The sequence below is a fragment of the Salmo salar genome, chromosome ssa03 (assembly GCF_905237065.1).
Source record: "Salmo salar chromosome ssa03, Ssal_v3.1, whole genome shotgun sequence".
Taxonomy (NCBI): Eukaryota; Metazoa; Chordata; class Actinopteri; order Salmoniformes; family Salmonidae; genus Salmo; species Salmo salar.
Genome location: NC_059444.1, coordinates 8,592,432 through 8,736,610, shown reverse-complemented (window position 1 = coordinate 8,736,610; position 144,179 = coordinate 8,592,432). Strand labels below are relative to the sequence as shown.

Below are 144,179 nucleotides of genomic sequence, written 5' to 3'. Positions count from 1 at the left end.
ACAACATTTATTGACATACTCAACAACCATCATCCCACAATAACAGTAAAATGCCATCCACGCCCACACAATGAACTATCAACCTCGCACTCCGGAAAGATTTCCCCCATCAAAGCAGAACCGATCAACTCTGACTGCTGCTTATGGATCGCCAGATGTCACCTTGATGTCATAATTCTTTGCAACGAGCAGATTCGCCTTTGTACATTTCTTGCATCTCCCATGTGGGGTTTTCCACAAATACTTCCAATTTAAAGTACATGGTTTAATTTTATTAGCCTGTGTGTTTATGCAACTTATAAAATGGATTCCACCAATCTTTTAACCCCTCAAGGTGGATATAAGTGATAAACTCTACCCAAAAGGATATTTTGAACACTCAAATATCTGGGCACAGCAGAGCTTCAGAGTAGGTGACTAGAGTGACTACCATACGCATGGGAAACAATATCCCGGACTAGCCTCCATTGTTACGTTCCCACAAAGCAAACTCAAAATGTCACTCACAAAGGGAACTAACAAAGAAAATCACTGACTACTACACAAAACAGAAAGGGGTTCTGAAAAAGGCACCCATGTGGGTGCCCAATGAAAGATGGCAAAGCCACTAGTAAGGGGTTTTAAGACACCCACTATGGATGCCCACTAGGTTTTCCTCTAAAAAGACAATCTAAAAGAAAAACCCACAACAAATTATGACAGGGAGGGAGTAAAAAGTATATGGAGCAAAACAGGGAGATCCAAAACTCAGGCTTCTTTCAAACTTGTATATAGGTTGAGCTTGCACTCGCACCTCAGCTGCCATGACCTGTAGCTTTCCCAACATCTCTCAAACTCAACTGGCTCACTGGGCCAGCCACTCCTAAAATAGCACCTGGGCCAACACAGGTGAAACACCTTTCCACTAACGAGATGGCAACCAGCACAGGTGTAAGATATAATGATTGACGTGGTGACACCAATCTGTGTGCCCTACGTGCTAAAATGCTATACGTGCTTAAAGTCCAACCTCAAAACATAAATGGAAAAACCAAAACCTTTTTAATATATGTAATATTATTTTACATATTTAATACATTTCAGATCCAAAAGATTCTCTCTGTTCATTCTCCAAATTCTGTCGCTAAGTGTTTTTTCTATTGGTGTAATTAAACATGATACTGGAGAATGATCCGATATAATGTTTAATTACACCAATAGAAAATACACTTAGTGATAGAATTTGGAGAAGGAACAGAAAGAATCTTCTGGACCTGAAATGAATTAAATACATAAAATAATATTAATATCAAATATACTAAAAAGGTTTTGGTTTTTCCATTTAGCACGTATAGCATTTTAGCACATAGGGCACACAGATTGGTGTCACCACGTCAGTCATTATGTGTTACACCTGTGTTGGTTGCCATCTCGTTAGTGGGAAGGTAAAATGTATATTTTATAGACTCAGGGTGGGTCTGTATGAGTCATTTGTGGTACCTGTTAGTCTGGGGGGGGGTGATACCTTTACAAGAGTACAGTATGTGGCGGTGTATGCGAGAGATTTTCATAGAGTCAAATTAAAATACAAGTTAAATGGGTTTTCATCACATTTTCAACTCTACTGATGGGTTTTGTCACAAAAATGGTTGCGCTATATAGTGTGTGCGCTCTAGCCAACAGCTCGCAGATACGGTGCAGGTAGGATACCTACATTGTGATATTATTATGGATAAGAGCAATATTATTTGTATTACCGTAATTTCCGGACTATTGAGCTAACCTGAATATAAGCTGCACCTACTGAATTTTTTTAAAAGTATTATTTTGAACATAAATAAGCCGCACATGTCTATAAGCCGCAGGTGCCTACCGGTACATTGAAACAAATTAACTTTACACAGGCTTTAACAAAACACGGCTTGTAACAAAAATAAATTGGCTTTAACGAAACACGGCTTGTTACAAAAATAAATTGGCTTTAACGAACCACGGCTTGTAACAAAAATAAATAGGCTTTAACGAACCACGGCTTGTAACAAAAATAAATAGGCTTTAACGAAACACGGCTTGTAACAAAAAATTAAAAATTAGCAGTAAACAGAAGCCTACCAAGAAAGTCATTGGTCACTATCTTCCTCCTCCTGTGCACTGAAACCACGGAAGTCATCTCCTTTCAAAAAAAATTGAAAGCGGGAAAAATCCATATATTAGCCGCGTCATTGTTTAAGCCGCGAGGTTCAAAGCGTGGGAAAAAGTTGCGGCTTATAGTCCGGAAATTACGGTAGTCAAATGGCAGGCAAGCATGAATCATTATGTAACCAGAAAAAGGTCCTCGATATTTTATTGGAAAGCAGCATTAAGCTCATCACCTTGCACATTCACCACCCTGTGAAGTTCATCATAACGTATTCATCTGTAGCCTAATAAACTGCATGCTTTCCCCGAGTCGTGGTGGTAGACCACACATTTCATCACGTGACTTCAAGTTCAAGTTTACACCGCTGTTTTTCACACAATTAATTTTACCGACACAAAAAGATCCCACCATATCTAACAAACAAATTGTCTGTCGGCATTTATAAAATTTGACCAGTATTTCATGTTTCAATCAGCCTGATGTTTGTTTTTTGGCGTCAGGTAATTCGTCTTCATGAAATGACTGGATGGAATCCTGGTTATTGATGAGGAGCAACATTTCCTGTACTTCAGGATAACTGCTTGACGTTTCGATGATCATGTGCATCACATTGTCCCCTTTTATCAATCATGCTCCAACACAATGTTCCCCAATTGAAAGATTTAAAATATTTTTCCTTACTGTATATCCCAGCACATGGACCAAGAAGGCTGTTTTCTAATGTTGAGTTGTACCTTACATGGTGAAAAATACACATTGGGTGTTTGTCAATATGCAGACTACCGTGATCCACACTCTCATGCTCCAAGTGCATTCTCCAAGGATGTTCTCTTGTGTACGTTCTTGTGAGGACAAGAGTGTGGAGAACACATAAAACATTTAATTTGAGAAACACTCGCACTCCCCCTACTGTATTACCTCGTGCTGTATATCCCCATTCACTGAACCTTCTTCCTGCCAGGACAATGGCAACAATAGAGACGAAAGAAGATATACTCAAAGCAAACGTTTTACTTGATAATTATCAGCTAGATATGTGAATCGTAATTTAGCTAGCCAGCTAGCTAGTTAAACAGGCAAATATGACCTAAAACTAATGTCATGCAAGGTAGATGTTAATTCTTTGTGGGTAGCTAGCTAACAAACAATTCTTTGTGGCTAGCTAGCTAGCCCTATTGACTTACTATGGACTTACCCATTCACTGAACATTCCTTCTTCTAGCCAGCAGAATGGCAATAGAGAGAAAACAAGCAATGTACACAAAGCAAACATTTTACTTCATAACTATCAGCTACAGTGGTTCCTCCTTTAAAAGTTACGAGTTTACACCACGGAACTTAGAGGTACCCAGCATCACGGCTTCATTGCTCCAGACCACCACAAGGGGGAGTTGGAGCACTAATTATGCATTTGGGTCCCAAGGTTGTTATATGACCAATCATATCGAGTGGTTCCAATGACGAATTTTGACACGAGCCACCCTTGCCTTGTGGCGATCTTCAACAAAGGTGGCTGCCAATCATTACGGTGGAACCAGATGTAAGTTGTTATAACATCATAACGGGTCAAGCAAAAAATGTACAATTGAGAAGAATACGTTAGTTAATGTAGAGACAAACGTTTGTGCATATTTTTTGGTCATAAAGTTAATTTACGAAAATCGCTATTTAGCAAGTGTCGTGTCTTTGGCTATGCCGGATTAAGTGATATGACATGCTAACTTATAAAATGATTTCTCTGTAATTAATATTACCTGATTAAGCTAATCATGTAAATGTAATTAACTAGAAAGTCGGGGCACCACGGAAGAACGTTTATAGAGTCGTTATCTTCCGAATAAACTCTTAAAATACTTTGTAATATTTTACATCGATAGCAGTCAATATTAACCCTTATCTTATTTTCAGTCTCATAATGAAAGTTGTAAATTCTTGGTTATCTTCACGAACCCTGGCTAACAAGTTGAATCAGCAATACAAAATTGGGTTTAATTATTTATTTACTAAATACCTAACTAATCACACAGAATTACAAATACACAGAATACAATGATGTCATACAGAATTCACCCCTGGTGAACGGAACCTGTATGAAAGCTGGTTACACAAAGGAAAGGGGGTTGGGCTTGAATGAAAGAGCGGGAAGATTTAGGAACACAGAAACAGCAGCTAGGCTATCGTAAATACATTATCTTATGCATTCTAAATTACCGCCCATTTGGAAAAGGAAAATGCAATAACTATTTACTCTGAGCTGCGCTTCGGTAGATTGGTCGTAGATGCTGGCCGGGTTGGCCAACAGATCTTCCTGTAAACTCTTAAGAATGTCTCTGGTGGTAAATTGGATACGTGGTGGTATCTTCGTCCGTCTGTTAGACTGGATCCGTCGTCCGTCCTTTCCTAGCCCACGTCTACAGCGGCTAGGAAGTATCACTTCTGTAGTGAATAAGCTCAAAGTTCATACCATTCGCCACCAAAGCTCACGCCGAGGTTGGCTTAGTTCTGTCCTTGACATGTGTCCTTCTAACGTAGAGGCTGCAGACCTCCCGTACTGGAACAACCTGGTTATCTTTTCGTCAAAGGCTTATATAGTGGAGAGGGGGGAAGGATGTGTTTCATCGTTTATAACCCCTCCTCTTCACAGGGGTGGGCCACTGATCAAGCAGGGCACTTTCCTTATGAAAACCCAAATCTCTCATTTGGAAGCTAAAATTGCATTTAATCGCCTAACAAACAATTTCAATATCAAACATTTCAATTGCATAACAATTCCATGTTACTCTGATAACTAGAGGGTGTATACTTTCTCAGGTACAGTTTATGTCGTCCTCTCATCAGTCATAATGTCTCAGATAACAACGAACTGACATCCCTACTCATTACGTTCCAAAGCATATTTCCAACTGGTTTTATTACCAAAATATGGTTCCTTTCCCCATTTGTTTGATGTTCCCAGACTCTCTATATTTAACACAGGCTATTCAAGTCCTTCAGTAGGGTCAGAGAGGGGAAGGGAGAAAGGTATTTATGGGGGGGGGGGGGGGTCATAAACCTTACCCACAGGCCAACGTCATGACAGTCCCCCCATGTTGGGTTCAATCTTGCGATTAAACTGCATGTTGTAAACCAACATAAAAATGAACGTGGGTTGTCCTGGTTGTGGATCATCGTTGTGGTCCCCATCTGGCGGTCGACCCGGGTAGGGTGTCTGCAAATGAAGAAGTCCGCTCCAAGGCTGGGCAGCAGATGTCCAGTTGGTGGTTGCTTTGCAGTCCCCCCTCTGGTGGTCGACCCGGGTAGGGTCTCTGCAAATGAAGAAGTCCGCTCCAAGGCTGGGCAGCGGATGTCCAGTTGGTGGTTGCTATTGCAGTCCCCCCTCTGGTGGTCGACCCGGGTAGGGTCTCTGCAAATGAAGAAGTCCGTTCCATGGCTCGGCAGCGGATGTCCGGATTGGGATCGCCGTTCCGGACCCGTCGTCTGGTCGTCCAGACTGGAATATCTGGGCAGTAACTTAGGCAGATGTTAACAACGCACACACACTCATGAAATATATCATTACATTTCCTCCCAAATGAGCGGCGTTGTGGCACTAACTGATGGTTGTATGGGGGAGTTGTTTATGGCTCTATCACTTTCTATGTGCCGAAGAAAATGTAACGAAATGAATGAAAGCATAAACAAAACAAAATATAGTTATGCCACCTTAATCATCTAATTGGACTGTATTCTATCTACGTCCGTGGTCTTGGCAAAATGACCCTATCGTGGCATTGTCTAATGTCATATCTAGGGCTTTCCTAATTTGCGGGGTGGCGCTTAGGGTACTATCCTAAGTTGACAACTATATGATAAGTCTACAGCTGTAAGGCACTAGTTTTGGGCAGTCTACAGGGATGACCTATGGACTTCTGGTTAGAAAACTGGTGAGTGCTGTAGAGTCAAAGGCCTAGAAGTAAATGTTCAACTTTACTAAGGCTGGTATTTTGCTTGGACCCTTAAGTGATCCTAGCATAAATCCTAATTGGATGTTCCGTTGTGCATGTGCGTTTATGCTTACACAATCGCGCATGTCAAGGGAAGAAAACCAAGTATCCTGGCAGATTACAACTTGTTCAGAATGAGTCTGACGTAGTCAGGTAATTTTCAGGTCAATGCCTGGAGGTCAGTCAGAATTGGTGTCAAGGGAGTCTGTAGTAGTTTTCTACAAGTCACGGTGTCTTCCACTATTGTAGTGGCGGTAGGTATGAAGTCTATTTCATAGCTATGTTATCCATGGAGGAGCTAACCTCACGACGGAAGTACTCTAAGTATTAGACCAGTCGTACGTGGTGTGATCATGGTTCATGACTTCTAATAACTTTTCTCCTGAACGGAGGGTTCTATTTATTAGTGGCATGTGTTAACCATTGGAAGAGTGCAATGGAGATTCCCTTCCCCGTGTTGCACTCTGAGTGACTCCTATGTTGCTATTATCAATAGCAATTTAACTTGTGAGGTTACTAATCCTCTTACTGAGTGTTGCTGGACTGACTGTGGTATTGGTACTGGTATTCAAGGGGTCCAGTTGTCCTACCGATTTATTCTGAAATATTATCTACCGGAACACATGATTGGAGCATATTACTAGTTGTATTGTAGTTGAACCTACACATGGCAAGGAATGATTATTGTTGCCATTTGTTTTGGAGGTGGACAAGTCCACTGGACTTCCTTTACGACCAGTGTAGTACACCTCAGAACTATCTTAGATGTGTTCTAAGATAATCCCCGTCTTGGGGCCTGTCTGCTCCTCACTGTTCTCATAGGGGAGTTTACAACTAGATTTGATTTATGCTCTGGCGGCCTCGTACGGTGTTGTCCGTAGTCTCGACCCCCCCACCGGCCTTGATGAGGCTCATCATGGGTCTGGGCTACTATTCCCCCCCTTTGTGTCTCGGGACCCCCCCCACCAGCGGGTGGTGTTGGTGTCCGAGGCGCAAACGAAAAGGTCGGACCCTATGTACGAGTTGTCAGTGGCCGCGTTATTATGAGAATGGCTGTAACCTTTCAACCAAATCTCCTGGTGTTTGTGCTTCAACACCCTCAGTGGCTGTCGAGGTCTGTCAGTCACCACCGCGTCCGCGTGTGGCAACCTCTTCAGTACCTGCAAACTGAGACGAGGATATCGGTCTGTGATATCACAAAGTGTTTCACCAGTGGGAGTCATCGGGTCAGTTGCTGGACTGACGCCATTAGTGTCATTGTAAGGGGTGAAAGTCCCCAACAAAGCAGAAGGTGTATCATCGGAAGCAGAGTGTACTCTGCGCATCAATGTTTTTGTTGCTGAGACGGCCGCAGTGCTTGCGGAAGTGTCCGAAGGGCAAGAGAAGTTCATCTCAACTACCGTATTGCACGACTGCAAGGAGGAGGGAAGTTGCTCATTCACAGAGACAGCTGGCTCGAAATCATGAAAATAATGGTCAATCAGATTGGCTGATGGAATGTGTCGAGATATCGTAATATCTCATTGGATCGGATTCTGCACCAAGAGGTTTCTAAACGTCTTTTTCCCAAGCGGTGCTTTCGACAGATACCCCTCGTGAATGACTGCATTGCAGCTAGCGTTAGGGGAAGACAGTGTGGTCAGTGGAGAAGGCACTGTGGCCTGTGACCATACCTGGTTGGTTTTCCAATCCATCAATGGGAGTAACCGATCCATCAAGTCTGCTCCAAGTAGCAGGGGTACAGTTTCGAGGCTGGTAACATACACAGGGTGACTGGTCTAATACTTAGAGTGAACGAGCGATACGTCCTTGAAGTGTAGTTTCAGCATGACTCTCAATGTGAGAGGCGAGGTAGTCTGAGTGGCCCCTCGAAGTGTAGTTTCGCATCGTTCCACTTTTAACCAACGTTTAGTTGGCTTCAAAGCCCTTTTGAGATCATCAAACAATGTTTGAGAGATGAGTGATATTGTCGCACCCGAATCAATTAGCGCATGACAAGTTCAGCAGTCCTCCAGGACTGTTTCCAGGTATGGCCGTTTAGATTCGTGGTTAGTGGACATATTCCCCACAAAGTGGAGTGGTCGTTCGCAACGACGTGATGTACCATTTCTGTTCAAGGTGGAAGCAGATTGACTTTTCCGATTTTGAGTGGGCTTGGCTTTAACGAAGCGTTTTACCTTTTTCTTCGCAACTTTTGTATCAGAGTCTATAGACAAAGCCCGGGGGCTTGTTTCTTGATCAGGCGGGCCCTGGATAGGGTCTTGAATGAGAGCGGGAGAAATTTTAACTTTAACGTCCTTGCTATGGGTGTTAATTTCTGCGGACCTGGTGTCCGGTAATTCCCCGTGTAGTCCTTGTGACTTATCTTTTACCCTTTTCTCAAATTGTTCTCGCTTTAGTTCTTCCCGTAGTGGGACTTCTGGAGAACATTGGTCTACGTTTTGATCGTCCTTCAACCCTTTGTTACCCTTGTGCTCTGACACTTTGTGTGGGTTGGGTGCAGGAACGTAGCGAACAGGTCGATTGTAGCGGTAGTCGTTTTGAGGGCGACGTACTTTACAGTTATTTCGACCGCGGCGGTTATTGGAATCATGGTTTCGTGGTAGAAACTGTTGTTGTGCGTCATCTCTCGACGCTCCAATACCTGATAATGTACCCTCTAACTGGAGTGAGTGCTCCTGGTCAAACTTCAAAACCGAGTGGTCAGGGCTCTTAGCGTTGCGAGCTTTTGATGCCTCAAAAGCTGTGCTTGCAAGCTCTCTGAGTTGTAAGATAGGCAAGCCAACGTGGGCTGCAGGGCCCAAGTAGGTAATGAAGGTGGGATACATGTTTGACAGAAACATTTGTTTGAATGGTAACAGCTCTTCCATTCCTGTTTCCGTGAGTAGGCCAAAGTAAGCTGAACGAAGCCTATGATAGAAAGCTTGTGGGTGTTCGTTCCGAGCTTGTTTGACCGTGTTAGCCAGTGAGCTATCGTGTTTGCGAGTCGCAGAACCACTGAATTCTAATTTCAAAGCTGTGGCAAGATTAGCGTAGTCATTTAGCACGTGTTGCTGTTGTAGGCGAATGAACCTTGTCACGTGTCTATTCGACGTTCGCTTCAACAGGTAAACCCTGTCAGAACCCGTAGCATTCGGGTAGCCACCCAACGCGTCCTCTATGTCAGCTAGGAACGTCTCAGTATCGTTTGGCTGACCTGGAACGGGGTCAAAGGTGGGGAAATTCTTGACGAGTTTGTCAAGGTATTCCGGGCAGAGAGGGTTGGCTTCATCCTGTGGAGAGATTGGGGCCGAAAGGCCAAGAGGAGAAGCCAAGCTTTGGCTTTGTTGGCCAAGAGGCTCCATATTACTCAGTGCCGAATGGCCAAGAGGAGAAGACTGAGGGACACATGATGGAGGCAATGTCTGAAACCTATCGTCTTCACTCCTTTGAGTACCGGACTCCGGTTGCTTGGATGGGTAGTCATGCTGTAGAGCGTGACCATTCTGGACTTCCTCCAGATGGTACCTAAGGGTGGTCTTCTGCTGCATTGCAGAGTCCACTTGAGCGCTTAGAGTACCAATTTTGGACACGTGAGTGTCACACCTGCTCCTTTCGGTCTCAAACTTATCTGTCATGGTTTGCAGATAGAGGTCTCGAGTACGGAGCGAGAGATTCAGTGATGAGATTTCCTCTGCTTGCTTAGAAATCAATATTTCCATCCTCACCACCTGAGTTCTCTCATCATTCATTTGGTCAGCGACTTCAATAAGTTCTGCTGATTTGTCATCCAACTTTGTCATTGTGTTCATCAACTGATCATCTTTGGTCTGCAGAATTTGGAGTAGAACATTGTTACCTTGAGTAACGTTCAACAAAACTGCCTGCATGTTATCGAATTGTGTGCTCCTGTTTGTAGATAACTCAACAGATTTATCTAGTTTGGCGTGGACTACCTCGTATTTAGTTTTGGCTAAATCGAGTTGTTCCTGCAGATGACGATTTTGTTGGAGAGTTTGTGCTCGTTCATCATCATAAGTATTTGCAATTACTTTTAATTGTTCCGATTTCAAACGCAGTTCCTCGACTAGCAGAATGTTTTCATTTCCTGCTTTTGTCAATAGTTGCTCAGTTCTCTCCACCTGTGCCCTCATGTTAGCCATGTCTTGCACGTGCTTCAGCTGTGCACTGTGGTATTGGACCGATGCCAACCTTTGATAGCAATACATAAGTGCTAAAGTGGAGAGAACAGTCACAAAGCCTGTATTTGATGGTTGATTTTGGAGAGCGTTCGCAATTTCGGCTGTTGTTTTTCTAATGGCATAATTAGGGTTGGTATCACTGCTGAGGTCAGAGATCAATCCTTTTATGGGTGGAGGTTCACTAATTAGCGGAGGAGTGGTGACCACCTCCTTTGGTAGCTTGCACATTATTGGAAAAATGTTCCTATTTTTTTTTTCAATGTTTGGGTTTGGAATTCATTGGAAGCTGCAAAGACAAGTTTAATCTATTTATAGATGTTGACGAACCATCAGTATTGTACCAGTAATGTGGAAGTTGGACGTGAATGAATTTGCAAAAGCAAATTGAATTAATTAATCAATGCCAATGATTAATCCTACCTGGGTAGGCTATCTGGGTATTAAACTTGAATTAACCTGAGGTTGCTTCATCCAGGTTAATATGGGAAGTTTAAAAGTGTCTCATTTGATTGCAAGAACATTAAGGTATGTTCAACAATTTAACTTATTAAATTGAATGAGATGATAATCCATACAATCTCCATTGATTGGATATCATAACTGTAAACAGTAGATCAAATGTTGGGAACACTCCCCACTATGGTACATTTCTTCCTTGGGCCGAAGCCACATGGGATTCCCGCTGGGGCGGGACTTCTGTCAGTACTGGATTACTGAATGGGTTTTGCAAAAACCAAATTTTACTGATTGATCCATTTTAATGATAAATCAAACCTGTATAGGCTATTTGGGATTTAAACTTTAATTAACCTGAGAGGTTTATTCATCTAGGTTAATGTGGAAAAAAGATTACAATATCTCATTTAGAAAACTCATCAATTTGGATGTTATTTAAAAGTTCCACTTAAATCTGGCAATTTCCCTTATTAGTTCAATTGAATAAGACATCGATATCCGTCTGGATATCACGAGTAACGACTTGAGTGTCACCTGACTAATTATTATTGAAGGAAAGTACTGGTGACTCTTCAGAGGTCCCTGCTGGCACACGCTGAAATCCAACTCAAGTCGGATGAATTACAATGTGGCACAAACAAAATGGCTGTTTTCCCTTTTGTTAGCTTAGCATCTCGAGCAAGCTAATGCTACTTTATGCCTGAAAAATGCTCAACATAGGATTCCCTTGGCAAGGGAAAGGTTTTACTTATAACGTATTATGTTCAAACCCTTTTCGGCGATATTTGACGATGTTTTAACCGGAACTCCGTGGTCTACTCGCATCGAAACGCGAGAGAGACAGAGAGATAGTTATCGCTGGTCAAGCTAATCTCTCCTAAATTTCAATCGGCTGGCTCTTTGTCCTCGCTCGAGAAATTAATAATGACCTAGCCAACACGCGTCTGAAACGCGCGAGGCACAAATAGTCCAGCGTTTGGCCAAACGAGCTATTTCTCAGATAGCTTTATCAGTCCTCATACATAAATGTATAGTTTATGCTACCCACTGACTACGTCAGAGCACAACACGGAGGGGATTCTCCAGAGCACACACGCACCAATAATTCCGGTCTACAATTCCCATAATGCATATAATAAAGTTGGTATATTATGTAATCTGCTTTTCAATTTTATATATGCTGAATCAAAATGAAAGCGTCATCCTGTTTTAGATTCCTCACAGGGGGCACCAATATGTCGTGTCTTTGGCTATGCCGGATTAAGTGATATGACATGCTAACTTATAAAATGATTTCTCTGTAATGAATATTACCTGATTAAGCTAATCATGTAAATGTAATTAACTAGAAAGTCGGGGCACCACGGAAGAACGTTTATAGAGCCGTTATCTTCCGAATAAACTCTTAAAATACTTTGTAATATTTTACATCGATAGCAGTCAATATTAACCCTTATCTTATTTTCAGTCTCATAATGAAAGTTGTAAATTCTTGGTTATCTTCACGAACCCTGGCTAACAAGTTGAATCAGCAATACAAAATTGGGTTTAATTATTTATTTACTAAATACCTAACTAATCACACAGAATTACAAATACACAGAATACAATGATGTCATACAGAATTCACCCCTGGTGAACGGAACCTGTATGAAAGCTGGTTACTCAAAGGAAAGGGGGTTGGGCTTGAATGAAAGAGCGGGAAGATTTAGGAACACAGAAACAGCAGCTAGGCTATCGTAAATACATTATCTTATGCATTCTAAATTACCGCCCATTTGGAAAAGGAAAATGCAATAACTATTTACTCTGAGCTGCGCTTCGGTAGATTGGTCGTAGATGCTGGCCGGGTTGGCCAACAGATCTTCCTGTAAACTCTTAAGAATGTCTCTGGTGGTAAATTGGATACGTGGTGGTATCTTCGTCCGTCTGTTAGACTGGATCCGTCGTCCGTCCTTTCCTAGCCCACGTCTACAGCGGCTAGGAAGTATCACTTCTGTAGTGAATAAGCTCAAAGTTCATACCATTCGCCACCAAAGCTCACGCCGAGGTTGGCTTAGTTCTGTCCTTGACATGTGTGTCCTTCTAACGTAGAGGCTGCAGACCTCCCGTACTGGAACAACCTGGTTATCTTTTCGTCAAAGGCTTATATAGTGGAGAGGGGGGAAGGATGTGTTTCATCGTTTATAACCCCTCCTCTTCACAGGGGTGGGCCACTGATCAAGCAGGGCACTTTCCTTATGAAAACCCAAATCTCTCATTTGGAAGCTAAAATTGCATTTAATCGCCTAACAAACAATTTCAATATCAAACATTTCAATTGCATAACAATTCCATGTTACTCTGATAACTAGAGGGTGTATACTTTCTCAGGTACAGTTTATGTCGTCCTCTCATCAGTCATAATGTCTCAGATAACAACGAACTGACATCCCTACTCATTACGTTCCAAAGCATATTTCCAACTGGTTTTATTACCAAAATATGGTTCCTTTCCCCATTTGTTTGATGTTCCCAGACTCTCTATATTTAACACAGGCTATTCAAGTCCTTCAGTAGGGTCAGAGATGGGAAGGGAGAAAGGTATTTATGGGGGGGGGGGTCATAAACCTTACCCACAGGCCAACGTCATGACACAAGTTATCTGACTAGCTAACATTAGCCAGCTAGCTAGTGTTAGGAGAATGAATTTGTAATTCGTGTTGTTTAATGTTTTAAGGACTCCTGGGAAAACAAGCAAACCAGGCTGTCATCTTGTGAAACAGTGCATGTAAAGAATCTAGCTAGCTAAAGCATTTACTGCAAATTGAATGTACAATTGTGTAAGCTTGCCTTGCAATGCAGCTGAAGTAACATAGCTAGCTAACTATTTACTTGCTTATTGTGTAGTGGAGGATAAAAATAACTGTATGCCTATGGATGTGTAGCTAGCTACAGTATGTAGCCGATCTGTGTATGGACCCTAAAACGTTTGGTATGAATATTAGTTCAGATCTATCAATGAACCTCAGCTATCATAGTTGTTGTACCAACTTCAAGTCTGAATGGCATTAATGAAGCCTATGGATAGAGTAGAATATAATACCTTTATTGTGCCAAGGATGCAAGTCCTATATACACATGTACTGTAGTTATTACCATGCATGAGATTCCCACATTGTAGCCTGTACATTGAATATATTCACTGATCATGTACTCTTCCTTGGCAAATAAAGGTGCGGTTCAGGTATGAATCTCTTAGACATTCTTTTTCAGTTATATCAAACTCCATTATTTGAATGATGCTGTGTCTGTATGTATGTATTACAATTATACACTTCAACAGTGTTTACCACTCCTGCTCCTGGGACATTAATGAATACACATTGTAACTATGCAATAGACTACAAACATGATTTGTAATTCATATATACAGGGGGAAAAAACTATGCATATCTAACTCCCTTCATCTGCATTAATCTGAGGACACAGGATAGTATTTCAATGAGATACTTAATTTCAACCAGTGGAGAATGTGAAATGCTTTATTGAAGTTCATTATCCAGGTGTTATAAATACATAAATGCATTATAATTATGATAATTGTAATATTATAAATACAAGTGTCACGTTATGACCATAGTAAGATGTTATTTTCTATGGTAGAGTAGGTCATGGCGTGACAGGGGGTGTTTTGTGTTTTTCTATGTTTTGTATATCTGTCACGTCCTGACCAGTAAAGGGGCTGTTTGTTATTGTAGTTTGGTCAGGGCATGGCAGGGGGTATTTGTTTAGGGTGTTTCGGGGTTGTTTGGGTTATGTTCTATGTTAGTGTATTTCTATGTTATTTCTAGTTGGTCTATTTCTATGTGGTGTTTATTGGGTTGACCTTGAATTGGAGGCAGCTGCTTCTCGTTGTCTCTGATTGAAGGTCCTATTTATAGGGGTGTTTGTTCTATGGAGGTTTGTGGGTAGTTATTTCCTGGTTTATTGTTTATTGCACCTGACGTGACTATTTGGAGTCGTTTGTTTTGTACACGTGTTTATTTTGTTTTCCTTCTTCAAATAAAAAAAGATGAGTATACATTTTCCCGCTGCGTTTTGGTCCACTCCTTATGACAATCGTGACAGAACTACCTACCACAAACGGACCAAGCAGCGGACGAAGGAGCAGCAGGAGGAATATAAGGATTCATGGACATGGGAGGAGATCCTGAACGGGGCAGGACCATGGCACCAGGCTGGGGAGTACCAGCGCCCTAAGGAGGAGCTGGAGGCAGCCAAGGCGGAAAGGCGCCATTACAAGGCGTTATACGCGCCGATTGGCAAGTGCGAGAGGCAGCCCCAATAATTTATTTTGGGGGGGCACACGGGGAGAGTGGCTAGGTCAGGTAATAGACCTAAGCCAACTCCCTGTGCTTATTATGGGGAGCAACGGATCATGAGAGCACCGGTGTATGCGGAAGTGGGCACGATCTCGCCCATGCGCACGCACAGTCCGGTGCAAGCGATCCCAGCCCCTCGCAAGTGCCGTGCTAGAGTGGGCATCCAGCCGAGTAGGAGTATGCCTGTACAGCACATCTGGCCACCAGTGCGCCTCCTAGGCCCAGGCTACCCTACACCTGCTCTACGCACGGCAGCCATCAGGCCTCTGCACAGCCCAGTTCGCCCTGTGCCAGCGCTCCGCTTGTGCAGGGCTACTGTTACCATCCAGCCAGGACGGGATGTGCAGGCGGTGCACTCCAGACCGCCGGTGCCTACTCATGACCCAGTGTATCCACTTCCCGCTCCTCGCACTAGCCTTGAGGTGCGTGTTTCCAGTCTGGCGCCTACAAAGCCAGCCCCACGCACCAGGCCTCCAGTGCGTCAGCCCAGTCCAGTTCGTCCTGCTCCTGCTCCTTGCACTAGCCCTGTGGTGCGTGTCCCTAGTCTGGCGCCTCCAAAGCCAGCCCCACGCATCAGGCCTTCAGTGCGCAGTCCCCGTCCAGAGCTTCCGGTGACAGTTCCCCGTCCAGAGCTTCCGGTGACAGTTCCCCGTCCAGAGCTTCCAGTGACAGTTCCCTGTCCAGAGCTTCTGGCGACAGTGCCCCGTCCAGAGCTTCCGGCGACAGTGCCCCGTCTAGATATGGCCCACAGTCCGGAGCCTGCGGAGACGGCCCACAGTCCGGAGCCAGCGGAGACGGCCCACAGTCCGGAGCCAGCAGAGACGGCCCACAGTCCGGAGCCAGCAGAGACGGCCCACAGTCCGGAGCCAGCAGAGACGGCCCACAGTCCGGAGCCAGCAGAGACGGCCCCCAGTCCGGAGCCAGCAGAGACGGCCCCCAGTCCGGATCTCCCAGAGTCGCCCTCCAGTCCGGAGCTCCCAGAGTCACCCTCCAGTCCGGAGCTCCCAGAGTCGCCCTCCAGTCCGGAGCTCCCAGAGTCGCCCTCCAGTCCGGAGCTCCCAAAGTCGCCCTCCAGTCCGGAGCTCCCAGAGTCGCCCTCCAGTCCGGAGCTCCCAGAGTCGCCCTCCAGTCCGGAGCTCCCAGAGTCGCCCTCCACTCCGGCGCTCCCAGAGTTGCCCTCCAGTCCGAGGTCTCCAGCAACTCCAGCGACGCGCTTCAGCCCGAGGTCTTCAGCAATGCGCCTTAGTCCAGAGACTTCGGGAGGGGTAAATAATAATAAGCAGTTAGCGGGGGTGGACAGGTTAGGTTGGGGAGTAAGGCCGGAGCCTGAGCCACCTCAGGTTGGGGGGGGGGGGGGGTGTAGCACAAGAACCGTCGGTGACGGTGGCCACACTCCCTTCCCTCCCTTTAGTTAGGGGATTATTTTTGTGTTGGGGTTTATTTTTTTATTTTATTGTTTAAGGTGCATCCGTGGTCTGCACCTTTGGGGGGGGGTACTGTCACGTGCTGACCAGTAAAGGGGCTGTTTGTTATTGTAGTTTGGTCAGGGCGTGGCAGGGGGTGTTTATTTAGGGTGTTTCGGGGTTGCTTGGGTTATGTTCTATGTTAGTGTATTTCTATGTTATTTCTAGTTGGTCTATTTCTATGTGGTGTTTAATGGGTTGACCTCCAATTGGAGGCAGCTGCTTCTCGTTGCCTCTGATTGAAGGTCCTATTTATAGGGGTGTTTGTTCTATGGGGGGGTGTGGGTAGTTATTTCCTGGTTTAGTGTTTGTTGCACCTGACGGGACTATTTGGAGTCGTTTGTTTTGTAGATGAGTATACATTTTCCCGCTGCGTTTTGGTCCACTCCTTACGACAATCGTGACAATATCTATGTTTAGGTTCTAGTTTTTCTATTTCTATGTTGTTTTTTTTGGGATGATCTCCAATTAGAGGCAGCTGGTCCTCGTTGTCTCTAATTGGAGATCATACTTAAGTAGGGTTTTTTTCCACCTGTGTTTGTGGGTAGTTGTCTTCTGTTTAGTTTATGTACCTGACAGAACTGTGCGCTTTCGTTTTCTCTTTGGTATTTTTAGTGTTTTGAGTTAAAATATATCTTCATCATGCACAAACAACACGCTGCACTTTGGTCCACTATCTACGACAGTTGTTACAGAACTACCAACCACCAAAGGACCAAGCTGCGTGATCAGGAATGGACCTGGGAGGACATTCTGGATGGGAAAGGACCCGGGAGTCAGGCTGGGGAGTATTGCCACCCAAGGGAGGAGATTGAGGCAGCAAAAGCAGAGCGGCGTTATTATGAGGCGCTATACCAACCACGAGGCTAGCGCGAGAGACAGCCCCAAAATACATTTTGGTGGGCTGCACACGGGGAGATTGGCAGAGTCAGGTTGGAGACCTGTGCTTACCGTGGGGGGTGAGTGATCGAGCAAGCACAGTTTTAGAGCCCGGTGCGCTCGGTGCAAGCTTCCCACAGTTGCCGTGCTAGAGTTAGCATTCATCCAGGAAGGATTGTGCCTGTTCAGCGTTCCTGGTCTCCGGTGCGTCTCTTCGGCCCAGGTTATCCTGCGCCAGCTCTACGCACGGTACCCCTAATTCGCCAGCACAAACCTGTGCGACCTGTTACAACGCCCCGCGCTTACCGGGCTACGGGGGTTATCCAGCCAGGACGGGTTGAGCCAGCCATAAGCTCCAGACCTCCAGTGCGCCTCCACGGCCCAGTATACCCTGTGCCTGCTCTGCGCACCCGGCCTCCAGCGATGTTCCCTACTCCAGAACTCTCAGCGACTTTTACCAGTCCGGAGCCTCCAGCGACGTTCCCTAGTCCGGTGAGACCTATTCCAGCTCCACGAAAGAAGCCTCCAGTGATGATCCATGGCCCGGAGCCTGTAGAAATGATCCATGGCACGAAGCCTCCAGTGATGATCCATGGCACAAAGCTTCCAGTGATGAACCATGGCGCGAAACCTGTAGCGATGATCCATGGCGCGGAGCCTGCAGCGACGCTCCCCAGTCCGGAGCCTCCAATAAGAGATAGCTGGTTATCGTTATCTTTAATTGGAGATCAAATCAAATTTATTTATATAGCCATTCTTACATCAGCTTATATCTCAAAGTGCTGTACAGAAACCCAGCCTAGTAGAAGCACGGTGGCTAGGAAAAACTCCCTAGAAATGCCAAAACCTAGGAAGAAACCTAGAGAGGAACCAGGCTATGAGGGGTGGCCAGTCCTCTTCTGGCTGTGCCGGGTGGAGATTATAACAGAACATGGCCAAGATGTTCAAATGTTAATAAATGACCAGCATGGTCAAATAATAATAATCACAGTAGTTGTCGAGGGTGCAACAGGTCAGCACCTCATGTGAGTTGGCTTTTCATAGCCGATCATTGAGAGTATCTCTACCGCTCCTGCTGTCTCTAGAGAGTTGAAAACAGCAGGTCTGGGACAGGTAGCACGTCCGGTGAACAGGTCAGGGTTCCATAGCCGCAGGCAGAACAGTTGAAACTGGAGCAGCAGCACGGCCAGGTGGACTGGGGACAGCAAGGAGTCATCATGCCAGGTAGTCCTGAGCCATGGTCCTAGGGCACAGGTCCTCAGAGAGAGAGAAAGAAAGAGAGAGAGAATTAGAGAGAGCATACTTAAATTCACACAGGACACCGGATAAGACAGGATAAATACTCCAGATATAACAGACTGACCCTAGCCCCCCAACACAAACTACTGCAGCATAAATACTGGAGGCTGAGACAGGAGGGGTCAGGAGACACTGTGGCCCCATCCGATGATACCCCCGGACAGGGCCAAACAGGAAGGATATAACCCCACCCACTTTGCCAAAGCACAGCCCCCACACCACTAGAGGGAAAGCTTCAACCACCAACTTACCATCCTGAGACAAGGTCGAGTATAGCCCACAAAGATCTCCGCCACGGCACAACCCAAGGGGGGGCGCCAACCTAGACAGGAAGACCACGTTAGTGACTCAACCCACTCAAGTGACGCACCCCTCCTAGGGACGGCATGGAAGAACACCAATAAGCCAGTGACTCAGCCCCTGTAATAGGGTTAGAGGCAGATAATCCCAGTGGAGAGAGGGGAACCGGCCAGGCAGAGACAGCATGGGCGGTTCGTTGCTCCAGAGCCTTTCCGTTCACCTTCACACTCATGGGTCAGATTACACTCAATCATAGGACCTACTGAGGGGATGAGTCTTCAGTAAATACTTAAAGGTTGAGAACGAGTCTGCATGTCTCACATGGGTAGGCAGACCATTCCATAAAAATGGAGCTCTATAGGAGAAAGCCCTGCCTCCAGCTGTTTGCTTAGAAATTCTAGGGACAATTAGGGGGCCTGCGTCTTGTGACCGTAGCGTACGTGTAGGTATGTACGGCAGGACCAAATCGGAAAGATAGGTAGGAGCAAGCCCATGTAATGCTTTGTAGGTTAGCAGTAAAACCTTGAAATCAGCCCTTGCCTTAACAGGAAGCCAGTGTAGGGAGGCTAGCACTGGAGTAATATGATCAAATTTTTGGGTTCTAGTCAGGATTCTAGCAGCCGTATTTAGCACTAACTGAAGTTTATTTAGTGCTTTATCCGGGTAGCCAGAAAGTAGAGCATTGCAGTAGTCCAACCTAGAAGTAACAAAAGCATGGATTAATTTTTCTGCATCATTTTTGGACAGAAATTTTCAGATTTTTGCAATGTTAGGTAGATGGGAAAAAGCTGTCCTTGAAACAGTCTTGATATGTTCTTCAAAAGAGAGATCAGGGTCCAGAGTAACGCCTAGGTCCTTCACAGTTTTATTTGAGACGACTGTACAACCATCAAGATTAATTGTCAGATTCAACAGAAGATCTCTTTGTTTCTTGGGACCTAGAACAAGCATCTCTGTTTTGTCCGAGTTTAAAAGTAGAAAGTTTGCAGCCATCCACTTCCTTATGTCTGAATCACAGGCTTCTAGCGAAGGCAATTTTGGGGCTTCACCATGTTTCATTGAAATGTACAGCTGTGTGTCATCCACATAGCAGTGAAATCTAACATTATGTTTTCGAATGACATCCCCAAGAGGTAAAATATACAGTGAAAACAATAGTGGTCCTAAAAAGGAACCTTGAGGAACACCTAAATTTACAGTTGATTTGTCAGAGGACAAACCATTCACAGAGACAAACTGATATCTTTCCGACAGATAAGATCTAAACCAGGCCAGAACTTGTCCGTGTAGACCAATTTGGATTTCCAATCTCTCCAAAAGTATGTGGTGATCGTTAGAGTCAAAAGCAGCACTAAGATCTAGGAGCACGAGGACAGATGCAGAGCCTCGGTCTGACACCATTAAAAGGTAATTTACCACCTTCACAAGTGCAGTCTCAGTGCTATGATGGGGTCTAAAACCAGACTGAAGCGTTTCGTATACATTGTTTGTCTTCAGGAAGGCAGTGAGTTGCTGCGCAACAGCTTTTTTTTCAAAATTTTTGGAGAGGAATGGAAGATTCGATATAGGCCGATAGTTTTTTATAATTTCTGGATCAAGATTCGGCTTTTTCAAGAGAGGCTTTATTACTGCCACTTTTAGTGAGTTTGGTACACATCCGGTGGATAGAGAGCCATTTATTATGTTCAACATAGGAGGACCAAGCACAGGAAGCAGCTCTTTCAGTAGTTTAGTTGGAATAGGGTCCAGTATGCAGCTTGAAGGTTTAGAGGCCATGATTATTTTCATCATTGTGTCAAGAGATATAGTACTAAAACACTTTAGTATCTCCCTTGATCCTAGGTCCTGGCAGAGTTGTGCAGACTCAGGACAATGGAGCTTTGGAGGAATACGCAGATTTAAAGAGGAGTCCGTAATTTGCTTTCTAATGATCATGATCTTTTCCTCAAAGAAGTTCATAAATGTATTACTGCTGAAGTGAAAGCCATCCTCCATTTGCGAATGCTGCTTTTTAGTTAGCTTTGCGACAGTATCAAAAAGACATTTCGGATTGTTCTTATTTTCCTCAATTAAGTTGGAAAAATAGGATGATCGAGCAGCAGTGAGGGCTCTTCGATACTGCACGGTACTGTCTTTCCAAGCTAGTCGGAAGACTTCCAGTTTGGTGTGGCGCCATTTCCGTTCCAATTTTCTGGAAGCTTGCTTCAGAGCTCGTGTATTTTCTGTATACCAGGGAGCTAGTTTCTTATGACAGATGTTTTTAGGGGTGCAACTGCATCTAGGGTATTGTGCAAGGTTAAATTGAGTTCCTCGGTTAGGTGGTTAACTGATTTTTGTCCTCTGACGTCCTTGGGTAGGCAGAGGGAGTCTGGAAGGGCATCAACGAATCTTTGGGTTGTCTGAGAATTTATAGCACGACTTTTAATGCTCCTTGGTTGGGGTCTGAGCAGATTATTTGTTGCAATTGCAAACGCAATAAAGTGGTGGTCCGATAATCCAGGATTATGAGGAATAACATTAAGATCCACAACATTTATTCCATGGGACAAAACTAGGTCCAGAGTATGACTGTGGCAGTGAGTAGGTCCAGAGACATGTTGGACAAAACCCACTGAGTCGATGATGGCTCCGAAAGCCTTTTGGAGTGGGTCTGTGGACTTTTCCATGTGAATGTTAAAGTCACCAAAAATTAGAATATTATCTGCGAAGACTACAAGATCCGATAGGAATTCAGGGAACTCAGTGAGGAACACTGCATATGGCCCAGGAGGCCTGTAAACAGTAGCTATAAAAAGTGATTGAGTAGGCTGCATAGATTTCATGACTAGAAGCTCAAAAGACGAAAACGTCATTGTTTTTTTTTTTGTAAATTGAAATTTGCTATCGTAAATGTTAGCAACACCTCTGTCACGGTTGTTGTCGGTGAAGGAGGACCAATACGCAGCAGGTACGTGTATGCTCATCTTGATTTTTATTAACTACAAAAATGAACATACAAAATAACAAAACGAACAAACAACTACAAACAGTCTGGTAAAGCATACGGCTTACACACAGAACAATCACCCACAAATAACACATACAAACACACCCTAATATATGGGACTCTCAATCAAAGGCAGATAGACAACACCTGCCTTCAACTGAGAGTCCCAACCCCAATCAACCAAACATAGAAACACACACACTAGACTAACCATAGAATTAACTAAACATAAACCAAAACCCGGAAATACTAAATCAAACACCCTTTACACAAACACACCACCCCGAACCACATAAAACAAATACCCCCTGCCACGCCCTGACCAAACTACAAAACAATTAACCTTATATACTGGCCAGGACGTGACAACCTCCGCCTTTGCCGGATGCACGGGGGTATGGTCACTAGTGTAACCAGGGGGTGAGGCCTCATTTAACACAGTAAATTCATCAGGCTTAAGCCATGTTTCAGTCAGGCCAATCACATCAAGATTATGATCAGTGATTAGTTCATTGACTGTAACTGCCTTGGAAGTGAGGGATCTAACATTAAGTAACCCAATTTTGAGATTGACCAGCGATTGAGTTGTGAGACTCTGCTGTAGAGCTCATCACTCCCCCTAACTGGGAGGGGGCCAGAGACAATTAATCGATGCCGACACATCTTTCTAGCTGATTTACACGCTGAAGCTATGTTGCGCTTGGTGACCTCTGACTGTTTCATCCTAACATTTTAATTCTGACCCACTCTTGCTGCTCCTTTGGGAGGGTCTGCTTCCATCTCTCAGGGAGATGCACCTGCTGCAGAGCAGAGAATCAATACATTGTTTTTCCATCCCCACACAACCAAAAGTGAAATGAAATAGCCAAGTCATAGGTGAGATGAGACGTTTACCTGAGCGCCAGCAGCAGGATACACTGCTCCAGCTGTTGGCTGGGAAGTTGACCGGGTCTGAGGGGCCGTAGGAGCTGGCACAGTAGAAGGGGGCGGTGGGAGCAATAGGAACTTCTACAGGAGCACAGGCATTAGTCTCACAAAATATTTCAGTGAAATAAATGAAATAATTCAATTAGAATAGAGCTTCAGCTTCAAAACATGCCCCGTTCTGTCCTCTGGAAGCTGGTAGGTGCTGCTGATTGATGGGGCGGTGATGTGCTCCTGACTGTAGCGTGGAAGGGGCCTGACTCCTCCCTCTCTGCGGTCATGCTGTCCCGGGTTTGGTGCAGGGTCACTCTCGCCATGGAGGACAACCGTTTGTTGTACCTGTGTGAAAAATGTGAAACATGTTAATTGTTATCAGTAACACTGTCAACCAGTGAACTACACATAAAATATAAAACGCACCACTGTATTAAGGTCAACTTGTTGACCTCGAACAGTTGCAGCCTTGTGTGGGTATTCAGGTTTGGGCTGCCCAGCACCATGGTCCTGATTCTCCTGTAGTCCCCCGGGGATGGCAGCCCACCTGTTGACCCAGTTTCCAAGCACCGTCTTGCCAGCAGGGTGTTTGTGGCACAGCTCAACAAAAATGGCCTCTACTATCCTGCTGGTGTTGGGCCACTGAGCAGGTCCAGAGCCTTGTCCAAGCAGGTAGCTGAAGGTAGATTAAGTTAACAAAAGGAAACATCACGTTAATGATAAATACACTCATGGCTTTATGTGTGTAGTGAGACTAGAACAATGTGCAGTACGTACCGTTTCATACTCTCTTCCCCCTTCACGGTTGAGGTCTTAGAATTTTTGAAGCACCCCTGCAGGATTCGGTCCCAGAACCTCTCGGGGTAGGAGACTGCCGCCTTGTCTCTCTCTGGAAGATTTCCCCAGATTTCCCCAGGACGTGGCAGGGGGTGTTAGTTTTATGTGGTTCGGGGTTTGTTGGGCTATGATATTATCTATGTTCTAGGTTAGTGTTTTTCTATGTTCAGTCTAGTTTTCTACTTCTATGTTTAGGGTTTGTTGATTGACCTTCAATTGGAGGCAGCTGTTCCTCGTTGCCTCTGATTGAAGGTCCTATGTATAGGGGTGTTTGTGCTATGGGGATTTGTGGGTAGTTGTTTCTTGTTTAGCTGTGTGCCTGACAAGACGGTTATCGGCTGTATACGTGTGTTTTGTTTTGGTTTTCCTTCTTTCTGCCTATTAAAAAGATGAGTATACACATTCCTGCTGCGTTTTGGTCAAATCCTTACGACGCCCGTGACAACAGGCCCCTTAAACCGACTTTATATCGTTCACAGGGTAGAGAAACACATTGCACACCCTGTGATTTTCGCAAATTAAAAAAAGAAAAATTATTTTAACTTCATTTACTAGTAAAATTTGATCACTTCGGAATTTCAATAGTTCCTTGATCGCATGACCTAGGCACCTTATACAGTTGAAGTCCAAAGTTGAAATACACTTAGGTTGGAGTCAATAAAACATTTTTCAACCACTCAACAAATTTCTTGTGAACAAACCTATAGTTTTGGCAAGTCGGTTAGGACATCAACTTTGTGCATGACACAAGTCATTTTTTCAACAATTGTTTACAGACAGTTTATTTCACTTATAATTCTCATAACTTGTAATATCGCAATTCCAGTGGGTCAGAAGTTTACATACACTAAGTTGACTGTGCCTTTAAACAGCTTGGAAAATTCCAGAAAATGATGTCATGACATCATTTGAGGTGTACCTGTGGATGTATTTCAAGGCCTACCTTCAAACTCAGTGCCTCTTTGCTTGACATCATGGGAAAATCAAAAGAAATCAGCCAAGACCTCAGAAAAACAATTGTGGACTTCCACAAGTCTGGTTCATCCTTGGGAGCAATTTCCAAATGCCTGAAGATACCCCGTTCATCTGTACAAACGATAGTACGCAAGTATAAACACCTTGGGACCACGCAGCCGTCATACCGCTCAGGAAGGAGACGCGTTCTGTCTCCTAGAGATGAACGTACTTTGGTGCAAAAAGTGCAAATCAATCCCAGAACAACAGCAAAGGACCTTGTGAAGATGCTGGAGGAAACAGGTACAAAAGTATTTATCTCCACAGTAAAACAAGTCCTATATCGACATAACCTGAAAGGCCGCTCAGCAAGGAAGAAGCCACTGCTCCAAAACCGCCATAAAAAAGCCTGACTACGGTTTGCAACTGCACATGGGGACAAAGATCGTACTTTTTGGAGAAATGTCCTCTGGTCCGATGAAACAGAAATAGAACAGTTTGGTCATAATGACCATCGTTATGTTTGGAGGGAAAAGGGGGGGCTTGCAAGCCAAAGAACACCATCCCAACCGTGAAGCACGGGCGTGGCAGCATCATGTTGTAGGGGTGCTTTGCTGCAGGAGGGTCTGGTGCACTTCACAAAATAGATGGCATCATGAGGGAGGAAAATTATGTGGATATATTGAAGCAACATCTCAAGACATCAGTCAGGAAGTTAAAGCTTGGTCACAAATGGGTCTTCCAAATGGACAATGACCCCAAGCATACTTCCAAAGTTGTGGCAAAATGGCTTAAGGACAACAAAGTCAAGGTATTGGAGTGGCCATCACAAAGTCCTGACCTCAATCCTACAGAAGATTTGTGGGAAGAACTGAAAAAGTGTGTGTGTGAGCAAGAAGGCCTACAAACCTGACTCAGTTACACCAGCTCTATCAGGAGGAATGGGCCAAAATTCACCCAACTTATTGTGGGAAGTTTGTGGAAGGCTACCCGAAATGTTTGACCCAAGTTAAACAATTGAAAGGCAATGCTACCAAATTCTAATTGAGTGTATGTAAACTTCTGACCCACAGAGAATGTGATGAAAGAAATAAAAGCTGAAATAAATCATTCTCTCTACTATTATTCTGACATTTCACATTCTTAAAATAAAGTGGTGATCCTATCTGACCTAAGACAAGGAATATTTACTAAGAGTAAATTTCAGGAATTGCGAAAAACGGAGTTTAAATGTCTTTGGCTAAGGTGTATGTAAACTTCCGACTTTAATTGTATTGCACAACATTTGACACAGCTTTACATTTTTCAAACATATTACAGAACTAACTCCACAGCAGTTTTGCCTCCCCCTGCAGTCTCACAGAAGTGCTCTTCCCTGAACTGGTTGTGGCCAAATTCTTTTCTTTTAGGCTTGCCACATATCTTGCAGGGGAAAGCAACACGGTTACCTTCTCTTCCTCACAGGTCCATAACCAGCCTTTGCAATTCTCCTCCTCAAATCTGTGGACCTGGTCAAGGGGAGGCCTTTTACGAGGGTGGAAGCGGCAGCAACTCTAAGATTAACAATATTTGATTTACCTTTTTTAAATATAAGAACTCACATTCGGGGAACCTGTGTGGAACTGGAGGCCACCATGGATGGCTACATTTCAGGTGTGGATGTGGGTCCTTGTATTTTCCAGCACGCCACTGTGCTCCTCTTTCACTTATCTGCCTTTTTATTCTGTCACACCCCAGCTGGGCCCTTTGGGCGTTACCTGATTATCCTTTTTTCAAAATATAGTTGGACAGCACGCATTCTTGTCCCAGGCAAGGTGTTGAGCTACCTTATCCAGCCTATGTAGCTGTGAAAACCAAAATAAAGAATTAGCTGATACACTAAAAAGGTGGATAACAAATATTCAGATACATAAAAAAGTTATTTTAAAACAAGTTACCTTCTTTGTTTACGGTTTGTAGAGTTATAGACTGTATTGTTCATAGTCCCAAAGCCTGCCCTATTGAAAGCTCTATCCATCTTGAGTAATAAATCTTGGGGAAACTAGTATCTGCTGGTCATCTCAAATCTCTGAGTAGAACCTGACTGTTTGTATTATTTGTGTTTTACAACTCTGTAAACAGTGTGTTAATTGACTAAGTAGAAAATTACTGATTTACTTGTATTTTTATTTGTTGAACTTTATGAAGTGTATGAAAATAAATCAAAATTAATTTCAAGGGAGAAAAAGGTTTTGCATTCAATTATTTATTTCACAGGGAATGTCATGTGTTCCCAACCCAGCATGATGTCCCCTACACCTACTGTACAAGTTAAGGTGATTGAAAATGAACTAAATATACAGTCGTGGCCAAAAGTTTTGAGAATGACACAAATATACATTTTCACAAAGCCTGCTGCTTCAGTGTCTTTAGATATTTTTTCCAGATGTTACTATGGAGTACTGAAATTGTCACGTCCTGACCAGTATAAGGGTTATTTGTTATTGTAGTTTGGTCAGGACGTGGCAGAGGGTATTTGTTTTATGTGGTTCGGGGTGGTGTTTTTGTAGAAGGGTATTTGATTTATGTATTCCGGGGTTTTTGGGCACTGTTCCTTGTTTATGTATTTCTATGTTTAGTCTAGTTGGTTGTATTTCTATGTTCAGGTTAATGAGGGGTTGGACTCTCAATTGGAGGCAGGTGCTTTCTCGTTGCCTCTGATTGAGAGTCCTATATATGGGTATGTGTTTGGTTTAGTGTTTGTGGGAGATTGTTTCTTGTTTTGCTGAGTGTGCCTGACAAGACTGTTTCGTTTTTTTTGGTGTTCTTGTTATTTAAATAAATATACAAGATGAGCATCCACATTCCAGACGACAACCTTGACAGAAGTATAATTACAAGCATTTCATAAGTGTCAAAGGCTTTTATTGACAATTACATGAAGAAAAGAGTCAATATTTGCAGTATTGACCCTTCTTTTTCAAGACCTCTGCAATCCACCCTGGCATGCTGTCAATTAACTTCTGGGCCACATCCTGACTGATGGCAGCCCATTATTGCATAATCAATGCTTGGAGTTTGTCAGAATTTGTGGGTTTTTGTTTGTCCACCCGTCTCTTAAGGATTGACCACAAGTTCTCAATGGGATTAAGGTCTGGGGAGTTTCCTGGTCATGGACCCAAAATATCGATGTTTTGTTCCCCGAGCCATTTAGTTATCACTTTTTCCTTATGGCAAGGTGCGCCATCATGCTGGAAAAGGCACTGTTCGTCACCAAACTTTTCCTGGATGGTTGGGAGAAGTTGCTCTCAGAGGATGTGTTGGTACCATTCTTTATTCATGGCTGTGTTCTTAGGCAAAATTGTGAGTGAGCCCACTCCCTTGGCTGAGAAGCAACCCCACACATGAATGGTCTCGGGATGCTTTACTGTTGGCATGACACAGGACTTATGGTACCGCTCACCTTGTGCCCCAAACAATCGGAACAGGGATTCATCAGAAAAAATGACTTTACCCCAGTCCTCAGCAATCCAATCCCTGTACTTTTTGCAGAATATCAGTCTGTCCCTGATGTTTTTCCTGGAGAGAAGTGGCTTCTTTGCTGCCCTTCTTGACACCAGGCCATCCTCCAAAAGTCTTCGCCTCACTGTGCGTGCAGATGCACTCACACCCGTCTGCTGCCATTCCTGAGCAATCTCTGTACTGGTGGTGCCCCGATCCTGCAGCTGAATCAACTTTAGGAGACGGTCCTGGCACTTGCTGGACTTTCTTGGGCGCCCTGAAGCCTTCTTCACAACAATTGAGCCGCTCTCCTTGAAGTTCTTGATAATCCAATAAATGATGATTTAGGTGCAATCTTACTGGCAGCAATATCCTTGCCTGTGAAGCCCTTTTTGTGCAAAGCAATGATGACGGCACGTGTTTCCTTGCAGGAAACCATGGTTGACAGATTCCAAGCACCACCCTCCTTTTGAAGCTTCCAGTCTGTTTTTCGAACTCAATCAGCATGACAGAGTGATCTCCAGCCTTGTCCTCGTCAACACTCACACCTGTGTTAACGAGAGAATCACTGACATGATGTCAGCTGGTCCTTTTGTGGCAAGGCTGAAATGCAGTGGAAATGTTTTTGGGGGATTCAGTTCATTTGCATGGCAAAGAGGGACTTTGTAATTAATTGCAATTCATCTGATCACTCTTCATAACATTCTGGAGTATATGCAAATTGACATCTTACAAACTGAGGCAGCAGACTTTGTGAAAATTAATATTTGTGTCATTCTCAAAACTTTTGGCCACGACTGTAATGACTGTCTTCTGAAATGAACCAAGGCGCAGCAGGTATGTGAATACTCATTTTTTAATTACCCAACAAAAGGAGTAAAGCATCCACAGGAAACAAACGTGACAGCAGCAACAGTTTGCAGGCTAAAAAACGCAGTGCAAAACAACCACCCACAAACCCCTCCTACATATATGACTCCCAATCAGGAACAACGATTCCCAGCTGTTCCTGATCAGGAGTCACAAGACACACAAGACTGCCACGTCCTGACCCCCAAACTACTACACCAGCTCCATCTGCTGGTCAGGACGTGACAACGACTGTACAAGAGATTAACAAGTTAAAGTGATTGAGAATGAATGTCGTAAAAAAAAAAAAGAACAAGAAATAACATATGTACAAAAACTACTTTACAAACAATGTACACACCAGGCACTATAGCACCATTCTGGGACCTCATCAGTGCCAGCCACTCTTCCACAGTTTGGCCGCCAGAGGTAGCGGCACAGAATCGCACAGTTCCATACATACGGTGTCCACATTTTTAGGCTTGCCACATTTAGAGCAGTTTATATCCTTCGTATGGCTTGTGCGCCCTGACTTTAGTCCCAGACTCTTCTTCCTTCTCCATTCAGTGGTCTTGGAGACCTTGGGTCCACCAGCAGGAAGGGGCAGAGGAGTACAGGTTGAGGGAAGGTCTTGGGAGACTGGAGTTATAGGGAGGGAGGTGGTAGGCAGACAGAGTGGCGGTAGAGGTGGCAGTGGCTGACTAGTGGCTGCCCTGCTAAGCTGTGTAGCCTGCCCCGTTCTGTCCTCTGGAAGCTGGTAGGTGCTGCTGGTTGATGGGGCTGGCAGCGGCGATGTGCTCCTGACTGCAGCGTGGGAGGGGCCTGACTCCTCCCTGCGGTCATGCTGTCCCGGGTTTGGTGCAGGTTCACTCTCGCCATGGAGGACAACCGTTTGTTGTACCTGTGTGAAAAATGTGAAACATGTTAATTGTTATCAGTAACACTGTCAACCAGTGAACTACACATAAAATATAAAACGTACCACTGTATTAAGGTCAACTTGTTGACCTCGAACAGTTGCAGCCTTGTGTGGGTATTCAGGTTTGGGCTGCCCAGCACCATGATCCTGATTCTCCTGTAGTCCCCCAGGGATGGCAGCCCACCTGTTGACCCAGTTTCCAAGCACCGTCTTGCCAGCAGGGTGTTTGTGGCACAGCTCAACAAAAATGGCCTCTACTATCCTGCTGGTGTTGGGCCACTGAGCAGATCCAGAGCCTTGTCCAAGCAGGTAGCTGAAGGTAGATTAAGTTAACAAAAGGAAACATCACGTTAATGATAAATACACTCATGGCTTTATGTGTGTAGTGAGACTAGAACAATGTGCAGTACGTACCGTTTCATACTCTCTTCCCCCTTCACGGTTGAGGTCTTTGAATTTTTGAAGCGCCCCTGCAGGACTCAGTCCCAGAACCTCTCGGGGTAGGAGACTGCTGCCTTGTCTCTCTCTGGAAGATTTCCCCAGAGAGCCTCCTCTATGTGCCTATTGGAGATCCATGGCCCCTCATTCCACCGAACCAACCCTTCAAGGAGGTAGGCCTGAAAGTGCTACTTGTTCCTATAAATGACAACGACAACAAATAAGAACTCCTCACATGCACACAGTTGTTAATAACACACAACATGACATAACAACATGACCCAGTTTTACATTTAACATACCAGGAATGAAGCAGTTGAGGTGGAAAGATTCCAGGGAGGTGGACCCATGTGAGAAGCGCAAGACAGGACAGGATGACCCCTCCCTTGGTCACGTCCTTGCTCTTGTTGGTCTAGAGGCTGACACCAGGGGGGTCCTGAATGCAGACCAGGTGTCATCTCTGGGTCTGCCAGATGGCCTGCATCCTGTCACAGTCCAGGAGCCAGATGCCTATGGTGTCTGTGGCATCCATGAAGGTCTCCAGGAGCTCCCCGATGAGACGCTCGGTCTCCTCCACCCCATGCGTGCGGCGACGACAGTGCCGAGCCATCTCCTTGGAGCTGATCCTCTTCATCACCTGGGCATCGCTGAGCCCCGTGATGTGGCTCTCTTTCAGCTCCCCTCGCTTGGCCTCCCGCAGGCGCTCCAATATGCAGGAGGAGAGCCGCTGCATGAAGAGAGCATACAGAGGATGGTTCTCTGTGGTCACTCCCCCAGCAAAACCCCCAGCAAAACGACGGATGAGGTGCCACACATCCAGTCGGACGATGAGCTCATCCCACTGGGTGAACATGGCTGCCATCTTCCCCTTGCCCATCTGGGTGCAGCAGTCCCGGTCGACATAGAGAAGCTTGGGGAGGTGCCACTCCAGCTCTACTGCAGCTACAGTAGAGCTGGAGTGGCACCTCCCCAAGCTTCTCTATGTCGACCGGAGGCCAGCTGCCATGTCAAGCAGGCCCTCTCCTTCGCTGTCAGTGAGGACCGTAATGAGCACCTGGCCGTCCGTACTCATTGCCCACGTTTGTAGCCCAGGCTGCTGTCTCGTGTGCTGCCCCAGCTAGTTTCTTAGTCACCTGAGGGCAGTTAAACAAACACAGACAGACAAACACACAGTCATGTCAGTGAGTGGAAAACTAAGTTACATGACTACAATACATTTATTAACCTCTTGGCGTTCCCCTAGGATAGGGGGCGCTAAAGCGATTTTTGAAAAATATTCGTGGCCATTTTAAATGGCCTCCTACTCAAACTCAGAAGCTAGGATATGCATATAATTAATACTTGTGGATAGAAAACACCCTAAAGTTTCTAAAACTGTTTGAATGGTGTCTGAGTATAACTGAACTCATATGGCGGTCAAAACCCCGAGACAGATCGAAACAGGAAGTGGAATTCTGAATTGCGAACTCAACTTCATCACGTTGCCTATTAATCACACCGTGAGCTATGGTTCATTGAGCACTTCCTATTGCTTCCACTAGATGTCCCCAGTCTTTACAAAGTGGTTTGAGACTCCTACTGTGAAAACTGAATGAATGAGACGCAGTGTAACGTGGTCACACGGAGAGGGCCATCACCATTAGGACGCCGACGCCCCTGGTTACCCTCCCCTTTCGAAACGTTTTGAAACACAATGCAATCGTCCCCCTCGAATCTTATTGGCTCTCGTTGAAAAACGCCCTGAAGATTTATGTTATACAACGTTTGACATGTTTGAACGAACCTAAATGGGAAAAAAATGCATTTTATCGAAATGGCTGTCCCGTGGCAGCCTTCAGACAAGAACAAGCTCTTGGAACATAAAGGAGTATTTTTTTCGAACGAAAATACATTTGTTGTGGACCTGGGATTCCTGGAAGTGCTTTCTGATGAAGACAACCAAAGGTAAGGGATTATTGACAATAGTATACAAGACTAGATGTGATATGCGATTGTTCCAAGATGGCGCTGACCTGTAACGTTAGCCTATTTTTCAGAGTATCGCATCCCCTTTCATCGCAAAGTATGATTTCCCAGTAAAGTTAATTTTAAATCTGGCATTACAGGTGCTTTCAAGAGATATTCATCTATAAATCTTAGAATGACAATATTACATTTTAAAAATGTTTTCGAATAGTAATTTAGTAAATTGTAGCTCTGTTTCATCAGATGCATTTGAGGGAAAATAGTCAACGTTACGCACCGATGTAAAATGCTGTTTTTATATATAAATATGAACTTTATCGAACAAAAGAATGCATGTATTGTGTAACATGATGTCCTAGGTGTGTCATCTGATGAAGATTGTCAAAGGTTAGTGCTGCATTTAGCTGTTTTTTGGTTATTTGTGATGCATGTGGTTGGTCGGAAAATGGCTATGTGGCTACTTTTACGATATACTCCTCTAACATAATCTAATGTTTTGCTTTTGCTGTAAAGCCTTTTTGAAATCGGACAACGTGGTTCGATTCAGGAGAGGTGTATCTATAAAACGATATAATTTGAATATTTAAAAAAAAAAATTGTATTATTAAATTTTGTTATGCTAATGGCGATATGATTTTTCGCTGGATGTCCGAGGCCGCACAGGGGTTAAGTGTCTATAATCAGCACAATTGCTTTCATTGCGTATTATTAATATTATTTAAATTACATAGTTATGTTTCAGTGATATATTGGGGGGGACAAATCATATTTTTCCCAGGATGGGTGGGTCGTGTCCCCCCCGGGATTTCTGCCCCTGATGCTATCGACTCTTCAACCCTGTTCCTGCTGCTACCCAGTGCTTAATTTGGGAAACCAAGTGAAATCTGTTCAGGAACATCGATAGTGACGTGTTTTCACAACGAAACCTATTTAAGTTGTGTTAAGTGTATGTAAGTTGTTTTGTCTGAAACGTTGTTCCCCTCTACTGCTAGTGCTGCAGTGCTGCACCACTGAGGGTAACACCTCCTTCCTTTTTGAATGTGCTCTCAGCCCAGTGGCTGCTGACTGTCCACGGCTATGACGTTCTGTTCCAGCTAGAGGACTTCAAGGCCAGAGTCACCTCCACGTTTGGGTCCATCCTGTTCAGCCAAGAAGGTGATTTAAGTTATTTTGACCACAAATAATACTAGTTAGAGACATTCAAATGAATAATAACTTATTACATATTTTATAATGACTTAATAGCTCGTTTTTAAGTTTCAAAAGATTGCGACCCCCCCCACCCTTTGCCTCACAATGGTTTGATCCACTGCCAGTTCCTTAGCTTGTGAGGTAACATAGAGACTCAATGAACGTAACTGGCGTGAGGTTCATCCAGTCAATCGCGCACACACACTAGCTGAATATGCAGAGCTAGCGCGCAAATATTAACTATTAAGCTAGCTAGTACCTATTCCATTTATGTGGCGTCGTCAAAGATGGAATCTTTGCTATCGTCAATTTATTCCAAGATCAGCATGCATGTAAGTTAGTGCTTCAAAGTCCCTGTGATAAGGTTAGTGATAAACTGAACAGAACTACACTCTCTTCTACCATTGTTTTAAATATATTTAATGGTCTCGTTGCAAAAGCTAAATTGTCGCAAGGGAACTTTTATTTATATATTTTATTTCACCTTTATTTAACCCGGGTAGCAAAGATTATAGCAAACACCACTGAATTGATGCTCGCTAGCTTTGCAAATTCAGCTATTGTTAGAAGCCAGCCAATATGAAACAAACGATTAAAATTACAAAAGGTTGCAGCATATGTTGTGTAAATGGTGAACTCATACAGCTGTCAACTCTTGTCACTGCAATCCGTTTCACATTTGCTAGCTACCTTTTAGATCGAAGCCCATATAGAATGATAGAAGATAAGATGATAGAAGCCCATCTCCTACTGTAAATAACCTACAATAACCTGTGTAGCCAACCAGGTAGAAAAATGGCAGAAAAAAAGATGGACATCAGAGTATTTTTCAGTACACCAAAACGCAAAGTAAGAACCCGAGTAGCCTAATATCTCAAAGACTAGTTGATAAAATGTTCATAAGAAAGAAATGAAATTCTAATGGAAATGTTTCACAATGATGTCATTAGGCAGAGCAGGCAACAGATGGCACACAGACAGCAGAGTTGGAGACAGATATGCAGGGACAGACTGGCAGAGACAGGGAGTCTCAGGTAAGTTTGTTGAGTCTTTGTTTGGCAACATTATGAAAGGTTCTCAATTTTTTTTACTTGTAAAATAGGAACATAATTGGAAATTGGAAAATGCCATGGATACCCCCACTCTCAACTTAAACTGGTGACTGAACTAAGATTTGTTAAAGGCAATGGTATTGCTGTTGTGATTAGTTGTGTAGTTTTGGGTACCGGTAGTTAGGAGTACGGCAAACACCTTATTTCTTTGGTTCCTCAATATACATTTACCATATTAAACGTGTTACAGCACTACTTTTGGTGTCCCCCTCAGGAATTGCTCTTGAGAAAATGCAATGTAATTGTCCCCTCCAAAGTTGATATCAGATTTTCGCCCCTGGATAGCATAGAGTTTCAGCGGAATATCACCTGTCGGGCATCAAGAGGCTGCACCCGCTGGCTTTCTGTATGAATCCCAATGATACTACAAGAACTGGTCCCGAACTGCGGCCTCGCAATGTTATTTTACACATATGTGACGCAGCTCACTTGCCAGGCATGGTCCCAGCTATTTTTCGCCTTATACGCAATATCAAAATGTGCAAAAATAACCTTAGAAATAGGTTAAATTACCAGTGATTCTCACGTGGCCCATTTATATTAGGCTATCCGTGCTTCTACACCTGCATTGCTTGCTGTTTGGGGTTTTAGGCTGGGTTTCTGTACAGCATTTTGTGACATCAGCTGATGTAAGAAGGGCTTTATAAATACATTTGATTGATTGATTGATTGATCTGTATTACTGGGCTATGTCAGCCAATATGCTAGCTGTAGATTGAAGAGAGCAGAGTTGGAGAGACTTGCACTTTCTCTTGAGCTATTTTTAGAGTGGAGTGATGGAGACAAATATGGTTGATCAATATTTATTTCTAGGCAATGTATTAAACTATAGCCTAATCAAATTTAGGAAGTACATTTCCTTGGAAAGATAACTGCCCATGCTTAGGTCATTGTCCATTTGGAAGACCCATTTGTGACCAACCTTTAACTTCCTTCCTGACTGCGTCAATATAGACACATCATTTTCCTTCTTCGTTGATGCCATCTATTTTGTGAAGTGCACCAGTCCTTCCTGCAGCAAAGCACCATTTATTTTATTTCAGAATCAAGAGCAGGAAGTACATGTCCAAATATGATGATATGCGTAAGGGATACTACATGTGGTCCAATAACAAGGAATACAAGGCAGTTTTCCAGGTAGATTTGAAGCCTTTTCAAAGTTGCTATATGAATAGAATGTCAGACATAGAAATGTGTAATCTTTAGTCAGATATTGATTAATTAGGGCAGTAGCTCCCAAACTATTTTAACCTTTTGATCCATCTAAAAACATTCAAATTGTCTTGTAGATACACAAACATTTCTTACCACAATCCAGTCTTCAGATGAAAAAAGGATTACGCTGTGACTCACCATTTTAGGAAATACATTTTGAATATCTGTAGTATAAATGTAGAAACTATGACCGGTACTGTTATTCTAACATTTACCAGAAAACGTGCATCCAAAATGTATCCACCAACCTGACTATTTCTTGTTATCTCTTGTCTGCACAGGAGGACGGTAACTTTGTCATCTATGGCTGGAAGCAGATGTGGTCCTCTGACACCGCAGGACAGCGCGACGCCTACCGCCTGTGCATGCAAGATGACTGCAACTTTGTCATGTACAAGAGGGATAACAAGATGATGTGGCAAACCAAGAGCCAGGCTCAAGGGTTCAAGATGTGTCGCATGTACCTACATAACGACAGTAACCTGGTCGTTGAGAAGGACGGAGAAGAAATGTATTTTTATTTAACCTTTTATTTAACTAGGCAAGTCAGTTAAGAACAAATTCTTATTTACAATGACGGCCTACCCCGGCCTCCCCTAACCCGGACGATGCTGGGCCAATTGTGCTCCGCCCTATGGGACTACAGCCCGGGATCGAACCAGGGTCTGCAGTGACACATCTCTTGCACTGAGATGCAGTGCCTTAGACTGCTGCGCCACTCGGGAGCCCTGAATGTGGAACTCTTCTTCGTCCAAGGGCGACAATGTCCTGACCCCAACTGGCTCTTTTCCAATAAACATACTTATAAATGCAATCAAACTGTCTTGCCAAGCATGTTTTTTACAGTTCTTGATGATTTGTCTGTATGAGTTTTGGGTGTGAAAGGCATCCTTCTTTTCATGAAGAAATAACAAAAACTGGTGGTGAAGAACATCACTGATTTCTTTTTGACGAATCATGATTTAGTGCATCAGCTTCAATGGAAGACCAGCTGTACTCGACGCCTCATTTTTGCAATGCATGAGGCTTAAGTGACACGCTCCCATTGCAGTAAATGAAACCGGCTCCACTGTCAGCGTGAGAATGAATTTACCTGGCTGTGGCTTTGAAGCGTACAATTACTCACGCTTCAAATCTATTTTCATAAAATTGAGTAGGGTCACAAGGCTAAACACTTACGCTTCCTCTGGGATGCGCTTTCAGAACGTGTACTGTAGCAGCTAAAATCTTACAATGACAGCCTGCTTTTCATACACGTAGCAGCTCTGTATTATTTTGGCAAGGTGGTGCTCGAAGTGGGTGCGGGGATTTTTTTGTGGTTCTATCGTGGTGATTGGCTGAATCGTCTGTTTCCACTAGTTCAGATTTTGCCACTTCCACCCCCCAGATGTATATCCAAGAAGCGACCTAGTGTAAACCCAAAACCTCTGCCTAGCTAGCACACGAGACCGCCCTCCTGAAGCCTCTTACCAGTCGGCACAACGCGAAAAACTAGCAATTCGGCAGCGCAAGTGGTGACACTTCAGGCTGAGGAGTACGTTTCACACATCCCCATGTGCTACACTAGCTCGCACAAGATTTGGTTCTGGATTCCGAAATTAGTAATTGGTGACAGTAGCTATGTGAACAAACCCCAAAAGGGGAGTGCAGTCTCTCCTTGTCCATAGATTACTTTCAGGGCAAGGGGAACAAATTAGTAATTATTTAGCAATTTAAGTGAACTAGTTCTTTAATGAAATGAAGTTCTTTAATGAAATAAATCAATTACCACACATTAAGGTCAATAGCACTGGACATACTGCTCACCCCCGACCAGGCCCAAAATCATGAGACTCGTAAAAGGAAGAGACGGCGTAAGAGAGGCAGACGTGCGGGTACCCTGACAAAATTATGTCGGCAAGTAAATAGACTACCTCTACCCTCTGTTCTATTGGTGAACGTACAATCACTAACAAACGAACTGGGCAAGCTCAGTTCGAGACTATCCTATCAACGGGACCTGAAGAACTGTAATATGTTTCTCTGAGTCGTGGCTGAACAAGGACATGGCTAATATAACCAAGCTGATTTTTCTATACATCGGCAGGATTGAACGGCAGCCTCGGTTAAACTCAATTGGGGGAGATGTGTCTTTTGTTAACAACAGCTGGTTCATGATCTCTAATATTATGGAAGTCTCAAGGTTCTGCTCACCTGAGTTAGAATACCTCATGATAAGCTAGTGTAGACCATACTTTTTTACCAAGAGTGTTCATCTATATTTTTTGTAGCTGTCTATTTACCAACACAAAATGATGCTGGTACTAAGACCGCCCTTAAAAATCTTTATAGAGCCATAAGCAAACAAGAAAATGCTTATCCAGAGGCAGTGCTCTTAGTGGCTGGTGATTTTAATTCAGGGAAACTGAAATCTGTTTTACCTCATTTTTAATAGATCACCTTTACTCCACACAGAAGCTCATACAAAGCTCTCCCTCACCCTCCATTTGGCAAATCTGACTAACTCTAACTTCCTGATTCCTGCTTACGAGCAAAAACAGGAAGTACCAGTGATACTTCAAACGGATGCTAAGTTACAGACGGGAAAATGTTCTGGGATTTGTCCAATGGCATTGAGGCTTTTACCACATCAGCTTCATTTAATAAGTGCATCAACGACATCGTCCCCACAGCGGCCGTATGTACATATCCCAACCAGAAGCCATGGATTACAGGCAACATCTGCACTGATCTAAAGGCTAGAGCTGCCACTTTCAAGGAGCGCAACACTAATCCGGACACTTGTAAGAAATCCCGCTACGACTTCTAAGATCGAATCCTACTACCCTGGCTTTGACGTTCGTCAGATGTGGCAGGGCTTGCAAACTATCAGAGATTACAAAGGGAAACCCAGCCGCAAGCTGCCCAGTGGCGTGAGCCAAGTGCCTTCTATGCTCGCTTTGAGGCAAGCAACACTGAACCATGAATGACAGCACCAGCTGTTCCGGACGAATTTGTGATCACGCTCTTCGTAGCCGATGTAAGACCTTTAAACAGGTTAACACTCACAAGGCTGCAGGGCCAGATGGATTACCAGGATACATACTCAGAGCATTTGCTGACCAGCTGGCAAGTGTCTTCCCTGATATTTTTAACCTCTCCCTGACCCAGTCTGTAATACCTACATGTTTCAAGCAGACCACCATAGTCCCTGTGCCCAAGAACTCCAAGGTAACCTGTCTAAATGACTATCGCCCCGTAGCACTCAGATCTGTAGCCAGGAAATGCTTTGAAAGGCTGGTCATGGCTCACATCAACACCATCATCCCAGACACCCTGGACCCACTCCAATTTGCACACCACCCCAACAGATCCACAGATAACGCAATCTCTATTGCACTCCACACACTGCCCTCTCTCACCCGGACAAGAGGAACACCAATGTGAGAATGCTGTTCATTGACTATGGCTAAGCGTTCAGCACCAAATCATAAAATAACATTTTATTGGTCACATACATATGGTTAGCAGATGTTAATGCGAGTGTAGCAAAATGCTTGTGCTTCTAGTTCCAACAATGCAGTAATATCTAACAAGTAATCTAACAAATTCACAACTACTTTATACACACAAATGTAAGGGATGAATAAGAATATGTACATATAAATATATGGATAAGCGATGGCCGTGCGGCATAGGCAAGATTCAGTAGGTGGTATAGAGCACTATATACATATGAGATGAGTGATGTAGGATATGTAAACATTATTAAAGTGGTGTTATTTAAAGTGACTAATGATAGCATAGGCAAGATGCAGTAGATGGTATAGAACAGTATATACATATGAGATGAGTAATGTAGGATATGCAAACATTATTAAAGCAGCGGTATTTAAGGTGACTAGTGATACCTTTATTAAGTCCATTTATTAAAGTGGCCAGAGATTTGAGTCTGTATGTTGACAGCAGCCTCTCTATGTTAGTGATGGCTGTTTACCAGTCTGATGGCCTTGAGATAGAAGCTGTTTTTTCAGTCTCTCTGTCCCAGCTTTAAAGCACCTGTACTGACCTCGCCTTCTGGATGATAACAGGGAGAACAGGCAGTGGCTCAGGTGGTTGTTGTCCTTGATGATCTTTTTGGCCCTCCTGTGACATCGGGTGCTGTAGGCGTCCTGGAGGGCAGGTAGTTTGCCCCCGGTGATGTGTTTTGCAGACCGCACTACCCTCTGGAGAGCCTTGCGGTTGAGGACGGTGCAGTTGCCGTACCAGGCGGTGATGCAGCTCGACAGGATTCTCTTGATTGTGCATCTGTAAAAGTTTGAGTGTTTTAGGTGACAAGCCAAATTTCTTCAGCCTCCTGAGGTTGAAGAGGCGCTGTTGCGCCTTCTTCACCATGTTGTCTGTGTGGGTGGACCATTTCAGTTTGTCCGTGATGTGTACGCTGAGGAACTTAAAACTTTCCACCTTCTCCACTACTGTCTTGTCGATATGGATAGGGGGTGCTCCCTCTGCTGTTTCGTGAAGTCCATGATCATCTCCTTTGTTTTGTTGACATTGAGTGTGAGGTTATTTTCCTGACACCACACCCCGAGGGCCCTCACCTCATCCCTGTAGGCCGTCTCGTCGTTGTTGGTAATCAAGCCTACCACTGTAGCGTCGTCTGCTAACTTCATGGTTGAGTTGGAAGCGTGCATGACCACGCAGTCATGGGTGAACAGGAAGTACAGGAGAGGGCTGAGAACGCACCCTTTTGGGGCCTGAGTGTTGAGGATCAGCGGAGTGGAGATGTTGTTTCCTACCTTCACCACCTGGGGGCGGCCCGTCAGAAAGTCCACGACCCAGTTGCACAGGGTGTTTAATGATGAGTTTGGAGGGTACTATGGTATTAAATGCTGAGCTTTAGTCAATGAACAGCATTCTTACATAGGCATTCCTCTTGTCCAGAGGGGATAGGGCAGTGTGATGGCGATTGCATCGTCAGTGGACCTATTGGGGTGGTAAGCAAATTGGAGTGGGTCTAGGGTATCAGGTAAGGTGGAGGTGATATGCTCCTTGTCTAGTCTCTCAAAGCACTACATGATGACAGAAGTGAGTGCAACAGGGCAACAGTCATTTAGTTCAGTTACCTTAGCCTTCTTGGGAACAGGAACAATGGTGGCCATCTTGAAGCATGTGGGGACAACAGACTGGGATAGGGATTGATTGAATATGTCCGTAAACACACCAGCCAGCTGGTCTGCGCATGCTCTGAGGACACAGTGAGGGATGCCGTCTGGGCCGGCAGCCTTGCGAGGGTTAACACGTTTTAAATGTTTTACTCACGTTGGCCACGGAGAAGGAGAGCCCACAGGCTTTGGTAGCAGGCCTTGTAAGTGGCACCGTATTGTCCTCAATGCGAGCAAAGAAGTTGTTTAATTTGTCTGGGACCAAGACATCGATGTCCGCGACGGGGCTGGTTTTCTTTTTTGTTATCCGTGTTTGACTGTAGACCTTGTCACATACTTCTTGTGTTTTTGCCGTTGAATTACGACTCTACTCTGTCTCTATAATGACGCTTTGCTTGTTTGATTGCCTTGCGGAGGGGATCGGTCATATTTCCAGTCGCATTGCCATGATTAAAAGCGGTGGTTCATACTTTCAGTTTTGCGAGAATGCTGCCATCAATCCACGGTTTCTGGTTAGGAAATGTTTTAATAGTCACAGTTGGTACGACATCTCCAATGCACCTTGCTCATAAACTCACTCACCGAGTCAACATATACATCAATGTTGTTGTCTGAGGCATATCCCAGTCCACGTGATCGAAGCAATCCTGAAGCGTGGAATCCGATTGGTCAGACCATCGTTGGTCAGACCTGAGCACGGGTGTTTCCTGTTTTAGTTTCTGTCTATAGGTTGGGAAGTGCTTTAAAGTATTCACCCCCCTTGACTTTTTCCTAAATTTGTTGTTTCAGCCTGAATTTTAAATGTTTACATTAAGATATTTTGTCACTGACCTACACACAATACCCCATAATGTCAAAATACAGAATTTAACAAAAAAATCTAAACATGAATCCTGTTTGCAACAAGGCACTAAAGTGATACTGCAGTAAAGTAATATTGCAACAACAAAAAATGTGGCAAAGCAATTCACTTTATGTCCTTAATACAAACAGTTATGTTTGGAGCAAATTCAATACAACGCATTCAATACCACACATCCAATACAACACACTCGATATTTTCAAGCATAGTGGTGGCTGCATCATGTTAAGGACTGGGGAGTTTTTCAGGATAAAAAATAAATGGAATGGAGCTAAGCACAGGCAAAATCCTAGCGGCAAACCTGGTTCAGTCTGCTTTCCACCAGACACTGGGAGATGAATTCACTTTCAGCAGGAAAAAAAACCTAAAACACGAGGCCAAATCTACACTGAATTTGCTTACCAAGGACTATCTGGTATATTTTTGCTAAGAGAGAGCAGCACTGATTTTTGACATAATAATGCACATGAACTGACTTATCTTCCGCCATCCATATGTATGTGCCTTTGTATGAAGGATTTCAGGTCACAAAGCCTACATGTAAGATGTATAAATGCAATGTATATAGGCCTATGTGTAACTACAACATGAAAGGTTTAAGTCAAGTAATGAAAATGGCTTTAATGCATAAATCCATACAGTCAAAGACATCACTGATACAGTGTAGAGCATATGAAAAAGCAAGAAAGGAAAATATGTCATTTGTGATCACCCAACAATTGCAAAGGACAATATCAAACAGTCGATTATGAAGGCTAATGTATTGAACATTGACTCCATATATACACTGAAGCGAAAAATAAATATATATATACTGAAGCGAAAAATAAATATATATACATTGTGCATCACTGAGCTACCAGCAGTCTGTCTAGGTTCCAAAACCGCATCCTTATGCGCAAAATATGCGCAGCTGTGAGAGCGCAAAATAAATAGTTCGGTACACAGACCCCCAGACAAAAAGTTCACATGCTGGGCTGGACAGAACACCACACCGAGTACCTAGATAGCTAACGTTACGAGGATTGGGCGTAGTCCAAAGACACCTAAATTGGGCTTCGTCACATCTTGAGGAGAAGGTGCCTTAAACCAAATACGTTTTGATAGCCAAACGGCGAGATAAATTGCTCATAATGGCCTCGGAAGAGCTTTATGAGGTGAGTTAGCTAGCTACTATCGACTGCTAGCTAGCATTATCTGAAATGTTTTTTTTTGTTGTTTGTTTTTGGTTTCGTGTAGCTAGTAAGCTACTTAGCCAGCTAGCTACTTGGCTTGAAAACCACTTAACAGCTTCATAAAAATGTCAGCCCAGGACTCGTTGCCTACTAGAGTACTACTGTAGGTCGAAGTTGGGCCACTTTACGATAGCTAACGTTAGCCTTCCATATTTATTAGCATGAAGAGCTGCTGTGTGATTAGCTAGATCTGTGTGTTGTTGTGATTAGATGCGGGCAGCGATAGTCACGGCGTCTTCTTGACTAGTTTTAAGTTAGGTAACTAGTGAGCTTTTTTGTACTTTTCGCTCTGTTACAAGTTGCACCCAGATTGTGCCTCACTTCTCCAGGTGTACTCCTAATAATGATTCACAAACAATTATAGCCAGGTATTTTTTTATATATTTTTTTTTACATGCCAATCCAACATTTTAGGCGTATTCTTTCAGATATAATATTCAATTACTATTCTATATGCAATTCTGTGAACGCTTTCCATCTTTAGTTAGTAGGCTAACTATTATAGGTAGCCAAGTCTACCCCTATCCTTTATCTAGACCATGTGATGTAATGGCGTAAAGTTAGTTTCAAACTCAACATGCTCATTGTCTTTCTATCACGTTCAGGTTTGCCATATACTGGGTAGTTAAATTGCCTACATTGGAAATCTTACTCACAGAGCTCTTACACAGCAAGACAGTTAACATAGGCTGACACATAGCTACAGAAATCGGATATATAGATATATTAGTACCAGTCAAAAGTTGCACAACTCCTCAAGGGTTTTTCTTTATTTTTACTATTTTCTACATTGTAGAATAATAGTGAAGACATCAAATCTATGGAATCATGTAGTAACCAAAAAAGTGTTAAAACTAATCAAAATATATTGTATACAAGAGATTCTTCAAAATAGCCACCCTTTGCCTTGACAGCTTTGCACACACTTGGTATTCTCTCAAACAGCTTCATGAGGTAGTCACCTGGAATGCATTTCAATTAACAGGTGTGCCTTGTTCAAAGTTAATTTGTGGAATTTCTTTCCTTCTTAATGCGTTTGAGCCAATCAGTTGTTGTGAAAAGGTAGGGGTGGTATACAGAAGATAGCACTATTTGGTAAAAGACCGAGTCCATATTATTGCAAAAACAGTTCAAATAAGCAAAGAGAAACGACAGTCCATCATTAATTTAAGACATGAAGGTCAGTCAATCCGGAAAATGTAAAGAACTTCTGTTTCTATGATGAAACTGGCTCTCATGAGGACTACCACAGGAAAGGAAGACCCAGAGTTACCTCTGCTGCAGAGGAGAAGTTCATTAGTTACCAGCCTCAGAAATTGCAGCCCAAATAAATGCTTCAGAGTTCAAGTAACAGGCCTTCATGTTTGAATTGCCGCAAAGAAACCACTACTTAAGGACACCAATAAGAAGAGACTTGTTTGGGCCAAGAAACACGTTTGGGCCAAGAAACACGAGCAATGGACAACAAGTGCTCAGCATATGTGGGAAATCCTTCAAGACTGTTGGAAGCTGGTTGAGAGAATGCCAAGAGTGTGCAAGCTGTCAAGGCAAATGGTGGCTACTTTGAAGAATCTCAAATATATTTTGATTTGTTAATTAAACACTTTTTTTGGTTTCTACATGATTCCACATGTGTTATTTCATAGTTTTAATGTCTTCACTATTATTCTACAGTGTAGAAAATAGTAAAAATAAAGAAACCCTGGAATGAGTAGGTGTCCAAACCTTTGACTGATATTGTGTGTGTGTGTATATATACACACTACTGTTCAAAAGTTTGGGGTCACTTAGAAATGTCCTCGTTTTTGAAAGAAAAGCAAAACATTGTGTCCATTTAAAATAACATCAAATTGATCAGAAATACAGTGTAGACATTGTTAATCATGTAAATAACTATTGTAGCTGATTTTGAATGGAATATCTACATAGGCGTACAAAGACCCATTATTAGCAACCATCACACCTGTGTTCCAATGGCATGTTGTGTTAGCTAATCCAAGTTAATCATTTTTAAATGCTAATTGATAATTAGAAAACCTTTCTGCAATGATGTTAGCACAGCTGAAAACTGTAGTTCTGATCTAAAGAAGCAATACATCTGGCCTTCTTTAGACTAGTTGAGTATCTGGAGCATCAGCATTTGTGGGTTCAATTACAGGCTCAAAATGGCCAGAGACAAAAAACGTATCAGTCTATTCTTGTTCTGAGAAATAAAGGCTATACCATGCGAGAAATTGCCAAGAAACTGAAGATCTCAGCGCAAACTGGCTCTAACCAGAATAGAAAGAGGAGTGGGAGGCCCCGGTGCACAACTGAGCAAGAAAGATGTCAAGTACATTAGTGTCTTGTTTGAGAAACAGACACCTCACAAGTCCTCAACTGGCAGCTTCATTAAATAGTACCCGCAAAACACCAGTCTCAACATCAACAATGAAGAGGCGACTCAGGTATGCTGGCCTTCTAGGCAGAGTTGCAAAGAAAGAGCCATATCTCAGACTGGCCAATAAAAAGATTAAGATGGGCAAAAGAACACAGACACTGGACAGAAGAAGAAGTGTTATGGACAGACAAATCTATGTTTGAGGTGTTCGGATCACAAAGAAGAACATTCGTGAGACTCGGAAAAAATGAAAAGATGCTGGAGGAGTGCTTGACTCCATCTGTCAAGCATAGTGGAGGCAATGTGATGATCTGGGGGTGCTTTGGCGGTGGTAAAGTGGGAGATTTGTACAGGGTGAAAGGGATCTTGAAGAAGGAAGGCTATCACTCCATTTTGCAACGCCATGCCATGCCATACCCTGTGGACGGCGTTTAATTGGAGCCAATTTCCTCCTACAACAGGACAATGACCCAAAGCACAGCTCCAAACTATGCAATAACTATTTAGTAAAATGGCAGTCAGCTGGTATTCTGTCTATAATGGAGTGGCCAGCACAGTCACCGGATCTCAACCCTATTGAGCTGTTGTGGGAGCAGATTGACTGTATGGTACGTAAGAAGTGCCCATCAAGCCAATCCAACTTGTGGGAGGTGCTTCAGGAAGCATGGGGTGAAATCTCAACAAATTGACAACTAGAATGCCAAAGGGCTGTAATTGCGGCAAATGGAGGATTATTTGACGAAAGCAACGTTTGAAGGACACAATTATTATTTCAATTAAATCATTATTTATATCCTTGTCAACGTCTTGACTATATTTCCTATTCATTTTATTTTGCAACTCATTTCATGTATCTTTTCATGGAAAACGAGGACATTTCTACGTGACCCCAAACTTTTGAATGGGTGTGTGTGTAATAAATATATATAATTTTTTTTTAAATCAAAGCTGTTGCAGCTGCCTAGTTACACAAACACACACAGGATAGGAGGAATATCAAAAAGTAGGCTAATACAATAAACAGGCCCATTCAGCCACAGTCATCTATTCAGTAGTCACACTACTTGCCTGTGGGTAGAGTAACTGCCTTTTATCAACCCAGTGGTTTACTGAATACATCTCTGATGTCTCACATGTAGCCCAGTGTGAACCAGGAGTGGTATGGTGTTGATATCCTGTGTATTTAATTAAAGAGTTAAAGGAGCGTGCATTGTGGCTGGTGACATGATCGACACATGAAGCTTTTATTTTCGACACAGGGCACCAGTAAAAGGTCTTCTCTGGTGTCCCGTTGGGCATTTGATAATCCAATAAAATATTCTGCATAGAGAATAGGAAAAAGGAGCAAAGTTAATCTGTATTATTGATGTTGAGTATTTACCACCCTATGTAAAGTTTGGGATATATAAGATACGCCATAAGAGCGTTCATGCAAAACCCGATGCAACGCAAGAAGTGTAAAATGTTTGTCATGTGTTTGCAGACGGAAGGAATATGTTTGAGAGTCTGTGAATGTAAAATGTTGCAACTGTGGTAGGGATCATATATTCCGAATACCCAGAGTTCCCTGTTAGGGTGAAAAAGGTTGAGGTGTCAAGGATCATGGCTGTACAACAACTCTCCTATGTGTTGGCGGTGAAGAGAGTTGAAGGGGCAAGAGGCCACAGTGCTGAAGAAGATATGGTGGTGGATGCATCTCAACCAGTTGCAAATGTTATACGTCAATCAAGTGATCTGGATACACTTATTGTGAAGAAGGTGGATCTTGTAGCATTTTATAGACACAGTTAGTAATTGTACTGGACATCATTATATCTGCAGTTAAGAAGTTTTTGGGCCTCCAAGACTTAATGGCAGAAGCACTGCAAGGACTACTGTCGCCAGGAAATGTCCCATCATCACAGGATTCTGAGCCTGTGTAGGGACCTGATTTTAAAAACAGGGAAGCAGGCTCATTTAGTTTAACATTTCATCATTGATAGTTTGTATGGAATAAAGAAAATTACCCCCGCATTTCTTTCCTTTTTAGTAGGTAGCGGAATGCACATATAAATTGTTGCTAACGCCATTATACCGAAGAAACATTTGCCCATTGTGGGCTATAGCCTAGACGTTTCAGTCTCAATGATCATGACTTAGTGACTGCCCCACGTCCAGTCACTGCCACTGCCAACTCTTTTGTTTAATTCTGTCACAGGTTGAGAGAATTGTGGACAAACGGAAGAACAAGAAGGGAAAGATGGAGTACCTGGTCCGCTGGAGGGGGTACGGATACGAGGGGGACACCTGGGAGCCCGAGTCGCACCTCTCCGCCTGCATGGAGTTCATTCACCATTTTAATCAGTCACACGGTGAAAGACCGAGAGACGGCACTTTACTGCGCTCCACTCAAAGCTCTCCCAGCACAGTCCACAGCCACAGTTCAAGCAACAACGCCCGCAAACAGATCTGCAGGCCTCAGCCACTCTGTGGCAATAGTGGTGCAGGAAGCCACGCTCTAGTGAAACCCGTCTCTTCGCCCGCCACAGCAGCTACGGCCGTCTCCAAACGGCCGCAGCAACCACAGTTGCCACCACTTGACTCCAAAACGGACACACAGCAGCTTATATTGAGCCAAAAGTACAGTGATTGCACCACCTGTGCCATTTCTAGTCCCAACTTCACAAATGGGCCTGCGGCTTCTCCAGTGGGCACGGCGCGTCGGAACATGGACCTGGCTAAGTCTGGGATCAAAATCCTGGTTCCCAAAAGCCCCATGAGCAGCTGGGTGGACTCTGAAGAGTCGCCCAGCGAGGCGGCCCACAGTCTGGAGCAGGGGGGTCAGGAGCAGGACTCTGTGCCCCCAGAGGTGGCCCTGTTGGAGAAGCCTCTGGGGTTGTTGCTGGGGCCTGGGGAAGAAAGGGCACGCATGGGGACTCGGCCCAGGACTCAAAGCCAAATCCCATTGATCCCTCAGCAAGTGCCCGTAACACCCGCATCCATACGCACCCTCAATGGGAAAGGTAAGGCTTTTTCAATAGACTGCAATAACTGTTGTCGTTGTGCTGTTTACTGAACCCAGGTTGTACCTTAAAGTCAAAGCAAATGTTATGTCAAATGCACCGAATACAATAGGTGTAGACCTTTACAGTGAAATGCTTACTTTACAAGCCCTTAACCAACAATGCAGTTAAGGAAAATAAGAAATAAAAGTAACAATCAATTTAAGAGCAGCAGTAAACGGCAGAAGCCATTGTTGTGTTGCCTCTGATTGGACCTGTTTTATCATTGGAGGACCAGATGCTGCTGGAAGTAGCGTTGGAGGACTTATGAAGATACAAACTTCTCATTCTGTAGACCACAATGCCCGAGGGGAGTGATTGGGGTCACTGCCATGCAAATCTTTACTCCAGGCCAATTCCTTTTCTCCCCTTTCGTCTCAGTGTTCACTCATTCATTATCAATTAACTCAAATTTGGTGCACTGTTCATCTACTGTTGAGTAGAACAGAAGGGAAGCCCCGAAAAGCACTGAGACCTACTCATGACATGTAGTAAACTATTCAGCATGTTCCAAATATTTAATCTAGCTGATTATTACAACAGACAATATTAAGAAAGGCAGAAATTATTCCCATTTCCATCCCCCTGTATCTTGTGTTTTTTTTTTTTTTTTTAACCACCAGGTACATCGACACTCATGGAGGCTCTGGCAGTCAATGGGACATCTAACCTGCAGAGTGCCGTGGCGCGAGTCACCACTGTCTCCGGAGTGGCGGGGAAACGGCGCTTCGAAGAGCAGCGCTCGGTCTTCGACAAGCGCCTTCGGTTTAGCGTACGGCAGACGGAGAGTGCCTATCGCTACAGGGACCTCGTCGTCAAGAAGCAGGACGGCTTCACCCACATCCTGCTCTCGACCAAGACCTCGGAGAATAACTCACTCAACCCCAACGTGAGTCATACGCCTGCCTGTCTTTGCCCTAACAAAACAATTGTTATTCAGCGTGACAGTTAGTAGTACTTTTATAGTTTTGTTATGCCAACATTTCCAAGCAGTTGGTAGTCAAATATAATTGATGAATGTAAGCAAAATGTCTGAAAGTAAAATACTGGTCCTTCAAAAATATATTGGGATGGTTTTCTGGACACAGATTAAGCCCTAGACTAAAAAAGTATTTCCAGTGATCATTCTCCATCGAAAGGGCTTCTTAGTCCAAGATTAGGCTTCATCTGTGTCCGGGAAACTGGCCCATAAAAATTGATCATATTTTTGAATACCTCTCCCTCTCTTGGCTGCCTCAGGTGATGAAGGAGATACAGAGTGCCATGGCCACAGCGGCATCAGATGACAGTAAGCTGGTCCTACTGAGCGCCGTAGGCAGCTTCTTTTGCTTCGGCCTGGACTTCATCTATTTCATCAGGCGGCTCACCGACGACCGTAAGAAAGAGAGCATCAAGATGGCCGAGACCATTAGGTAGGTCAGAAGGCTTACCTCTGTTTCTATATTTTTTTTATGTGGATGATTTTCAAAAAGGGAGGGAAAAAAACATGTATTTTTAAAAGTTCGGAAGGATGACTCAACTTCCTCATTTCTCGATTGTCCAAAAATCTGTCCTCATCCTCATCTGCACTGATTAAAGAAAACAAAATGGTGGAAGCTCATCATTAGGCTGGATTTTCATCTCTGGTCAGTTCATTCAGATCAGTGCAAATGACAGATTTGTAGACGGTTGTCTGGAATCATTGCTTATTTTTGAAACTGGTGAAAAAGACTAGTAGAATGCTGTGTGTTGTAGTGTCAGTCGTTGTAATAATGCCACAGAAGACGGTGATTCAGACCCAGTCTGTTGTTCTCATCCTCTCAGGACATTCGTGAACACTTTCATCCAATTCAAGAAGCCTATCATCGTAGCCGTGAACGGACCGGCCGTGGGCCTCGGAGCCTCCATCCTCCCGCTGTGTGACGTGGTCTGGGCCAACGAGAGAGCCTGGTTCCAGACGCCTTACACCACCTACGGACAGACACCCGACGCCTGCGCCTCCATCACCTTCCCTCGCATCATGGGCGTGGCCTCGGTGAGTTGATGCTGAAAATCCTCCACATTCTCAGAGGGGGGAGTTGTTTACCACAGAAATACAGATATTGTTTTGGGAACTGGTTTTAAGTGTAGCACTCACCATTTTTTTTGCTGCTTTTTGCTCCAGGACTAGGTTTAATCTGTGTCAGTGATTTGGGGTGGGCTAGTGGTTTCTAGATCACATTGTACTGGTGCGATCGTGGGTTTGAATCAAGCATCCGTGCTTCACAACGGGTAAATGAAGGTTGGATTTTGATTTGACTATGTCCATTTTCCCCACTAATGCCGGGTGTACAGTACACCACTTTCAAAATCCTAAACATCGCTGAGCCTCTCACGTTAAATGACCTATCTTGTTTTGTCTTGCCGATCGTAGTGGTGTGCACACTAAAAGGATCTGGCTCAGACTACAAGATTCCTCACTTGGTCGTGACGATTCTCCATACCACGCTGTCTCGTGAAAACAATGATGTGATTTTAGGTTGTTAACGTAGCTAGAACGATCTGTGGCTCAAAGCAGTCTCGTAAATGTTTTCAGTCGGAGACATTCACGCTTGCCATTACAGAGTTGAAATATCTAGCCAACATTTTGAATTGAATAACATTTCTTGTGAATATCAGAGCTGTAACGATTTTACACTTTGGTTAAAGGAAAGTACACATCCATACCAGTAGTAATCATGTCTCCTGCTCCAGTCTACACATCCATACCAGTAGTAATCATGGCTCCAGTCTACACATCCATACCAGTAGTAATCATGGCTCCAGTCTACACATCCATACCAGTAGTAATCATGGCTCCAGTCTACACATCCATACCAGTAGTAATCATGTCTCCTGCTCCAGTCTACACATCCATACCAGTAGTAATCATGGCTCCAGTCTACACATCCATACCAGTAGTAATCATGGCTCCAGTCTACACATCCATACCAGTAGTAATCATGGCTCCAGTCTACACATCCATACCAGTAGTAATCATGGCTCCAGTCTACACATCCATACCAGTAGTAATCATGGCTCCAGTCTACACATCCATACCAGTAGTAATCATGGCTCCAGTCTACACATCCATACCAGTAGTAATCATGGCTCCAGTCTACACATCCATACCAGTAGTAATCATGGCTCCAGTCTACACATCCATACCAGTAGTAATCATCTTACTGGCTTTTTCTCTGGCGAGCTCTCATTGGCTACTGCTGATCACCGTTCTCAAAACTTGTTGTTGCAGATCTCACACTACAAGAGCATTGCAGATTTTGTCCCGATTTAAAAAAAAAAAATTTTTTACATTTAAATGTAAAATGTTTCAAAATACTAGGACTGCCCGAAGACGGGATCGGCCCTCAGATTGCGTCCCTGACCTGCTCACATTAATCGAGCGTCGGTGACGGCCGCACCGCAACGACATGGGGATTTTGTCTCCGATCTCAAACTTGTCTGGAACAGGCCAAATCGGGGCAAAAATCGTGTAGTGTACACCTGACTTCACATGGGGTGAAAAGCTGCCGTGATTTGCTCTCTAATCCAATAGGATAGACAGTGAGACAGACGGGTCCATCAGCACAGACTTTGTTTACATAAGACAATAGGTTGCGCATTTCTTTACTTCAGAAATACTGCACCAAACACCTTAGCTAGATGTCAAATTGCTTAACTAAAACATCCTCGGCAAAAATGTCAACATTTTATTACAGATTTCTTTATCTTAGATTCATTCTGGGGATTTTGAGGAAGTGAAATAGGCTTCCTACAGTGTCTCATAGGGGACAATCATTAACCAAACTGAATCGGTCAGGAAACACACCTCCAAGACTGAAATCTAGTTTGGCACGTGTTTTTCTGTTGCTCATTTGACAATCGTCATGTTCAGTGGCTCGTTAACCTCCCTCCCTCTTCTCTCTTTGTTTCTCTCTCCCTCCACTTCCCTCTCTCTCTCTCTCTCTCCCTCCCCCTACCTCTCGTCTCTCAGGCCAATGAGATGCTGCTGAGTGGGAGGAAGCTGACGGCCCAGGAGGCCTGTGCTAAAGGGCTTGTCTCCCAGGTGCTGTGGCCCGGGACTTTCACTCAGGAGGTGATGGTTCGCATTAGGGAGCTAGTCTCTTGTAATTCAGTTGTAAGTCATCCTCTTTCATTTGATTTTTGAAGATATAAAAAAATATTTCTACACAGTCACAGTACGCCCACTGCCCTCCCCAGCCCTCGTTGTCCTCCCTCTTTTTTTGTTCGTTTTTGTCTCATCAAAAACCATAAACATTATGTCGCTGACACTCATATATATATATATATATATACTCTCTCCTAGCCACAACAGTGGCCACTTGAATTGTTAACTTTTCAACGTCTCCCAACCCGAAACGGAACCGAGAGTGTGTTTTTAAAAAAATGATATAATGCTTTTAGGAGTACATTGAATTGAGATCAAGTCACAATATCTGGATGTTGCAAAATTTCTCATGAATCGTCTGTGCAGACATTGTTAACATAAGAGTGACCTCATGTCCCACAGTGAATGGTTAAGCGAGTCTATGCCAATATCCTTCAATGCATCCATATCCATCAGTCATTTTCTTTTCCTTTTTCCTGCCGGGTGGGGTGGGGGCCTCTGCTGGCACTGTAGGTCCTGCGGGAGTCCAAAGCACTGGTCCGAAACGCAAACCGGGCAGCCCTGGAGCAGGCCAACGAACGCGAGTGTGAGGCGCTGAAGAGAGTTTGGGGCTCCTCGCAGGGGATGGACTCCATCCTCCAATACCTGCAGAAGAAGATAGATGAGTTTTAAGGAAAGCATGTACCCTCCATGTTCCCAAGCCCTATTCAGTGGGGGAACCAGACAAACAGCACTGGGAGTGCAACGGGTTCAATCTGCAATCTGTGTGATGAATTGTGTGTGTGTGTGTGCCTATTGAGATGTTGCTGCTGGACCTTTAAGTCTTCCTAGCATCCTGGTGACCATGTGTTGACCCTTTACCCAATAACCCCCGGCCTTCGACCCTTTATCCCATTGTTTCCCAACCCTGGTCCTCCAGTACCCCCCCAACAGTACACATTTTTATTGTAATCCCTAGACAAGCACACTTGATTCAACTTGTAAACGAATCATCAAGCCATCAATGAGTTGAATGAGGTATGTTTGTCAAGGGCTACAACAAAACTGTGTACTGTTGAGGCTACTGGAGAACTAGGGTTGGGCTGTTGAAGGTACTAGAGGACCAGGGTTGGGAAACAATGTTGGGGGGTACTGGAGAACCAGGGTTGGGCTGTTGAAGGTACTGGAGGACCAGAGTTGGGCTGTTGAAGGTACTGGAGGACCAGGGTTGGGAAACACTGTTGAGGCTACTGGAGGACCAGGGTTGGGCTGTTGGAAGGTACTGGAGGACCAGGGTTGGGAAACACTGCTCTACCCAATAGCCCGGCCCGCCCGAAATACCATTCCACATTACAGGTTCAACTAAACGTGGCCTAGATTGAAAGGGATGGAGGGATTGGAGGAGGTGAAGACATTGATGAATACACAAAAAAGTGTCTTGCATAGTGGGGTGCCTGTCCTACTCACCTCAGGATTGATTTGGGTGGGATGTTGTATCAACATGGACCAGAATTTATGACACAACAAAAGTGCACATTGAAAACTTTGACAAAAACCTAGGCGACTTTCCATTGTGGAGCCTGCAATAAGATGTAACGCTCTGAACTCTTGGGAAAACAGCGCAGCCCAGTGGATGGGAGGCTTATTGGATTCTCCATATTGACGCCTGTAAAGCTTTCCATTCAAAACAGGACTTATAGCTATTTGAACTGAATAGAGGCCGTGATTAAATTAAAGGCGCGTTGTTGAGAAGTGTACTGCACTTGACTTTAAAAGGTCATTTTAAGCTTGAGCCGTCATCTGTAGCGTTCACCATGAATGCCATCTTCGAACATCAGGGAAATTGCCTTTTAAAAGAGTCATTGTCAACAGTGAGTGCCTTATGAACAGCACGCCTTTGATTTAATCCAGGACAGAGTCTGTCAGATTAATTTTTAACACAGCTCCTGACTGTATTTTTACTTTTTGTCTAACTGATATCTTTTGTAGATATTCCACCCAGGTCATCTTATTTGGCTTGGGGGACTGTATTTTCCACCGAACAGTTTCAATGGTAAACATAATTGTTATGTTTTAAGTTGAGACTTATTACAATATAATTTAATTAAATATTCCATCCATGAAACATGCAAGGGAGAGACAATTACAAGATTCTGATACAATGTTTATGAATGCAGTTGTGACGAGCCTAAGGTACATGGTTCAAGGCTCCGTTGTGACGAGGCTAGGGTACACGGTGCAAGGCTCAGTTGTGACGAGGCTAGGGTACACGGTGCAAGGCTCAGTTGTGACGAGGCTAGGGTACACGGTGCAAGGCTCCGTTGTGACGAGGCTAGGGTACACGGTGCAAGGCTCAGTTGTGACGAGGCTAGGGTACACGGTGCAAGGCTCAGTTGTGACGAGGCTAGGGTACACTGTGCAAGGCTCAGTTGTGACGAGGCTAGGGTACACGGTGCAAGGCTCCGTTGTGACGAGGCTAGGGTACACGGTGCAAGGCTCCGTTGTGACGAGGCTAGGGTACACGGTGCAAGGCTCAGTTGTGACGAGGCTAGGGTACACGGTGCAAGGCTCAGTTGTGACGAGGCTAGGGTACACGGTGCAAGGCTCAGTTGTGACGAGGCTAGGGTACACGGTGCAGTTGTGACTAGGCTAGGGTACACGGTGCAGTTGTGACTAGGCTAGGGTACACGGTGCAAGGCTCCGTTGTGACGAGGCTAAGGTACACGGTGCAAGGCTCCGTTGTGACGAGGCTAGGGTACACGGTGCAAGGCTCCGTTGTGACGAGGCTAGGGTACACGGTTCAAGGCTCTAGCTAAAAGCAGTGCCTTGTTCTTTACTCCATTTTCTAATGACAAAATGTGTGTTCTGATCTGAAGTGATTATCAGTGAGAATAGCCTTTAATCTTACCACTCAGTACCATGGATATAGGACTTTTGCAGCTTCAGCATATCTCACCCTGTTTTTTTGTTGTTGTTGCATTGAGAAAAGGTTACTTCTAAAATGCTGTGGAGGCAAAAAAAAAACAGATGTACAGCTTTTGAGTTTGTAAAACAAAAACGTTATTCGCCTACAGTTTGTTTGTATTTTTATATATGAATTCTGACTTGGCCAATGTTTTGTGGCCTCACCAATCATTTGGCCATATTCCTTATTTCACTGGATTTATAAAAGTAGCAGAGCTCGGGGTAACAGATAACATCGCCCAATATCTGGACAACTGCTGTTACCTTCGCCTATTTCCATAAAGAATTATGGAAAATGTCATTTATTTATATTGTCTATGAGTATTTAAATATTTAAAGTGGAGATGGTTTGGACAAAAGTAGTGTCTGTTTTGAGTCATTGGTCATGTTTATTTTTTTTTCCACAGTTGATTTTATTTTATTGAAATGTGAAGTATCTTCTTCGGGCAGTCTACTCGTGGACGTAGTATGATTTTAGTTAGCACTTTCGGCTCTAGTCTATTACAGCCCTCTTCACGAACTTCGTCAGAATTCAGTTTTGGCCTTCGCGCATAGATGTATAAAACTGTTAATGCCGCAACTGCACCTGTCGTCTTGTTTTCTTAGCATATTTTTTTTCTTCTAGAAGGGATAGAAGTCAGTATTTCGGGTTGAGATTTTCTGAAGGCAAAGGTGAAGAGGTATTGCGTATCAATAAGGCGATGCTCTTTGTAAAACATGTCCTTTTGCTTAGTTTTCCCAAATTGTGTCTGAGAAGCATGTCACCTCGGAGTGCTCCAGAGTAGCGAAGCGGGTCTAAGGCACTGCATCTCAGTGCTAGAGGCGTCACTACAGACCCTGGTTTGATTCCAGGCAGTATCACAACAGGGCGTGATTGGGAGTCCCATAGGGCGGCGCACAATTGGCATAACGTCGTCCGGGTTTGGTCGGGTTAGGCTGTCATTGTAAATAACAATTTGTTCTTAACTGACATGCCTAGTTAAATAAATAAAAACAATTTTTAAACATGTTTCACTGAATGCTGATTTTAGAAATATTAGCAAGCACCTTCAACACTTGTAATGTCCACGTTTTTCTCATTGAAAAATGTACTGTATTTAAAAATATATATAATTTGTCGTGTTAACACAGCATGATGATGAGGCTTGTCTAGTGTACACAGAATTCACTCATTCTGTTGAAAGATTCCAAGAAGCGTTGTTGAAATTGACCCCTTTTTTGTACAACAGCGAAATAATTTTTAAGTCTGAATCACATAACCCTTACCCTTCTGAAGAACTGTGTGAACTGCCTTGACTCAAATCCTGGTACAGCATTTTTGCATACATGTGACCTATTTTGTAGTTGAACTTATAAATATACTTGCTGTACAATCTGAAAGTGTTTTATATACAGTGGGGCAAAAAAGTATTTAGTCAGCCACCAATTGTGCAAGTTCTCCCACTTAAAAAGATGAGAGAGGCCTGTAATTTTCATCATAGGTACACGTCAACTATGACAGACAAAATGAGAAGAAAAAAAATCCATAAAATCACATTGTAGGATTTTTTAAATGAATTTATTTGCAAATTATGGTGGAAAATAAGTATTTGGACGATAACAAAAGTTTATCTCAATGTTATATACCCTTTGTTGGCAATGACACTGGTCAAATGTTTTCTGTAAGTCTTCACAAGGTTTTCACACACTGTTGCTGGTATTTTGGCCCATTCTTCCATGCAGATCTCCTCTAGAGCAGTGATTGTTTTGGGGCTGTCGCTGGGCAACACGGACTTTCAACTCCCTCCAAAGATTTTCTATGGGGTTGAGATCTGGAGACTGGCTAGGTCACTCCAGGACCTTGAAATGCTTCTTACGAAGCCACTCCTTCGTTGCCCGGGCGGTGTGTTTGGGTTCATTGTCATGCTGAAAGACCCAGCCACGTTTCATCTTCAATGCCCTTGCTGATGGAAGGAGGTTTTCACTCAAAATTTCACGATACATGGCCCCATTCATTCTTTCCTTTACACGGATCAGTCGTCCAGGTCCCTTTGCAGAAAAACAGCCCCAAAGCATGATGTTTCCACCCCCATGCTTCACAGTAGGTATGGTGTTCTTTGGATGCAACTCAGCATTCTTTGTCCTCCAAACACGACGAGTTGAGTTTATACCAAAAAGTTATATTTTGGTTTCATCTGACCATATGACATTCTCCCAATCCTCTTCTGGATCATCCAAATGCTCTCTAGCAAACTTCAGATGGGCCTGGACATGTACTGGCTTAAGCAGGCGGACACGTCTGGCACTGCAGGATTTGAGTCCCTGGCAGTGTAGTGTGTTACTGATGGTAGGCTTTGTTACTTTGGTCCCAGCTCTCTGCAGGTCATTCACTAGGTCCCCCTATGTGGTTCTGGGATTTTTGCTCACCGTTCTTGTGATCATTTTGACCCCACGGGGTGAGATCTTGCGTGGAGCCCCAGATCGAGGGAGATTATCAGTGGTCTTGTATGTCTTCCATTTCCTAATAATTGCTCCCACAGTTGATTTCTTCAAACCAAGCTGCTTACCTATTGCAGATTGTCTTCCCAGCCTGGTGCAGGTCTACAATTTTGTTTCTGGCATCCTTTGACAGCTCTTTGGTATTGGCCATAGTGGAGTTTGGAGTGTGACTGTTTGAGGTTGTGGACAGGTGTCTTTTATACTGATAACAAGTTCAAACAGGTGCCATTAATACAGGTAACGAGTGGAGGACAGAGGAGCCTCTTAAAGAAGAAGTTACAGGTCTGTGAGAGACACAAATCTTGCTTGTTTGTAGGTGACCAAATACTTATTTTCCACCATAATTTGCAAATAAATTCATAAAAAATCCTACAATGTGATTTTCTGGATTTTTTTTCTTGTTTTGTCTGTCATAGTTGACGTGTACCTATGATGAAAATTACAGGCCTCTCTCATCTTTTTAAGTGGGAGAACTTGCACAATTGGTGGCTGACTAAATACTTTTTTGCCCCACTGTATATAGATAGATATATATACATTCGGAAAGTTTTTCAGACCCCTGGACTTTTCCCACATTTTGTTACATTACAGCCTTATTCTAAAATGTATTAAATCGTTTTCCCCCCTCAATCTACACACAGTACCCCATAATGAAAAGGTAACTTTTTTTATTTTTATGTTTGCACATTTATAAAAATAAACTATCACATTTACATAAGTATTCAGACTCTTTACTCAGTACTGTGATGCACCTTTGGCAGCGATTACAGAGTCTTCTTGGCATACCTGTATTTGTGGAGTTTCTCCCATTCCTCTCTGCAGATCCTCTCAAGCTCTGTCAGGTTGGATAGGGAGCGTTGCTGCACAGTTATTTTTAGGTCTCTCCAGAGATGTTCAAGTCCGGGCTCTGGCTGGGCCACTCAAGGACATTCAGAGACTTGTACCAAAGCCATTCTTTGCGTTGTCTTGGCTGTGTGCTTAGGGTCGTTGTCCTGTTGGAAGGTGAACCTTCACCCAGTCTGAGGTCCTGAGTGCTCTGGAGCAGGTTTTCATTAAGGATCTCTCTGTTCATCTTTCCCTCTATCCTGACTGGTCTCCCTGCCACTGAAAAACATCCCCACAGCATGATGTTTCCACCACCATGCTTCATCATAAGGATGGTGCCAGGTTTCCTCCCACATGGTTTCATCAGACCAGAGAATCTTGTTTCTCATGGTCTTGACTCTTGAGAGTCCTTTAAGTGCCTTTTGGCAAACTTCAAGTGGGCTGTCGTGTGCCTTTTACTGAGGAGTGGTTTCCATCTGGCCACTCTACCCTAAAGGCCTGATTTGGTGTACTGCAGAGATGGTTGTCTTTCTGGAAGGTGCTCCCATCTCCACAGAGGAGCGCTGTCAGAGTGACCATTAGGTTCTTGGTCACCTCCCTGACCAAAGGCCCTTCTCCCCCGTTTGCTCAGTTTGGCTAGTCGGCCAGCTCTAGGAAGAGGTGGTTCCAAACTTCCATTTTAAGAATGATGGTCACTATGTTCTTCGGGACCTTCAATGCTGCAGAAATGTTTTGGTACCATTCCCCAGATTTGTGCCTCGACACAATCCTGGCTCGGAGCTCTAAGGACAATTCCTTTGACCTTATGGCTTGGTTTTTGCTCTGATATGCACTCTCAACTGTGGGACCTTATATAGACTGGTGTTCCTTTCCAAATCATGTCCAATCAATTGAATTTACCACAGGTGGACTCCGTTGTAGAAACATCAAGGATGATCAATGGAAACAGGATGCACCTGAGCTCAATTTCGAGTCTCATAGCAAAGGGTCTGAATATTTACATAAGCAGTGGGGATTTTAGCATGTAAATCTTGGTGGGCCCCCCAAAAAATATGTTGATTCATGCCAGCAAACCCACTACACAACACTAAATAATACATGAATTGCACTATAAAAGTGACAAACGTTGCCCACACAATGTTGGGGCCTACATAAAGCTGTCCCAACAGCAGTACCAACACCTTACCACACCTGGCTATCAGCGGAGCCTTGTCTGACAGCGAAACAGTTCATTCAGCCTCATTTACTGAATGCCAGCTGACTTGCTTAAAAAAGTGTTTTTTACTGACAATTGAGATGTACAAACTATGGCATAAGGGGACAACGAGCGGATAAGAGGCAATCCATAATTTTGATTAAGACATGAGCGAGCTAGGACGGACATAGTCAATAACTATTTGTTCAGCAATTTTGAAATGTACAGCGACAATTCAGAACATGGGCCGTTCTTACAGTATTCTCCCTGTACACCAAGTCAGAACTGTAGGATAAATTAAAGAGGGGGTATAAGCAGACAATGAAAGCTCTTACAATATTCGATGATTACATTTCTCTTAAACAGGCTATAGGCTACATGTGCACCACCAAGTCAGAACTGTAGGTGAAATTAAGAGGGGAAACGGGACCAAATTATTAGGGTGAGGCACATGGGCCACTAACAGCTTACTACACAACATACACTTAGTATTACTTTCTTAGCTACAGTATACATATCTCCCTGGCATATTACATCATTTATACAGCAGCATACAATACATTTTTGGACTCACCTTGTGCTGTGCTCACTTGAACAGGAAGGTGGCGCGGCGGTCTTTCGTGGGCAAATTTCATCAAAGTCGGCATTTTCTGGATTTATGGTGCTTTCAAGACAACTGGGAACTCGGAAAAAACAAGGTAGAATCATGACGATGTCAGTGATCTTCAGGTATTCCAGTTATGAGTTTCCAGTTGTTTTGAGCGTTGCAGAAGTCATGCTGGATTGACACCATGGCCAATGTTGAATGTTTATCCTTTTAAGCTTGGAAAAGAGACCCTTAACCCAGACTTGGGACCACACATCCACTCCACTGAAGAGAAGGCTAGTGCAATGCTTGCAGTTAGCCACTGATTCCTTCCAAACCTCTGTTGAATTTGTGATTTCCAACTTGTTGTGTAATGTTTATGTCCAATGAGCACCAAATACATTTTATCTATAATTTCTCTTCATATGACAAGGATTAAAAAGGATTTGCCAGAAGATAGTCGACTTGATTCATGATGATGACTGCTAGCTAAGGTTTTGAAAGTATGATTTAAAGTTCTTTAAATGTTCCTTATTGACTGACCTTCATGTCTTTAAAGTAATGATGGACTCTTGTTTCTCAGCTTATTTGAGCTGTCCTTGACATAATTTGGACTTGGTCTTTTACCAAATAGGGCTATCTTCTTTATACTCCCCTCCACCCCACCTTGTCACAACACAACTGATTGGCTCAAATGCATTAAGAAAGATTACACAAATTCACTTTTAACAAGGCACACCTGTTAATTGAAATGCATTCCAGGTGACTACCTCATGAATCTGGTTGAGAGAATGCCAAGCGTGTGCAAAGCTGTCATCAAGGCAAAAGGTGGCTACTTTGAAGCATCTCAAATATATTCTGCTTTTTTTAAACTTTTTTGGTTACTACATGATTCCATGTGTTATTTCATTGTTTTGATGTCTTCACCAATGTAGAAAATAGTACAAATAAAGAAAAACCCTTGAATGAGTAGGTCTCCAAACTGTTGAATGGTACTGTATACTGAACAAAAATAAATGCAATAATTTCTAATATTTTACTGAGTTACAGTTCATGAGTAAATCAGTCAATTGAAATAAATTAATTAGGCCCTAATCTATGGATTTCACATATGCATCTGTTGGTCACAGATACCTTAAGAAATGGGGCTCAAGATCTCGTCACGGTATTTCTGTGCATTAAAATGGCCATTGATAAAATGCAATTGTGTTCGTTGTCCGTAGCTTATGCCTGCCCATACCATAACCCCAACGCCACCATGGGGCACTCTGTTCACAATGTTGACATCAGCAAACGGCTAACACAGCATGAGGTCATACACGTGGTCTGCGTTTGTGAGGTCAGTAGGACGTACTGCCAAATTCTCTAAAACAATGGAGGCAGTTTATGGTAGAGAAATTAACATTCAATTCTCTGGTGGACATTCCTGCAGTCAGCATGCCAATTGCACGCTCCCTCAAAACTTGAGACATCTGTGAGTGGTCTTTTATTGTCCCCAGCACAAGGTGCACCTGTGCAATAATCATGCTGTTTAATCAGCTTCTTAATATGCCACACCTGTCAAGTGGATGGATTATCTTGGCAAAGGAGAAATGCTCACTAACAAGGATGTAAACAAAACATGATTCAGAAATACGTTTTTTGTGCGTATGTTACATTTCTGGGATCTTTTATTTCAGCCCATGAAACATGAGACACTTTACATGTTGCATTTATATCTATGTTCAGTATATTATGGAAATGTTTTGAAATGACAATGCACATTTTTTTTTATCCAGATTTCTTAAAAAAAATAAAAAATGGATCCTGTGTAGCACCTTCACTTGAATTTCTATTTAATCCCTTGAAATGACTGGATGAAATGAATTTCATGTTTCCTGAAATGTATAAAAACAACACAGAATAACTTACTATGAGCACTTCAGTTGGACTTAATTATTTTATTGAAGATGGCAAAGACAAATTAAGATTGAGCAAATTAGTAGATTTCTTTACAAAAGTCACAATTTGTAAGCAGTACATTTTGTGAACAGTTTTGTACACATAATACCATATTTTCCTAAAACCAAGCTGAACAAAAAAAAATATGTTTTGCCATGTGGTCATCATGGAGGGCATCTATCATGGGAGCCAGTGCCCATGTGCAACCAGTAGTCCTGGTTCTTGAAGAGGACGAGGTTGTAGAAGTTTTCGCCACCCTTGTGAAACCCGTGTTCTGCGTCTCCCCAGGAAACGGGACTGTCCATGAAGCCGTGTACAGTCAGTGACAGCCAGGATGTGAATTTGGGTTCGTCAAAGTACCGCCTGGGTTTAAGAGAAGACCACATAGTAAATTAGTATATATTTAAGACTTGATTTTTTTTTTTTATATAACTTATTTCATGAGTGAATTTCCAAACAATGAACAAAATGAAAAAGGTGAGCAATTTTTTGGGGCAACACAGTTGACAAGCTCAATTCGGAGTCCTCAGCTTTTATCGAGTCGCATGTCACTGTAGACCGCGCGGCTCTGCAGGCTCTCTAACAGCTGTATATGATGACCTGGGTCTTTGGTAAATGCCTTCACTAAACCAGATAATTAAGATGGTAGAACTAAGTGTCATAGGAGTCAACTTTATAAAGATCGCAGGTTCTTTGGTGTTCAGAAGGACCGATACAGTCATATGTTGCAGAAGGTGAACTTACCGCAGTTCCTGCAGCAGAGAGTAGATGTCTTCGGGCAGCAGCAGGCCGGACACTGTGCAATGCAGGGCTTGGCTCACCAGTGTTTGGGGCTCTGGACAGATGCATGTCGAAAGGAAGCTGGCTGCTGTATTGTCACTAAACAACGAACAACATATTCACTAGCTTTCTGCATGAGTGTATGTGTGTTATGAGAGAGAGATTATCCACAAGGGAGACGTTAATAATACCATGACAGATTTCCCTCTCTCTTAGTACCCAGTGCCACGTACAGTGCCTTCAGAAAGTATTCATACCCCTTGACTTGTTCCACATTTTGTTGTGTTACAGCCTGATATTAAAAAAAAATAAAAAAAATTCTTACACAATACCCCATAACAGCTGGTGCGCCATGTCTAATATTAAAGAAGTCTAGAGTTACTGCTCGCCTGAGGTACAGTACCTTATGATAAGCTGTAGACCACACTATCTACCAAGAGAGTTCTTATTCGTAGCCGTCTATTTGGCACTAAGACCACTCTCAATCAACTCTATAAGGCCATAAACAAAGAAGAAAATGCTCACCCAGAAGCGGCACTCCTAGTGGCCGGGGACTTTAATGCAGGAAAACTTAAATCAGTTACCACATTTTTACCAGCATGTCACATGTGCAACCAGAGGAGAAAAAAAACAAAACTCTTGACCACCTTTACTCTGCACACAGAGATGCATACAAAGCTCTCCCCCGCCCTCCATTTTGGCAAATCTGACCATAATTCTATCCTCCTGATTCCTGCTAAACTAAAGCAGGAAGTACCAGTGACTCGCTCAATACGGAAGTGGTCAGATGGTGTGGATGCTATGCTACAGGACTGTTTTGCTAGCACAGACTGGAATATGTTCCAGGATTCATCCAATGGCATTGAGGAGTATACCACCTCAGTCATCGGCTTCATCAATAAGTGTATCGATGACGTCGTCCCCACAGTGACCGTACGTACATATCCCAACCAGAAGCCATGGATTACAGGCAACATCCGCATCGAGCTAAAGGCTAGAACTGCCGCTTTCAAGGAGCGGGACACTAATCCGGAAGCCTATAAGAAATCCCGCTATGCCCTCCAACGAACCATCAAACAAGCAAAGCGTCAATATAGGACTAAGATTGAATCCTACTACACTGGCTCTGACACTCGTCGGATGTGGCAGGGCTTGAAAACTATTACGGACTACGAAGGGAAACCCAGACACGAGCTGCCCAGTGACACGAGCCTACCAGACAAGCTAAATGCCTTTTATGCTCGCTTCGAGGCAAGCAACACTGAAGTATGCATGAGAGCACCAGCTGTTCTGGATGACAGTGTGATAACGCTCTCGGTTGCCGTTGTGAGCAAGACCTTTAAACAGGTCAACATTCACAAAGCCGCAGGGCCAGACGGATTACCAGGACGTGTACTCAAAGCAGGCAAGTGTCCTCACTGACATTTTCAACCTCTCCCTGACTGAGTCTGTAATACCTACATGTTTCAAGCTGACCACCATAGTCCCTGTGCCCAAGGAAGCAAAAGTAACCGGCCTAAAAGACTACCACCCCGTAGCACTCACGTCGATAGCCATGAAGTGCTTTGAAAGGCTGGTCACTGCTCACATTAACAGCATCCTCTCAAATACCCTTGACCCACTCCAATTCACATACAGATCCACAGATTACGCAATCTCAATTCTACCTCACACTGGGATAGGGATATTCAATGTTTGCTTTGTTTTTTTATATCCATCTACCAATAGGTGCCCTTATTTGCGAGGCATTGTAAAACCTCCCTGGTCTTTGTGGTTGAATCTGTATTTGAAATTGAGTGTCCATTTGAGGGACCTTACAGATAATTGTATGTGTGGGGTACAGCGATTAAGGTAGTCATTCAAAAATCATGTTAAACACTTATTGCACACAGTGAGTGCATGCCACCTATTATTTAATCAATTTTAAATTCAGGCTGTAACAACAAAATGTGGACAAGTCAAAGGGTGTGAGAATACTTTCTGAAAGCACAGTATTTATATCCATTAGAACTATATGGTTGTGCACGTACCAACTGACACCAGCGCTCACTGCTCCAAGCCACTCCAGGAAGCTGTGGGGGTCACAAGACCGCTGGTCCCCGCGCAGGTCCAAAGCGTGCAGGGATGGACATGGCAGATCCTTCAGGGTGTGGCTACTGACCACTGGTCTGTGCTCTTTCCACTGGTAACGGGACAGGAGACTCTGCAGCGCTCTATCCCCATTCGCCCCTTGAAGTCGACAGACGCAATTTTAGAAATGCTTTGAAAGAAAACATTGGTCAGCTTACAGAAGTTCAGGGTCGTATGTATATGAGCATACTGTAGCCAACAAAAAACGAGAGTTTCTTATTGGACAAGTTCAGGGTCGTATTCATAAGAGCATACTGTAGCCAACAAAAAACGAGAGTTTCTTATTGAACAAGTTCAGGTGGTCCCCTCTCTGTTTCAGTCTGTTTTCTTCCATTTAGTCTAGTGAAAACAACCCAGGACTTGGACAGACTAGACATTCCATGCCTCAGACTCAACAGTGCAAACAAACATAAAAAGGTTCTCCTACCTGAATTGTGCCGTCCCAGCAGGAAGTCGCTTTTCAGAGGCACCCTTTCTTTAAGGCAGGAGAGAACTCGCTGGTAGCGTTTCCCTTCCGGATCCATGGATTTATCCGTCAGGTCAATGGTCACGACTGCAGAACATCATCATCATTGTTATTAAATTCAACCAGGTTAGATTTCATTTCGAACAGCACAACAACAACAAAAATTGCGGCTAAGAAACCAGGTGAGGTGTGGAGCAATGAAATATCAAAACATAATATTAAAAGATACATGATCCTTTCTCACCATATCTCATGGGCTGTCTGTGATTGTACTGTGACGGCTTTCCCTCCAGACCCAGCTGTTCATACGTGTCCTTATCCACAGAGAGGATCAGCTGACCTTGGATTCAGACAGAGCAGAGGTTTATTTACTGACCAGTCAATGTAACACGGGGCCTCCTTTCTTGTAGTACATTGTGCTAGTATTGGAAGTCAAAATACAACCAGTTTTGATGGTAGTGGAGTTAGTTTAATAGAACTAGCATTGATTCCAGGCTGTATCACAACCGGCCGTGATTGGGAGTCCCATAGGGCGGCGCACAATTGGCCCAGCGTCATCTGGGGTTGGCCGGTGTAGGCCGACATTGTAAATAAGAATTTGTTCTTAACTGACTTGCCTAGTTAAAGGTTAAATAAAATAAATAATCTCCACTGACCAATGTGGCAGCCTGGCAGGGGAGCTCTAGGGTGTATTCATTAGTGTACACTGTAGCAAAATGTTTGCAACAAAAAATGAGCGTTTCTTATTGAACTAATGTAGGTTAGTCCCTCCCCGTTTTCAGCCACTTTGCTTCCTAGTGAATACACGCCTGGCAAATTAGCTTTTCCATTGATTCTATTAAGAAGGAAAGAAATTCCACAAATTAACTTTTAAGAAGACACACCTGTTACTTGAAATGCATTCCAGGTGACTACCTCATGAAGCTGGTTGAGAGAATGCCAAGAGTGTGCAAAGCTGACATCAAGTCAAAGGGTGGCTATTTGAAGAATCTTAAATATATTTTGATTTGTTTAACACTTTTTTGGTTACTACATGATTCCATATGTATTATGTAATAGTTTGTCTTAACTATTATTCTACAATGTAGAAAACAGTAAAAATAAATTAAAACCCTTGAATGAGTAGGTGTTCTAAAACTTTTGACCCGGTAGTGTACTTTCTAGCCTGTTTTGGACCATGGCTACTACTCTACACACAGGCTTAAAGTTGCCAGTGGTCTTTTATTAAGACTACAGCGATAGGACTACAGTGCGAGTCATGTCCTGTAATAATATGATAATAGGTAGAACTCAGTGGTAAGGGGGAACACAGTGGTAAGGGAACTCACTGCTAGGGAGAAGTGCAATGGTGTTATCCTGGTCAATGCTTGTCTTGTAGGAAAGAGCATAGAGAGCGCCTGGGAAAACAAATTGGCATACTTTAAACTAGCATGAAAATAACACTTTATGTAAGGTAGTTGTTAAAGATGGATGAGATGGTGGAGAGGTTGGAACTTACGTTAGAGGATTCAGATGAGGAATCAAATATGGAAGACATTTACCCAATTTAATAGTGCATGCAATAGTGTTCTCCTTCTATGCACTTACCATTCCACACAACATTCTTCAAGAAGTCTTTATCCAAAAACTCATAGACTGGTAAATTCTTCACCAGAAAATACTTGCTGAAATTGTTTATGACAGTGGCCAGCCGGGAAGAAAGGGCACCACATTCCGGTATTACAACCGACACCTGAGAGGATTCATTAATTACCTACTGTTTTTAGTTCACATCACATGCATCTATAGTGTCACACATTATATTGGTAATTTGCTTAATCCACAGACTGGCTAGTTAGCAAACAGTTAGCTACCACAGAACCATAAAATTGCTTACCTTGTGGTTAAAATAATGTTTTGACACGTGAGTGTCGTGTCTAGACTTTTCATGCTCAAAGTTCGATTTCTCGCAAACAAGTAAACTTCTTGGACACTTGGCTAGCTCCGGGTACATTTTATTAGACTTGTATCAACAAATATAAACCAAAGACATTTAGCTTTGCACACACTTATGAACCAAACATATGAAATAAATTATGTTCCTCTCTGAACGTGTAAACTACTTCCGGCTAGAGAGCCAGGGTGCTTGCTTGTCACGTGTTTAAAGTAGCCAATCGTGACCATAGCAAAAATCCAAACCATAGTTCAGAAACCTGTACAGTCTTTGTCCAAACCATCAAATATGCCTTGGGCGCGTTCAGAAGGACGCAACGTTTTGGAACGTTCAGATAGAAATGTGCTATGTAGAACAAACATACCTCTCTTTTAAAAAATTTTTTATTTCACCTTTATTTACAGGTGGGTGCTGCTATGGTGACCAGTGAGCGGAGATAAGGGGGAACTTTACCTAGCAGGGTCTTGTAGATGACCTGGAGCCAGTGGGTTTGGCGACGAGTATGAAGCGAGGGCCATCCAACGAGAGCGTACAGGTCACAGTGGTGGGTAGTATATGGGGCTTCGGTGACAAAACGGATGGCACTGTGATAGACTGCATCCAGTTTATTAAGTAGGGTATTGGAGGGTATTTTGTAAATGACATCGCCGAAGTCGAGGATCGGCAGGATGGTCAGTTTTACGAGGGTATGTTTGGCAGCATGAGTGAAGGATGCTTTGTTGCGAAATAGGAAGCCAATTCTAGATTTAACTTTGGATTGGAGATGTTTGATGTGAGTCTGGAAGGAGAGTTTACAGTCTAACCAGACACCTAGGTATTTGTAGTTGTCCACATATTCTGAATCAGAACCGTCCAGAACCGCACCTGCTGGACGGGCGAGCAGGTGCAGGCAGCGATCGGTTGAAGAGCATGCATTTAGTTTTACTTGTATTTAAGAGCAGTTGGAGGACACGGAAGGAGAGTTGTATGGCATTGAAGCTCATCTGGAGGGTTGTTAACACAGTGTCCAAATGTAACCGATGTGAAATGGCTAGTTAGTTAGCGGTGGTGCACGCTAATAGCGTTTCAATCGGTGACGTCACTCGCTCTGAGACTTGAAGTAGGGTTGCCCCTTGCGTCGCAAGAGCCGCGGCTTTTGTGGCGCGATGGGTAACGATGCTTCGTGGGGTGTCAGTTGTTGATGTGTGCAAGGGTCCCTGGTTCGAGCCCGGGTTGGGGCGATGAGAGGGACGGAACCTACACTGTTACACAAAGAAGGGCCAGAAGTATACAGCATGGTGTCGTCTGCGTAGAGGTGGATCAGAGACTCACCAGCAGCAAGAGTGACATCATTGATGTATACAGAGAAAAGAGTTGGCCCAAGAATTGAACCCTGTGGCACCCCCATAGAGACTACCAGAGGTCCGGACAACAGGCCATCCGATTTGACACATTGAACTCTATCAGAGAAGTAGTTGGTGAACCAGGCGAGGCAATCATTTGAGAAACGAAGGCTATTGAGTCTGCCGATGAGGATGTGGTGATTGACAAAGTCGAAAGCCTTGGCCAGGTCAATGAATACGGCAGCACAGTATTGTTTCTTATCGATGGCGGTTACGATATCGTTTAGGACCTTGAGCGTGGCTGAGGTGCACCCATGACCAGCTCTGAAACCAGATTGCATAGCGGAGAAGGTGCGGTGGGATTCGAAATGGTCGGTAATCTGTTTGTTGACTTGGCTTTCGAAGACCTTATAAAGGCAGGGTAGGATAGATATAGGTCTGTAGCAGTTTGGGTGAAGAGTGTCCCCCCCTTTGAAGAGGGGGATGACAGCAGCTGCTTTCCAATCTTTGGGAATCTCAGACGACACGAAAGAGAGGTTGAACAGGCTAGTAATAGGGGTTGCAACAATTTCTGCAGATCATTTTAGAAAGAAAGGGTCCAGATTGTCTAGCCCGGCTGATTTGTAGGGGTCCAGATTTTGCCGCTCTTTCAGAACATCAGCTGACTGGATTTGGGAGAAGGAGAAATGGGGAAGGCTTGGGCGAGTAGCTGTGGGGGGTGCAGTGCTGTTGACCGGAGTAGGAGTAGCCAGATGGAAAGCATGGCCAGCCGTAGAAAAATGCTTATTGAAATTCTCAATTATAGTGGATTTATCGGTGGCGACAGAGTTTCCTATCCTCAGTGCAGTGGGCAGCTGGGAGGAGGTGTTCTTATTCTCCATGGACTTTACAGTGTCCCAGAACTTTTTTGAGTTTGTGTTACAGGAAGCTAATTTCTGCGTGGAAAAGCTAGCCTTGGCTTTTCTAACTGCCTGTGTATATTGGTTTCTAACTTCCCTGAAAAGTTGCATATCACAGGGGCTGTTCGATGCTAATGCAGAACGCCACAGGATGTTTTTGTGTTGGTTAAGGGCAGTCAGGTCTGGAGAGAACCAAGGGCTATATCTGTTCCTGGTTCTAACTTTCTTGAATGGGGCATGCTTATTTAAGATGGTGAGGAAGGCATTTAAAAAAAATAACCAGGCATCCTCTACTGACGGGATGAGGTCAATATCTTTCCAGGATACCCAGGCCAGGTCGATGAGAAAGGCTTGCTTGCTGAAGTGTTTCAGGGAGCGTTTGACAGTGATGAGTGGAGGTCGTTTGACCGCGGACCCATTACGGATGCAGGCAATGAGGCAGTGATCGCTGAGATCTTGGTTGAAAACAGCAGAGGTGTATTTAGAGGGCAAGTTGGTTAGGATGATATCTATGAGGGTGCCCGTGTTTACGGCTTTGGGGTGGTACCTGGTAGGTTCATTGATAATTTGTGTGAGATTGAGGGCATCAAGCTTGGATTGTAGGATGGCTGGGGTGTTAAGCATGTCCCAGTTTAGGTCACCTAGCAGCACGAGCTCTGAAGATAGATGGGGGGCAATCAGTTCACATATGGTGTCCAGAGCACAGCTGGGGGCAGAGGGTGGTCTATAGCAGGCGGCAGCAGTGAGAGACTTGTTTTTAGAGAGATGTTTTTTTTAAAGTAGAAGTTCAAATTGTTTGGGTACAGACCTGGATAGTAGGACAGAACTCTGCAGGCTATCTCTGCAGTAGATTGCAACACCGCCCCCTTTGGCCGTTCTATCTGGTCTGAAAATGTTGTAGTTAGGGATGAAGAGTTTTCAGAGTTTTTGGTGGACTTCCTAAGCCAGGATTCAGACACGGCTAGGACATCCGGGTTGGCAGAGTGTGCTAAAGCAGTGAATAAAACAAACTTAGGGAGGAGGCTTCTAATGTTAACATGCATGAAACCAAGGCTATTATGGTTACAGAAGTCATCAAAAGATAGCGCCTGGGGAATAGGAGTGGAGCTAGGCACTGTAGGGCCTGGATTCACCTCTACATCTCTCTTGCATGTAGTATAAGGAATCACATGATCTCTATTGACAGCATTTCTATCTGCTACGTTCGAGAATGTTTGGCAACCAAACGTGGCCCTGGCCTGCCAACAGAAATGTGCATTTGATGAGATGTCCCATACGTAAGATCTGTAGTGGTCAAGGAATTACATTTCATGAGAGCAACATTTATTCTGAAACATCAGTTTCAAGTTTTATTAGTCGTATGTACCGGATACACTGTCCAACCAAATGCTAGCTTGCAGGTTCCTTCTCGACAATGCATCAACAATAAGAAATAATAAAAGATAACAATATGAACGTAAAGTAAATGGCTCAGTAGAATACACAATTTATAGTCTAATAATTACACATTTTGGGGAAGGGGGGATTGGGGGGCAAGTGTTTAAATTGTGCAGTATTTAGCAATAGTAAATACGAGTCTTGTAGCAGCAGTTGTGATGTGTGTGAGTGCATGTGTTCTAAGGTGCAGAGACTCTGCAGTTGAAGTTACACATTTGTTTAAAAGCTTCTTTAAAAAAAAAACGTTATTAAACTAGGCAAGTCAGTTAATAACATATTCTTATGTACAATGACGGCCTACCCCGGCCAAACCCGGACGATGCTTGGTCAATTGTGCGCTGTCCTATGAAACTCCAAATCACGGCCACATGTGATACAGCCTGGAATCGAACCAGGGACTGTAGTGACGCCTCTTGCGCTGAGATGCAGTGCCTTAGACCGCTGCGCCACTCGGGAGCCCTAAAATGTGATGCGATGGTAATAAAAAAAATACACATAAAAAAAAATACCAATCAATGTATCCACATGAATAAAATATGAAGGAGCTTCAATTACATTGAGCAAAAAAATCTAAACACATGTTGTGTTGGCCCCATGTTTCATGAGCTGAAATAAAAGATCCCAGAAATGTTCCATACGCACAAAAGGCTTATTTCTCTCAAATGTTGTGCAGAAATTTGTTTACATCCCTATTAGTGAGCATTTCTCATTTGCCAAGATAATCCATCCACCAAAGATATTGTCCCTGACATCTTTGGAGAGCTCTTTGGTCTTGGCCATGGTGGAGAGTTTGGAATCTGATTGATTGATTGCTTCTGTGGACAGGTGTCTTTTATACAGGTAACAAACTGAGATTAGGAGCACTCCCTTTAAGAGTGTGCTCCTAATCTCAGCTCGTTACCTGTATAAAAGACACCTGGGAGCCAGAAATCTTTCTGATTGAGAGGGGGTCAAATACTTATTTCCCTCATTAAAATGCAAAAAAATAAAAATTTCCCTCATTTTATAATATTTTTGACATGCGTTTTTCTGGATATTTTTGTTGTTATTCTGTCTCTCACTGTTCAAATAAACCTAACATTAAAATTATAGAGTGACAATTTCTTTGTCAGTGGGCAAACGTACAAAATCAGCAGGGGATCAAATACTTTTTTCTCTCACTGTATCTGTATTCCCAGTCATGTGAAATCCATAGATTTGGACCTGATGAATTTATTTCAATTGACTGATTTCCTCATATGTTCTGTTTATATTTTTGCTCAGCATAGTTGAAATGACCAACGAGCAGCAGAAAATCTTACAGATTGCACCTTTAGGGAAGACCCTCGTGAGTTCTACATGATATAAGCTTTAATTTCCACCGCCTGGTATATCTGCTGAAAGATCATAATGTATGAAATGGAAATTAGTACTGCATGCGGGTGAAGCCACGACTAGTCATTTATAGCAGACATTTCCGGATACACAAGATGTACTTGTAAATCCCAGGAGGTTGGTGGCACCTTAATTGGGGATGGGCATGTGGTAATGGCTGGAGTGGTATTAGTGGAAAGGTATCAATGCCATTCCATTCGTGCCGTCCTCCCCTCAGCAGCCCCCACTGCTTGTGATGGATAGGGAAAATGTATCTGGTAGGAGAGGTTCACATTCATTGTGCCTTACCTGAATATCTCAGAGCACTCTCCCATTTATTTGTAGTAATTTCTGTGAGAACAAAACAATAACACACTGACGAATACGGCAAGGGTTGAGCGCTTTACGGCAGTTCTTGTCAGAGTCTATCAGTTCCATATTTATAAATTTGTCACGTTAAAATGTATTATTAAAAGGGACAATCAGCAAGTGACCTACTGTTGCCATTGATTCTTGAAGAATATTTATAAATGCCCAATGTGTTTAGTTCAACCGTCTTACCGCATCATGTTCTGAAGCTATACAGTGTCTGTTTACAAACTTTCATTTCATGAATGGTCAGTCCTTGCCTCCATAGCCCCGTCTATGAATTTGAGAGTGGTTCGATTTCTCAAGTCCCATCCCTCAGCTGTGACACATTGGTGTTTGAAACGTAGATTACCCCTTTAAGCTTTAGTTATTTTATTAGATACAAAGCTAATAATACATTTTATATTCATTGATATCCGCTTAATTTTTCAGCCACTTGGCCAGATTTGCGCTCATGTTTATCACCTGTTCAGTCGTGAATTAGTTTCTCTAATCTGAGCTTCAACAGCGGGTTGGAAAAATATTTTCTGCACAAGTTAAACATCTGCATAGTACATAGACAAACGGTGTCTTCTGTGATTGTCAAGGCTTGACTCAACAAGCAGAGCACGAATTTATAAGAATCTGTGGCTTAGACACCAGAACTAGTGAAATTTAAACATTGAGAGTAAATCATGTGAAATTATTAAATAGTATTATAAAAACATCCAACCAAACTCTAAAAACCACATACTTCATATATTACTGTTTAATTGAGATGCTGCCATCATTGCAACAAAAGGGTATTACATATCACTACAAGCTGTTACAAATACATATAAATGATAACATGAGTTAAGAGTTTTAAAAAGAGGTCATACATTTCAATACATCAGAGAAATGTTGTCTGGTGGAAGTGCTTTCTGGGAGTAAAGCCTTTCCTCAGTGCTGTTACCATAGCAAAACATGACTAACTGTCCAAAATGTGGTCCAAGACATCCTATGATAACAACAATCAACAACACCACCACTACAAACTCAGAGGTCCCTGTGCACTCCAGTTTCCTCCACAATGGTCCTCTGAGCAGTGTACATTTGGCCAATGGACACCTGCAATAGAAAGAGAACAATCAGTGTCTACATGAGAATGCACAGGTGTTTTCTTTCTTTTTATAGCCTGTAGTTGGTTGTATGGACTGGAGTAGATGGATTTGTGTAAGGCCTGCACTCAAATTAGATTTAACATTTTTTTTTATGCTATTTATTTAATTTAGAGGCAACAAAAGCATCCGTTGGGCCATCGTCAGGTAGAGAAATGTTTTTGTACTCACTGAACCCTTGCGTTTGAGACAATTTCTTCTGAATATTGATAAGCTACTATTTCACAATCCACAAGGCATTGCCTAACTGAATATTTGAATAGGCTATTCTACTAACAATTAACATCCATAATATGCACATGTAAATCAACACTACTGAAGAGTCACTCACCTGTCTCCTGATGACTGCAAGGTTCTCTCTGGCCTGGTTGAGCAGCATATCCAGAGTTTTTGGGTTGTCAACATGGAGATTCTCCCTGAAGCTATCCTTTACCCTGCGCAGGGCATATGTTCTGAAAGAAGGCAGGAGCAAAAAGTAAATACATCTTAAATCTGCAGGAGAAAAATGTTACTTACATTGCAATTCAACAAACAATTCAGACGGTAATAAAGAAAAGCCTACTGTATGCTCGCCTTGCAGGCTTTTTTTTGTGCAGTATAAAATCATGCGACTCATACCTACATTTGATTATAGCCTTGAGAGGGCTCATGCGGACGCTGTTGTTCCGATCTTGACTTATGCAAGTGGAAAGACAGGCAAAACTGCGACCACTAGTAGTTTATCGAGGTTAGTTTAATTGCTTGGTCCACATAGCTAGATCCTGTCAGGGCAACCACTAGATAGTTAGCTGTCATATCAATTGGTGTCAGATCTTTGCAAACCCCAAAGTGTTTTGTTTGAATACGTTCACTACTTTCGCTAGCGTGAGCTAGCTAGCAACGTTACACCTCATTAAAACAACTAGTTAGCTAGCTACCTGTAACGTTACAGCACAATACCATTTTTTAAAGTATATATATTATATAAAAAGGTGGTACTAGAAATTCACACTAAGAAGTTGTGCTTTCCACAACTTCTAGCAATGGAAATGTTAACGACTGGCTAACGACGTTGTGAAAGACATTTCGAACTTACTGTAAGCTAGCTATATCAACATTAGATTGAACACATATAACTGCGACCAGTGAACTACATTAAATCCCTTACCTGTAATTGTAAGAGGGGAATTTCTTGCTCTCTTTTATAAGCATCCTGTACAAGGAGATCACCTGCGTTCTGCTGCATGCCGCCATGTTGGTTAATGTAAGCACTATGATTGCGTTCCCTTGACTCCTCGCCTCCTTCTCAAAACCCATTGGATAATAAAGTCAGATGTCCTGCCCCTCTGACCTTCTCCTCCAATCGGTTTTGAGAAGTACCCGACAGGACGTTTCTCAAAAGAGAAAGGAATGAATTAGTTTGTCTGCCACCAATTAAAAATCACAAATGGTTTAAAATGACTAATATAAATCGCAAAATGTATCGTATCAGTTTCACTTAAGGTGAAGAGGCGTGACAACTATGCCACGTAAAATTCGAGATAGTTGGGAACAGATTTTTTTTATGTCCCAATACCATGGCATCGGGTTTATGAACTGATATACAAAACAACCATTGATGCATCAATTCATTATTTTCAATTTATGCTATTAAATAACATTCTCACTACAAAAAGAATGCTCAGTATATGAGGTCTTCAACAGTCAGACCAGTGGAGTCTCTGGAGAATACAGAAACAGAATCAATAGAGCATCTCTTTTAGTACTGTCCATCAGTGGCTTGTTTTTGGAGTCTGGTCCAGGAATGGCTGTTATGCCATAATGTCAGGGTGCTGTTGGACCTGCAAACTGTATTGCTGGGGGATTTGATGGACCACAGTCAGTCAATAGGAAAAATCATTGTGCTCTTGGGTAAAATGTTGCAGATGGGTAGGTTCAAGTCCCTAGTGTGACACCATGGGATAATGGAGGGATGAATTGGGAGAGGTTCAAGTCCCTGGTGAGGCACCATGGGAGAATGGAGGGATGAATTGGGAGAGGTTCAAGTCCCTAGTGAGACACCATGGGAGAATGGAGGGATGAATTGGGAGAGGTTCAAGTCCCTAGTGAGACACCATGGGAGAATGGAGGGATGAATTGGGAGGTTCAAGTCCCTAGTGAGACACCATGGGAGAATGGAGAGATGAATTGGGAGGATAGATTTAGAGTTAGACAAACTTAGATTTTTGGGGGATGGACATATACAGGATGCTACCCTAAACAAAAATCATATGTCATACAGGATGCTATAAAAAATAACCTTACTAAAGGACATATACAGGATGCTCACAACATAACCTTCACTATGTCACAGACATATACAGGATGCACCTAAACAACACAATTCACTATGTCACCAGGACATATACAGGATGCTACCCTCCACAACATAACCTTCACTATGTCACCAGGACATATACAGGATGCTACCCTAAACAACATAACCTTCACTCCAAATCGAAACTCCAAACCTACAACCTGATTTTGGATGGAATTACTTGGAAGGCTTCCTAAATTCAAGGATTAGTATTCCCAAACTATACATCAAATGCTCTGGCAAACAAGCAGAGACCTGAAAACCCCATCCAACCTGGAGCTGAGTGAGTAATGCTTAGTCTGAACAAATTATTTTTAACTTTCAAAAGCCAAGAAGAAAAATACATTACAATTATATATTTTACTTAATAAGGACTGAATGCTCAGGTTACCAAGCTTTGCTAGGACAAAAAGTTACAACTTCAATTAGCAACGATGTGTGAAGTGAGAGGTGTCGAAGCCTTTGAGCCCAACAAATGGCAGGCTACCCCATCCAGATCCAGAAGCCTTGAAACCCCCTCCTGCTGTTCAAAGACCATCCACTGGCATTTTCCACAAGAAATCTGCCTCCAGAAATAAAAGCTTCTCCCAAGTTGGTGTGACACCTACTCCCATTGCCTGCTGCACTGCTGCTTGGATTCCACCTGGCGATCTGTTCACTGTCTGCCCTGGACAGCCCCTGGTTCGACCGTGATCTTGCAGAGTTACTCCACCTCAAGAATTACATTTGAGGAAAGGTTCGGCACACTTACACTCAGGCTGACTGGCTCTCGTTCAGGAAAATGAGAAATAAGTGCACTCAGGCTATCCGTAAGGCCAAAGTTAGTTACTTTGTGGAGCAGTTCTCTCTCTGTGGGTCTAACCCCAAGAAGTTCTAGAAAACGGTTAAAGACCTGGAGAATAAACCCTCCTCCTCACAGCTGCCAATGTCCCTTAAAGTTGATGATGTGGTTGTTACTGACAAGAAGCACATGGCTGAGCTCTTTAATCACCACTTCATTATGTCAGGATTCCTATGTGACTCAGCCATGCCTCCTTGCCCGTCCAACATTTCCTCATCTCCCACCCCTTCTAATGCGACTATCCCCGATGCTTCTCCCTCTTTTTCCCCTGCCCCGCGACAAAGTTTCTCCCTGCAGGCAGTCACTGAGTCTGAGGTGCTAGAGGAGCTCCTGAAACATGACCCCAAAAAACCATCTGGGTCAGATGGTTTAGACTCAAGCCTACCTCCAACCTTTTTAATCTGTCTCTTCTTTCTGGGGAGGTTCCCATTGCTTGGAAGGCAGCCACGGTTTGTCCATTATTTAAAAGGGGAGATCAAGCTGATCCTAACTGTTATAGGCCTATTTCTATTTTGCCCTGTTTATCAAAAGTGTTGGAAAACTTGTCAATAATCAACTGACTGGTTTTCTTGATGTCTATAGTATTATCTCTGGTATGCAATCTGGTTTCCGCTCAGGTTATGGATGAGTCACTGCAACCTTAAAGGTCCTCAATAATGTCACCATTGCCCTTGATTCTAAGCAATATTGTGCTGCTATTTTTATTGACTTGGCCAAAGCTTTTGATACGGTAGACCATTCCATTCTGGTGGGCCGGCTAAGGAGTATTGGTGTCTCTGAGGGGTCTTTGGCCTGGTTTGCTAACTACCTTTCTCCAAGATGGCAGTGTATAAAGTCAGAAAATCTGCTGTCTCAGCCACTACTTGTCACCAATGGAGTACCCCAAGGCTCAATCCTAGGCCCCACGTTCTTCTCAATTTACATCAACAATAAAGCTCTCTCATCCATTTATATGCGGATGATACAGTCTTATACTCAGCTGGCCCCTCCCCGGATTTTCTGTTAAATGCTCTACAACAAAGCTTTCTTAGTGTTCAACAAGCTTTCTCTACCCTTAACCTTGTTCTGAACACCTCCAAAGCAAAGGTAATGTGGTTTTGTAAGAAGAATGCCACAGGTGTGATTACTACCTCTGAGGGTTTAGAGCTTGAGGTAGTCACCTCATACAAGTACTTGGGAGTATGGCTAGACAGTACACTGTCCTTCTCTCAGCACATATCAAAGCTGCAGGCTAAAGTTAATTTCCTCTATCGTAATTGCTCCTCTTTCACCCCAGCTGCCAAACTAACCCTAATTCAGATGACCATCCTACCCATGCTAGATTATGGAGACATCATTTATAGATCAGCAGGTAAGGGTGCTCTTGAGTGACTAGATGTTCTTTACCATTCGGCCATCAGATTTGCCACCAATGCTCCTTATAGGACACATCACTGCACTCTATACTCCTCTGTAAACTGGTCATCTTTGTATACCCGTCGCAAGACCCACTGGTTGATGCTTATTTATAAAACCATCTTAGGCCTCACTCCCCCCTATCTGAGATATCTACTGCAGCCCTCATCCTCCACATACAACACCTGTTCTGCCAGTCACATTCTGTTAAAGGTCCCCAAAGCAAACACATCCCTGGGTCGCTTGTCTTTTCAGTTCGCTGCAGCTAGCGACTGGAACGAGCTGCAACAAACACTCAAACTGGACAGTTTTATCTCAATCTCTTCATTCAAAGACTCAATCATGGACACTCTTACTGACAGTTGTGGCTGCTTTGCGTGATGTATTAATGTTTCTACCTTCTTGCCCTTTGTGCTGTTGTCTGTGCCCAATAATGTTTGTACCATGTTTTGTGCTGCTACCATGTTGTGTTTCTACCATGTTGTTGTCATATTGTGTTGTTGCCATGCTATGTTGTCTCTGGTCTCTCTTTATGTAGTGTTGTGTTGTCTCTCTTGTCATGATGTGTGTTTTGTCCTATATTTATGTTATTTATTTATTTTAATCCCAGCCTCCGTTCCCGCAGGAGCCTTTCGGTAGGCCGTCATTGTAAATAAGAATTTGTTCTTAACTGACTTGCCTAGTTAAATTAAGGTTAAATAAAATAAAAATGATGATTCATTGGGAAAGATGGGTTGATCTGTGGCTGTCTGAAGGGTGGAATTGATAAGTGTTGGAATAATTATATACACAAATGTACAGTATAAATGTTCGAGGTCCTCCAATCAGGGGTGAGGGTGGGGGATGTGATTATTTTATGTTTTGCGTTTCGTTATTTATGTTTTGTGGTTTGGTTTCGTGCTGTAAGCGGTGTGTGTGCTGGTCCTGGTAGTTATAGGTGCGCTCGCTTCCATGCCTGCCCGGGCGTCAGGCAGAGCTTGGTTTTTCCCGCCCTTGGAAAATCCCTTTTGGGGCGACCCACTGACCGGAGCACCCACTGACCGGAGCACCCACTGACCGGAGCACCCACTGGCCAGAGCACCCAGTGACCAGAGCACCCACTGACCAGAGCACCCACTGACCAGAGCACCCATTGACGGGAGCGGCCATTTGTATTGTCTGTGTACTGTATTGTTGTTTTAAAGAAAGAAAAACAATTATATATATATACAGTACCATTCAAAAGTTTGGACACACCTACTCATTCATTGGTCTTTCTTTATTTTTAAAATATTTTCTTCATTGTAAAATAATAGTGAAGACATCAAAACTATGAAATAACACATATGGAATCATGTAGTAACCAAAAAAGTGTTAAACAAATTATTTTAAGTAGCCACCCTTTGCCTTGATGACAGCTTTGCACACTCTTGGCATTCTCTCAACCAGCTTCACCTGGAATGCATTCCCAACAGTCTTGAAGGAGTTCCCACATATGCTGAGCACTTGTTGGCTGCTTTTCCTTCACTCTGCGGTCAACTCATCCCAAATCATCTCAATTGGGTTGAGGTATGGTGATTGTGGAGGCCAGGTCTACTGATGCAGCACTCCATCACTCTCCTTCTTGGTCAAATAGCCCTTACACAGCTTTGAGGTGTGTTGGGTCATTGTGGGCGCTATGGGTCCCCACTATCGTCTGGGCTTGTGCCTAGCCGGTAATACACTAGTGTCCCCCAGTGACCGGTTCTTACATAAAACATCCTCCATTCAGGCTGCAAAGCCATCGCTTTCCTCCTTAATTAACTTTAATGGCGTGCTGCCCAACAACAACAAAAAGGAAGAAATATGCATACTGTCTTAATAAAACACAATTTTCCACCACCATGCTACAGTGGCTAATGCTACTTCCTGAAAATGCACCCTGCATTCAACCAGGGGTAATGCCATATTCATGTGCCAGTCCGAACGAGGAAACTCTGACATTTTGGACATATTTTTTTAGATTTGTAAGCAGACTACACTCATAAGGTGTATTGCCACCACCTACTGTATGAGGTAGTAAAAAAAAAAAAAACATCAGAAAAAAACAAAAGCTGTTTTAGTTGAAAACATTCATACTAATTACCAAAAACAAGAAACACTAACCAAAATTCCCTCTACTACCCGAAAAACCTGTACACCTTCAGTTAGATTTAAATGTCTACATGTCCGACTTGCTAACTGGTTGTAGTTATATGCATAATGCGTTCCACTTTCAATGAGATAGCAAGTCAGAAATGTCAGAGTTCCCGAATAGTCGCAGAATATTGAGGTCGTGGTGGCAGCTGCAGAGAAGTATTTGGGTGTGCGAGACTTGACATCAGAAGAGTCACAGGGTGTATTAAGGGGTGGTGTCTCATCCTTTCAGGTTATTGGACTGAGGCAGGACTAATATATTTGAATAGTGGAGTAGGGTGGTGTTATTTTTTTTTGTTTTGGTGAGTGTAGTGTTAAATGGTAGGGTATTTTTTCAAGCAAAGTATAAGGTAGTTATACTCCAGTCTAGCAGGTGGCGGTAATGCAACATTTATTGGATGCCAACCGCTGTTAAACCTCACCGAAGAATTAGAAAAATAGAAGGAAGTGTGTAGAAACAGACGAACTTCTTACACGAGTTGCGACTCACATTGGAGTGAAATACTGAATTGAAATGTCCATGGCCCAGATTGTACCAGGACAGTTTGATGATGCGGAGGAATCAAACAGGTGTCGACAAGTGTCCTTTATTTGTATCCCTTTACTGCTAGTCGTACTTATCTCCTTGTTTGTTGTTGCTAGCATGCGTGGCATTGTCATTAACGTTTTCTAGCTAACGCTAGCTACCAACAACACAGGCATATAGCTAGCTATACCTAATTATTTAGCTATTTCATTGTTTGAACAACTTATTGGATATGTTTTGTTTTTAAAGCGTGTTGAATTTGTATTTCACAACATGAGTTTTGACTAAATGCTCTAGCTAGCTACTTTAACCAGCTAACTGTATCACAACCGTCGTTTAACCAGCTAACTGTATCACAACCGTCGTTTAACCAGCTAACTGTATCACAACCGTGGTGATTGGGAGTCCCATAGGGCGGCGTACAATTGGCCCAGCGTAGTCCGGGTTTGGCTGTCAGTGTAAATAAGAATTTGTTCTTAACTGACTTGCCTAGTGAAGTAAATTAAAACCCTAGTGGAGTTGTGCCCGTGTTCTGTGCCTACTCAAGTGCTAGTTAGTATCCAAAAGGCCGGCAGATGGCGATATTGTTCTACGCAGCCAGCTTATACATTCATATCCACTTGTGGACCGGTTCGTACATAACATTCTCCATTCAGGTTACAATTTGCGTTGATTTCCTCCCTAACTCAATTTAATGGCGAGAAGGCTGAAAAAAAAAAGTGAAAATATGTATACTTTCCTTATGAAACACAAATTCCCACAATCATGCGCCAGAATATGGCCATCTGCCGGCCTTTGGGCTGGCTAGCTAGTATAAAACAAGGTAGCCCATGTCTCTTTACATTGCATTTAGCATGGCAAATCTAGCAGAGCTTATTCAAGGAACGTATGTAATGACTCAAGACAAACAGCACTCTCCCTTTGTTCATGTAGCTAGCTAAGTCAATTATTTGTTTCCTTTCTGTCAGTGTCTCAATGTACGGAGCCTGACCACTAGCTATGTTTCTTTTAAATAGTGTTGCCATCACCCTTCCAGCTGAGGAGATGCTTGCGATAGAGGGCCAGGTCAGTGGAGTTAGCCTGGACACACCATATCATGATTTGTGTGAATATGATGAAGAGGAAGAAGAGGAGGAGGAAGATGAGGAGGAGGATGATTGGGACTGGAATGAGACTGGGGACTTGACAAAAAGATACATGGCTAATAGAACAGGAATGAATCACCAGGTAAGTTCAGAACCTCGACATAGATCTCCACATCTTCGTCCTATTCTGGGCCATGTCCCAGGCTGGTGTGGTGTTGAGTCCCAGGCAGCCCAAAACTGAACTTTATAGACTATCAGCAAATCAATCATTATTTCAAAATGTACATGTGCTAGTGGAGGTTGATAATAATCTGCTCCCATAGCAGGAGCCAATATTGGGTATTTGAGACGATGAAGCAAACTGATGTCATCTGTTTTTTTTGTTGTTTTTTTTCAGGCAAATAAACAAAATCTTAGTAACAAATCACAGAAACTGTCAACCCCCACTGACAAAGCTCTGAGGAAATTTGAACACAAAATTAATTTAGGTGAGTTCAAGTAGAATTTTTAGTGCTGAGCGATTAACTGAAATTTTGGCAATTTTTCATTTTTTTAAACAACTAATTGATGACTGTTCAATTATTTTAATTCAATTTCGTTCTCTATTTCTTTCTGAGCTCAATGAGCACATTTCAGATTCTGTAGAGATAAATCAAGATCCACCCTGAACTGTGCGCCGTAGTAGGGAATTGTAGTTTCCAACATGCCAATAATCTACATATTTTGTGCTTAAAACATAGTAATTAACTACAATGACCATAATCCATTGCACATCTACTTGTACGGTCTATTTCTTTTACGCCTGCGACAGAAAAGACGACAAGCAACAGCTGCTCTCGATGTCTCTACCTGAAATGATGAAAGTGATTGATAGTTGGTGTTCAGCATGCCTTATTTACATTTACGTCATTTAGCAGACGTTCTTATCCAGAGCGACTTACAAATTACTACAAAATAGTGATTTTCGTCAGACAGCATAGGCAGTAGCTCTATAGAGATGACTTGGAGTGAAATAATAAAAGTAATCAAATAATATACACAACAACTGAAATATTTTATTAAAGTAATGTGGATAAATTATGGTTAATACTGTCATGGGACTTTTATTAATTGTTTTATTCTGCGTTACAGCATTCAACCCAAGTAATCGCAAACCGTGGTATTTCTTTTTGATAATCGAACCGGAATCGAACCGTCCTCAAAGCACCAATCGCTCAGCACTAAGTATTTTAGCTGGGTAGATGGATAATACAATGTGAGAATTAACTGTATAGAGCGCTGAATGTGTTATTTTGTTTTACTGTAGATAAGCTCAACTATGCTGACTCTGTGATCAACAAAGTGACCGTGATGCAGAAACAACAAAATGCTGACACGTACGTAACCTGTCACTGAACATGACATTGCACTGCTTGGAATAAAGAGTACTTTGAATTCTGTTAGAGTATAAAAATAATTTTGTTGGCTGTTGTGGTTACTTCCGCTAGGTTTCGAGTGAAAGACAAATCTGATCGGGCTACAGTTGAGCAGGTGTGCTTTTAAAAATAGTTTTATTCCCGTTGGAGTTTTATAGTGTGTGTGTGTGTGTGTGTATATATATTTTACACAAATACATATTTTACACGTATATACATGCATACAGTGCCTTCGGGGAAGTATTCAGACCCCTTGACTTTTTCCACATTTTGTTATGTTACAGCCTTATTCAAAAATTGATAAAATCATTTCCCCCCTCATCAATCTACACAAAATACCCCATAATGACAAAGTGAAATGTTTTTTTTACATTTGAAAAAAAAAAATATATATATATATATATATATGATACCTTATTTACATAAGTATTCAGAACCTTTGTTATGAGACTCGAAATTAAGCTCAGGTGCATCCTGTTTCCATTGATCATCCTTGAGCTGTTTCTTCAACTTGATTGGAGTCCACCTGTGGTAAATTCAATTGATTGGACATGATTTGGAAAGGCACCCGCCTGTCTAAGGTCCCACAGTTGACAGTGCATGTCAGAGCAGAAACCAAGCGATGAGGTCAAAGGAATTGTTCGTAGAGCACCAAGACATGATTGTGTCGAGGCACAGATCTGGGGAAGGGTACCAAAACATTCTGAAGCATTGAAGGTCCCCAAGAACACAGCGGCCTCCATCATTCTTAAATGGAAGAATTTTGGAACCACCAAGACTCTTCTTAGAGCTGACCACCCGGCCAAACTGAGCAATCTGGTGACAAGGGTCTTGTTCAGGGAGGTGACCAAGAAGCCGATGGTCACTCTTGACAGAGCTCTAGAGTTCCTCTGTGGAGACGGGAGAAACTTCCAGAAGGACAACCATCTCTGCAGGACTCCACCAATCAGGGCTTAATGGTAGAGTGGCCAGATGGAAACCACTCCTCAGTAAAAGGCACATGACAGCCTGCTTGGAGTTTGCCAAAATGCACCTAAAGGACTCCGACAATGAGAAACAAGATTCTCTGGTCTGATGAAACCAAGAATTGAACTCTTTGACCTGAATGCCAAGTGTCACGTCTGGAGGAAACCTGGCACCATCCCTACGGTGAAGCATGGTGGTGGCAGCATCATGCTGTGGGGGTGTTTTTCAGAGGTAGGGACTGGGAGACTAGTCAGGATTGAGGCAAAGCTGAATGGAGCCAAGTACAGAGAGATCCTTGATGAAAACCTGCTACAGAGCGCTCAGGACCTCAGACTGGGGTGAAGGTTCACCTTCCAACAGGACAATGACCCTAAGAACACAGCCAAGACAACGCAGGAGTGGTTTCGAGACAAGTCTCTGAATGTCCTTGAGTGGCCCAGCCAGAACCTGGACTTGAACCCGATCTAACATCTCTGGAGAGACCTGAAAATAGCTGTGCAGCAACGCTCCCTATCCAACCTGACAGAGCTTGAGAGGATCTGCAGAGAGGAATGGGAGAAACTCCCCAAATACATGTGCCAAGCTTGTAGCGTCATACCCAAGAAGACTTAAGATTGTAATTGCTGCCAAAGGTGCTTCAACAAAGTTCTGAGTAAAGGGTCTGAATAATTATGCAAATGTGATATTTCTATTTTTTATTTTTAGTAAATTAGTAAACATTTCTTAACCTGTTTTTGGTTTGTCATTATGGCGTATTGTGTGTAGATTGATGGGGGGGGGAAAACCTATTGAATCAATAGTACTAAATCAGAGATGAAAATGACATGTTATTTTATATGGTGATGGCATTCTGTTTGGATTTCGTACCTGATTTCAGTGTAAGCGTAAGCCTGAGTTCACTGTTGATTTTCTGTAATTTATTTCCTTGTATTGTTTTAAAGGTGTTGGACCCGCGGACGAGAATGATTCTGTTTAAGATGCTCAGCAGGGGTGTCATTTCAGAGATCAATGGATGCATCAGCACAGGCAAAGAGGCAAGTTGATCCCACAACGTCATGAGGTAAACGTATCCACCACTGTGGAACACTCAGGCCTCTCCGAGTAGCACAGCGGGATAAGGCACTGCAGATCCCGGGCTGTATCACAACCCGGCCGTGATCAGGAGTCCCTATAGGGCGGCGCACAATTGGCCCAGCGTCGTCAGGGTTTGGCTGGGGTAGGCCGTCATTGTAAATAATAATTTGTTCTTAACCGACTTGCCTAGTTATATTTATAAAAAAAATTGTGGGCAACTTATCGTCCTATGACTGGCATATTCAGTTTCATTATTTCAAAGTGCTTTTTACCAACAGGCAAATGTTTACCACGCAACCACTGCCAATGGTGAGAGCAGAGCCATCAAGATCTACAAGACCTCCATCTTACTGTTCAAGGACCGTGACAAATATGTTAGTGGAGAATTCAGGTGAACAGCATTTCCTGGCTTGTCTAAGATGGTGTTGTAAAACCAAGACCTAAAAGTAACCGTATTTCAGAAGGGGTCAATGTGGAACTAACCATTTGGTGCAGTCTGTTGTGTACCGTAGGAATGGGCATTTGAAAGATTCTGTGTTGGATTTACTCGCATTGAAAAATATTTGAGTACTCGTATGTTAGTTTTAAAATGTGAAATAAGGCTGAAAGCAGAACATTTTTAATTTTTTTGCTGCACTTTAACTACTCTACAAAAACACGTTAGTTGATTTTGTCAGTGCTTAGGAATGTAACCTGCTAAATAATTGCAATTTTATATTGAGTACCTGTATGCGATTTATTAATCCAATAGAAACTAATCGAGTACTCACCCCCATCCCTAGCGTACAGTAGACTTGGATTGCATCAGCCATGTTTAAAGCTGATGAAGTCTGTCGTCTGCCCTCCAGGTTCCGCCATGGCTACTGTAAAGGAAACCCCAGGAAGATGGTGCGAACCTGGGCCGAGAAGGAGATGAGAAACCTCATCAGGTGAGCATCCCCAAGATGAGCCATGGCAAAAGTAACCTTGGTTATGCTTTATTTTACGCCCGGTTTAAGGTGGTATTTACCCCTTTACACTCATACCTGTATACTGGTTGAAAATGTCAGATTTGGGCACTAATAAGAGCCTAAATTGGAACACAGTGGCTGTACAGTAACATGCTGTACATGACGTCAGAGCTCAGACTGCGCTTCACAGCTCTGTATGGGTTTTGACTGACAGACAATCTGAACTTGAGCACTGTGTGCGATGAGTAGTTGCGCCTGTCCCTCCCTCTATAATTGGGCTTTTGCAAAATGTTTTGTCTGAGTGAGGGAAATACTGTACATTTAAGAGAACTTTATGTATTTTGAAAGATAAAAAAAAAATGTATGCATATGGACTTTGTCATCTTTTATTTCAGCTCATGAAACATGGGATCAACACTTTATTTTTATTTTTTTACATGTTGCTTTTATATTGTTCAGTATTCTTAGGAAATATGCACACTTTGGAGAGGTGTGTGTGTGTCCACTTGGAGACACCAGTTAGTCCTCTGTCTCAAACCCTTGTCATTCTCTTGTCTTATGTTGCACCTGCAACACATTGTCCAGGAATTTTCTCATGTTACTGAAGGTATCCAGAGGATTTTCAGATTTCGCTATCAACAAATACAGCGAAAAGTACAGTAAATGTAAAATGCGCATAAAATCAAGTGTAATGTTTGAATTCAGTGAACTGTTGTCCTCAAATTTGGTCTAATAATTTTTCCATAATCTCCAAACTGTTTCAATTGCTACCATGCTTATGCATGTACTTTTCATATTCCTTCTGTAAAGAAACATTTTAATTTAGTGTAAATGGTTAAGAAACTATACTAGATACCTTCTGGAACGTCAAATAATTCAACACCATTGGGTAACTACTTGGCACCAAATGGTACAAGCCTACGCTTGTGTCAATGAATAACCTTTTGACCCTAAATTAACAAATTTTAATTGGTTTTGAAAACTGACTGAAAAAGGGAGGGACTACTTGGACTTGTCCAATAAGAAACGGCGGTTTTCCGTTTCAGTTGCAACACTCTGCGGTGTGCACGAAAGAATACGACCTTGCGTTTTTGCTTGTCTCTCCCTACTGCCTGTCTCCAGGTTGCAGACGGCCGGCATCCCGAGTCCGGAGCCAATCATGCTGCGTAGCCACGTGCTCCTTATGAGTTTCATCGGCAAGGATGACATGTAAGGATGATCAGGCTTCGTTTCTGTTTTAACATGTCAATATTATATACCGGTTTGTATGTCTGGCTTAAAGGTTGTTTCCTAGTTCTATGTGTAAGTTCTGGTTCTATCTAGCTTGTATGTGTGTAGTGAAGTTGTGGTCCAAATCAATTCTCTCAAAAAGGACAATTAACTTATTCAACTGTAGTCATTGCTAATGTGATGAATTGAGAGCAAATAGGTTCAATAGGGGGTTTGTTCTGGAACTTCTGGTAAGGCTATGTTTTTTGATACTTTGACTATGTCAATGTTGAACATTGTTGTTTTTGCTGCTGTGTTATAGGAGTGTGTGTGGTGTTTGAGATACATTCTACACAGGTCTGCACACAAATCCACGTTTACTATAGAAAATTGATAAACGTGGATGCTTCTCCGGGCTTTAAAGATCTGTTTTAATCCGTATCTCTGGTCCCAGGCCTGCTCCTCTGTTGAAGAACGCTTCCCTGTCGGAGTCCAAAGCCCGTGAGCTGTACCTCCAGGTGATACACAACATGAGGGTTATGTATCAGGAGGCCCGGCTGGTCCATTCAGACCTCAGTGAGTTCAACATGCTGTAAGTTCCCTCTTGTTATCTTGACGTGTGTGAACTAAGCTTATTAGTTATATTCATAAGGTGTTTCTTCTTCGTTATATATTCATAGAGAATCAATGGTGTTGTGTCATACTGTAGCTCAGTTGGTAGAGCATGGCGCTTGCAACGCCAGGGTTGTGGGTTCGATTCCCACGGGGGACCAGTACTTAAAAAAAAAAAATGTAATAAAATGTATGCACTCTACTGTAAGTCGCTCTGGATAAGAGCGTCTGCTAAATGACTAAAATGTAAAATGTCATACATTGAAATTACCATTTGAATTGAACGACAGGGAATATTACTGATTTGTGCCTTTAAGTAAAAACCCTTCCATTGGTGCAATTATGGAAGTTCCATTCGCTGCAAGTGCAATTTTGTCAGATACTGGGGTTGACTAAATTGATGCATTCAATTGTATTAATTTTAATGTCTTTTAAAAAAATATATTATTGCTTATCTTTCAAGGTACAACGACGGCGACGCCTACATCATCGACGTGTCCCAGTCTGTGGAGCACGACCACCCCCACGCTCTGGAGTTCCTGCGCAAAGACTGTACCAATGTCAACGGTACGTGTGGCCCAGGCCCGTATTCACACAGTCACTAGAGAAAGAGTTCTGATACCGGATCAGTTTAGCCTTTTTACCGTCATAATACATATGGCTAGGGGGAGACCTGATCCTAGATCAGCGCTCTGTGACATTGTCAATCAACCACAGCCTTAATGCTTGTGGGTAATAGAGCATTGCATTACTGTAGCGCAGATTCTTTCTTGATCATTTGACAAAAGCGTCCTTTAGCCATATTATTCTAGAAGGTTTTCGCAACAAAACATGTATGAAAGTTCTGTTTCGTTTAATATCGTCAAATGTAGCTACATTTGATCTGAGATTGCCGTCACTCCAACCTGACATGCACGTAATAATATGTGAAACGTAGAGGTTAATGTAGACAGGTTATAGGACAGGAGGCAGTCCATATACTAGGAGTGTCCAGTGCCTATTGTTTCTGTTGAAGTATGAGGCTCTGCGTTAGAATGAAAGGCTCAATGAGATTTGGTCCCATGTCCCTCAGACTTTTTCCTGAAGCGAGGTGTAGCGGCGATGACGTTGCGCGAGCTCTTTGAGTTTGTCACCGATCCCTCCATCACCAGCAGCAACATCAACCTCTACTTGGAAAAGGTGGGGGGGGGACATGTTTCAGTTGATGTGAAGCTTGCTTATCTACACGATTGAATCATAACCTTATGCCGTCGTTTTGTCAAGTCAAAAGTTGCACTGTGGGCGCTCAGTACTTGGCGAGCGTGGCCATTTGATATGCCTGTGTTCATGATGGCTCTCTTCTCATTGTAGGCGATGGACATTGCTTCCGAGAGGACAGCAGAGGAGAGGTCCAATCAGGATAGTGTGAATGAGGAGGTAAAGGCAGATTTATTTATTTTATTAAAAAATATATATATAAGATCGGATAACCGTGGTGAAATGTTTTTGGGCTCTTCCACGATATTCTAACGTTCTCTCTGTTTTGGTTTATTGTTGAACTGTGACAGGTGTTTAAGAACGCGTACATCCCACGCACACTTACAGAAGTGAGCCACTACGAACGTGACGTGGATGCCATGACAAACATGAAAGACGACGAGTCCTCACGCAACATGCAGAATGACAACGTGAGTTGACTAAAACCCTGACGTAACCGCTCAAACACACCATTCCGATACCAAAGTAGTCGACTTTGTCAACAACCCCCTAACTCATGGTTCACTTTAACGTATGCACAATTACAGGTTTCTCTACTTCCTGATATTTATTGTTTACTTTTATCAGTAGCAATGTGATTGATCCAACCCCTACACTGTGTGGTTATTAATCTGGCTCTTCCGTGTTAATGGCTGTGATCTCTTTCTGATATAGATCCTCTACCAGACAGTGACGGGCCTGAAGAAGGATCTGTCTGGAGTTCAGACAGTAAGTCATACTCAATGCCACCATTTTCCCTTGTGAATTAGCAGCAAAGGTTACGTGTCCATTAAAGAGAGGTTGATATTTTGTAGAGGTATGGCTTTCTGTGGCGACTGTCAACTGAAATAAACAGCTTTTAATAATGGCTTCTATTGAGAATAAAGTAATGTGTGGTTGTGAATATTTTTACCATGACCCTGCATGAGTTGAGGAATGGTAAGTATGATTGTTGTAAATGTTTAATTGTTGACTGTTAATTCGTCCCTCCATTTGTAGGTACCTGCCCTGCTGCAGGACTGTGATGTGGAGGAGAGCTCAAGTTCAGAGGATGAAGATGAGGATGGTGGCAAACAGGAGTCTGTGGGAGAGGAGTCTCAGATTGACAAGAAGGTATGTTTCTATTAAGGCTGTGAAGGTGAATTTGTCAAGTAATCTTGCAATATTTAACTGCTATCAGCAGATACATTATTTGTTTTATTTTTTTAATCGTATTGCATTGGAGGTATGAATAAATAAGGAAATTACAAAACTGAACCAGAGGGAGTGAGCACCTTGTGGTTATTGTAACCCTGCAACTGTGCACACTACTTTTAGGTTATTACATGGCCTATACAAAACTAAATCTGGAGCATGTTCTGCAAATATCCCAAACTATTTGGATATCTTTCAGTCTGAATTTAAGTTACCTAAAATTACATCAATGTTTTAATGTAACACTCTATACCCAAACCTGTTTGTTTTAATCTAACATTCTATACCCAAACCTGTTTGTTTTAATCTAACATTCTATACCCAAACCTGTTTGTTTTAATCTAACATTCTATACCCAAACCTGTTTGTTTTAATCTAACATTCTATACCCAAACCTGTTTCTTAGGAGATGAAGAAACTGGCCAAGGAGGCCCAGAGGGAAAAGAGAAAAAACAAAACACCGAAACACGTGAAGAAGAGAAAGGAGAGGGTTTCAAAGATGAAGAAAGGCAAATGAGTAGACCCAGTAATCGGGAATACATCAGACCTAAACATGAACTTTTATCCCAGTGACTTTATGAACTGATGAAAACCTCCGTGCTCAACACACACTGGCCTTCAGTAACACTGTAGTGAAACTGGTGAACAGAAGTGTGGTATTAAGCCACACGAAAAGACATGACATGTGGGGAAAAATATTGTTGCCGATGTCAGGTGTCACGCACAATGCTTTAGTGTTTTATGATAATCGCTATATAAAAGCAGTTCAATTAAATGTAACAAAAAAAAAATGATAAATACATATAAGTCTAAATGAAGTTGTACTTTACCTTAACATTTTACTAAAGAGGTTTCAAGGCTCTTATATGTACAGTTACTACAACAGCTTGCAGGGCAGATGCTCCTAATGGTCTGTACTAAAGCTCGTCATTTGGAAACCAAAATAACCACATGAAAATTGTGGCTTGCAGCTAGCCAGTCCTCACATTTTATAGGGATGGAAATAATTAAAAACATTATTTACCTCGTGTTTGTAGTGTATATTTTATTTAACATGAAATACTTAATTTGACTGATTTTTATCCCCATAGGGAAAATTGTATTTGAATCCAAGAAGTGCAACGTGCCCAGTTGTTATACTGTAGCGTGACATTACATAATGGCATTTTGTCACGTTAACTTTATATTAGCAGAAATGACCTAATTCATTGTAGTGGCCACACTTCTGTGAATACAACATGCTATAAGCACAAAGTGACATACATTTTTTTTAAATATTTCTATGAACATTTTATTTCAGGTGTTATTACCACTTGCCTATTCTGATGTAAATTCTCACCATACAGGGCTTGAGTGTCATGGTGCATCTTATCAACATAATTCCTCTCAGGCCCCTTGTACAACTGATTTGACACAATGTTTGTCTAACCATTGTGTGGCGTCTCCAATGCTTCGAGCAATTACTTTTGTGCAAAATGCGTTGTACAGAGCCGTGAAAATGCAAAATGCGTTGTACAGAGCCGTGAAAATGTAAAATGCGTTGTACAGAGCCGTGAAAATGTATTTGCCCCTTTTCTGATTTCTCTATTTTTGATACTGAAAGTTGTCAGATCTTCAAGCAAAACCTGATATAGATAAAGGGAACCTGAGTTTATAAATGGTACTAATTAAATTTGTTATGCAACACCTAATTGCCCCCTTAAACAATTTAACTTTTTCAACTAGGCAAGTTAAGAACAAATTCTTATTTACAATGACGGTCTAGGAACAGTGGGTTAACTGCCTTGTTCAGGGGCAGAACGACACATTTTTACCTTATCAGCTCGGGGATTCGATCTAGCAACCTTTCGGTTACTGGCCCAACGCTCTAACCACTAGGCTACCTGCCACCAAAAGCTTCCTGTAGTTGTTGACTGGTCTCTCGCATCGCTGGGGAGGAATTTTGGCCCACTGTCCAATGCAGAACTGCTTTAACTCAGTTGTCAAGCATGAACCCCTCATTTCAAGTCCTGCCACATCTCAAAACTTCAAATTTGTTGCTTTTTAACAATTTTCATCTAGACTTGTTTTGCTGCGCTTCAACTCACAGACGGATGGCCTGACATTCTCCTGTAGAATTCTCTGATGCAGAATTCATGGTTCCTTCTATTAAGGCAAGTCGTCCAGGCAGCAAACCATCACACTTTCACCATGGTATGAGGTTCTTTCTGTGGAAAGCAGTAATTGGTTTTCGCTGGACACGATAGAACCCATCTCATCCAAAAAGTTGACTTAAGTTTGCCATAAAGCACCTAGATAGAACAGTCTTGATGACTAAAAAGTATAACTTTTTGGCTGACGGCTCCCATTAGGCTATCTCCACTATGTACTGGTGACATATAACCACCTCCTGTACACTCATGCCCTGTATTTCCTGTTTGGGCGCAGTTGGTAAGGTGTACGTACGCACACCCTGTGTGACCCCTTCACCTCAGTCCTTATGGTATTTCGCATGCAAGTATACATGCTATCAATCTGAGGAAAGATAACTTTTAACCAAGGTTAATATAATTTGAAACTATTTCAATATGAAAGTCAGATTATCTAAATATGCACTTTAATTCAGGGTTTTCTTAACTTCTTTGGGACGGTTGAGCTAATGTGATTAGCATGAGGTTGTAAGTAACAAGAATATTTCCCAGGCCATAGACATCTGATATTGGCAGAAAGCTTAAATTCTTGTTTGTCCAATTTACAGTAGCTATTACAGTGAAAGAATACCATGCTATTGTTTGAGGAGAGTGCACACTTTTGAACATGAAAAGTTAAACAGATTAGGCATATTTGGACAGTCTTGATAGACAAATTAACAGAAATGCAATGGTTCATCATTGGATCAGTCTAAAATGTTGCACATATACTGCCGCAATCTAGTAGCCAAAATCTAAATTACAGCTGGGCAGGAATAATACATTATGGCCTTTCTCTTGCATTTCAAAGACGGTACAAAAAAAATACAAAAGTTTGTTTTTTCTTTGTATTACCTTTTACCAGATCTATTGCGCTATATTCTCCTACATTAATTTCACATTTCCACAAACTTCAAAGTGTTTCCTTTCAAATGGTACCAATAATATGCGTATCCTTGCTTCAAGGCCTGAGCTACAGGCAGTTAGATTTGGGTATGTCATTTTAGGCAAAAATTGAAAAAGGGGCAGATTCTTAAGAGGTCTTTAAGGGAACACTGTCTAAACATTTCCCTATGTAGACAAAAGTAAAGCTCTTTAAAACTGAGTCAACCTTATTGATTAAATGGTCTGTTCGTCAGCACCTGAGGCTAAAATGTTTCTCGACACTGTTACATGCAGCTCTGTCTCCATACGAGTACCACAGTATGAGTCATAATACCTAGCGATAAAAAAAAAATGGTTCCAATCATTTTTCCACCATTAAAATCCACTACCGGGAAAAATGACAAACACAAAATAAAGGGCTGTGTTTTGTGTAGGCTTACCCTGGCGTGACGTTTTGATAACTGTAAATCTCTCACGGACAAGATGACAATATATTCACCCCCCCAAAATGAAACGCTAATATGGCTATCGCAAAGAAATGCCATGATGACCTGGACAAGACTGTTGCATCGAAGAAAAAGTAATTATCTCTAGTTCTTGCAATGTTACCTACATTTAGTCATGAATAAATTGGCTACATTTTTTTAAATTGACAATTTTGTGAACTGTCTTGTGCAAGTTTTAAATTGACACAATACCTGTTAGCAAAGGTGTCAGCTAGAGATGAGGTGCAGGAGCATGCAGAGATTTGTAGTCTTGCATGACGTCTACTTCCAAATCAGAGTAAATAAAGATGAATATATTGATTACATTTTTTAAATCACCTTGTCTTAGAATGTACATGGTTATCAGAACGTCATGCCAGGGTAAGCCTACACAAAACACAGCCCTTGAATTTTAGAAACACTTATGTAGGAAAAACTATTGGAACCATTTCGCTGTTTGACCGCTAATTTATTTATATATATTTTGGGAGTCAAATTGAAATTTCAAGCAGTGCATCAATGGATCCAAGTAAATAAATAAAACCATTTATTTCCTTATCTTAAACAAGTTATATTCAGTACATGTGTGATTTAAAATGACACAGCAAAAAAAAATTGTGACAGTCCATAGAGAGGAGGCTGGATGGCATGCTTTGGGCGGAGCTAAGGCACATGAGACGATGGGCCCTAGTCCCTTCTCCCAGGTCCTCTTCTTCCATCCTTTTAGATGACATTGAAGGGTATAGTAGCCAGGAAAAGGGGCTAGATTAGGCAATAAACTGTGTACACATGACTTAAAACTGGGGTCTGCCAAACATTTTGACACACCCTGCAATGTGGGGGAGCCAAAAGAAAACTGATTTCAAGATGGCGGTCTTTGGGGGGGGAGGAGTCAGCACTTGGCCTGCTTCCTTTTCAGCACCAGCTCAGCCAAAAGTTTGTAACGGATCATACACTCCTCCTGAAAAACAGTATAGGTCCATCACCATCCAAAATGAAATCATGTTTACCATCTCAGCTATTCATGACAATTTAAGTTTGGTTATTTCCATATTATTCTACCTACCTACATCTAACACTCATCAAAATTGCTTCAGGTTTCAGGAAAGTATTTCAATTATAAATAAGTGGACAGAAAAGTTAAAGGATCATGTCAATTACCACAGACAATATAGATTAGGCAAACTGTGTACACACGACTTAAACTGGGGTCGGCCAAACATTTTGACACACTTTGCAATGTTGCAATGTGGGGGGGGTAATCTCTCACCTTTCTCTTCCCCGGGACCACCTTGGCGATCCAGTCCCAGCGTTCCGTGGTGCCTCGCGGGTACTGCTGTAGGGCCAGCTCCAGAAGCTTCTGCTGGTTCTGGGTCCAGACGTCGTCAGTCACCGCAGTGGCCTTCTCCTTGGACGGTTGTGGGACTGAAGAGGGGGGCGGACTCTGCTCCTCCTCGCTGTCCTTCTCGGCTGCAGCTGTAGAGTCAAAGTCCCTCTGTCTGTGTCCCTTGGCCTCCACCCCCGCACCTCCACCCCCAGTCTTTTTACCTCTCCTCCTGACACCACCTGATTGGATGCCTTCTTCTTCATCCCCTCCGCCGCTGTGTTCTGTCACCTCTGCCATTGCTGCTGACTGAGGCTGGGGGTCTTCACGCTGGGTCATTAGGCTGTCAGGTACAGCTCCGGCCCCAGCTTTGGAGCCCTTTCCTGGGAGAGCGCTGCTGCCCTGGGCCTTGAGCTCAGAGAGTTTCACCAGCCCTGCATCAAAGAGAAAGAGGTACAAGTTAAGATGCTGTCTCTCTGCTGATGAATAAAGTATTCAATTCAAAAAGGGGACATTTTTCTATACACAACAAAACAAAATGGTGCAGTTGTCAGCACTCATTTCAGAACAAGTTTAAACTTGAATGGCTATATTCCAAACATCATAGTCCCTAGTCTCCTCATGGACATTAAATACAAATGCTTCTTCAGTATTCGGAGTAATATCATGGATTCAGCTGTATACATTACATTTTCATCTCTTATTAAACATTGCATGATTGTAGAAGAAATAAAAAATGTTACCATGCATGATAAAGGCAAAAACTGAACAATAAAGTGGTCCTTTCGCAGGTTACTGCAAAGGTCAAACAAGTTAAAGTAAAAAGAAACTGACTTACCTGATGTGTTGGTTTGACCATCTTTAACTTGTTTGACTTTTGCAGTAACCTGCAAAGGATCACAATATTTGGAATTTTTCTTTGACAAGCTACTATTCTCCTAAATTTCTAAACACAAAATGTTAATTTTGCTATATATTTTTTCTAAGACTGACAAAACATTCACATTCCCTCCATTTAAGTCCAGAGTTTTCCATGCACCACCCATTCCCAATGTATACTCACATCGGTCACCGATCTTCCTAGTTCGTGGGCGATTTTCTCCCAGCGTCCAGGTGTTCCCCCAGGGAACTTGGCCATACTCCTTGTCAGAAGAGTAATGTCCTCTTCTGACCACTCCGGAGCCTGAGGAAACGACAAACAAGATTAGATCAAACACCAGACCATTTTGGCTTAGGGCTGCAAAATTCCAGAAAAGTTACCAAAATTCCCAGGTTTTACGCAAATCCCTGTTGGGGAAAAAAAGCGGGAATTTGAGGTATTTTGGTGAACACAACGCTATAATGACCATCCAAAATCTATTCCATCTCGCTTGTTGCCCCAGATTCATGCAATTTACCTTACTTGATCCTAGAATAGGATCTTATTAGACAGATCAAATTCTGGTAACTGTCCAACTATACCTACAAATGGCAAATAAAACAAACTTTATAATCCAATATTTGGCTGAATTAAAAAAGCAGAGCTTTACTAATGTCATGGGAACAAACCTTTCCACAGAGGGAAAATATTGTGGGCCCACCTTTTTCTTCTGAGACTTCTTATCCTCGAGCCAGTCATCCAGTTGGTTTTCGATCTCCTCGATAGACATGCCCTGGTCGTACGCCAGTGAGTTTGCGCTGTCTGCGACTGTAAGGGAAGGCTCATAAACGGGGAACTCAAACTTCGGCTTCTTCACTTTGGATCGTTTCTCTTCTGTGGGAAGTGAGGAATGTGATAAGACAAGAACACGGTACAATACAACTGATGCTCCTGAGAGGCACAGCTGTGGAAGACACTGCATGAGGTGTCACTACAGACACCCTGGTTCGAATCCAGGGTGTATCACAACCGGCCGTGATTGGGAGTCCCATAAGGCGGCATATAATCGGCCCAGCGTCGTCCGGGTTTGGCCAGTGTAGGCAGTCATTGTAAATAAGAATTTGTTCTTAACTGACTTGCCTCGTTAAAGGATAATTTTTTATTTATTTTTATTTTTACATTCAATCCCAGTTACTGAATTATTTCAGAAAAAAGATTTTGCTCTACAAATAAAATGTATTATGATTTCCTATTTTCTTGTTTGATCCAGCTAAACTTTATTTATCCAGGCAGGTTAATAAAATAAATCTTACTTTTAAATAAAGACCAGGCGAAAGTGAACAATCAGACATAATTAGGCAGATAATGAAACTGTCTACTTCAATCTTCTACAAGTCCTTACTTATTGTAGTAGCTTCCTGTTCTGCCAGTGCCATGGCTTCCACTTCCTCTTTTGATCTTCATCTCCTTATAATCTTCGTAATACTGTTTGGCGTCCTGTAACACAGACAAACTAGAAGATAATTGTCGCTCGCTGGGGATGTTGATAGGATCTTATCAATTACCATTAAAAAAATATATAATTGTACACCAATACAGTGATAGAAACTGTGCAATGAGAGGGAATACTTTCACAAGGCTCTGTATATATTGGTCAATATACCATGGCTAAGGGCTGTTCCTGGACTGTGAAGGTAAGAGAATTCGGTTAGGGTAAATTAGCTGGAGGACTACCTGTATGACATGGGGGAGAGACTTGACAGAGAGATACAGCCAGGTGCTCAGCTTGAGTGGCAGGATATCCTGCCAATGAGGTTTGTCATGTGACCTGAAAGGAAAAAAGGACATGTGACCATGCTGAAGTGTACATACAACACACATGAATAGGCTACACACTACATGCTAAACAAAGGAGCAATATTCCAATGTGTTTTCAATTACATTTTCACATGCAACGAGCACTTCAAATGTTCTACAATATACAGTTCCACTGCTTGAGAAGTTAGGCATGGTGCGACAAATGTTGCCGTTCTCTTTCACAGCTAAAAAAACCCGCAGTGCTGTATTATTATTCAATATGATATTTACTTGTGAAATTAGGAACGCCTTGTGACACTCACCTCTCTATTTTTTCCTGTCCGACAAAACGCGATTCTTCAGCACTCTTGCTACTCATTTTTTTCTTCTTCTCTTTTTTCTTCTTGCTCAGAAGTTCATCCTAGTAGGAGAAGCACCATGTGGAATGAAGAGGTCAATCAGGGTATTAGAAGTCTATGGGCTCCACTTTGCTCACACACAAAAAAAAACTTTTTATTTGCAGAATCTACTTGGTTCAAGGGGAAACATTTTACTGCAAATCACTTACATTTATTATATGACATAGGGAGAAATGTGACATCTCTTACATATTCACTTTGAATAATTCAATAAATTACATTTTGGACTACTTAATTGAGCATTGTTAAATGGGAGTAATTGGTTATTATAAAATCCTGAATACACTGAGGCTGAGAAACCCGGTCTTAAATTGCACCGGTGTATTTATACTTTCCAAACACAGAAAAAAGCTTTTTAAGACCATTTTTTTCAGCACAGCAATAACTGCCCATTTGAGGGGGGGGGGAACTAAGTTAATAGAATTGAAGCTGAGGAACAGATTACAGCAAACTTGGATTACAGCATGGCAGTTAAAAAAAAAACAGAAGGGTGAAAGGTCATGCACGGTCCCCTCACCAGCTGCTTCTCCAGGTAGACGGACCAGATGACTACATAGTGGCACACGGTCAGGATGAGGAAGAGCAGGAAGCCCAGCTCCCCATTGCTCATCTTCCTCACTCGCCTGTAGTAGAACACTGGCTGCCTCCAGTCTGGTAGCCCGTTGACCAGGACATCATTGTACCTGTAGTTCAGAGGAACCAAAACCAGGACGTCATTGTACCTGTAGTTCAGAGGAACCAAAACCAGGACGTCATTGTACCTGTAGTTCAGAGGAACCAAAACCAGGACGTCATTGTACCTGTAGTTCAGAGGAACCAAAACCAGGGACGTCATTGTACCTGTAGTTCAGAGGAACCAAAACCAGGACGTCATTGTACCTGTAGTTCAGAGGAACCAAAACCAGGACGTCATTGTACCTGTAGTTCAGAGGAACCAAAACCAGGACGTCATTGTACCTGTAGTTCAGAGGAACCAAAACCAGGACGTCATTGTACCTGTAGTTCAGAGGAACCAAAACCAGGACGTCATTGTACCTGTAGTTCAGAGGAACCAAAACCAGGACGTCATTGTACCTGTAGTTCAGAGGAACCAAAACCAGGACGTCATTGTACCTGTAGTTCAGAGGAACCAAAACCAGGACGTCATTGTACCTGTAGTTCAGAGGAACCAAAACCAGGACGTCATTGTACCTGTAGTTCAGAGGAACCAAAACCAGGACGTCATTGTACCTGTAGTTCAGAGGAACCAAAACCAGGACGTCATTGTACCTGTAGTTCAGAGGAACCAAAACCAGGACGTCATTGTACCTGTAGTTCAGAGGAACCAAAACCAGGACGTCATTGTACCTGTAGTTCAGAGGAACCAAAACCAGGACGTCATTGTACCTGTAGTTCAGAGGAACCAAAACCAGGACGTCATTGTACCTGTAGTTCAGAGGAACCAAAACCAGGACGTCATTGTACCTGTAGTTCAGAGGAACCAAAACCAGGACGTCATTGTACCTGTAGTTCAGAGGAACCAAAACCAGGACGTCATTGTACCTGTAGTTCAGAGGAACCAAAACCAGGACGTCATTGTACCTGTAGTTCAGAGGAACCAAAACCAGGACGTCATTGTACCTGTAGTTCAGAGGAACCAAAACCAGGACGTCATTGTACCTGTAGTTCAGAGGAACCAAAACCAGGACGTCATTGTACCTGTAGTTCAGAGGAACCAAAACCAGGACGTCATTGTACCTGTAGTTCAGAGGAACCAAAACCAGGACGTCATTGTACCTGTAGTTCAGAGGAACCAAAACCAGGACGTCATTGTACCTGTAGTTCAGAGGAACCAAAACCAGGACGTCATTGTACCTGTAGTTCAGAGGAACCAAAACCAGGACGTCATTGTACCTGTAGTTCAGAGGAACCAAAACCAGGACGTCATTGTACCTGTAGTTCAGAGGAACCAAAACCAGGACGTCATTGTACCTGTAGTTCAGAGGAACCAAAACCAGGACGTCATTGTACCTGTAGTTCAGAGGAACCAAAACCAGGACGTCATTGTACCTGTAGTTCAGAGGAACCAAAACCAGGACGTCATTGTACCTGTAGTTCAGAGGAACCAAAACCAGGACGTCATTGTACCTGTAGTTCAGAGGAACCAAAACCAGGACGTCATTGTACCTGTAGTTCAGAGGAACCAAAACCAGGACGTCATTGTACCTGTAGTTCAGAGGAACCAAAACCAGGACGTCATTGTACCTGTAGTTCAGAGGAACCAAAACCAGGACGTCATTGTACCTGTAGTTCAGAGGAACCAAAACCAGGACGTCATTGTACCTGTAGTTCAGAGGAACCAAAACCAGGACGTCATTGTACCTGTAGTTCAGAGGAACCAAAACCAGGACGTCATTGTACCTGTAGTTCAGAGGAACCAAAACCAGGACGTCATTGTACCTGTAGTTCAGAGGAACCAAAACCAGGACGTCATTGTACCTGTAGTTCAGAGGAACCAAAACCAGGACGTCATTGTACCTGTAGTTCAGAGGAACCAAAACCAGGACGTCATTGTACCTGTAGTTCAGAGGAACCAAAACCAGGACGTCATTGTACCTGTAGTTCAGAGGAACCAAAACCAGGACGTCATTGTACCTGTAGTTCAGAGGAACCAAAACCAGGACGTCATTGTACCTGTAGTTCAGAGGAACCAAAACCAGGACGTCATTGTACCTGTAGTTCAGAGGAACCAAAACCAGGACGTCATTGTACCTGTAGTTCAGAGGAACCAAAACCAGGACGTCATTGTACCTGTAGTTCAGAGGAACCAAAACCAGGACGTCATTGTACCTGTAGTTCAGAGGAACCAAAACCAGGACGTCATTGTACCTGTAGTTCAGAGGAACCAAAACCAGGACGTCATTGTACCTGTAGTTCAGAGGAACCAAAACCAGGACGTCATTGTACCTGTAGTTCAGAGGAACCAAAACCAGGACGTCATTGTACCTGTAGTTCAGAGGAACCAAAACCAGGACGTCATTGTACCTGTAGTTCAGAGGAACCAAAACCAGGACGTCATTGTACCTGTAGTTCAGAGGAACCAAAACCAGGACGTCATTGTACCTGTAGTTCAGAGGAACCAAAACCAGGACGTCATTGTACCTGTAGTTCAGAGGAACCAAAACCAGGACGTCATTGTACCTGTAGTTCAGAGGAACCAAAACCAGGACGTCATTGTACCTGTAGTTCAGAGGAACCAAAACCAGGACGTCATTGTACCTGTAGTTCAGAGGAACCAAAACCAGGGACGTCATTGTACCTGTAGTTCAGAGGAACCAAAACCAGGACGTCATTGTACCTGTAGTTCAGAGGAACCAAAACCAGGACGTCATTGTACCTGTAGTTCAGAGGAACCAAAACCAGGACGTCATTGTACCTGTAGTTCAGAGGAACCAAAACCAGGACGTCATTGTACCTGTAGTTCAGAGGAACCAAAACCAGGACGTCATTGTACCTGTAGTTCAGAGGAACCAAAACCAGGACGTCATTGTACCTGTAGTTCAGAGGAACCAAAACCAGGACGTCATTGTACCTGTAGTTCAGAGGAACCAAAACCAGGACGTCATTGTACCTGTAGTTCAGAGGAACCAAAACCAGGACGTCATTGTACCTGTAGTTCAGAGGAACCAAAACCAGGACATCATTGTACCTGTAGTTCAGAGGAACCAAAACCAGGACGTCATTGTACCTGTAGTTCAGAGGAACCAAAACCAGGACGTCATTGTACCTGTAGTTCAGAGGAACCAAAACGTGGTTTGAGGATTTCCCCGACGGCAAATTTTAGGGGTGTTTCACACTACCGTGCCAACCTAAACCATACTGTGATGGATTTTTTTATATCTAATAATGACAGAATACTGTAATGTTCTCTCCACAAAATTGTGTATGAAATTGTGAATGTGACAGACTCCTCCCACTTTCAGAAGAAGTAGTGAGAGAAGGTTGGGGGGGGGGGCGGGGCTAACCTCTGTCTCCTCTCTTCATCTTTCAGTACTTCATAGATGCCCACCAACTATGGGAGAAAAATAAATAAATCAGTGAGGCAATAGACAGAAATGGCAATCAATACTTCAACTAATACTTCTTCCTAGGTTTTGGCCTTTCTAGGGAGTTTTTCCTAGCCACCGTGCTTCTACACCTGCATTGCTTGCTGTTTGGGGTTTTAGGCTGGGTTTCTGTACAGCACTTTGAGATATCAGCTGATGTAAGAAGGGCTATATAAATACATTTGATTTGAACTAATCAGTTAGAGTGCAGTGTATGAAAATGACTATACCTCACAAACTACTTTTACTGCCACAAAACACTGCATATAAACAGTGTTCCACTTAAACATGAGCTTTTCTATTTGTTGCAGGAATTTCTCTGTAAGGTGTCCGTCCATAGACTACTTGTAAGATGGAGATCAAACAAGACAAAGTTGGGCTTAAAAAAAACCCATAGAGAGTGTTAAACCCCATGGGGAGTAGGGAGGGAGTGTTAAACCCCATGGGGAGTAGGGAGGGAGTGTTAAACCCCGTGGGGAGTAGGGAGGGAGTGTTAAACCCCATGGGGAGTAGGGAGGGAGTGTTAAACCCCATGGGGAGTAGGGAGGGAGTGTTAAACCCCATGGGGAGTAGGGAGGGAGTGTTAAACCCCATGGGGAGTAGTGGAGGGAGTGTTAAACCCCATGGGGAGTAGGGAGGGAGTGTTAAACCCCATGGGGAGTGTTAAACCCCATGGGGAGTAGGGAGGGAGTGTTAAACCCCATGGGGAGTAGGGAGGGAGTGTTAAACCCCATGGGGAGTAGGGAGGGAGTGTTACACCCCATGGGGAGTAGGGAGGGAGTGTTACACCCCATGGGGAGTAGGGAGGGAGTGTTACACCCCATGGGGAGTAGGGAGGGAGTGTTAAACCCCATGGGGAGTAGGGAGGGAGTGTTAAACCCCATGGGGTGTAGGGAGGGAGTGTTGCATTGCAACATTGATATTGCAAACTACTTTAATGACTTTTTCATTGGCAAGATAAGCAAACTTACGGATGACATGCCAGCAACAAACGCTGACACTACACATCCAAGTATATCGGACCAAATTATGAAAAGACAAGAATTGTACTTTTGAATTCTGTAAAGTCAGTGTGGAAGAGGTGAAAAAATGATTGTTGTCTATCAACAATGACAAGCCACCAGTCTGACAATCTGGATATAAATGACTGAGGATAATAGCAGACGATATTGCCACATCTTCAATTTAAGCCTGTTAGAAAGCGTGTGCCCTCAGGCCTGGAGGGAAGCTAAAGTCATTCCACTACCCAAGAATAGTAAAGCCCCCTTTACTGGCTCAAATAGCTGACCAATCAGCCTGTTACCAACCCTTACTAAACTTCTGGAAACAATTGTGTTTGACCAGATATAATGCTATCAAACAGTAACCAAATTGACAACATAATTTCAGCATGCTTATAGGGAAGGACACTTAACAAGCACAGCACTTGATGATTGTGGGGGATGTATTGTTAGACTTTAGTGCCGCTTTTGACATTATCGATCATAGTCTGCTGCTGGAAAAACGTATGTGTTATGGCTTTACACCCCCTGCTATAATGTGGATAAAGAGTTACCTGTCTAATAGAACACAGATGGTGTTCTTTAATGGAAGCCTCTCAAACATAATACAGGTAGAATTAGGAATTCCCCAGGGTAGCTGTTTAGTCCCCTTGTTTTTTTAAAATCTTTACTAACGACATGCCACTGACTGAGTAAAGCCAGAGTGTCTATGTATGCGGATGACTCAACACTATACACACCAGCTACCACAGCTACTGAAATGACTGAAACACTCAACAAAGAGTTGCAGTTAGTTTTAGAGTGAGTGGCAAGGAATAAGTTAGCCCTCAATATTTCTAAAACTAAAAGCATTGTATTTGGAACAAAACACTCACTAAACCTCAACTAAATCTTGTAATAAATAATGTGGAAATTGAGCAAGTTGAGATGACTAAACTGCTTGGAGTAACCCTAGATTGTAACTGTCATGGTCAAAACATATTGATGCAGTAGTAGCTAAGATGGGGAGAAGTCTGTTTACAATAAAGCGACGCTCTGCCTTCTTAACAACGCACCTCGACTACTGTTCAGTCGTGTGGTCAGGTACCACAAAAAATTACTTAGAAAAATTGCAATTAGCTCAGAACAGGACAGCTGACCCTTGGATGTACACAGAGAGCTAATATTAATAATATGCATGTCTCTACTGGCTGAAAGTGGAAGAGAGATTGACTTCATCACTACTTGTATTTATGAGGGGTATTGACATGTTGAATGCAACGAGCTGTCTGTCTAAACTACTGACACACAGCTCGGACACCCATGCATACCCCACAATCATGCCACCAGAGGTCTCTTCACAGTCCCCAAGTCCAGAACAGACTATGGGAGGAGCACAGTACTACATAGAGCCATGACTACATGGAACTGTATTCCACATCAAGTAACTGACGCAAGCAGTAACATTTGATAAAAAAATTATAAAAACACCTTATGGAATAGAGGGGACTGTGAAGCAACAAACATTGGCAGACACATACACGCACTATCCATACACATGGATTTAGTACTGTAGACATGTGGTAGTGGTGGAGTAGGGGCCTGAGGGCACACAGTGTGAATGTATTGTAATGTTTTAAAATGGTATAAACGGCCTTAATTTTGCAGGACCCTAAGAAGAGCTTTGGCAGCAGCTAATGGGGATCCATAATAAATACAAAATGTTAAGTGAGTGGGCTGACCTGTCTGAATTGTGTTTCAGCATTTGCATCTTTGTTCTTGTCAGGATGCAGCGTGAGCGACAGCCTGCGATAGGCCTTTCTGATGTCCGTCGACGAGGCATCCTGCACTCGAGAGAGCGAAAGAGAGAGAGAGAGAGAGAGAGAGAGAGATGAGCAGGAAAACGACATGTACATGACACATTTCAGAGTGTATTGTGTGTGGTGATATATCACACATGGTTTATCACAAACATAATAACTAGTCTATGGCACTAAATCAGTCTGTACGCTCTCCTTCTACCTGACATGTCCCACAGTACCAGGGGCCTAAGCTTCCCCATCCTATCCAGAGGACAGTAACCACCCCAAGGTTACCAGGGGCCTACGCTTCTCCATCCTATCCAGAGGACAGTAACCACCCCAAGGTTACCAGAGGACAGTAACCACCCCAAGGTTACCAGGGGCCTACGCTTCTCCATCCTATCCAGAGGACAGTAATCACCTCCAGGGCTAACGACATCCTACAAGACATGGCACTCGGATGACTCTATTGCAGGACGGCACTGTATTCAACACTATCCTGTACTAAGTTTGTTCATATGATGGCCAACCCTCCTTCTGGAGAGCTGACGGGCATGCAGGCTTTTGTTCCAGCCCTATTTCAACACACCTCATTCAGCTGATCAAGGTACTGATGCGTAGCTGAATCAGATGAGTAAAAATCGTATGTGTTAGAGCAGGGCTGGAGCAAAAGCCTGCCCCCAGACCAGTAAACTTTGGCTGGTGAAGCAACAGTGTCCCAGCAAGTGTTCCTTGCAAGATGAACAACTAGTTAACGATATTTAACTACCTACCTTAACTTCCATCAGGGGTTATAATACAAAATAAGGGGAAGCGACCTGACACGTCATGGTTTGCTCGTCTCCCGGTAGTCTAGGTACACGTAGCTAGTTCGCTAGCTAGTTAAAAAAAACTACAACAGGCCTCATCATCGGTACAGATCTCTATTTAGGACTTTAAAAAAAAGCTAGTTAGTAAACATTTACAGGTTACAAAAACAACTAGTTATGACTTACCTGCTCAACAGACAGAAATTCGTAAAAGTTTTGTTGAATTTCCTCCACCAGATCGTAGAGCTCAATGTCTGAATCCCAGGAATGAGAGGGTCTTGGGCAGGCAATAAGAAAACTGACGGCAGCAATAAACCAGATGTGCCATGAAGCTGAGGTCATTATCAGGCTTTGACAATGTTGGCGGTAATATTGTACCGCGAAAAATGTAAAACCCTGCTGATATACACCTAGCGCGGCTACAATCCTTACAACAGGCTGCTTGCGCTAAAGATTTACTACATTTCCCACAATCCTCTGTTTGTCACCTCTTCCGGTTTCCACACGTGTCACACCGGTTTGTAATTTTTGCCTTCAACATAAAAGCACCAATTGATGCGCATGATATCCCTCCGAGTCCGATTTCAATCCAGCGTGTCCCCGATTTGAACCCAGTGAAATTACTTTGTTGATTAGATGTTTTTATAATAGGCTATTTTCTCAGGAACCATGTGGTCTGTCCACTGGAGCTCATGGGCAACACCAGACACAGATATAAATAATCTGAAAAAAATATACTTTTTAAAAAGTAATAATTAAATGATACATTTCCCAAACGTTCGATATTTCCAAATGTACGCGTTAATTAACATAGTTTCTAAAAAAAAATCGTGGAACTTTGTTAAATAACCAGGAAGTTTGCAACCCTAGAGAAAGACAACACTTCAACAAACTACATTTTGGAATATGAACTTCTGTGATTCTGTTATACTGGATCTTAAAGGTTTATGGAAAACAGAGGGACATTTAAGTAATGACAAGTTTAATGGATTTTATTTTATTTGGATCTCCTTAAAATATCTACTTTGGAGTAAATCCTGAGTAGGTCGTCATGGAAAAACGAAATATACAGGAATCAACACATTTCTGATGTGTTCATTTGGAAAAGGCCATTCATTCCTTCTGATTGAAAAACACTCCAACACAGGAGGTTGGTGGCACCTTAATTGGGGAGGATGGGCTCATGGTAATGGTTGAAGCGGAATCAGTGGAACGCTATCAAATACATTTATGTTTGATGCCATTCCATCAGCTCCGTTCCAGACATTATTATGAGCCGCCTCGCCTCAGCAGCCTCCAAGCTAAAGAAGGGACCATGACGTAACATTTGGGCAGGTCACTTTTTGCTATAAACTAACACAAATTAATAAACAAAGTACCCCCCACCCCCCCATTCAGACTATTTCATTTTTTGATTTTAGATTGTATGTGCTTAGCACCACCAAAGAAAAATACTTCTAACCACAAGGCCCGGGAAAGTGTGATGGTTTTCGCTTGTCACCATTTGGGATTAAAGCACTACTCAAAAAGGCACTAGTATGTGTAGTCCTACTACATACCAATGTGAACATTCCTCACAGTAACCAGGTTTCATCCAACCATTTCATGCTGATGAATCTTATTTACCTTTATTTAAGCAGGGAGTCACCATTGAGACCAGGGTCTCTTTCCAAAGGAGCCCTGCATATACAATTTATAATACAAATCAAATACAATATAAAACCAGTAAAATACAGCACAACACAAATATTCAAGACAAAAGAAACATGACATTCCTCAATAAGACAGTCACTAATCAATATTTTGAATTGCCCAAGTGGCACCAGAACATCCAATTAATTGTAATATATTTTGTAGTTGGTTCCAGCAACGAGGTGCTTTAAAACTAAAAGCGGATTCACCTAGTTCGGTGGAGACCCGAGGAACCTCAAGAGTTAACCAACCTTGTGAACAGGTTTGATTTCTCATGTTTTAACAGAAAAGTTGGCTAAGTCAGAAATTCGCACAGTAGAGCTTTTTAAACAAAAAGGAATAATGAAGTGATCTACAGGACAATGACCTGATGCATAAAAAAATAAAAAAGTCACGACAGGCCTTTTGAAAACCACTAATTTGTCTGTAAAACTTCCTAATGTCAACTACACTTAATACACTAGACAAGGTGGGATATTATTATTTATTTTTTTTGGGGGGGGGGGAGGGGTCGATTAAGTTGATCACGCAACAATTGCGGTGGAAAAACCACCATGACGCATTAAACTTCCGAGTCAATGATGTTGTAGCCTATTGCAAATGTCCAATGATGCTGGTGACTTGATGGCTGCCAATTATAACAATCAATATCTCATCATATAACCTACCTCGTCCACTTTAAAAATCAGCAGACTGTTGTTTATAGAGCATGTGCCAAAACCAGATTGGGCAAGTAATACCATTTATCTCAACAGTTTGTGACAAAAACATTCGTAGAGTTGAAAAATGCAATGGAAACATTTATTTGGTATATGAAAACATAAAAGCACTTTTGCTCTTAAGTTATCTACATCACACACAGCATTTTATCTGCTAACAATTCAGTTGGATGGAAACACACCTCTGGTGATGAAATGGCCATATTCATTCTATATGGATTATTCACATGAAAATCCATCACCAATTGGATGGAAACCTAGATAGTGACTTTGAAGTTGATGCAATTTTAGAACTTGTGCAGTGCTATAGCATTTTCCACATACAGGGCACTTGTATGGTTTCTCCCCTGTGTGAACCCTCATATGTGCGGTTAGGTTTTCCTTCCGGCCAAAACATTTCTCACATTCGTTGCATTGGTATGGTTTCTCTCCTGTGTGAATTCTTATATGGGTATTCAGGTGTCCCTTATGAAGGAAGCATTTCCCACATTCTTTGCATTGATATCGTTTCTCTCCTGTGTGAGTCTTATGCATTTTCAGATTAGAATATATGTGAATCACCATATGTCTGTCCAGGTTATGCTTACTGGGGAAACATTTTTCACATTCTTTGCACTGATACAATTTCTCCCGTGTGTGAATCTTCATATGTGTATTCAGCTGTCCACTATGAATGAAGCATTTGCCACATTCTTTGCATTGATATCGTTTCTCCCCAGTGTGAACCAACATATGTTGTTTCAGATGAGACTCAAAGGTGAAGCGTTTGCTACAAACGTCACAATAATATATTTCTGTAGTGTGAGTTTGTAGGTGATCGATCATACATTCTGTGGACTCAAAGTCTTCTCCACACACACCACACATGTAGTCTTGGTTCTTTGTGTGTGTTTCTCGCACATGATGGACGAAATGCCCCATGAAAACAAAAGTCTCTCCACACACCTTGCAAGAAAAAGGAACAGAATGTCTTTGATTGAGGGATTTAAATTGGGGCAACTGTGTGGCTGTCTTGTCATCAGTACTGGTATGGGAGCTTTGTCCTTGTTTTACCCACGTTCTAGTTGATTCGAGTAGTGTAGATCCTGGCAGTTGTTCTTCACTTTCCATCCCATTGTCATTGGCTTCACTCTGAGCTGCAGAACAACCAGGATTTACTGCAGAGAGGGGATGAGAGTCACCAGTAGGTTCTGGTACTCCATAGTCCTGTCCATTAGGTTCTGTTTTGATCTCTTCAATTGTGTTGGTGGGTATAGAGTGCTTCTCCTTGTTCTCCACAGTTTGAGTTTGGTAATGATGTGAGAGCTGAGGTGGGCCCTGATCATTGCAGTCACTTTTCATACAGGCAGGAGTGAATGTGGAGTCTTTGGTGTCAGCCTCCAGCCCTTGAAGCTGCTCTTCCTCCTGACTGGTCCTGAATTCCTCCTGTTCCTCTTTAATGTGTAGGGGCTCTGGGTCCTCCTGCTCCAGACTTGGGCTCCACTCCTGCTCACAGTGTTCCTCCTCTTCAGATACAAGGAGAGTGAGTTGCTGGGGATCTGAAAAGAAAACAGACGGGAAATATTGCTGTATAATTTCATATTTTAAAATATAATAAAAGTGTATCATCCAGCTCCCTTATGCCCTGCAGAAGAAATGTCCTACTGCCATCACTACAGTCTGCAGCTAACTGTAAGCTAGCTAGTTGTGTAGCCAATGCTATGTATTAACCTGACAGCCACCACGCGGTCATTTCATTTAGCAGTAGTGAATGCATACATTTTCCTCATTTCTTAGGTACTCCTTCATTGTAAAAAAAAGATTTTGGAAGCTATTAAAATGCATTTATTAATGTCTACTTTCTTTTTTTGACAGATGTATTCTACTAGACACCTTAATGCATACATTACAATTATATTAAAGTACCACAAGAACAGAAATGCACTCCCCCCCCACTGAAAGACGATCCCCAGAGCTTACCCATGACGTTGCACAAAGATTGACGTCAATAAGTCATTGTTTTAGTCAAAGTATGATATAGCTTGGTTTGAAGTGGGGACTTTGTGTTGTTGTTTTCTTGTGTCAATGTGGTGTTTCCCTTATCATATGACGCGCTAATACTTTTCAGTCAACGTTTCTGTTCAGGACTGGGTTTTATTTGAATGTTACCACCCGTCAGCATGGCATTGTTTATTAACATGGGCATGGACTCTACAAGGTGTCGAAAGCGTTCTACAGGGATGCTGGCAACATGTTGACGCCAATGCTTCCCACAGTAGTGCCAAGTTGGCTGGATGTCCTTTGGGGGGTGGGGGGGGGGGTGGACCATTCGATACACACGGGGAACTGTTTGAAAAACTCAGCAGTGTTGCAGTTCTTGACACACGCAAACCAGTGCGCCTGACACCGACACCATAGCCCGTTCAAAAGGCACTTACATTTTTTGTCTTGCCTATTCACCCTCTGAATGGCACACATAGGCAATCCAGTCTCAATTGTCTCAAGGCTTAAAAATCCTTCTTTAACCTGTCTCCTCCACTTCATATACACTGATTGAAGTGAATTTAACAGGTGACATCAATAAGAGACCATTGCTAAGGTTGCAAAGCTTCGGAAACTTTCCGGTAAATTTCCAGAATTCTTCCATGGGAAGTTAAGCCCGGGAATTTGGGGAATTTTGCTTAAATTCATCAAAAAATTTGCTTATAACAGTGAACCTTTCTTGTGGGATACACATAAAGCAATTCTAGGTCTTGTGGCATATTTTGGTTAAACTATCCCCAATTCAAAGGAATTGCAACCCTCCGCATGCACAGTGCATTCTTCCATCACATGTGCAGCTGATTCTCAAGATCTTGCACACTAATGAGATGCTATTGAGCCCACAGTACTACACTGCCTGAGCCAAGGACTACATGCTTTCTGGTAAGTTTTGATTACAATACTGGGTGGGGTGAATATATTTTATATGACTTTTTGTTAACTAGTAAATAGTAGCCTACAGCAGTGTGTTTAAATCATTTCTAACTTGTTAACAATTTCTGCTAATTAGTTTTTGCTACCATGTGGGTTTTAGCTTGCTTGAGCCTGCTAACTGAGTGTTAATTAACCTGTTTCCATACATGTTTCATTTTAAAACATTTCTTACAAAAGGAGTCGTTTAATCTAACTTCTTAACTATTTATCTGTACATGGAATTGTATTTTTTTCCCCCTAATCTTTACAGGAAAATGCCAAGGGCACTATCTGAGGTGAGGAGACATTTTACTGCAGCTAATGTAGAAGGAAAAGCTGTGCAAATACTGTGCCAAATCATATGTGAAGAATGCAACAAAGATGCAGAATCATCTGGCAAAGTGCATAAAGTTCCCTCAGCGCTCACAACAAGCAATCTCTGACAAAAGTCCCTCTACAAGAGAGCCAAGGAATTGGTTAGGTATGTGAAGGGTCATCAAGTTATAGCATCAATCTACCTCACCAAGCAAAGTGAGAAGAATAAGAGCACCACATTGAAGCTGCCCAGCAACACCCGTTGGGGTGATGTTGTCATCACGTTTGACAGTCTCCTGGAGGAGAAGGAGTCTCTCCAAGAAATGGCCATATCACAGTCTGCCGATATGGACAGCCCCAGCAAGAGGATCCTCCTGGATGATGTATTTTGGGAGAGAGTGGTAAGCAGCCTGAAACCTATAGAAGTAGCCATTACACGGATTGAGGGAGACAATGCCATCCTGTCTGATGTTCAGACTCTGCTTGCAGATGTAAGAGAAGAAATACGTACTGCCCTGCCCACTTCACTGCTGCTCCAAGCAGAGGAAACTGCAGTTCTGAAATACATCAAAAATCGTAAAGACTTCTGCCTGAAGCCCATACACGCCACAGCGTGGATGTTGGACCCCAATTATGCTGGCAAGAGCATCCTGTCTGGATGGAGATGCAATATATGGCAGTCGTGCCAACATATCTCATCAACCACCTGGTGGAAGGGACTTTGTGGATCTGAGGCTCTTTCCCCTGTTGTCTCCATCATCCTCCAAATCCCACCAACATCAGCCACCTCAGAGAGCAACTGGTCCTTGTTTGGGAACACACACACCAAAGCACGCAACAGGCTGAACAATATTTGAGGCTTTTTGAGCCTGACAACAAGCCATCCTCAACAAGGTTGGAAAGTGACAGTGAAGATGAGGCCTCAGAGTCTGATGTTCAAGAGGTGGACATTGAGGAGGTCCAGGGAGAAGACATGGAAGCCTGAGAGGAAGACAACCAAAGCTTTAGTTTCTAGACTATCATTTTACAGATGTATGTTGAAAACGTTTTTTTTGGAAGATGCGACGGATCATTGGGCATCATTCAATATTCCCTTTCTTTTGTTGTTCAGTGAAATCATCCCATGTGAAGAGTCAACTCATTTAATTAAAGTTCAATTAGACATTAAATTGTTTTTTAAAATTTCTATTGGAAGGATTTAATCATTTGAAATTATGTCTACTTATGATAAGGTAAAAGGTTTATGTCCCCCATATGATATGGTAAATATATCCAATGCAAAAAACATCTACCGTAATTTCTGGACTATTAAGCGCACCTGAATATAAGCCTGAATTAAAAAAATAGATATTATTTTGAACATAAATAAGCCGCACATGTCTATAAGCCGCAGGTGCCTACCAGTACATTGAAGCAAATGAACTTTACACGGGCTTTAACGAAACACGGCTTGTAACAAAAATAAATAGGCTTTAACGAAACACGGCTTGTGACAAAAAATAAAAAAATAGCAGTAAGCTTTAGTTGTCTTTTTGCACTGAGTCAATTCCTCACGCTGCTGTTTCCAACGTCTTATCATCGACTCATTAAGACCAAGCTGCCGTGCAGCAGCTCTATTTCCTTTTCCAACAGCCAGATCAATCGCCTTCAACTTCAAAGCTGCATCCTATGCATTACTCCGTGTCTTTGCCATGATGAGGGTGACAAAATGACTACCGTAATCAGAATGATGGGACGTTTGAGAGCGCTCGATTTAATCTAAACAGTAAACAAAAAAGTTGTTTGACCTTAACCCGTTCGGCAATTTCATTGGTCTAATGAAAGCTTCATGCCGCCCCAAAAACTGAGCACGTCACAGAATGTGTTTTTTTTTATTTTTTTATTGAAAGCGGGTAAAATCCATATATTAGCCGCGTCATTGTTTAAGCCGCGAGGTTCAAAGCCTGGGAAAAAAGTTGCGACTTATAGTCCGGAATTTACGGTACATTTAAATGGTATTCATTTTCATATATTTCCGTTAATTCCCATGGAAATGTTCCACCTCTGAATATTCCCCAAAATGTGCAACCCTAATCATAGTCTACCATGGTCAGTCTATGTCATGGAAAGAGCAGGTGTTCTTAATTTTTTGTATACTCAGTGTTTGTGATATATATATATACACACACACACACACACACACACACACACACACACACACACACACACACACACACACACACACACACACACACACACACACACACACATATATATATATATAACCGTTTTAAAAATACTATAATTGCGTGATATGAATGCATTTTTGCAACCCTGCTCCAACTGTCGCCTCAATTACAATGTAGAAAAACGCATGTCTCTTATGGAAGATGCTAAAACTATGGAGATAACAATAGATGGCGAAGTCAAAGATACTGATTTCAAATCAAATCAAATTTTATCTGTCACATGCGCTGAATACAACAGGTTTATTTAACCTTTATTTAACTAGGCAAGTCAGTTAAGAACAAATTCTTATTTACAATGACGGCCTAATCCGGCCAAACCCCAACCCGGACGACGCTGGGCCAATTGTGTGCCGCCCTATGGGACTCCCAATCACGGCCGGATGTGATACAGCCTGAAATCAAACCAGGGTCTGTAGCGACGCCTCTAGCACTGAGATGCAGTGCCTTAGACCTCTGCGCCACTCGGGAGTCCCAACAGGTGTATACTTTACCGTGAAATGCTTACTTACAAGCGCTTTTTTATTAACAACGCAAAGTTAAAAAGTAGGAAAAGTAGGCCGAAAATAAACAAGGAAATAGTAACACAATAAAATAACAATAACAAGACTACATACAAGTACCGGTACTGGTCTGTGGCAAACTAAATGCTCATGACAAATCCAGCTCCAGAACCAGCTGGCTAATCTTTTGAATATGATGTAGTAAAAAAAAAAAAAAAAAAAAAGACAACATTAGCTAGCTACAGAAGGTTAGCACTCTAGCTACAGAAGGTTAGCACTCTAGCTACAGAAGGTTAGCACTCTAGCTACAGAAGGTTAGCACTCTAGCTACAGAAGGTTAGCACTCTAGCTACAGAAGGTTAGCACTCTAGCTACAGAAGGTTAGCACTCTAGCTACATCAGGTTAGCACTCTAGCTACATCAGGTTAGCACTCTAGCTACATCAGGTTAGCACTCTAGCTACATCAGGTTAGCACTCTAGCTACATCAGGTTAGCACTCTAGCTACATCAGGTTAGCACTCTAGTTAGCACTCTAGCTACATAAGGTTAGCACTCTAGCTACATAAGGTTAGCACTCTAGCTACATAAGGTTAGCACTAGCTACATAAGGTTAGCACTCTAGCTACATAAGGTTAGCACTCTAGCTACAGAAGGTTAGCACTCTAGCTACAGAAGGTTAGCACTCTAGCTACAGAAGGTTAGCACTCTAGCTACAGAAGGTTAGCACTCTAGCTACAGAAGGTTAGCACTCTAGCTACAGAAGGTTAGCACTCTAGCTACATCAGGTTAGCACTCTAGCTACATCAGGTTAGCACTCTAGCTACATCAGGTTAGCACTCTAGCTACATCAGGTTAGCACTCTAGCTACATCAGGTTAGCACTCTAGCTACATCAGGTTAGCACTCTAGTTAGCACTCTAGCTACATAAGGTTAGCACTCTAGCTACATAAGGTTAGCACTCTAGCTACATAAGGTTAGCACTCTAGCTACATAAGGTTAGCACTCTAGCTACATAAGGTTAGCACTCTAGCTACATAAGGTTAGCACTCTAGCTACATAAGGTTAGCACTCTGGCTACATAAGGTTAGCACTCTAGCTACATAAGGTTAGCACTCTAGCTACATAAGGTTAGCACTCTAGCTACATAAGGTTAGCACTCTAGCTAGCTACACTGACAGCTGTCAGTTCCCTATTTATTCATGTTTCTCCACTCAATGTGGAAATCACCATGACATTCTTTTCCACCCCCAATTCGCGAATATGTATAACTGGCCTCCGTCATTCTTCGGAGGTAGACCCTAAACAAGCATTTCCGCTCTACAGCAGGAATTACTTCGAAATAGTGGCAGAAATAGTGTACCTGGACAAAAGGAACACCTATGTGAGAATGCTATTCATTGGCTACAGCTCAGCGTTCAACACCATAGTGCCCTCAAAGCCCATCACTAAGCTAAGGACCCTGGGACTCAATACCTATCTCTGCAACTGGATCCTGGACTTCCTGACAGGTCACCCCCAGGTGGTAAGGGTAAGTAACAACACATCCACCACACTGATCCTCAACACCGGGGCCCCTCAGGGGTGCGTGCTCAGTCCCCTCCTGTACTCCCTGTTCACTCATGACTGCACTGCCAGGCACAACTCAAACATTATCATTAAGTTTGCCGATGACACAACAGTGGCAGGCCTGATCACCGACAACGACGAGACGGCCTATAGGAAGGAGGTCAGAGACCTGGCCGTGTGGTGCAAAGAATCCAAGCACACCAAGACAATTGTGAAGAGGGCACGACAAAACCTATTCCCCCTCCGGAGACTGAAAATACTTGGAATGGGTCCTCAGATCTTCAAAAACATTTTTGTTTTTTTGTTTTAATTTAACCTTTATTTAACTAGGCAAGTCAGTTAAGAACAAATTCTTATTTACAATGACGGCCTACCGGGGAACAGTGGGTTAACTGCCTTTTTCAGGAGCAGAACGACAGATTTTTACCTTGTCAGCTCGGGGATTTGATCTAGCAATTTTTTTGGTTACTGGCCCAATGCTCTAACAACTAGGTTACCAGCTGCCCCAAGGTTCTACAGCTGCACCATCGAGAGCATCCTGACGGGTTGCATCACTGCCTGGTATGGCAACTGCTCAGCCTCTGACCGCAAGGCGCTATAGAGGGTAGTGCGTACGGCCCAGTACATTACTGGGGTCAAGCTTCCTGCCATTCAGGACCTCTATACCAGACAGAGGAAGGCCCTAAAAATTGTCAAAGACTCCAGCCACCCTAGTCATAGACTGTTCCCTCTGCTACCGCACGGCAAGCGGTACTGGAGAACCAAGTCTAGGTCCAAGAGGCTTCTAAAAAACTTCTACCCCCAACGCCATGACTCCAATCAAATGGCTACCCCCATACTATTTGCATTGCCCCCCCCCCTTTACACTGCTACTCTGTTATTATCTATGCAGTCACTTTAATAAAACTGTACTTACATGTACATATTACTTCAATTACCTCGACTAACCCGTGCCTCTGCACACTGACTCTGTACCTGTACCCCCTGTGTATAGCTTCGTTATTGTTATTTTACTGCTGCTCTTTAATTATTGGTTATTTTTATTTCTTACTTTTTTGTGTGGTATTTTTCTTTAAACTGCATTGTTGGTTAAGGGATTGTCAGTAAGCATTTCACTGTAAGGTCTACTACACCTGTTGTATTCGGCGCATGTGACAAATCTAATTTGATTTGAGCATTGAACTCTGGTGGGCGCCTTGAAAGGCTAGGATGGAAGGCTAGGAACAGTTACACATCGCACCCAATGTGATTCTGGCGTCTGCCGGTTGTTCAGCGCGCTGTGTTTTAGGGACCACCGGCTGTAGACGTCTGACTGCCGACATTTTCACACGATTCTACATGTAAAATCAGTGTACACTCGGTTCGCAAGTTACGTTCAGAGCTGTGAAGTACACTCCGCCAGCAAATGCTATTGTTGTGTCTGAGCCTTAATTGAACTGAACATTAAAATATTATTATTTAAAAAAATATAAAAACCTATTCTTTAAAACAGTTTTTGTAAGTAGTAATGTTATTGTCCCCACTACAACAAATAAATACTTAAATACATGTATTTTTATTGATATACTGTAGAATTCCATTCATTCGAGAAGTGCTCCTTCTGGGATAAGAACAGCGGCGGCCTTCTAGCCAGCAGCATGGATCGCTAGAAGGGATCCAGCTTTTGACAAATTAAGGTCAAACGTTCAATTCTTTTTTGCATTTTGGCTAGCCCTAACCTTAACCCAATTATCCTAACCTGGTAGGAAAATCGGACGTTAATTTAACAAAACCTGCAACCCTTCAAGCCGTGACCCTTCAACAAAACCTGGATCCCTTCTAGCCATGACCCTTCAAAGCCCGTCATTGTCCAATTCCACAGCATCAACAACCCCGGGTTATTATGCATCATTGGGTCTAGCTAGCTAACGTTAGCTTACCTAGGCGGTGTGCCTTATTTCAAATGTTAGGATATCACATTGAGTTAGCTGTCCCATTGATTCAATACAGACCTGCTCTATGAAACTTTGGTTTGGTTAACAAATCAAGTAGTCGTCGCAGACGTTCGTTCTCTTCCTGGTAATCCGTTATCGTTCTCTCTACTGCCGTTGATATCTCCGCAGCCGCTGCTGTTAATCGTTCAGTCAGATACGCATTGAACAACTGTAGTTTAGACATTTTGATCGAAATTAAAGTCGATAAATATGTAATATTCCGTTCAAATTTGTGCATGTAGCCTACATTTCGCAAGGTGCGAGATTTCCCACAATCCTGTGTTTGTCTTCTTTGTGTGATTTTTTTTTCTTCTCCGGTAGATAAGACGCGGTGCTGCGTGCTGCTGCCTTTCGTTGGTCGGAGTGCGGATGAAGCGTTTGGTCACAAAAATGGGGGAAAATCTTAAATTGCACCAACATCTAACCCCATCATCCAACTACTTTGGAATTCCTTTTCTCAAAACTCCCTGTAGATGTTCTGCACTAAAATCTCTCACACCCAAATATTTCTGCTGCTAAAACTAACAAAGCTTTCTTCTGTGATTTCGGCTCCATCAGTGCAGTAAAGTTGATCGTATGGCTATAAACGCAACAAATTCAACCTTACTAAAACGTGTCCTCCCTGTATGTCTCTCTTCAGGCCTACTCACTGGGGGGCTGCCAGGCGAATCACTCACCCCTGGGTTATCTTAAACTCTCTTCACTGCCTCAGCATAGGAAACGTTCTGCCCCTCTTGAACTCTCGCAATTTCAACCTGTCGCTTCCTCACAGGGCACTTCGGATGCCCAGTTGACACAAGATGCCTTCTCCCCTGCAAATTTCTCACATTGTGGGATCTCCCTTCTACACACTGCTGCAACATGCCAGTTTATTATTATTATTGTTATTATTTATTTATGTCCCTAGTTTCAAACAGGATGGATTATTTGAAATTGTTTTTCTCAGTACAATCTGCCATCTTTTCACTCCAAAGGGTATAACACGAGGCATTAATAACAGTGTCACCTTATTAATTATGAGTGTTTGCAGTACCATTCATAACAAGTTCATAGCACATGTATTTAACATAAGTGAAAAGCAGTTTTCTAAATAAAATATATTTGTAATGTGCAAACATAATATCCACAGGTTTCCACAGCTTGGTGCTCAAGTTTGATTGTTTTTAATAACCTTCCCATAATATGCAGGGTTGTCACTACAGTCCCTGGTTCAAATCCAGGCTGTATCACATCTGGCTATGATTGGCAGTCCCGTAGGGTGGCGCACAATTGGCCTAGCATTGTCTGGGGTTAGGCCATCATTGTAAATAAGTATTTGTTCTTAACTGACTTGCCTAGTTACAGTTGATACAAATTGACTCTACCTGTTTACAAATGTATCCCTGGGATGTTGAGATATTTTCAAAGCTGATTGTTGACTTTTGAGTTAGATTTCTTTACTTGAAATGGACTCGGCAAATAAAGTAATCTAAAACAACTTTATTCAACTTATTTGGAACTTTATGGCAAAATGTAGTTTTACGCATAAATAGATATACCCAAAAGTAATAATTTTTCATGAGATGGCCATGAACCATAACTAGTAATGCTGCATAGTTCTAGAAAGGTCTTGAACGCACCTTCCTGGTAAAGAAAATAGGAATTCATTTCTGAGGTGTACTCACTTTTGAGGACACAAACTCAAGTACATAATACAAATATTATAATAATATTAATGCTTTCTAAATATAGTTACAATAAAATAAACGACTTACTATAATATTTCACCTGTAAAATAAATATGATTATATTTAGTGACAGTACAAATTTGGCCCCATTTACTATAACTCACAGCAGACCATTTTCTGCCAAACCTCCTCTGAGCAATTCTGAGACACTATTCGAATGTCTGCAGACTCCTTACAACTTCAGCTTTACGCCCAAAGGGATTTAGTATTTTTTTTCATGTTGTGAGCTCTAAATAAATTCTGAGAATATCACTTCGAGATGAGAGGAAGAGGAAGAGAGAGGCCCAACTCGGTGGAAAATCTGTCTCCCTCCAGCAGATGGCGTATTTTCGTTGTTTCGCCCACCAAGCAAGGTGTTTTTTGTATGGATGTCATTGAGAACATCGAATTTGGTCAACGAAAAAATTAATGGCTTATTTGCTACGTGAGGTTTATTTGATCGAATAAAAGTTTTGTAATGCTTAAGTTGTTACGAGCATGCTGATATAAGTAGGACATGTGACATCCTGGCAATTTTGAGAAATAACAATAATAATAATATTCATGACATGAGGCTAGTAGCATAGCATCTCTCTCCATTTAATACAGGCGGTTGATGTCAACAACCCTCATTGAGTATTCAAAAAAGGATTACAATAATGAGATGTATCCAGCAATCCAAAGAAAGATTAGGCTGGAGCTAGACAGCTTCTCCGTGCTGCTTTGTGGACAACGACTCTCATTGTTAGGGCGGAGAGACATGTATCTTGTCAGTATATCCATAATCTTTGGATGAGACCACGATTGCTGAAATCACTAGACTGTCCCCTTTCATAGGGAGAAGCTATACGAACACACCTTTGATGACGTTAGCCGAGCAGCTCAGAGTCAAGTGGAGACTAATGAATTAGTTTCAAGTCAAGTCATCTCTGATGAGCCTTTCCCATTTCCCAGCAAGCTAGTTTATGCTGGCTAGCTGACAACAATAGCAGCATGGTGGAGGAGGGAGATGGTGTAAGTGCTGATTGATGAGTGAAGTTGGTGAGAATGAATGGAAGACACTGACAAAAGGGAAATGGAGCCAAAAGAGGGAAAGTTGTAAAAGAACATCAGTTTCTTGTAAGAGTGCGACTCATCAACAATTATGTATTTCTTGGAGATCTATTAGTGGTCACAAAGATAGTTAAGGCATTAGGAAAGGTGACTAGGAGTGGTTTTGATTTCCTGGCTCTATAAATGATTAGGATCTGAAGTGGAGAGTTGTGATTTTCGGACCAAAGCACCAATAAAAAGGTGTTCAAATCAAATCACATTGTATTGGTCACATTCACGTGTTTAGCAGATGTTATTGCGGGTGTAGCAAAATGCTTATGTTTCTAGCTCCGACAGTGCAGTAATATCTAACGAGTAATATCTAACAATTTCACAGCTGTCTTGTTAGACTTCAGTGCAGCTTTTGACATTATCGATCATAGTCTGCTGCGGGAAAAACTTGTGCCATGGCTTTACACCCCCTGCTTTAATGTGGATAAAGAGTTACTTGTCTAATAGAACACAGATGGTGTTCTTTAATGGAAGCCTCTCAAACATAATACAGGTAGAATCAGGAATTCCCCAGGGTAGCTGTTTAGTCCCCTTGCTTTTTAAAAATCTTTACTAACGACATGCCACTGACTGAGTAAAGCCAGAGTGTCTATGTATGCGGATGACTCAACACTATACACTAGTCAGCTACTACAGCGACTGAAATGACTGCAACACTCAACAAATAATTACAGTTAGTTTCAGAGTGAGTGGCAAGGAATAAGTTAGCCCTAAATATTTCTAAAACTAAAAGCATTGTATTTGGGACAAATCCTTGGTTCCAGGTGAAGCTGGTTGAGAGAATGCCAAGAGTGCGCAAAGCTGTCAAGGTAAAGGGTGGCTACTTTGAAGAACCTCAAATATATTTTGATTTGTTTAACACTGTTTTTGGTTACTGCATGATTCCATATGTGTTATTCCATAGTTTTGATGTCTTCACTATTATTCTACAATATATAAAATAGTAAAAATAAAGAATGAGTAGGTGTGGCCAAACTTTTGACTGGTACTGTACATTTAATTAAAAAAAAATTACATTTCAAATTACAATAAAAAAAAACATAGGACATCACTACACGTATATTTTCTTTGAAGAAACATTAAATAACAAATAAAAATATATACACTACCGTTCAAAAGTTTGGGGTCACTTAGAAATACCCTTGTTTTTGAAAGAAAAGCAATTTTATTGTCCATTAAAATAACATGAAATTGATCAGAAATACAGCGTAGACATTGTTAATGTTGTAAATGACTATTGTATGATAGAGTTCTTAGAATACAAGGAAAATATATATTGTATTTGGGGACAGATTTCAAATATTTTTTTTTCTCGTGTATATAACATTTACCAAAGAGAATGAAGAAATGAATGACTAATTCAGTAGTTTTGTTTTCATTTGAATAAAACATATTACATCTTTCATTGAAAAAATACATGGGTCTTAATGAAATAAAAAATGTAATTACTTAACTTGCTCTAAAATAAATTCACAGTCACACTCGTTAAAAATGTGTATAATTGTTTCCCCTTCTTTATCACAGAAAAGGCATATGTCCTCTAAGTCCATGAATTTAAACAACAAGTTATTGGGTATATTTTGTGCAAGATTTTACTTTATTTGATATACAGAATTTGTGAGGGAGCAACCAAGCTTTCTTCCATTCAATTTCAGTAATACAGTGCATTCTGAAAGTGTTCAGATGCATACAAAAATGTCGAAAAACCAGTTTTTTCGCTTTGTCATTGTGTGTAGATTGATGAGGGGAAAAAATAATTTAATCAATTTTAGAATAAGGCTGTAACATAGCAAAATGTGGAAAAAGTCAAGGGGTCTGAATACTTTCAGAATGTACTGTACAGTATATGCATTCCAGAACAATTTCTCTCTAGGAGAGATTTTGTTCTTGGAGTTCAAAAGTTCAGTGCACACTGACACGGTCGCCAGGTGCACAGTGTTTCCTCTGACACATTGGTGCGGCTGGCTTCCGGGTTAAGTGGGCATTGTGTCAAGAAGCAGTGCGGCTTGGCTGGGTTGTGTTTCGGAGGATGCACGGCTCTCGACCTTCACCTCTCCCGAGTCCATACGGGAGATGCAGCGATGAGACAAGACTGCAACTACCAATTGGATACCACGAAAAAGGGGTAAAAAAAAAGAAAACAATAAACATAAAAAAAAGTAATAAATATGACTATTTTTTCACCACATCAATCTACACACAATACCACATAATGAAAAAGCAAAAACCGGTTTTTTGAAATGTTGGTACATTTAAAAACAGAAATACCCTATTTACATAAGTATTCAGACCCTTTACTAATGAGACTCGAAATTGAGCTCAGGTGCATCCTGTTTCCATTGATCATCCTTGAGCTGTTTCTACAACTTGATTGGAGTCCACCTGTGGTAAATTCAATTGATTGGACACGATTTGGAAAGGCACACACCTGTCTATATAAAGTCCCACAGTTGACAGTGCATGTCAGAGCGAAAACCAAGCCATGAGGTCGAAGGAACTGTCCGTAGAGGGCCGAGTTCCAGGATTGTGTCAATGCACTAATCTGGGGAAGGGTATCGAAACATTTCTGCAGCATTGAAGGTCCCCAAGAACACAGTGGCCTCCATTATTCTTAAATGGAAGAAGTTTTGGACCCACCAAAACTCTTCCTCGAGCTGGCCGTCCGGCCAAACTGAGAAATCAGGGAGAAGGGCCTTGGTCAGGGAGGTGACCAAGAACCCGATTGTCACTCTGACAGAGCTCCAGAGTTCCTCTTTGGAAATGGGAGAACCTTCAAGAAGGACAACCATCCCTGCAGCACTCCACCAATCAGGCCTTTATGGTAGAGTGGCCAGACGGAAGCCAATCCTCAGTAAAAGGCACATGATGGCCCACTTGAAGTTTACCAAAAGGCACCTAAAGGACTCAGACCATGACAAACAAGATTCTATGGTCTGAGGAAATCAATATTGAACTCTTTTGTCTGAATGCCAAGTGTCACATCTGGAGGAAACCTGGCACCATCCCTACGGTGAAGCATGGTGGTGGCAGCATCATGCTGTGGGGATGTTTTTCAGAGGCAAGGACTGGGAGACTAGTCAGGATCGAGGGAAAGATAAACGGAGCAAAGTACAGGGAGATCCTTGATGAAAACCTGCTCAGGACCTTAGACTGGGGTCAAGGTTCACCTTCCAACAGGACAACGACCCTAAGCACACAGCCAAGACAATGCAGGAGTGGCTTCGAAACAAGTCTCTGAATGTCTTTGTGTGGCCCAGCCAGAGCCCAGACTTGAACCAGATCGAACATCTCTGGAGAGACCTGAAAATAGCTGTGCAGCGACACTCCACATCCAACATGACAGAGCTTGAGAAGATCTGAAGAGAAGAACGGGAGAAACTCCCCAAATACAGGTATGCCAAGCTTGTAGCGTTATACTCAAGAAGACTCAAGGCTGTAATCGCTGCCAAAGGTGCTTCAACAAAGTAGAGTAAAGGGTCTGAATACTTATGTACATTTTTATTTTGAATCAGTTAATTTTTATAATACTTTTATATATAAATGTTAACAACTCATATTTTTTCAGTCCTTGAATCAGTTCATTTTTATAACACCAATTAGGACACCACCAATTAGGACACCACCAATAATAACACCACCAATTAGGACACCACCATCAACGAACTCTTCTTCAACCAGAGCTTTGTAAACGCCCTCCTCCTTCCACAGAATCTGTTTCCCGAGGCAACGCACCCCCTCTTTCACACACTGTATGATTTGGTCTCTATAAAAGTACTACATTCATCTTCAACCCTTAACAAAGAGTCTCAAGGTGTATGGCCCCTCGGTGGGTTCAGAGATATATCTATGTGCTAAAGTACTACTGGAGTTGGCAGTGCAGCAGTGGTCTCGACGCCATTGAGGCAACTAGACCACTCGTGCTGTAGCTGAAATGGAGAGAACCATGACCTTTGATTTTGAATGACCTGATCTCGCTTGTTGTTTTCCCTTTTGGGTTGTGGATTTATCTACTATTATTCATTACTGTATTCCTGCCTTGCCATTACTGTATTCCTGCTTTGCCATTACTGTATTCCTGCTTTGCCATTACTGTATTCCTGCTTTGCCATTACTGTATTCCTGCTTTTCCATTACTGTATTCCTGCCTTGCCATTACTGTATTCCTGCTTTGCCATTACTGTATTCCTGCTTTGCCATTACTGTATTCCTGCTTTTCCATTACTGTATTCCTGCCTTGCCATTACTGTATTCCTGCTTTGCCATTACTGTATTCCTGCTTTGCCATTATTGTATTCCTGCTTTTGGAAACCACCCTACCCCCTATTTCACACACACATATGATTTGTTCTCTAGAAAAGTACGACAGACATGTTCAACTCTAAACGAACGGGGACCAGAGTTTAGACAGAGGTGGCCTTAACAAAAGTTAAGTACTTCTCCATGCCATTACAATGTTTTTTTTAATCATATTTGGAGAGTCAGGTACTTTTAAAATATACGGCCTATGGTTGAGATCTATTGTATTTGTCTCTATGGCACTGTTGTGCTATACAGCGCCATCTGCTGACAGAATATTTGTCTTCCACGCAGTACAATATGACCCAGGAGAGGCCTACTGCAAGCACTGGATTGGAGCCTTCAGAGCGTTCCTGCCGTGGGAGGACAACAGAACATTCTGAATGGACAGTAAAACAGAACTTTACCTTTTATAAATTGTTAAAATAATTTAGGAACGCCCTCAGGTCTGCTCATCCGTTTTCTACTGGAGCGGTGGTTCGGCTCCTGTTACATTTTTCATTTTATATACACTGCTCAAAAAAATAAAGGGAACACTTAAACAACACATCCTAGATCTGAATGAAAGAAATAATCTCATTAAATAGTTTTTTCTTTACATAGTTGAATGTGCTGACAACAAAATCACACAAAAATAATCAATGGAAATCCAATTTATCAACCCATGGAGGTCTGGATTCGGAGTCACACTCAAAATTAAAGTGGAAAACCACACTACAGGCTGATCCAACTTTGATGTAATGTCCTTAAAACAAGTCAAAATGAGGCTTAGTAGTGTGTGTGGCCTCCACGTGCCTGTATGACCTCCCTACAATGCCTGGGCATGCTCCTGATGAGGTGGCGGATGGTCTCCTGAGGGATCTCCTCCCAGACCTGGACTAAAGCATCCGCCAACTCCTGGACAGTCTGTGGTGCAACGTGGCGTTGGTGGATGGAGCGAGACATGATGTACCAGATGTGCTCAATTGGATTCCGGTCTGGGGAACGGGCGGGCCAGTCCATAGCATCAATGCTTTCCTCTTGCAGGAACTGCTGACACACTCCAGCCACATGAGGTCTAGCATTGTCTTGCATTAGGAGGAACCCAGGGCCAACCGCATCAGCATATGGTCTCACAAGGGGTCTGAGGATCTCATCTCGGTACCTAATGGCAGTCAGGCTACCTCTGGCGAGCACATGGAGGGCTGTGCGGCCCCCCAAAGAAATGCCACCCCACACCATGACTGACCCACTGCCAAACCGGTCATGCTGGAGGAGGTTGCAGGCAGCAGAACGTTCTCCACGGCGTCTCCAGACTCTGTCACGTCTGTCACGTGCTCAGTGTGAACCTGCTTTCATCTGTGAAGAGCCAGGGCGCCAGTGGCGAATTTGCCAATCTTGGTGTTCTCTGGCAAATGCCAAACGTCCTGCATGGTGTTGGGCTGTAAGCACAACCCCCACCTGGGGACGTCGGGCCCTCATACCACCCTCATGGAGTCTGTTTCTGACCATTTGAGCAGACACATGCACATTTGTGGCCTGCTGGAGGTCATTTTGCAGGGCTCTGGCAGTGCTCCTCCTGCTCCTCCTTGCACAAAGGCGGAGGTAGCGGTCCTGCTGCTGGGTTGTTGCCCTCCTACGGCCTCCTCCACGTCTCCTGATGTACTGGCCTGTCTCCTGGTAGCGCCTCCATGCTCTGGACACTACGCTGACAGACACAGCAAACCTTCTTGCCACAGCTCGCATTGATGTGCCATCCTGGATGAGCTGCACTACCTGAGCCACTTGTGTGGGTTGTACACTCTGTCTCATGCTACCACTAGAGTGAAAGCATCGCCAGCATTCAAAAGTGACCAAAACATCAGCCAGGAAGCATAGGAACTGAGAAGTGGTCTGTGGTCTCCACCTGCAGAACCACTCCTTTATTGGGGGTGTCTTGCTTATTGCCTATAATTTCCACCTGTTGTCTAGTCCATTTGCACAACAGCATGTGACATTTATTGTCAATCAGTGTTGTTTCCTAAGTGGACAGTTTGATTTCACAGAAGTGTGATTGACTTGGAGTTACATTGTGTTGTTTAAGTGTTCCCTTTATTTTTTTGAGCAGTATATTTGTGATTAACAGCAGCCTACTAGTTAGCAACATGACATTGTTGACACATTGTGACAGCTCGAATGATGCGGCTGAAGCTGGACTAGTGCAGGGCTCTCCAACCCTGTTCCTGGAGAGCTACTGTTCTGTAGGTTTTAACTCCAACCCTATTCCTGGAGAGCTACTGTCCTGTAGGTTTTAACTCCAACACTGTTCCTGGAGAGCTACCCTCCTGTAGGTTTTAACTCCAACCCTGTTCCTGGAGATCTACTGTCCTGTAGGTTTACACTCCAACCCTGTTCCTGGAGAGATACTGTCCTGTAGGTTTTAACTCCAACCCTGTCCCTGGAGATCTACTGTCCTGTAGGTTTACACTCCACCCTGTTCCTGGAGATCTACTGTCCTGTAGGTTTTAACTCCAACCCTGTTCCTGGAGAGTAGCTCCAGGAACAAGGTTGGAGTTAAAACCTACAGGACAGTAGCTCTCCAGGAACAGGGTTGGAGTTAAAACCTACAGGACGGTAGCTCTCCAGGAACAGGGTTGGAGTTAAAACCTACAGGACAGTAGCTCTCCAGGAACAGGGTTGGAGTTAAAACCTACAGGACGGTAGCTCTCCAGGAACAGGTTTGGAGTTAAAACCTACAGGAGGGTAGCTCTCCAGGAACAGGGTTAGAGAGCCTTGGACTAGTGGATCTAGTGCTCAGATCAATGCATTTGGAATTTGATTCAAAGGTGCAGTTCCCAGAAGTGGAGTTGTCACTTAATCCAATGGATGGGAATCCTTATCATTGCATGTAGTTCTAATTAAATTATAATTGTTCAAGTTAATTTGTTCTTAAATGTAGGACATCAAATAATCACATTCGGATGAGTTGACTGCAATATGGCAGCAGTACTTCAGTCAACGTCAGTCAATATCAGCAAAGGATATTGGTTATTAGTGAAGTGTCAGTAAAGTGTTTCTGAAAAACAACTACCGTAATTTCCGGACTATTAAGCGCACCTGAATATAAGCCGCACCCACTGAATTAAATTTTTATTTTTTTATTTTGAACATAAATAAGCCGCACATGTCTATAAGCCGCAGGTGCCTACCGGAACATTGAAACAAATTAACTTTACACAGGCTTTAACGAAACACGGCTTGTAACAAAAATAAATAGGCTTTAACGAAACACGGCTTGTAACAAAAATAAATAGGCTTTAACGAAACACGGCTTGTAACAAAAATAAATAGGCTTTAACGAAACACGGCTTGTAACAAAAATAAATAGGCTTTAACGAAACACGGCTTGTGACAAAAATAAATAGGCTTTAACGAAACACGGCATGTAACAAAAAATTAAAAAAATAGCAGTAAGCTTTAGTTGTCTTTTTGCACTGAGTCAATTCCTCACGCTGCTGTTTCCAACGTCTTATCATCGACTCATTAAGACCAAGCTCCCGTGCAGCAGCTCTATTTCCTTTTCCAACAGCCAGATCAATCGCCTTCAACTTGAAAGCTGCATCATATGCATTTCTCCGTGTCTTTGCCATGATGAGGGTGACAAAATGACTACCGTAATCAGAAGGATGGGAAGTTTGAGAGCGCTCGATTTAATCTAAACAGTAAACAAAAAAGTTGTTTGACCGTAACCCGTTCGGCAATTTCATTGGTCTAATGAAAGCTTCATGCCGCCAAAAAACTGAGCACGTCACAGAATGTGTTATTAAAAAAATAAATAATTGAAAGCGGGTAAAATCCATATATTAGCCGCGTCATTGTTTAAGCCGCGAGGTTCAAAGCCTGGGAAAAAAGTTGCGGCTTATAGTCCGGAATTTACGGTAAACCATTAAAACACACCAAGACAAACAACAATATGGACTGTATAATTAATTTAATTTCAGATTAATGATCATTACGTGAACATTAACAGACAATACGGATAGTCCAACAATTTATAGACGGTAAGTAGATAAATCCTTAAATGTTGATGTGCAGTAAAAAAAATAGATGCCATCCCCATACATACTATTATACACAGACATAACTTACAAACTTTCAAGCACTCAATTGCTACTGTACTTTAGTGCTACTAGATCAAATGTATGCATTCTACAAATTCTGTATCATAAAAATACATATCTTGAAAAACAATGAATTTAGCTGCCAAATATATCTGCGAACTTGTCTCCATTAGTCTGACAATTGGGCAGAAAATATGTACATTAAGACATTCCAAGAACAGTGTCGGAAATGTACAAATCTTTATAAATCTATAACTCACTAAGTTTTACTAAGTTATAACATATACGTACTTTCTCCCGGTCTGCAGCCAGAGAGAGATGGTAGGGCTCTTATTGAAGACGTCGTATCTCCAGCATTTCCTCTAGAGACTGAAATCAATACAGGGACAGGAATAAACAAAGCCATTCAGATTGTTAAATTACAGGAAGAATCCTTTAACTAATATTATACTTTATAATTTGATCATAAAAGTGGTCAAGGTCATTTAACATTCCAAACCTCTAGTGTCACTGAAGCTTGAGGTGAGTCAACAGGGAGGCCTATCTCCATAGGCAGAGTCTCTACCTCCGAGGTTGTCTCCTCCCTTACAGTTTCCTTTAACATAAAATTACAAGAAAACACTAGTTACTCAAATACTTTCTTTCTTTTGAATACAGATTCTTTAAAAATGTATTCACTACCTCCCCTTTCCTAACCAGTGGCAATTTTAGCATGTACATCTTGCCAGCAAAGCCACTACACAACAGAACATTAAACAATACATTAATTGCACTTTAATGGTGACAAATGGTGCCCATAAAGCTGTCCCAACAGCAGAGTCCAAACACCTTACCATGGCTACACCTGGCTATCAGCGGAGGCTTGTCTGGCAGCGAAACAGTTCATTCAGCCTCATTTACTGAATGACAGCTGATATGGCTGACTTGCTTAAACAAATGTGGTTTCTACTGACAATTGAGATTTACAAATTATTGCATAAGGGGACAACGAGCAGAGAAGAGGCCATCCGTAATTTCGATTAAGACATTAATGAGCGAGCTAGGACGGATGTAGTCAATATAACCATTTGTTCAGTGCTTTTGAAATGTACAGCGACAGAAAAAAAAAGACTTGCGCCTCCTTCACCACACTGTCTGTGTGTGTGAACTATTTCAGTTTGTCAGTGATATGTACGCCTGTCACGTCCTGACCATAGTAAGTTGTTATTTTCTATGGTGGTGTAGGTCAGGGTGTGACAGGGGGGTTTTCTAGTTTAGTTTTTCTATGTTGTTATGTTCTAGTTTTGTATTTCTATGTTGGGTTGTTCTCATTTTGTATTTCTGTTGGGCTGTGTTTGGGATGATCTCCAATTAGAGACAGCTGGTCATCGTTGTCTCTAATTGGAGGTCATATTTAAGTTGGTGTTTGTCCCACCTGGGTTTGTGGGAGATTAATTTTGAGTAGTGTATGTTTCACCTCTGCGTCACGGTTTGTTGTTTTTTTGTCATTCAGTTTATTTATGTATTGCATAGTTTCACAGTATAAATAAAATGTGGAACGACACACACACTGCACTTTGGTCCGCTCATCCTTGCGACAACCGTGACAACGCCGAATAACTCTTACACCCTACAGTAAGCTGTGGATCACGAGAGAACCTTCATAAATCAGCAGGATGTTAATAACCTATTTATTGACACTTTATGCAGTATCCTGTAATACTTCATTCATAACACATCCATAAAGACTACAGTATATCGCATGACGCTGTACTTAATTTAAAGTCAGACACCTTTGGTAATTTAGAACAGTGGTTCCTAACCTTTTTTGGTTATCATACCACCACCTGAATTTTGCTCTGCCCGGGGTACCCATAAAGTATCCCCTCATGTGCATTTTACCAGTAGCCCTCATTAGTTTTTTCAAGTACCCCCTGTGGATAGGCCAAGTGTCCTAGTACCCCTGGTTGGGAACCACTGAATTATAACGGATACATAAATGCCTTTTGTTATATGACGCTGTACTTACTATAAAGTCAGACACCTTTGGTCATTCATAACATACATAAAAGGCTTAGTGATGTAAACACGAATATATTAACACTTAACCTGTTGGGGCTAGGGGGCAGTATTTGCACGGCCAGATAAAAAACGTACCCGATTTAAACTGGTTACTACTCTTGCCCAGAAACGAGAATATGCATATAATTAGTAGATTTGGATAGAAAACACTCTAAAGTTTCTAAAACTGTTTGAATGGTGTCTGTGAGTATAACAGAACTCATATGGCAGGCCAAAACCTGAGAAGATTCCATACAGGAAGTGCCCTGTCTGACAATTTGTTGTCCTTCTGTTGCATCTCTATTGAAAATACAGCATATGTGCTGTAACGTGACATTTTCTAAGGCTTCCATTGGCTCTCTAAAGCCGCCAGAAAGTGGAATGGGGTGTCTGCTGTCTCTGGGCAAAGAACTGCAGCAGAATTTGTAAGTGGTCAGCCTGGGGACAGTGAGACTGAGATGCGCGTTCACGAGACTACTCCATTTTTTTCTTTCAGCCTTTGAATGAATACAACGTTGCCCGGTTGGCATATTATCGCTATTTTACAAGTAAAATAGCATAACAATTGATTTTAAACAGCGTTTGACATGCTTCTAAGTACGGTAATGGAATATTTTCAATTGTTTTGTCACGAAATGCGCTTGCGCGTCACCCTTCGGATAGTGACCTCAACGCACAAACAAAACGGAGATATTTGAATATAACTATGGATTATTTGGAACCAAAACAACATTTGTTGTTGAAGTAGAAGTCCTGGGAGTGCATTCTGACGAAGAACAGCAAAGATAATCCAATTTTTCTAATAGTAATTCTGAGTTTAGTGAGCCCCAAACTTGGTGGGTGTCAAAATAGCTAGCCGTGATGGCCGAGCTATGTACCCAGAATATTGCAAAATGTGCTTTCGCCAAAAAGCTATTTTAAAATCTGACACCGCGATTGCATAAAGGAGTTCTGTATCTATAATTCTTAAAATAATTGTTATGTATTTTGTCAACGTTTATCATGAGTAATTTAGTAAATTCACCAGAAGTTTTCGGTGGGTATGCTAGTTCTGAACATCACATGCTAATGTAAAAAGCTAGTTTTTGATATAAATATGAACTTGATTGAACAAAACATGCATGTATTGTATAACATAATGTCCTAGGAGTGTCATCTGATGTAGATCATCAAAGGTTAGTGCTGCATTTAGCTGTGGTTTTGGTTTTTGTGACATATATGCTTGCTTTGAAAATGGCTGTGTGATTATTTTTGGCAGGGTACTCTCCTGACATAATCTAATGTTTTGCTTTCGCTGTAAAGCCTATTTGAAATCAGACAATGTGGTTAGATTAACGAGAGTCTTGTCTTTAAAATGGTGTAAAATAGTCATATGTTTGAGAAATTGAAGTTATTGCATTTTTGAGGTATTTGTATTTCGCGCCACGCGATTCCACTGGCTGTTGACTAGGGTGGGACGCAAACGTTATCACTAACAGCTAAACAAATAAACATTAAATACATGTTTAAACCATAGATTTCCTTTTATTTGTACATTTTTAAAACAATACAAATAAATTATGTTTTCAGAAAGTCCAGCAATGCAATTACATTGAACATTACACAGGGCTGTGAATAGTGTAGCTTATCCCTGAGCTGGCAGATAAATGGTTCATGGATGTTGCATGTTGGTTCCAACCTTAAAAGTAACAACAAAGAAAGTTAGCAGGTCTGTTAGGAAATGCCTTTGTCACACTATCTGGATAAGGGCATTTCAGTGCTGCGCCAGGAACTCTAAATGCGGAAATGGAAACTCCATTTGTTTCTTATTATTATATTCCTTTTTAATTTACAAATCTCATGACGTGACTATGAGACGTGGCTGTATCTAGTGGGATTTTTATTTAGCTGAGCCTGTTAGCTAGCTAGATTTCGGATAGCTAGCAATTGCTGTGAAGTCACCAAAATTATTTGAATTAACAATTGAGGTAGCTACAGTATGTAATCTAACTTATCACTCAACTACTACAAATTGAAATAATAATAAATAAAGATTAACTTACTTGATGTTCCCTGTCTTGAGGAACCACAAGTAGTTATTTGATTTTGCGAACACGTTAGCAAAACAAGTTCTTCCGGGTCACGTAATTTCGGAAATGTTCAAAGTAAAAGGCCCCCATGTAATAGTAGAAAAGTGTCAATAACCTGTATTTATTTATGATACACTGAACAAAAATATTAAACGCATAATGTAAAGTGTTGGTCCCATGTTTCATGAGCTGAAATAAAAGATCTCAGAAATGTTCCAGATGCACAAAATCTTATTTCTCCTTTGCCAAGATAATCCATCCACCTGACAGGTGTGGCATATCAAGAAGCTGATTAAGCAGCATGATTATTGCACAGGTGCACCTTGTGCTGGGGACAATAAAAGGTCACTCTAAAATGTGCAGTTTTGTCACACAACACTATGCCACAGATGTCTCAAGTTTTGAGGGAGCATGCAATTGGCATGCTGACTGCAGGAATGTCCACCAGAGCTGTTGCCAGAGATTTGAATGTTAATTTCTCTACCATAAGCCGCCTTCAACGTAGTTTTAGAGACTTTGTCAGTACGTTCAACTGGCCTCACAGACCATGTGAATGGCGTCGTGTGGACGAGCGGTTTGCTGACGTCAACGTTGTGAACAGAGTGCCCAATGGTGGTGGTGGGGTTATGGTATGGGCAGGTGTAAGCTACAGACAACGAACACAATTACATTTTAACAATGGCAATGTGAATGCAAAGAGATACCGTGACGAGATACTGAGGCCCATCGTCGTGCCATTCATGATAATGCACAGCCCCATGTTGGAAGGATCTGTACACAATTTCTGGAAGCTGAAAATGTCCCGGTTATTCTGGCCTGCATACTCACCAGACATGTCAGCCATTGAGCATGTTTGGGATGCTCTGGATTGACATGTATGACAGCATGTTCCAGTTCCCGCCAATATCCAGCAACTTTGCACAGAAATTGAAGAGGAGTGGGACAACATTCCACAGGCCACAATCAACAGCCAGATCAACTCTATGCAAAGGATATGTGTCGCGCTGCATGAGGCAAATGGTAGTGTTGGGTTCTAATTCTCAGAGTAAAATACTCTACGGACACTATGAAAGCTTAAACCAAGTTTATTCTTCCCAGAGGATCAATACAGCTGCATTAGACAAAAACATTTTCACACAAGCACTGATGTTTATCTTTTCCTCATAGGCTGAGTCTCCTCCTACACATCTGTACAAACATCGTTCTTTACTGCTAGGCAGAACACTAAGTGATACGGCCATACACTTTTATTTCTCCCTTAATGTGACCTGACCTGACCTGATCTCGACCCCCCTCCATCGCTAATCCATGGCTCTCTCCCCTTATCAATGCCTGCCACATGTGACCGCTTCCCTGCACTCAACACAAGGCTGTCATTGTGCCTGGTACCAGACTGTGTCTCTTCTCCTCCCAGAGGATCCCTCCCATAGGATCCCTGATGGCTAACAATAACATATCCTGACATAATGTAAATGTTATACATTACCTTCTCTCCCTCAGTGACATGAATAAGTATATTTCATTATTCTCAGAACCCAACAGTAGTCACACCAGATCCACACCCCTACTTAACCAACAGATGCATATCTGTATTCCCAGTCATGTGACATCCATAGATTAGGGCATAATTAATTAATTTAAATTGACTGGTTTCCTTATATGAACTGAAATCTTTGAAATTGTTGCATGTTGCGTTTATATTTTAGTTCAGTGTATATATGAAAAATAATTGTCTAAACATTAACAATGATTCATATTTGTTGATATTTAAGTGACATTTGCATTATATTTGGGTTTTATAACATGTTCTAAGGTCAAATGAATGGCCCCAATGCGAATCACTGTAAATTACAATCTAAGTTCCATAGTCATCCCCTGATGTAAAAAAAAAAAAAAAAAGTGTGAAAAAACTGGAGGAAAACCAGAAGAAAATGGATGAATTCTGAAACCTGAAAAAACTAAATAGAGAAAACGCCATTTGGGAGGAAAAAAACCCAGAAGATTATTATTGTAGAAGGCAGTTTTTAGGCAGAAGGTAATGTTTTTTTTTTGCTGTGCATGACTCCTACTTTAGCGTGTGTGTCGTCCTGCAGCACAGCATTTTGTGGAAGGTTGTGGTCAGGTCTAATATTGAATATGCACTCAAGAATGAAAGAGGTTGGCCCATCCTAGAAATGTTTTAGAGTAATATAATTAAGCAATAAGGCCTGAGGCGGTGTGGTATATGGCCTATTTACCACTGCTAAGGGCTGTTCTTATGCACGACGCAACCCAGAGTGCCTGGATACAGCCCTTAGCCGTGGTATATTGACCATATATCACAACCCCCCTGAGGTGCCTTATTGCTATTATAAAGTGATTACCAATGTAATTAGGGCAGTAAAAATAAATGTTTTGTCATACCTGTTGTATACGGTCTGATATACCACGGCTGTCAGCCAATCAGCATTCAAGGCTCAAACCACCCAGTTTATAATATTATATATAACATTTTAAGACACTTTTATCCAAAAGTTACAGTCATACGTGAATACATTTTTACGTATGGGTTGTCCCGGGAATCGAACCCACTATCCTGGCATTGCAATGCTCTGACAAGATGCATGACAGGGTTATAAATGCTTTGTGAAGCCTCAATTTAATGTGATTTATAAGACCTTTCCAAAGTGGGTACTGAGGGAACATAGGAACGACCCTGAAGTATGTGTATAAGCATATATTCTCTCTAAAACTCTTGTCAGTGTAAATTCAGTCTGAGATGCCTATGGACATGGAAAATAAAAAATAAAAAAAATAATTGTAGATTGTAGATTTTCATATTGTGATGCTTCGACCAAAAAAAGTAATCCGTTATGTAGAAGAAAAGAACGAGGGTCCGCACTCAGGTATTTGCAGTGAAAGAAATTTAGAGTAGTTTTGTTTCCCACATGTCAGAATGTTAACAGATTTGTATTTATTCATGGGAATATAAAGATGATAATGTGTTTCCTGTATGGCTGTAGTGTAAATGTGCATTATGATTCCTCTCTAAGCCTTGTTGATATGTTTATATGGAAAGTGTTTCAGCAACGTCTCCCAAGATTACTTTTAACTTATTATATCATGTTATTTATTTTTTAAATTAAACTTTCTTATTATGTAATTCTTTAATTGTTGCCTGCTTTGTCTCATACAGTACATACCACTAACCACTTTCCATTTAGGTTATTTTTTCGTATACATGGCAACTCAGATGCTGTTCCAGAAAATAACACAAGATGGCAGTGCCAAACTAGGGTTTTATCGTTTGGAGGGCGGCAAATAAACACTTGAATTATGGCCAGGTGCATTCGTTGCAGAGGGTGAAGTCACTTTTGTTGACTATTCGCATGGCATGGGGTGGGTTGGGTTGGTGAAAGCAATAATATTTATGCCTAACTAGCACTTTGTCTGTTTGCACAGGCATTTCCAAACGGCTCCTTTACTTTTTTATAAGTGCAGGTGGTGTTTGAGCTTCTTTATCCAAGCATTGTTATCCTTTTTTTTTCTGCCAATTGTTCTGCCACCTGTGTTAACTCCATACAAGTGGGGATACATGCTGTGAAGAATGAAATGTACAAAAAAAAAAAGGGTTTTGGTAAATATGGGGGGAGAAAAAGGTTGTTAAAGGGACAAAAATATTGAATTGGTCTTTGTTCATATATGGCAGGTGGTCTTTAAGTTTCTTAATTCTTGCATTGAATTGCCATCTGTGTATTGATCTGATGTAAGTGGTGATACGTGTTGGTATTGTAGCCACAACTGCATCCTGCAAAGGAGTTAGAGGAAAGATTAAAGGCTTTTCATCACAATTCACAACATTAAATACAAAACAAATAAGTAGTTAATATGTTTTTTGGTCACATATACCAGATTGGTGCAGTGAAATGTGTTGTTTTACAGGGTCAGCCATAGTAGTACAACACCCCTGAAGAAAATTATGGTTATTGTGCACCGCCATAGGGCGGCGCACAATTGGCCTAGCTTCGTCCTGGTTTGGCTGTGGTAGGCCGTCATTGTATATAACAATTTGTACTTAACTGACGAAATTAAATAAAGGTTAAATTAAATTATTTACAAAATAATACGTGCCTTGCTCAAAGGCAAAGACAGATTTTTCACCTTGTCGGCTCAGGTATTCTAAACAGCGACTTTTTAGCATTGTTTGTTTCAACATCTGTATTTTCGCATGTACATTGATCAATCTGCCAGTTGGACTGAAATAGTTGATGCCTTTTAGATGGTTTAGGTAGTGTCATATATCTTTCCAACCCTGGAAATCATTCTGAATGCAGGTTGTGGGCGAATAAATGTAAAAATGTTGGGATATCTCTACTCTGGCTAGATTCCAATAAGGATTAAACATTACTTTACATACCAGCATCACCAGCATGAGCTGGTCACCAGCATCACCATCGTAAACTGGTCACCAGCATCACCATCGTAAACTGGTCGCCAGCATCACCATCATAAACTGGTCGCCAGCATCACCATCATAAACTGGTCACCAGCATCACCATCGTAAACTGGTCACCAGCATCACCATCGTAAACTGGTCGCCAGCATCACCATCATAAACTGGTCGCCAGCATCACCATCATAAACTGGTCACCAGCATCACCATCATAAACTGGTCACCAGCATCACCATCGTAAACTGGTCGCCAGCATCACCATCGTAAACTGGTCGCCAGCATCACCATCGTAAACTGGTCGCCAGCATCACCATCGTAAACTGGTCACCAGCATCACCATCATAAACTGGTCACCAGCATCACCATCGTAAACTGGTCACCAGCATCACCATCGTAAACTGGTCACCAGCATCACCATCATAAACTGGTCACCAGCATCACCATCATAAACTGGTCACCAGGATCACCATCGTAAACTGGTCACCAGCATCACCATCGTAAACTGGTCGCCAGCATCACCATCATAAACTGGTCACCAGCATCACCATCGTAAACTGGTCACCAGCATCACCATCATAAACTGGTCACCAGCATCACCATCATAAACTGGTCAGCAGCATCAAAAAGTGTCCAAAACACAACATACAGTGCCTTCAGAAAGTATTCCTACCGCTTGACTTATTCCACTTTTTTTTTTGTTACAGCCTGAATTCAAAATGGATAAAATATATATTTTTCTCACCAATCTACACACAATACCCCATAATGACAAAGTAACAACATGTTTTTTTTTATGTTTTCAAATGTCTTGAAAATGTATTGAAATATTTTATTTACATAAGTATTCACACCCCTGAGTCAATACTTTGTAGAAGCACATTTGGCAGCAATTACAGCTGTGAGTCTTTCTGGGTAAATCTCTAACAGCTTTCCACACCTGGATTGTGCAACATTTGCACATTATTCTTCAAGCTCGGTCAAGTTGGTTGTTGATTATATGCTAGACAACAATTTTTAGGTCTTGCCATAGATTTTCAAGTAGATTTAATTCAAAACATTAACTCGGCCACTCAGGAACATTCACTGTCTTCTTGGTAAGCAACTCCATTGTAGATTTGGCCTTGTGTTTTAGTAAATTGTCCTGCTGAAATGTGAATTCATCTCCCAGTGTCTGGTGGAAAGCAGACTGAACCAGGTTTTCCTCTAGGATGCTGCTTATCTCCATTACGTTTCTTTTTTACCCTGAAAAACTCCCCAGTCCTTAATGATTACAAGCATACCCATAACGAGATGCAGCCACCACTATGCTTGAAAATATTAGAGAGTGGTACTAAGTAATGTGTTGTATTGGATTTGCCCTAAACATACCACTTTGTATTCAGGACAAAAAGTGAATTGCTTTGCAGTATTACTTAAGTGCCGAGTTGCAAACAGGATGCATATTTTGGAGTATTTGTATTCTGTACAGGGTTCCTTCTTTTCACTCTGTCATTTAGGTTAGTATTGTGGAGTAACTCAAATGTTGTTGATCCATCCTCAGTTTTCTATCACAGCCATTAAACTCTGTAACTGTTTTAAGGTCACCATTGGCCTCATGGCGATTTTCTTCCTCTCCGCAACTGAGATAGGAAGGACGCCTGTATCTTTGTAGTGACTGGGTGTATTGATACACCATCCAAAGTGTAATTAATAACTTCACCATGCTCAAAGGGATATTCAATGTTTGTTTTTCTTATTTTTTTTACACATCTACCAATAGTTGCCTTTCTTTGCGAGGCTTTGGAAAACCTCCCTGGTCTTTGTGGTTGCATCTGTGTTTGAAATTCACTGCTCGACTGAGGGACCTTACAGATACTTGTATGTGTGCTGTACAGACAACCCAGTCTTTCATTAAGAATGTACTATATGTACAAATAAGCACAGTGTTTTTATGTACTAATAGCACAAACTTATGGCGCATCGAACTCAATAACACCAGATACCTCTGATGCCACACCCCTTCTGAATCCATTTAAACTCGATGTGTCTTATTAGTACAAATAAACATAACTGCTTATTTGGTTGAAGCTAGCTAGCTATTTTATAGTGAGAACGAGGTAAGTTATTGAACAACAAATTACAAATAATCTAGCATTTTCAGTATTTCGGCCGGCATAGTTCTAAACTTTTTTATTTCAATCAGTTACGTGTATTGGTTCATCTTGTAGACGGGAAGTTATATTTATTCACTCTGGCCAACAGTATCTTGAATGCTAATGTTAGCTTTTTGGTTCCCGCCGGTTGCAAACCCAGTGAACATTGGGCCTATTTAGCTCGCTGCTTTCCTTTATTAATTATGTAAAAAAAGACAATCAATTATATCAATCGTGTAAGTACATAAAAATACTTTTTAGCGAATTATTGATGAATTTATTTCATTATTTAAAAGTGTCTGGCAGTGAGTTACGGACTGTGAAACTCAGATCTCCCATGATTCACGTATTACCGGATATGATGTTTTATCATTTGTACCCGGGCACTGACCGTTGGGTTTGTTCTTATTATACATGTGGTTGTGTTGAATACCGGACCCAACCAAAAATAAACAATTACTCTGCACAGAATACATAACATATAACAGAAGAAACTATTTATCCTTTTAATTAGATTTTCAATGGCATAGCTAGTTTATTTATGGCCTGTGTGTGTCCCATGGAAATATGATTACATAACGACACAGGTGTCTGCATATTTTAAACTGTAAACTGTAATTCTCTTTTTTGCTGTCTGCATACCAATTGTGTAAATATGAATACACAAATCTAGTTTATAAATAATAAACAGCTTTGTTCGCACCTGAGATGTTAATGAATTAAAGCAGATAAATAACAAAAATAATTGAGTGTTAATTAACTGTGGAGGCTTTGCTTTTTGCACAATATAACACACTTCCCACAAATAATGAAAATCAGCCATCCACAATATATACCAATTTACTTCTATCATGTGTGATTCTACTATATATATATATATGTCTCACAGTGGTACTTTTTCTTCGACTTATGTTCAACCAAGTAGAGAAATGAGCTTGAGCAAAGAGCGGCATGGGTGGCATTTGAGAAAGCTATCGCATTACAATTTCAACTTGTAGCTGTAAGTGATATTTCTTCCCATTTCCCCAGTATATTTTTAGGGCAGTTGAATTGTGGGTACATACCCACAATGTTGTTGTGTTGTAATTTTAATCACAGACAGATTCCAAGTCTATGTTTGATTTGAATAAATACTTTAGGATCAGAAGGAGCGAGCTGCAAAGCGACAGTCACCTGCTTCTGCCACTAGCCTTGTCCATGTCCAATGGAGAGAGAGGGACAGCAGAGGTAACAATATTTACAAAAGACCCGGACTAAAAGGTCTAAGAAGCCCTCAAGACATGATAAGTGTTATGTACCTATTTAGTCGTGTGTTTGTTTTTACGCATGTAAAGTGTAACCATTTTTTTCTAAATAGATAACATATGCCGGTCCTGGCTGCCTAATGTTAATTGTATATTATTGTCATCAAAAGTCACAGCGGAGGACATGGACCCTCCCGGAACAGGTGGCCATATAGCAGCTAATGGAGGGGGTGAGTACTGCCTGAAATAGAGCTTGACCCTGGGGCATTAGACCCTTATGCAGGGTTTCCCATCCCTCTCCACTGCTGATGAGGAGTTTCACAGGGCCAGATTATCATGTAACCCCAAAGGTGACTTGGGCAGAGAGACAGGCATTGTGTGCACAAAAGTGGGGGGGAAAAGAGAGAGGCAATGGTGGACAGCATGCTTGCTGCTGAAGGTACTGTGTTTGGCCAGTGTCGGTATGTAACGCCCTGGCCATAGAGAGGGGTTTTTTGTTCTTTATTTTGGTTAGGCCAGGGTGTTACGTTGGGTGGGCGTTCTATGTTCCTTTTTCTATGTTTTTGTATTTCTTTGTTTTGGGCCGAGTAGGGTTCCTAATCAGAGGCAGCTGTCTATCGTTGTCTCTGAGTAGGAATCATACTTAGGCAGCCTGTTTTCCTTTGGGGTTTTGTGGGTAGTTGTTTTCTGTCTTGTGTGTGTTCACCTGGCAGAACTGTTGGCTTTCGTTTTCCCTGTTTGTTTTTGAAGTGTCTCATTAAAAATCATTATGACCACTTACCACGCTGCATCTTGGTCCCCTCTTCCAGACGATCGTTACACGGTATTGCAGCAGTAAGGATGCTGTTGTGCAGTGCAGATAGATTGCCTTCCCAGGCATCTTCTCTGTGCCACGTGTGACATAGCCACCCATAGCACCAAGGTTTTGCACAACAGGGAGTCTCTGTTTGAAGGGTTTTATCGACCCTTGTCCCCAACCACTGTAATTCATCAGGATGATAAGGGGTCCCTTACCTTCCAGGAGAAAGGTGTGTGTTTATTGTTTAGGTATTTCAAATTAAATCTGATAGCACCTCCTGCAATACACACTTTTTAGTCATGCTGCACAATTCTCAATGCATCAGTATTTACAATCCAAATATATAGAACAATTTATTTGTGATTCTTTGGTGTCACATTTTGGTTTCCTGTTTGTCTTTTGCCCGTGGCTGTGCCACAGCTGTGTGGCTGTGCTTGTATATTGCAGTTGGTTTTCTTTTTGTTGTGAAGTATATGTTTGTGGTGTTATATTGCAGTTGGTTTTCTTTTTGTTGTGAAGTATATGTTTGTGGTGTTATATTGCAGTTGGTTTTCTTTTTGTTGTGAAGTATATGTTTGTGGTGTTATATTGCAGTTGGTTTTCTTTTTGTTGTGAAGTATATGTTTGTGGTGTTATATTGTAGTTGGTTTTCTTTTTGTTGTGAAGTATATGTTTGTGGTGTTATATTGCAGTTGGTTTTCTTTTTGTTGTGAAGTATATGTTTGTGGTGTTATATTGCAGTTGGTTTTCTTTTTGTTGTGAAGTATATGTTTGTGGTGTTATATTGTAGTTGGTTTTCTTTTTAGAAGAAGATTAATTGTCAACTAAAAGGTTATTTTCCATGAAGAATAATTGTTGGACAGTGATTTGTCTTTTTGCTTTATCCAAATCCCTCTGAGACACACACACACACACACACACACACACACACACACACACACACACACACACACACACACACACACACACACACACACACACACACACACACAGAGAGGTTGGAGCAACACAGTCAGATGTCTAGGATTTGAACCAGCAACCCATCTCTCTAGGCTACTTGCCACACCTAGGCGGTTTGGTTTTATGTATCATTTTGTGATGTAATCTTGCAGTCTGACTTTCTATTTAGTGTTGAGAAGGGCTTTTATGATGGTGTCTTCCTGGCGAAAGACAACGATATGTCATCCTTTGTCGAACATGTCCGTACAAAGACCAATCATGTAATTATTCTCACAGATTCTAGAACATAACTT

The 144,179-nt window shown here is 42.3% G+C and overlaps 6 protein-coding genes across 7 annotated transcripts; 2 read left to right on the top strand and 4 right to left on the bottom strand.

Annotated features, from left to right (window-relative positions):
- The first annotated feature begins 42,838 nt into the window (after positions 1-42,838).
- LOC106597143 (chromodomain Y-like protein) lies at positions 42,839-56,267 on the top strand. 2 transcript variants are annotated; one of them, XR_001326864.2, is made up of 8 exons: positions 42,839-43,071; positions 47,727-48,531; positions 49,194-49,459; positions 49,810-49,982; positions 50,374-50,584; positions 52,562-52,705; positions 53,210-55,300; positions 55,395-56,267. XR_001326864.2 is itself a non-coding variant. In XM_014188372.2 (7 exons), exons 1-7 carry the CDS (start codon positions 43,048-43,050, stop codon positions 53,366-53,368), a joined length of 1,782 nt encoding a protein of 593 aa, XP_014043847.1. In that variant the 5' UTR covers positions 42,839-43,047; the 3' UTR covers positions 53,369-56,267. The 2 variants fall into 2 exon arrangements, 1 of the variants encoding a protein (XP_014043847.1); XM_014188372.2 differs by having other exon boundaries at positions 53,210-56,267.
- Positions 56,268-62,650: 6,383 nt separating this feature from the next.
- Positions 62,651-68,106, bottom strand: rpp40 (ribonuclease P/MRP 40 subunit). Its single transcript, NM_001140959.1, is given in 8 exon segments — positions 62,651-63,027; positions 63,409-63,543; positions 65,475-65,673; positions 66,002-66,127; positions 66,285-66,380; positions 67,369-67,437; positions 67,628-67,772; positions 67,917-68,106. Coding segments are annotated over 8 exon segments (1,086 nt in total). The 5' UTR covers positions 68,034-68,106; the 3' UTR covers positions 62,651-62,828.
- Positions 68,107-74,083: 5,977 nt separating this feature from the next.
- Positions 74,084-75,771, bottom strand: lyrm4a (LYR motif containing 4 a). The gene is made up of 3 exons (XM_014188368.1): positions 75,640-75,771; positions 74,824-74,944; positions 74,084-74,442 (listed from the first exon to the last, which is right to left on the bottom strand). The coding sequence occupies exons 1-3, from the start codon at positions 75,723-75,725 to the stop codon at positions 74,371-74,373; spliced, it is 279 nt and encodes a 92-aa protein (XP_014043843.1). The 5' UTR covers positions 75,726-75,771; the 3' UTR covers positions 74,084-74,370.
- Positions 75,772-81,583: 5,812 nt separating this feature from the next.
- On the top strand, positions 81,584-92,514 carry riok1 (RIO kinase 1 (yeast)). Its single transcript, XM_014188363.2, has 17 exons — positions 81,584-81,787; positions 82,760-82,970; positions 83,226-83,316; positions 84,135-84,204; positions 84,316-84,358; positions 86,151-86,243; positions 86,562-86,674; positions 87,132-87,212; positions 88,356-88,442; positions 88,897-89,034; positions 89,518-89,621; positions 90,127-90,233; positions 90,405-90,470; positions 90,602-90,721; positions 90,966-91,019; positions 91,290-91,403; positions 91,891-92,514. The coding sequence occupies exons 1-17, from the start codon at positions 81,732-81,734 to the stop codon at positions 91,999-92,001; spliced, it is 1,659 nt and encodes a 552-aa protein (XP_014043838.2). The 5' UTR covers positions 81,584-81,731; the 3' UTR covers positions 92,002-92,514.
- A 3,032-nt stretch (positions 92,515-95,546) lies between these two features.
- Positions 95,547-107,586, bottom strand: LOC106597112 (dnaJ homolog subfamily C member 1-like). The gene is given in 13 exon segments (XM_014188344.2): positions 95,547-95,983; positions 96,293-96,780; positions 97,185-97,233; positions 97,410-97,529; positions 97,927-98,099; positions 98,608-98,659; positions 98,661-98,702; positions 98,940-99,033; positions 99,326-99,423; positions 99,939-100,104; positions 103,426-103,472; positions 106,229-106,330; positions 107,284-107,586. Coding segments are annotated over 13 exon segments (1,656 nt in total). The 5' UTR covers positions 107,440-107,586; the 3' UTR covers positions 95,547-95,914.
- A 488-nt stretch (positions 107,587-108,074) lies between these two features.
- On the bottom strand, positions 108,075-119,341 carry LOC106597103 (zinc finger protein 2). The gene is made up of 2 exons (XM_014188338.2): positions 119,044-119,341; positions 108,075-111,046 (listed from the first exon to the last, which is right to left on the bottom strand). The coding sequence occupies exons 1-2, from the start codon at positions 119,261-119,263 to the stop codon at positions 109,728-109,730; spliced, it is 1,539 nt and encodes a 512-aa protein (XP_014043813.1). The 5' UTR covers positions 119,264-119,341; the 3' UTR covers positions 108,075-109,727.
- Between the last annotated feature and the right edge of the window lie 24,838 nt (positions 119,342-144,179).

Bases quoted from the DNA above. Each gene is read 5' to 3' on its own strand.
- LOC106597103 (XM_014188338.2), bottom strand. From the start codon at position 119,263: ATGCACAAATTTGAACGGAATATTACATATTTATCGACTTTAATTTCG. The intron at 111,047-119,043 runs GTCTGTATTGAA...TTTTCTTTTCAG, and splicing joins ACCAAAGTTTCATAGAGCAG to ATCCCCAGCAACTCACTCTC.
- lyrm4a (XM_014188368.1), bottom strand. From the start codon at position 75,725: ATGGCGGCATGCAGCAGAACGCAGGTGATCTCCTTGTACAGGATGCTT. The intron at 74,945-75,639 runs GTAAGGGATTTA...GCCTTCTTTCAG, and splicing joins TTCCCCTCTTACAATTACAG to AACATATGCCCTGCGCAGGG. The intron at 74,443-74,823 runs GTGAGTGACTCT...TTTCTATTGCAG, and splicing joins TTGCAGTCATCAGGAGACAG to GTGTCCATTGGCCAAATGTA.
- LOC106597143 (XM_014188372.2), top strand. From the start codon at position 43,048: ATGGCCTCGGAAGAGCTTTATGAG. The intron at 49,460-49,809 runs GTGAGTCATACG...TGGCTGCCTCAG, and splicing joins ATAACTCACTCAACCCCAAC to GTGATGAAGGAGATACAGAG. The intron at 50,585-52,561 runs GTGAGTTGATGC...CTCGTCTCTCAG, and splicing joins GCATCATGGGCGTGGCCTCG to GCCAATGAGATGCTGCTGAG.
- riok1 (XM_014188363.2), top strand. From the start codon at position 81,732: ATGTCCATGGCCCAGATTGTACCAGGACAGTTTGATGATGCGGAGGAA. The intron at 83,317-84,134 runs GTGAGTTCAAGT...GTTTTACTGTAG, and splicing joins TGAACACAAAATTAATTTAG to ATAAGCTCAACTATGCTGAC. The intron at 90,234-90,404 runs GTGGGGGGGGGA...TTCTCATTGTAG, and splicing joins TCAACCTCTACTTGGAAAAG to GCGATGGACATTGCTTCCGA.